Genomic DNA, 135960 nt, shown 5'->3' with positions numbered 1-135960 from the left:
CAAAGTACATATCATGATATCATTTATTTATGTACTTAGTTGTGTATCAAATGTATTATATATCACTATCGCTTTTATTTATAAATAAATTAATTTTCGATAAATAATAGCGAAAGCACTTTCACGTTAATAATGTTGGAGATACATACTTGTTCAATTCGACCCCGTAACACAAAACAGAATTGCATTAAAAATAGAGCTTATTTTTAAGTACTCACAAGGTAAAATATTTTACTTTACACCGTCGTCAATTATATCTGTTCTTATTTTAAATAATTATTTACGTGATTAATATAAAAAATAGTTATATTTATTGATGTAATATTATATAATTGAATGCATATGTATAACTATTTTATATTGTTATTAAATTAAAATTAAATTTTTAAAAATAAATATATTTTATGAATAATGATTTCTTAGACACGCACTAGTGATGAATTATGATTCAAAGGAACTATAGAGTGGTGGCTGGAACTCTTTGACCTGAAAGACAGGGAAGAAGAAATGTTCACGGACTGCTTCTCTTATTTGGTAAATTTGCAAGGCAAGAAACTTATTAATATAAATAAAGACGTTTGTAGATCGAGACTTCACCACAAGTCCACAACAAATTGTTTCTGTTGAAATAACTTCAGTAGAAGAGTTCTCAAATAGGAGTTCTCTTTAATTTATTTATATTTCTTCTCTTTTGGTTGTTTTCCTACTTTTCAGAACCACATTGTATCCAATTATTCATTGAATCAAGTATACATTTAAAATAAATAAAATATTTTAATTTTATTTGTCATGCATGAAGCATACAAAAAAAAAATTTAGAGATAAATATAAATTATGTGTTCTCTCTTCTTTTTTTTTTTTTGTTGATGATAGTGCTCTCTCGTTCGAGTATTGCCATCTGAACTATCGTTGATTGGCGGGTTTTTTTTTTTAGTTAAGTAAATTGGAACTCCCAATTTTAGGAGATAGGTATTACAACACACTTACACTAAACACTCACTTACACAACATTTAAGGATTAATATTTAATATTTGATGCACTCACTAAAGTTTGAACTTTAGTGCAGCATATTAAGAGACATATAGTTTAACCAATTGAGCTACGTCTCAGCTGCGTAGTTGGCCGGTTGTTCCTCCAACAACTCTTCATGATTTTTTTTTTTTTTAAGGAACAACTCTTCTTGATTGGATTTTTTATTTTATCAATCGGGCTAGACTTGGTTATACTGTGGTAGTTAGGCAAAGCTTATTAAGACGTGACATGATAACCAATAGTCCAATACTACTCTGCAAGGCCCAACTCAAAGTCCAATAAGAAATTACATCTTTTGTGAAGGTCCATACTTCCATTTGATCCACATTCATTTTACCATCTTATTATACGTGCGCGCGTAAAAGAAAAAACATGGTCTGACCACAGTACAAAAGGTTTTTATTAATAATCAGCAAATATTCACTGAAAACAAGGTTTTTTTTTAAGTTAGGAATGAACTATAGCAAGTGAGTATAAAAAGGTTATGTTATTTAAACTATAGTTCTTTGGCACTGAAAACAAGGTTATTGTTCATAAAAAACTTTTTTAAACTGAAAAATTTAATAAAATTACACTTATATGTTGATTTAAAAGTAATTTAATTTTTTTATTTTATCAAATTTTTCACTTTAAATATTTCTAATCTCCTTTGAAAAAAGGGACAGTGTTATTCGGTTGTTAGTAATATAAATTGTCCCGTATGTTGCATTTCTTTTTATGCTACGGGCTTATTCAATAGGATTTTAACTGATTCTTTTTAGTAAGGCAAACTTGTCTAAATAAAAAAAAAAACATATTTGAAGAATTAAAGTCCAAAAAAATTGTATTTGAGAAAATAATAAAATTTTTTATTTTATTTAAAAAAAAAAACTTTCTTTTTCTACTTTCCAAATACTTTTAAAATTGATCAAACATTTGAAACTAAAATTATAAACTACTTGCATTAATTACCAATAAGTTTGAATAGGAAACAGAGTATTTTACAGAAAAAAAATATATTCAAGGATGCAAAAACTAAGTTATTAAAGAAGAATATGAGCTAGGTGATAATTGTGAATTGAAGTGAGAAGCATGAGAAGGAACACATGCATTAGTGGTATCTTAGGAAAGTTCACTTTAGAACCTTTACTTATTACCAAAATACTTGGTCGATCACCAATCCATCATTATCAATCATGTATTGCAAAAGTTGTTCATTCAATAACACTATAGATCGAAAATATGTCTTTACCTTTAAGCATGGCATATCACTAACTGATGATTTTGTTTTTTCTGGTTTATGTTACAAGAATCCAGCAATTGGTCCAATAAAGATTAAAGAAAAGGAAGTAGACATGACAAGACAAAACAAGGAAGGAATCTCCAAAATCTCTGGTTAGTACATACGCGTTGTTTGTTTTTTGTTTTCTCTTTTGGGAAATTGCATTGTGTAGTGTTTACTACTTATTATTATTATCTTTACTTTGTTTACATGAGAGGATACATCAAAGTTGCATAACATGTGCCTTCAATATTTAGAGGCTATGCAAGAAAGAGCTTAAACATACACCATACACCCAAAGGTGAGGTTGATGGCATAAAGGTAAAGGGGATTCTAAACCTACCAATATCAAGGGACAACTCGTTAATCAAATTCAATTAGTGTTGCTGTGTATTTTCCTTTCCCTTTTTTCTGAATCTCCTTTAACGATAAAATTAGTATTTTTTCTGAGGTATTTACTGGTCTAACAACTTGAAAGATTAATTTGTTGCGAATCTAAATTTTATTTAAGAATTTATTATTGATCGATACATGTACAAAGTTATATTTAACCCGCCAAATATTTATTTAAACAGACGAATAAGTTAATAATTCGACCAATTTAAATTAGTTCTGTAAAATTAGTGTTTAATCTTGTGACTATGGATAGCAAATGAACCTTAGTCCATTGGATTGATTCGTTTAGCCAACCAAAAAAGATAGATTAGATATTAAATTTATGTTGTTTAGAATAGTTTTTAATTACGAGTTATTGAATTTTGTAAAAAAATCACTCTATTTTTTTTGCAATTCATCTCACTTTTTTAGTTTCGATTTAGGTTAAACTAAAAAAAATTAATTTAAATTCTAAAAAAAAGCTCAAATTTCATTTTATAAATTTTATTTCAAGTTTTTGTTTCTTTGCAAAACGAGAGTGTACTTTTGGAACTACATATTTAAATAGGATGGACTAGTCTATTTAGGCTGCTTTTCGTTACACTACAAGAATTTGACAGATTAGCGACGAATTTTTGCGAGAAATATTTTTTATCACTAATCCATCACTAACTTGCGAGGAAATAGTGACGCACTAACGACAAAATTAATGAGCGGTCACAAAATATCTGAACTTGAGAAAAGTGACTAATTAGCGAGAGATTTACGAGTAAGTTTGTTTCTCGCAAATTCAGTTTCATAGCTAAAAAAAGAGTGAGAAAAATTTCTTCGCTAATTTGTCACAAAATAATTAGCGAGTGACAATGTTCTAGCAAATCAGTCACTTAGAAGTTCAATCGAATAAAAGAAAAATAGCGAGGGATACTATTGTCACTATTCCGTCGCTAAATAAACTTTGTGCGAAAAGGCTAATTAGTGAGGAACAATGTTACTAGCTAATCCGTCACAAAGAGTTGTAATGCATTTTGCGATGGACAAATTCCTAGCTAATTTGTCACCAAAGTTTTTATTTTTAGCGAGCAACAAGTTTCTCGCTAATTTGTCGCATAATATTGAAAAAATTCAAAATTAGGGTAGCGACAGAAAACAGTCGTCGCTAATCATCGCAACGGAAAATCATTCAGCTAGGAAAGTGTTCCTTGCTAATTAGTCGCTAAAGAGAAATATAGATATTGAATGCCTAGGACGTAAGTAGTGAGAAATTTGCGACGTTTAACAACTGACACACTTCGTTCGCTGATTTCAAGTCGCTGATTAGTGAGCGAAATACATTTGTCGCTAAGTTGTCGCAAGTTTAATTTAGTGAGCGACTTGTCAACGGCAATATTGCTGCAAAGCAAAAGCTATATCCTACCTATTTTGTAGCAAATTACCGCTAATCTCGTTGGAAATCCGTCGCAGAGTTATAACAAATCCAAAGTTAACCGAGAGAATGTTAGAAGTAACTGGTCGCAATTGAGTCACTAATCAAAAGCTTATTTAGTGAGGAATTAGCGACTGCTTAACAACTGATAGACTTTCCTCACTGATTTCAAGTTGCTACTAATTGTGAGAAAATACGTTAGTCCTTATTCCGTCACTACTTTAACTAGTGGTTCACGTGCCTGTTCAACCACGTTTCTATTGAGTTTAAAAATTAATTATATTTTTATTTTTAAAATTATAAATTTAATATTAATAATTAAAAATAAATTATAAAAAAGATTAAATACCTTAAATTATTTAACATGTAAAATATATAAAATAAATAAAATTAAATTAAAAAACAAGATTTAAAAAATATTTTGTTGTTATCGTGTGTAACAAAATCAATATAAACACTTACTAATATTAAAGATTAGTTTTTTATAAATATTATTAAATTTATTTATTTTCTCAATTCTGTTTAATTAGAAACAAATTTAAAAATTTATATCCAAATTATCCTTTATATCCATCCATAATTCTAATAGCTAAAAAAATATATTTTTTCAATCTTATCTTGAACATATTTAATTTTTTTAATTTTATTATTTTTTAAAATTATTAATTTTTATTTTTATTTTATCATCTCATCATATTATACACTATCATTTTCTCTTATTTTTCTTTAACATGTATAATTATTATTGTCTCTGATTAATATAACTGTGATCTTAAAAATTGGTCAAAAATATAATTATCAGTTAATTTTCTTTCCTTTGTCTTATAATTACCTTTTTTTTATTTTACACATAACTTCTATTCTTGTTGTCTTTTTTCTTATTTTGTTGAGTACATGTAGTACTCTTTTCTATCTTTCTTATATTTAGTGAAAAAAATAATGATAGATATGTGTACAGAGGATGATAAAAAAATATAATGAAAATAAAAATTAAAAAATTTGAACGAATAATGAAACTAAAGATGTAAGATATTAAATCTAAAATTAAAAAAAAAATTTAACAATTAAAATTATACAAAAAAAGAATTCTTTAAATTTAAATTTTTATATCTGTTTCAAATTAAATAAAATTGAAAAAATAACAAATAAACAAACATTTATAAATTTTTTATCTTGATTATTACCTATAATAATAACGAATGTTTTTAATATTATACTTAAATTAATTCAAATTTCATTATTCTATACATTAAAAAAAATTAAATAACTCATAAATTTTTTATTTTTATTTTTATTTATTAATAATTTGTTATTTACAATTTTTTTTATCTCAAATGTATGATTTAAAAAACATAAAAATTAATTTTTATGATATACAATGTTCTGAAGACTGAATCAAATTAACCAGTTTGATGAGGTTAATTGGTAACATGGTATTTATACAATATAAAATTAATCTAATAATATCACACAATAACACTTATGAGACAATAATTTTATTAAATATAGTACTCTTTAAAATAATCATAAATAATATTTATAATAATTCATTATTTATTTCTGTATATGAGAATGTTTTAAATTAATATGGGAAAGTTTCAGTTAACATGAGAGATATGCGATTTTAATGGACTGTTTTAATTCAAGACACGTAATTTAAAACTGTCCATTTAAACGGTAATTTAAAACTATCTATTTAAACTGTAGTGATCGATTACGTAATTTAAAACTGCCTTCACATTATTTTCTAGAAACCATCTATTAGTACTCAAAAAAAAATTATAAAAATTTAAAAATTTTAATATAAATTAAACGATATAATTTGAACCTTTCAAATAATAGAATACAAATAACCTTACAAAATTTTTAATATTAAATTGATAGTTTCAAATATATGTTAAATGGACAGTTCAAATTACGTGACTTAAATAAAATCGCCCAATAAAATCATCTAGCTTCCATATTAATTAAAACGTTCCGATTAAAATGATCATATATCGTAAAAAAAATTTCTATTCTACCTCTAATTTTATAAAAAATTTTACATTAAACTTCTTCTTTTAGCTAATTCTAATCCTAATTTTACTAACCCCACTCATCCCTCGTTATCTTTCACTCAGCTACACACACTCTCACTCAACCCTTTAACTTTCACTCGCGAAGAAAAAAGTAAACCGAGAAAAAAACTAACCCTAATAATAATAATAATAATAATAATAATAATAATAATAATAATAATAATAATAATTTATTATCTAGATTTATATAAAGTCTTCCCTCCTATATAAATCGAATTAGACTGGTTAAATTTACTTGAAAACATATGAATGTGTGAATCGATATTATCTGTTTCGATTTATGTGTAGTTAAAGTTCACCTAGTAAATCTATTTAGTCTAATTTGATTTACTACTAAAATTTGTAAATCTAATTACCCTAATTCGATTTATATACAAAATACCTTTGGGAGATTCACATATAGAGGTGGCAAGCAGGGAAGCCCGCCCTGCCCCGCCTAGTGAGGCGGTCCTATATTTTTTTTTTACTATTAACTACTAAATAATATATACAATTTCACAACCATATTAATAAATTTATAATTTCTAATGGCATAAAAAAATATATTTTTTATATTCACAAACATTAAAGTCTTTGTAATTATAAATATCTAATAAATATAATTATAAACCAAGTTTTCATCCAAAACATAAGTATAAATATTCTCTCCAAAGCAAAATAAACATAATCCAAAATATAATTATAAATATTGTCTCCAAAGTGACATAAACATAATCCAAAACACTTCATTTTTATCTTCATACTCATGTAAGTTAGGTTCGGAAAAGTTAGGTTTTGGCAAAAAAATTATAAAAATACTCCCTTGTTAAAAATTACTTTAGCCCGGCGGGGAAGCCCGCCCCGCCAAAGCCTACGGTTTAAGCAGTGCGGGTTAGGCGAATTTTTTCTATTTGGCGGTTTCGATTTTCCAGCAACTGGCCTGCCTTTTTTGGCGGGTTACGCGGGACGGCCCCGCGGATTTAGACTCGTTTGCCACCCCTATTCACATACCATTTCTTGGTTTGGATGATTTTGGTAATATTTGCATGCATTTGGTTTATTTAAGTATTTTACCCAAAATATACTAGAAAAATATATAATAGATAAGATAACTAAATTATTATAAATGAGAATTTATTTTTATATGATCGTACAAGTTTTATTATTAATTAGAATCATTTTAAAATTCATTCAATAAAGATTAATTTGAGCTAGCTCTTGAATTAATTAGGATTGTCAAAATGAGCAAAATCTGTTGGATTAGCTTGTTTACTTGGCTGAAATAGATGGATATTTAACTCTAAAATCAAACTCGTAAAAATGCAAGTCTAAACAACTTAGTCATAGTTATCAGAACCAGACCGGCCGGCGAGTTCGACCAGAAAATCAATAAACCGATATCCTATCCGATTTGTTTCATTATTAAAACCAGACCTACAATTGACTCGGTCAATAGCGGTCAAATAGTTAAAAATCAGATGATTTTGTCACGAACCGGACTCAGTTTAGGCAGTTGATGACTCGCACTTCCTCTTTGACCCGCGTGCTTTGCACGTAGACCGGTGGGAGTGTGGATCGTTGTAGGAGCATCTATTTGAATCCCCTTCAAAAGTGGCATTTCTAAGGTTCGATCCTTGAACCTAAGAATGAGTAAAAGATGGATATTTGACTCTAAAATCAAACTCGTAAAAAATGCAAGTCTAAACGACTTTGCCATAGTTATCATAACCGAATCGAATCGCATTGGACCAATTGGTTCGACTGAAAAAATAGTGAATTGATGTCCTATCCAGTTCGGTTCATTATTATGATCGGACTTGCAATTAACTCAATCAATAGCTGTCAAAAGTTGAAATCGGACAGTTTTATTGTGAATCAGACTCGGTTTAGGTAGTTGACCCACACTTCCTCCTTGATCCACACACTCCACACATAGGGCAGCGAGGTGTGGATCACTGTAAAAGCATCTATTTGAATCCCCTTCAAAAAGTGACTTTTTAAGGTTCAATCCTTGAACCTGAGAGTGAGTAAAAGTTCCCATCTCATTGTGACAAGTGAATCTTCAATAGATGTAATGCTTATAATTATATATACCATATTATTTTATATGTGTCACTAGTAAATTTTTTATTATATTTGCTCATTATTTTATATTTTATATATTATATAAAAGTATGGATAATATCATAATTTACATATAATTTAATTAAATCAAATTTAAATAATATAAAATGTTATTATTGTAAGATCCAAAATTTAGAAAAACTTATTAAGAACTAATTTTGACTTAATTATTCATTAAGTACTTTAATTTCAAAAATTATTTTATTAAAGATAATTAAAACAAATTTTGATTAATTGAGTTTAAACTAATTTAAAGTTTTATTTAATTTTATAATTATCGAATTATTTTCTATATTTAAATTATAAAATTTAGCAAATATAAAATAATAAGAATTTTATATAATTTAATTTAAATAAATGAGATTTTGGAATTTAAAACTAATATTTTTATAAATAAAAAAATTAATTATATTATTTATTAGAGTATTTAATTTCAAATCAATTAATATTTTGACATAATAAATAATATTTTAAAATAATTTTAGAAATTTAATTAGATTTCGGATTAACCCAAAATTCCAAATTTCATAGATAAAACTCTAATTTCCAAATCAAAACCTTAAATCCCCCCAAAACAACCCTAACCCTGATATTCACTAGCCACCGCCACACCCGCTCCCCAGATACACACCACAACACTCACTCACCTCTCACTATCAGCGCACACACCCTCATCTCCCTTACCCTCTCCAACGGCACCCACACACCATCGCTCACACACAGATTTGAAGAAAGGAAGAAAAGGGAAATGGAGATCGGGGAGTGAGAGAAACAGGGAGAAGAAAGAGGAGAGAAAGGAGAGGGGGAAGAGCACGCCGGCAGAGCCACTATCGTTCACCGCCGTGTCGCCGCCGCAGAGCCCATCGTGGTCGTCGTTTCCCACGCCATCGTTGCACACCAGAAGAGGAGAGAGAGATCGGGTAGATGAGAGGGAAGGTCGCGTCGAGCTGGAGGAGCTGCACCCAGTTTTCGTCGTCGCAATCAATGGAGGTTCGCTGGGAAGAGGAGCTTGACGTGAGGGAGGAAAGACACGACTATGCCGCCGCTGTTCCGTCAAGACTCGAGAGAAGGACGCGTGCGAGAGGGAGGTCGAAGTTGTCGCATGCGGAGGATAGGAACGGCATCGCGATTGGAGTTAGAACCTTCTGCCGCCGTCGGGTCACCCACTGCCATCGCTGTTCTGAAGCCATCAAGCCACCACCAGGATCCGACGCGAGGAGAGGGAAACAGAAACACAGACGGAAGAGAGGAAAGGGAGTCACTGCTGCTGCTACAGAGCCACTCCGGAGCTGCCGCTGCCGCTGTCGGAGTTCCTAGTTGCCGCCACTGCCGTTGGTAAAGAGTATTCTTGCTTTCGGTTTCCGTTCTTTCAATTTCTAGGTGTTGTTATCACTGTGATGTTATTGCAGCTGCAGCTGAAGTTTTCGGCCATCACTGGAGCTGTTGCCGGGACAGTTCGGAGTTGTTGCTGCTTCGTTCTGCTATTACAGTAAGTATCTCAGTTTTGGAACTCTCGCCGTTAGTATTCTGTTATGTGTTATTTAGGATTTTCGCGACATTTATGATTTAGGATTGAATTATGGAGGTTGTATGTTGCGATTAGAGTTGCTGTGGTTGCTGCAAAAGTGGTTTGGAGCTAAGGTTGCGGTTGCGGTTGCCGCCGTTGCGGGCCGAAAGAAAAAAGAGTTTTGTCGTGTAGTTGATTCACGATCGAGGTAGGGGCTTTTTATACAAACTAATTTATTTTGAATTGGAAATGTTATAAATAGATATGACTTGCTAAATGTATTTCTGGTGATTATGTAAGTCTTATGCATTATCTGATTTGTCTTGGATGAATTTGGTTGTCTGTTGAATTGGAATAATGTCTGATTTTGTTAAATGGAGGTTTCTAATTGTTTTGATTTGAAATGATCTTTAATATTTGAAAGTTTGAATTTGGTCTTATTGGAAACTGATTTGGTCTTGAACACATTAGAAAGGGGTTGCGGAAAGGTTTGGTTGGAACCCGAAAAGGGTGGCAAAGTCCAAGTTTTAGAGGAAATGCTGCTAAATTTTTATGAAAATTAAGATCTTGTTTTAAAATATGATTTAGAAAAAGAATGAGTTTGAGAGGTTCCATTGCTTAGTTCTTGATTTATTAAGAAATAGATATTTCGAATTTCATCTATAGTCTTAGCTCGATCAACAAAAAAAATAACGAATTAAGATTTTTCATGTTTATTAAAAATTTTTTATCTATCTAAAATGTTGAACTTATGTAATTTGAGGGTTGATATGCCTTAGTTTTTGTTGAAAATAGTGAGTATTTAAATCGGTCTAGATTTTTTTGGAGATTTATTAGTTTTAGAATCAAAAGTTTTGTTTATTGTGTTTTTGAGTTAAGGGTTTGCTAGTGGTAGAAGACTTGATATGAGGATTTGGACACCGTAATGAATATTCGTTCTTTGTTCTGATCAGAACATTGATTTTTTTTAGGGATTCTGCTAGTGCTACTAATTGAAATTTGAATCATTGAATGATTAGCTATTTTTTGGATTGAATGATTACTAATTAGTTGATTCATTTTAGTCCTGTTTTTGTTCTTTTTATTGTTCCGTGTTCTTGCTTTGAATGATTAGCTCTGCTCACTGCTGTTGTACTGTGCTGTGCTAAAAAAAATTGAGACCGAAATTGTCCGCAAAGCCTGAAAATTTTGATAATCCTTGTTAATCTTTGGAAAAGTTTGTTATTGTTGTTGCGTAATTTTTTATTGTGTTTTAATTGTTCGTGTTGTGGATCTGCTCTGTTTTATTGTGTTATCCTAGTAAATGTTTGCACGAAAGGTGCAACAAAGAACAGAAAGCTTCACATATTTTGCATTTGTTTGCAGTATAATTTCAAGGATAGCTCTGTGAAATTGGTTTATGTAGCCCAGCCACATCCTCGGGCAATTGCTTCTCTGTCTTGGAAAACAATTGTCAAAGTGGCATGTGGGACAAATCACACAGGTCCTTCTTTTTTCCATTCTTGATCTCAATTATTTAATCTTTTCGTTCATCTACTCATTATTTCTTTTTGAATGTTTAGTGGCGGTGGATAAGAATGGCTTTGTCTACTTGTGAGTAATTCTTTACTTTCTTAGTTCAGTATCTTAGCTCTGTAAAATAAGTTATAACTTCAGATTATCCATTTGTGCAGCTGGGGATATTGTGGTTATGGAAGGTTTGTGCATAATTTTCAGATTGGTTATGAATGTTCTGTAAAATACAAAGAAATCACAACAATCAGATGATTCAATTCAAATTGGTTTTATTTATTTATTTGGCTGGTTCTGTGAATTCTGCGTGTACTGTAGGTATGTTTGACACAAATTCAATTCCGTTCCTTGTCTTATATATATATATATATATATATATATATATATATACACTGAAAGATATGTCTAAAGTCTAAACAAATTTATTGCATAAAGAACTTGATCTTTGCATAAAAATACTTGAGATTTCTGTATTTTAGAGTCTGAGTAGTGAGAGCGTGTAAGGTAAAAAGGGGATCTTGACCAGTATGAACACTTGGATGGGGATAGAAATATAACCAGCAGACTTCTTGCAGTTAAGGTTATTGTCATATTACTAATAGTAAACTATACTTTTTTTTTCATAAATACTATTATCACTTCTCATTAGTAATACTTATCATGTTTCATGGCAATATACTAGGACAGCAGAGAGGGAAGCAAGCTTGATTCTACCAATGCCCGTAATGCAGAAGATAATTGATTATCTACTTTTTCTGCTAGATTAGCCCTATGTTGAGAGGTTTCTTAGTGCATATAAATTCTTTGTTGTGCTCTTATCTTTAATGTTTCATTGGCAATAGAAAAACCTAAGAAAATAAGTAAGTTATCCTTGGTTGAACTTGTAGAGCTATTCCTTAATCTCGCTAATATGACTCTAGAGACAAGGCAGACTCCAGAAGTTCTACTTGCCTGCGATGTTGCAAGGTTTGTAATTTTAAATGGAAATTAAATTATTTACTTTTTTTTACCTTACTTAGCTTGATTATTATTAGGGGTATAGTGATTTCATTTGATTTTGACTTTAGCTTGATTATTGGGTCTTTATTGATTAATCAATCAATTAATTAATTAATTCAAGACAATTGATTTTGTTCTACTATTGGTTTTCTCTGTTCTTGCTATAGTTTGTTGTTCTTTACTGATATTTATTTGTTGTTCTTGGCTTCTTGCTATTGTTTATTTGTTCTTGATTTTCTGTTCTTAATTTGTTGTTCTTTGTTGTTGCTAACTTTTCATTTGTTAATTTTTAATTTGTTATTCTTCACTGTTGGTTGCTTTTACTGTTATTTTTTTTGAATTTGTTAGGCTTTTATTTTAATTTATTGGTTCTATTATTTTTTGTTCTTGCTTTTAATTTTTTTTAATCTTCATTGCTGTTCTGATAGCTACTATTTTTTGCGTTTAATTTATTATTATTATTCTATTTTTATTTTGATTAACTGATGTGCTATTATTTACCGATATTTTTCTGTGATATTTTGCAGTTTGATCCCAGTATAAATGACAATATTGGTGAAACTGAAGGTGAAATTGATGGACATATTCTTTGTGTAATTGATATGCCAAGTTTTAGGTGTTTGTATTTTTATTTTTTTTTTTTAATTTTCAATGTGCAATGAGGAATTGAGATATGTAACGTATAATGAATTTTATAGAAGCAGGAACTCATTTGTTTAGCCAGATTGAAACATCTCAAAAAATGTGAGTGAATACTTACTTTTACATTATATTATAAGTGAGCTTTTTTCTTTGTTAGTTTACTAATTAAGTCATGTTATTGAGAGTTATTGAAAAGATAGAGTCAGCATTTATCAAGCCCAAAAGCTTGGTTATTATCAGGTTAAGTTTCAATACATAATTTCTTGAAACATGGTTTGAACTTTTTTAAACATGTATAATTTTGATAAACTCATTTATTCTGTATGTGCTATAATTTTTTTAGTTCAATGACTAAAATAAAAAAATATGAGGTTTATTTTAGTATAGCGACACTACTCGCTATTGATGATGGTGGCAAATTAAAGACTCTATTACGATTGAAATATTTGTGAGATATCTATTGATTTGTTATTATTTTAAAAGAAATTTGCGATGACATTTTGCGATTGTATTGCAACTAATTGACTATATATTATTTCCTAGCAAATTAGCGACTATTTCGTAACTCTACTTTATCATTTCGAATAGCTTTGATTTAGCGACAAAATTCCTACAAATTTGATTAAAGATATTCAAAGATTAGCTATAGAGTTGCTATAAAATGTGACAGATTTGCGACTATATTAGCGGACAACTTGCGACGAGTTAGGTTCAGAAAAATTCCTCACTAATTAGCGTCAACTAATCTTTCTATTTTGTCTACGAAGTTAGCTTGTATTTAGCGATGAGTCTTCTATAGTAGAGTTTGTCGCTAATTAGCGACTATCGTTTAGTCAATTTCTTCTATGGAATTAGCTTTTACTTTAGTGATTGATTTGCGACTATCTAATCGGTAGCTAAAAAACTTTTCGATGAATTAGCGACTGTTGTGTTTGCCTCACTGATCTGCGACTTGTAATTAGCGAGGAAAGCATTAGTTGCTAGGCGGTAGCTAATCCGTCATAAATTATATTTTGCGTCAAATTAGCGATGATTTTACGACTCTTTTTGTGGTAGCTAATCGGCCATTTTCTTGTAGTGTTAGTATATATCAAAGGATATAGACACTAAAACATAAATAAAAAAGACATAAACACAAAATATACGTATACATATTTTATATTTGGAACATAAACACACAAGACACATAAATTATTAAAAAATTTATAATATTCTTATCATCTACCTTAACTACCACTATTACTAGATTCTTCATCAACTCCTAAAAATAAATAATAAAAAATTTCAATAATTTCAACAATAAATTCAACCATCAATAACAGCAAGAGCTCTATTTAATAATCAATTCAACAATTTTTTTAAGAAGAAAAATTAAAACAAATCTAAAAAAAATGGGCAAAGAGAACTAGTAGGAGAGATGCGGCAGGAGAGAAGCGGAAGTGGCAGACGCGAAGAGGGAGAAGAAGAATAACTAATCTGGAGATAACGTGAAAAACAGATCTGGAGGCAACCATGACAAAAGATGACGGTGGCGGTGATGAAATAGAAGCAAAGAATAAAGAAAAAAGAGAAAGAGAAAGGAGAAAAGGAAGAGAGGCAACAGAAGGAGAAAGAAGATCTGTAAAGGGCATAATTGAAAAAAAAATGAAAAAAAATTGTGTCTATGTCCAAACATTTGAGTTCCACCCCTGGCTTCAGTACACAAACTTTGTGTATTTGTGTACTTGCGTGTCTATCCGTGTCTGCTAAAAATTTGTGTTTCAGCAAACAAACAATGAACGTGTACAACTGTGTCTATGTCTCTCAATTGCAACTTCTATTTGTGTCATGTATGATATATAATAGAAAATGTTTGATTATTCTGTTGGTCCTATAATTTTATTAAATTTGTAATTAATTTTTTATATATATTTTTTTAATTGAGTTCTTATACTATTTTTAATTTTATAATTAGGTAATTCCTACTAGTATAAAAAATGTTAGAGTTAACTAATATGTTTTCACAAATTGAAGATATTCATAATTCAAAACTTAATTAGATTTTTGACCGCATATATTTTAAGAGAAATATTCTGTTAATTTTAATATTTTTAACATGAAAATGACTTCATTATAAAGTTAAAAATAGTATATGAACTCAATTGAAAAGATAAAAATATAGGAATTTGATTAAAAATTTAGTAAAACTATAAGACCAACATAATAACTAAACCAAAGAGTACTTTGAACATAGAATAGTGGGTGAAGCGTTCTCTCTCTCTCTCTCGTACAAAAAAAATTCTAGAAGACTTTTACTTTGAGGGTTATCGCTGCCGCTCCAGCCTTAGTAATGACGGCCCTCCATCGTTTTTTCTTCTCAACTACCTCCAAACTTCTCCTCTCTTTCCTTTGTTCTTTCTCACCCCACATACTTTCTTTATTCTTTTTCTCCTTTCCCAATTTTTTCTTTGGTTTTCCGTGTTTTCTTTTTGGCTTCTGATTTGGTTAGATCCGAAAAAAAAAAAAAAAACTCCTTTTTTTCTTACTCTTTCCTTTCCTTTTCTTTCACTTTCTCTTCCTCTCCTTTTCCTTTTTTGATTTTAGTCTCTTCCTCTGAATGCTGTTTTTGTTTTTTTTTTAATTATTATTTCTTGTTTATTTTAGGTTATTATCAGACCTAAGTAAATTAGCTTTGTGTTTATGGTTTTAATAATCATTTCGTGATTATTTTTCTCTTTTATAAAGGTGGTCTTGATTCTCTTTATAGTTGCTAGATAGTGGTGATTTGATGCTACAGATCTTTTTAAATTTAGGAAAAAAATTCTACGAAAAAAAATGTTTGTTCATCGAAAAACTTTTAAATTTAGAAAATATTCAAATCTATATAGAAAAGAAGATGTATTTTACTGTCTTGTAGCACGTGTGTATAGATGTAAAAACAAAAGTGATTCAAATTTCTCTTTATTTTTACTTTTTAAGATTTTTAGTAATCAAATATTATGTTTTTTATTAAATTATTATTTGAATATATATATATATCTTCTTATTATCGGTACAAAATTAATATGTTTATGATATTTGTAAGTGTTATTTGGCTTCTCTATGAATGAAAAATGTTTTTTTTTTCCTTAAAAAAAATAGTAATTAAACCAATAGAAAAAATAATTTGATTAGAGTGTAGATGAAAGTTCTGATATAAACCTAAGTAAGCAATTATATTATATAACGACAATTTAGGAAAGACTGCATCTATCAATTCTAAATTTCTAATAATAAATATGTATTCTTTATTATTTAATCGAAATTTAATTGATGTAAAAGTTGACGACTCGTACTTCAAAATATTTTAACATTTTCATAATAATAGTGTGTTTGATTAATGAATGTGGAACATTATTATTTTATATGATTAGCATTTTAGCGGTTTAGGTACATCTCACTTCATTATTCATCTGCAAGCACATGAAAGCAACAAAAGTTCAGAATAAGATGGAAGTTGAAAGGAATAAAGGTGGCTTGGAAATGAAAGAAAGTGGGTTTTAAAGAACACAACATAAGATAGAAACAGGTAAAACGTGCATCCATGACCGATATGATTATGCACTTGAACCTAAAAATAAAAACATTACAACCCCTCCTCGTGGAAGCAAGAAGGATTATTCCTTGAGCTGGAATCACCTAATTCAGATTTTCTGGAATCACTTCAATATAAAAACAACATTCTATTGTGCGCTTTCACTGTTCAGGTGTGTCCTTTTGGTGTCTTCTCATTGTAACTAAGCTCCTAATAGATCAGCTTTAACTACCTCCATAACCATACTTATATTTTAATTAATTTTAAAAGGATAAATTACTACTGTTTTAGTTCTTCCGTTTGGGTTAAGTTATAATATTATTTTTGATGTTTATCTTATTTTTATCTTAAATATTTTATTTTGTCTTATTTTAATTTTTTGGTCAAAATTAAATTATTTTTTGTCAAAAAATTCTTTCTTTTATTATAACTTTCTTTTAGATAATAATAAAAATCATAATTGCAAGGAGTAGTTATAGTGATTTGAGAAAAAAATATATATTTTTTTAAAATAAATAGTTCAAACACACAAGATGGAGCATACAGAATCCAAAAGCCATAAGTACAACTGAACATAAAATTTCACTAACAGCTGAAATAGGTAAAATAACTCCTAGTCATCTTTGACATTGTCATCAACAACCAAATGATGCACCACCAATCTACTCGTCGGAAAGCACAAAGAACCTGTTAGTGATTTCCTCTACTCCTGATCCTTTATTCTGGAACACGCAACTATTTCTTTCCAGCCAAATTGTCCAGATTACAGCAAAAAATCCAATCAACCACTTCTTCCTCTCATCCTTTCTTTGTGCAGCAGTCGTCTAACTCTCAAAATGTTACTTTAGTGTACATGGTACGGACCATTCTCTTCCAAGAGCGTATAGTCAAGCACCCTACACCTGTCAAATGATCTCACACCCAAGAAACAGATGAAAAGCAGACTCAACAGACTTACAAGATAAAGCACACAAATTATCAAGCGGGTTAATGACCCCTTAATCTGCAAAGTCTTTCTTTAGTATTCACCCTCTCAATCAGAACAAACCAAGAAAATAATTCGACCCTCGGTGGGACGAAACCCCTCCAAATAGCACTAGTGAAGCTATAGATTGTTACGTCCTTCGAAAGGACTGCCTCCTGCATCACCTGCACAAAGGAGTTAGTAGAGAAAATACCAGTTCTATCAAATTTCCAGACCACCCTATCATCTCTTTCTGTTATTAGCTTAACTGAACGTAGGATCTCATGGAGTTGGTTCAAAAGTTCCAGCTCCCATTGAAATAACTCTCTCCTCCACTGGAAACTCCATATCCACTCTAACCCATCCTAAAATCCGCAGTCACCTATAACAGATCCTTTAAGGTTTGAAAGAGAAGAGTCTAGGGAACAAATCTTTCAAGACACCACCAGTTAACCAGTAATCCTCCCAGAATCGGATTGTTCTGCCGTTTCCTACTTCCATTGACAAGCCTTTAATCATCTGCTCTATGATATGTGGCTATCTAATTTGAAGCTGGCAAATGTCCTTCCACTAGGGGTGTGTATGGCCCGGCCTGGCCCGGTCCCGAACACTTTAGGGGCTAATTTGGTGTGATTTCATCGGGTCTTGGGCGGGTAAGGGTCTCAAAAATAGACCCGGTCATTATTTTGGGTCGGGTCCGGGCCATAGCTCGAGTCACCCGAAATCGGCCCGGTGGCTCGGTCACCATACATAATAAATATTTTGTATTATTAGTGATGGATGATGGTTATTATTATGTGAAATTTAAGTATCGTGAACCTTAATATTTTGTGTTATTAGTCATTATATATAAGACCATAAGTTAATGTTTTATATTTAAAATGCATAAGACTTTAGACTAATGCATAAATAATATTGTGTTATTTGTATTGATTTAAATATTTGGTATTATTAGGCAATATTAGTATTGATTATGGTTATACTTTAATTTTAGAGAAGAGTTGGTTCTTGTTATATTTTTCTAAGTGAATTTTACCATGTCAAATAATGGTTGGAGTCTTGAAAATTTGGATTTTTTTACATACTAACTTACAAGAAGATATCAAGGTAATATAATGTTAACGGCCCGGTTTTCACCCGGTATAGTTGTGACCCGAAAGGGTATAGGTTTCATCGGGTTTAGGATTGGGTTCGGGTCTCAAAAATGGGCCCGGTACATATTTCGGGTCGGGTCCGGGTCACATCAAACCCGGTTTTACCCGGCCCATGCACACCCCTACCTTCCACGAACCCCTCTTGAAGGAATAAGTTGATGGCAGCATTTCAGAAGGATTCATGTTATTACAAGAGCAAACTACTTTCTTCCATGAGGGGCAGTCCTCTCTCGAGAACTGTCACCACCATTTGAATAGAAGAGCTGTATTTCAAATCACAGCATCTGCCACTTCTAAACCATCCGCCTTTTTAGGGCCATCACTACCACCCATCTCACTAATGGTATCCCGATCTTCCCATCCTCTTATTTTCTTTTTTTGAAACAAAAGTTTATTTTATATTTGGACAGACTTTTAAAAGAATATATTAAAAATATTTTTTACTTCTAATATTTTAAAAAATAAAGTATTATTGACTTTTAAAAAAGATAAATAATATATTTTTTAAAAGATGTATTTAAATATGTTTAAAATTTAATAAAAATATTTTATTAAACAAAACTTTTTTTCAATTAAACAAACGTGAGTTTGGATTGATTTTTTTTTAAATATTATTTTTTAATAGACAAAAACTATTTTATATTTGGATAGATCTTTTTTAAAAAAAATTAAATATTAAAAACGTTTTTTGTTTTTTCTTTTTTTTAAAGTAAAATATTGTTGACTTTTAGAAAAATAATACGGTCTAGAGCATTTATAAGTACAGACAGTATAATTTTTAGGAATACATTGAATCCCTCAATTTTAATAGCGTGAGCATGAACTAACCATGCAGCAATGAAGAGTAAAGTGTAGCAATAATCTCTAGACATTTACCACAAATTTCTGATTTTTTTGGAATATCTTTTTAATGCTTTGTTAATTATACAGGCATATAGTAATGCAATTGGAATTACATATAATTATCGAATTGAAGGACTAGCTAATAATTCCACTTCAAAGTTAAAGCGAACATTACTAAACAATAACCAATATCTACATGAAAAAAAGAAAATGAAATATATACTTACTTACTAGTTGCTACTGTGCTATACTGTTATTAATATGAAATCTATAGAACTTAAACATATATAGCGTGAAAATTGTACCCTTAAGTGTTCTAATTCATTATTATTCTTAAATGCAAATATAGGTTCAGTCTTAGTCATATATGAATCTGGCTAAAGGATAAAAATTAAGCATGAGAGGAGAATTGCTGGGATCGTAATCAATAGAACGAACTCATTGTTCTTAATTGTTCTAATACAATTAATATGCAAGTTACAACTAGAAGAAGCATTTTCTTATGTATAACAAATCTAGGTAATATATATTGATATGATATTGATGATGATCACACCAACTTCACATCAATAAATAAATAAACAAGATGTAATAAATTGATAGAATAATATATAGTTGCATGTAGGGTAGGGTTAGTAGAAGATGAGAGTTGCAAATCAAGTTGAAGAAGGTTCACAGAAAGTACGGCTCCTACGGTGAGCAATGAAAGCATCAGCTTTCTTGTCAATGCCGGGTTCTGCAACACCCCAACGACCTTTGTCTTCGTCACTTGGCCACACTTTTCCCCATGAATCACACATTTCACACTGCCCTACTCCTCTGCTCTTCTTCCATTTGAAGACCCTCAAAACAAAACCAGACAAACTCATCAAAGAAGACTTCCCTTGCCTCTTGTTACCTCCCATCTCAACTTCTCAATAAGGATGATCATAAATTCATAGTGCTGTTCAATTTATACTGCTAATTGGTGGATGTATTGGGGAATAAATACTACATGCCAATTGTTAGAATATAATTAGAATAAATTAGTATTAGTTAGTATATCTGAATATTTATTATATGAGATTACGTTTTTATTATTACGATTCTCTCTTAGTATCTATAAATATCCTTTTATATTGTATCATTTCACAAAATTCTAATAGACAACTTGAATAAACAACTTGAACACATTCAATAATACAAAACTCATTTCTCCAGTTTAATATCTTATTTCTAACACCAATAATATGTACTTTTGGGTTAATTAACAAAACTACACTGATTAAAAACATTAAAAAAAGAGACAAATTTTAAAATGGTGATATTTTTCAAAATAGTCTAATTATAAAGAAATTATTTTTGAACAACTACTTGAAAATTATTTTTATATATTTTGATTATTGTTTTTTGTACAACAACAAAAGAAAGAAAAATAAAAAGAACGAACACTAACTCTTCTTAAGGCTGCGTTAATTTTTTCAATTTTATAATATATTGATAGAGTAAAATAGTAAATAGTGAATTGTATCTAGCTAGGGAAGAATCTAACACAATGAGCTCGATGGGGTTCAATGGTTGGTACCACATTTTGGTAAAAGCTAAGGCACATTTTGTGTGGTCCGCTAGTTTTAGTTTTGTACTTGACACACACACACTTTTGGTGAAGACTACTGTCAATAATGCACGATTGTTGGTTATGCTTTGAATTTTGTACTTGCTTCTACTCCTATCAAGATTCACGTTATTACTTAAATTATTGCTTCTTTCTCATTCATGCACTTTATGCAATTCACTTTTCTACACTTTGTGCTGATTACCTCATCTGTGTATTAATTATGGAATCAATTCTTTATTTTCATGGCTTCACGCCATTTATGTATAACATAATTCACACAACTTTCAATCTAACCTAACACTCGGCTGCATATGTTTGAATTTCTCCATTTAATCAGGTTCGATCGTTACTCCTCCCAACCTAGTAAAAGCTTACCCTAATTTTGTGCTCACTGAAGTTTTTTACCTAACACCCTACTCTTATTCTATGTTACTGATTAATTAGCTTCATATTATTCATGAGCGAGTATATATATAAAGTCTCCTATTGTCTAAAAAAATTACGATTATTTCAAATAACATTGGTTAATTTTGTCATTTTTATTTTTATCTTTTGTTGATTAAAAAATTGTATTTTATTTTTTTTTACAGTTGTGTTATATATACAAAAAAAAAACATTCATATAAAATACATATTAAAATACAAAATAAACACTAAAAATAAATTCAATATCATACATTTATACACAAACATATATTGACTGATTTGACCATTTTTTTAACTAACAGATTATCGGTTTATTCCATGAAATTTATTAATTATGTCACGTTATTATTGTACCACTCAATTTATGATAAATAGAGCTATGCGTTCATTTGAATGAACTTCTTCAGAAAAGATGAATTAAAATAATGGTTAGATTTATCTGAATAATCAAAATTAAACATAAATTATGATTTCTTCCTTGATGGAAAGTCCCTGCAGGCTTGATTTGCATGTAATTTGGCAAAAAGGAATAAAGGAAACTCGACTACAACAGTGGCTGACATGAATCCAAATGTTAGAGTACGGTTCTCTCTTCTCCTTAAACACTTCTTTGACCAACAATTCCAACACCTATCATTCACATTCACTTCATTTTTCATTCATATCACATTTATAAGTTTTCACCAAACTTCGGATAAGTGTAAATATCATTTGTTACTATTCTGGATATTGGCAGAGTAATAATTATTAGTTTATTACAAATTTTGTATCAATCGAGACCCTTTTTTATATTAAATTAAGCATGTTCAATTGTAAAATCAGTCATCATGATCACTTGTTATGCGCCACCTAGGTGTAAGATACCAATTTTTTCCGCAATGAGTTTAAGCCAATTTTTTCTTTGCTAATAATATCGCATCAACAATTCTAATGACTTGTAAAACATAAAAACTAACCAATTACTATTTAGTAAAATTAGTAAAATGTTTTAAGAAAATTAAAACAAAAAAACTCTTATCTATTATTATTCAATTAAAACATCAAGTACTAATTAAATGCAATAAACATACATTAAAAATGTCATAATAATAATAATAATTATAAAAAATTTCAGTTACAAATATTTAAATTCTACAACTTATACATATTAAGATTCTTATTACTCTTCATTTCTTAATCTCTCATACTAATTGTCAAAATTTTCTTGAATTTAATATAACATTTTTATATATTTTTCATTCTTATTCATTTATTTTTTTAATTATTTACAAACAAATAAATCGCAAAAAAAGACAAAGTGTAGCCATTAATACGAATCGAAAAATGAAAAAAAAAAGAAAAATGCAGTTTTGTATAACTCTAATAAATAACCTATGTCTTTTTTAAAAATAAATAAATAAATTCAAAATTTATTTATAATATATTTTCTAAAATATTTTTAATATAACATTTATTAAAATATACTATATAGTATAAATAATCTACTTCTCCGTGCATTGCGTGAATCTCACTCTAATATTATAAATAACAAGTTAATTAAGAATATAATTTCAGTAATTATTAAAGATGCTAGATAACTTACCTTTTAAATTAATTTTGAGTGATGAATTAAGCTATAATTGATAATTATCAGTCTTACAAACTTCTTTGGTATGCCTCAACTTTAACTAAGGTATAGATATAACTTGTTAGTTAATTAGCTTTAGTAACTCTTTGGAGTTTTCTTTAATACAATACTGTAAATATCAAAACACTCGATAATTAAGTAAGTATTTATTCGAACAGTGAAAAGTTTTGTAAAATGATTCAAATGAAGTTATTTTTCTCATGTGATTTTACAACAATTGGGACAATGTGTCCGTTTTTACATGGAAAAGTATATGGAACCAACTAATAATTAGCCAAGAATGGAACAATATAATTAATTATAATTAGTTTTATTAATTTATAATTTAATTTATTTTTCAAATTATTGTTGACCACGTTCAAAATATGAGGAAAAATACGCTAGTGATAGGAGAGAATCACGGAACAGATGTTTTGATCATTCATTAGTTGGTTCCATATAATTAAGTATGTTTTATTAATGCGTAACACATAAAACATAGAAATCATATCGAAAACCATCTAATTTACAAGAAAAAGAAACATCCGTGTGCCTACAGTAGCAACACCGGTGCCTCTGGTTTACTAGTTGGCTGATTCTTGGCTTATATAGAGTTGGTTCCTAGCATTGTTGTACATGACATTTATAGATCAATTACAAGAGAAGCTTTGAAATGACAAAGTTATTCTTGTTTATTGATGTTAACATTTATTTATTTATTTTTTTTTTGTAGTCGAGAGAAGAGTACATGATGTAAACTGTAATGAATAATATATAGTACCTAAGTACAAGAGATGGATGAGAGTTACAATGAAATAAAAAAATAATTACAAAATAAAAGAAACAAAATTGTTACTTCTGGACATGATGAGCTGCATGGCAGTGAACTTCAGAGTCAGAAATGCGTTTCTTGTATTTGGCAATGAAAGCAGAGGCCTTCATGTCAATGACAGGATCAGCCACACCCCACCTTCCTCTGTCTTCATCACTAGGCCACACTTTTGTAACTGCCTTTGCCCCTTCTTCATAATAATAATTACCTCTCTGCCTGTTGTTTGATTTGAAAATGCTGAATACAGACATGAATGATGAAGATTTCCTTTGCCTGTTGTTGCCCCCCATGGTTAGATATGAATGAAAAACACACACACTAAGACTAGTGTGTTGTAGTGTGTTGAGTTAAGTAGAAGTTGGAGGCTAGGTGTGTCTCAATTTATAGGACTAGGCTAGCTTTGTGAAGCTGAGAAAAGGGTAGGGTGTGGAGAATCTGATTCAATTGTGAAACCATGCAATGACCAACATTCATGGTTCAAATGAAAACTGACAGTGGAACAGTGAACAATGTTCCAACTTTAATAAAAAGGCACATTTTCTGTGGTCCAGTGGTTTCTATTTGCCCTTCAATTTTCACTTCACCCTTTTCTTTATTTGTAAGACAGATACATTTTATTATTGGATCTTCATGCATGACTTTTGTGTACATTTGTACGTACGTACTAGAGTAGAGTAGAGTAGAGTAGAGTATAGTAGACTTATACCTACCTACCAAATTTCCTTTTTATGCACTCACTCTTATTATTGCTGGTGCAATAGGATTTATCCTTTCTCTCTTGGCTATACTAACATGCATTATTCACTCTATTGCAACTTTACAGCTGCAAATTTCTTCACTGGGCAACAATTTTTATTCTAATCTTAGAAGCATAATAACTAAACTTTTAGCATTCATTTCACAAAACTTGGAATATAATGGCCTTTTCTAATAACGGAGAAAATATTGTATAGAAAGTAGAACTAATAAACTCAAGTTCTTTCAGATATACTAATTTCTTAATCTAAAGTTAATTAACTCAAAATTCCAACAAATTTTCCATCAGCTTGTATAAAAAATAATTTGTGATCAGGTTAAGCAAAATTGTATATGGATGAGATATTTTTGTGTGTTTACAATGACAGTGCCTAAACATAAAATGAAGACAAGAAATGCATAACTTTAGCATAAAGAATAAGAGGAATTGGGTATTGAGTGAGTGAAGTGGTCAAAAAATGCTTTCATGTTTTTGTATTTTGGGGCATATAGTGATGAGTGTAAGGTTTAGGTGTTTCTCAAATATTTTAAGACAAAAAGAGAGTTCTGTTTAGGTGCTTTTTGAAACAAAGTTCATTATTCTTCTAAGCTATTCTCTACCAACCGTAGAAAAGTACTTAGTGCCTTTGAGATGGTGACCAGCTAAGAGATCAGAAGAAAAAGGTTCACAAAAAACAGTATTACATTACAAGTTTAATTTCAAAATTGCTGTTCTTGGAAGGAAAATGAACTTTGCTTCTTTAATTTCCATCATTATCTTATTGCCTTCAAGCTGTCATGAGGAATCTGCAAAAAATCTTAAATTATATTAAATTAAAATACCTTTTAAGGGCCAAGGTTTGGCATACCAACATGTACTTTTAGGCACACGGAACTCTATATATTATATGTGTATTCCCTTTTCTATATTTATATATAAAATATAATTAGCCCCTACAATAATATATTCCTTCTTGCTATTTTAAGCCATTGTGATGTGATGGTGCTTCTCTTTGCTGTAATCACATTTAAGAATAATGAGGACAATCTTATTAAACGAGTTTAGCTTCCTTCCATTCATATACTTTAGATAAAGATCATAGCTGTTATAATTAAGAAGAAAATAAGTTCACTGAATTGAGTATGTTATAAAAATTAAAGCAGGATTGTGTGAAAGCGATATCTATCTCATAACATCTTCTGAGAAGGTTAACTTCATTCCTAGGATTTTCAGCATAATGCTATCTATGTATGTATATAGAGCTATGTGAAAAGCAACGTGGAACTAAGCTAAAGGTTCTTTTGATGCAAACGTTTCATCATCACTACTAGCAAAAGCTGCAACATACATATAAATTAAATGATCTTTTGGTTTGGATAGACAAGTTTCTCTGTACAATTTATTCTCTTCCTTTTCGATATTCTAAAACTTTATGTCTTGTACATATATATATCTATCTAGTCTAGTACAAATTTGTAGCTATTGTGGGATTTATCTTAGAGATATTCGCATCTACTGCGAATAAAATAAAATGGTAATTAATTATGTTAAAGGGTCTTTTATTAGATATATAATTAGCATGCTTTAACTGTTTTTGCGCTTTAATTTTGGTGATATGGTCTCCATAGCAGATACAAGAAGTTGATATAAACTAAATAAACTGGTGCTTGTTACTAGTAGTAATCAATTATTTGGATTTTCTAACTTTTGAATTTTTATTTTAGATGGTAAAGTGTGATCTCTCGTTCTTAAATAATTTTTTTCTTATATTTTCTCTTAATCCTACTTATGAAATAAATAGTGAGATATCACATTTTTCTCTTTAAAGTAAAATTCAAAATTAAGAGAATTCAAATCCGGATAATAATATTCATCATTTTCTTTTCTTATATTTTCTAATTAATAAAATTAATAAATTTCTCTTCTTTAGTCACTAAACATAAATTTTTGGATATTCATTGGCCAATAATCAATAAGTAATTTCTAATTTCGTTGAACTACATTTGTTGATAAATAAAAATTATTTATAAAATATATCGTTTAAATAATTATTAACTAATTTATTATGATCTGAGTTCTATTTAAAAGTTTGTTATTGACCAATAAATTGTACAAGGTGGAATTCAAATTCAATAAACAACTATCATTTATACTTGGAGTTTATTCTTAAAAAAAATTCTCACTCTTTAAGGGTGAATCATTCCTTAGTGTTAAAAATTAATTTATCATCATAATTAGAGTCAATATGTTAAAAATAAATAAATAATATAAAATTATTGGGTTCAAATTATAAAAAATAAATTCTACTAATTAAAAACCGTTGAATTATGTTGTCTTCATCTAACCATTAATCTATTTATGCACTAATATTAGTGCAAAACGATGTAGCATCAAGAAATCATTCACCCTCTAGGCCTCTTTTATAGTTTGGGTTTAGAATTTTTTGTTTTGTAGCAACAGAAACGGCCCAAACCCATATTTTCAAAAGTCAATAGTCAACACGGTCCATTCTTAATTAGTTAATTAATTCTCTTTTTCTTTTTCTTTTTTTTTATTACAAAAATAATTTGGTGTGATCCGTTTATTTTCGTGATCAAATCTGAAATATCAATAAATCTGAATGCTGAAGACTATGCATTGAAATCCCAAAACTTCATCCAACGCCAGCACCGTATCTTTGCCATAACAACTTTGAATTAAGGTATCCTCTTTTCGATACCATACACTCTTCTGAGCTAGGGTTTTCTCAATCCATACTCTCTATTTATTTATTTATTTATTTCACAGCTGGGTTTTGGTTGAATTTCAAAAGGGTTGTGCAAAATCCTAGCTTTTCAACCTGGGTTGGGTACTTTGAATTTTATGTAACTTGAACTACATGGATATATGTACTATATAGGCCTGCTTTTCAATTACCCGGAGCTTGTAATTTCATATGTATGTTCAAAAGCTTGTGTTTTGAGTAAGGGTTTTTGATGTGCTTGTTGATCCTATGTCAATAAATATCTTTGCATTTTATTGTTATGTTTGTTTCTTGTGACTTTGCAGCTACATGCATAATGGACTATCGTTGGACCAATGGGAGACAGGACACTGGCAGTGGCCGAGACAGGAGACAACATAAAAGAGACCAGGTACTAGATTTGATTTCTTTGTTTTGTTTGTTGAAGAAGCTGTTTGAGTTTTATATATGTATTTTTATCAGCTACAAGTTGCTGATTTAAGAAAATTAACATTTGATACTGGTAAGTGGTAAAACAATTATGTCAGCTTGCACAACTATTGCTGTTATTCCATTTCTATATGTGTTGAGATGAAGTGCTTGTTACAGGCATATCAGGACTCCTTTGTTGAGAATTCGTTGGAGGATTTTCGTTTGCCGATCAACCACAGGCCAACAGAGAATGTTGACCTGGAAAATGTAGAACAAGCATCCCTTGATACGCAGTTAACGTCATCTAATATTGGCTTCAAGCTTCTCCAAAAGATGGGTTGGAAAGGGAAAGGTCTTGGGAAGGACGAGCAAGGTCTGTTATTGTATTATTTTCATCAATAGTTATCAATCTCTTCCTCTCTGTAATGTACTTAATAGGGATGCATTTAGCCATTGTCTATCCTTGTATGCTGTGTGACTTTCATTAAGTCCTTTATCATCAATTCTTAGTGGTGTTGATGAGCTCACAAGTTTTTCTTCCCGCTAAATCACTTATTGCAGTGGTATATAATACCCTATGAACATTCAAAACTTAAGAATGTACATCTCACTGTTTCTTCTTTCTTGTCCATACATCTGCATGTAGTTGTTTTCATAGACTATTGCAGCAATTATTGTAATTTTATCTGTTATATTTTTTCATTTCGTAAATTTTGTATCCATTAAGAATAAGAATAGTTCCCTATGTGGCATTTAGAAACTCCATTTAGTGTTCTGCAAAGTAAAAACACTTTTGGAGAAGAGTTGCGATACTTCTCTTGTGCTGCTTCATTATTTAATTTGTTAATGGTGGGCTTGCACTTTACTCTCCTGGTAGATAGTCATTTTGGTAACAAAGATAATTTTATTTTCTTCCTTTTAAATATTAATTGTGTATGTTCCTAACTATGGGATGCTTTGGCAAAATACAATTTGGTTTTGCCATACACTTGGATCAAATGATTTCTTTGTTAAATTGTCCATCTAATTCGTGTAGGAATCATTGAGCCAATAAAGTCGGGGATGAGAGATCCAAGACTTGGGGTTGGTAAACAAGAGGAGGATGATTTTTTCACCGCAGAGGAAAATATCCAGCGAAGAAAACTAGATATTGAGTTGGAGGAGACAGAGGAAAATGTGAGAAAGCGGGAGGTATGCCTCATAATTTCCTTTGTAGTTGTTCTTAGTGCATGAACCATGTAGTAGTATTGAGGTTGATGTATCCATTTTCTTAAACCTGAACCTAGTAGCAGAAGGCAGCATATACCATATATGCATGTCTTTTGACCGGATTGGTATGTCATAAGGAACCATCAACTTTGGAAGATCTTGAGAATTTCCTGCAGTTTTTATTACCTGGTGGCTTCTTCTGCCCTGCTTCGTGCACATTATGAAAATTCAGGTGTTAGCAGAACGCGAACAAAAAATTCAAACCGAAGTGAAAGAAATTCGAAAGGTGTTCTATTGTGAACTCTGCAACAAGCAATACAAATTGGCAATGGAATTTGAAGCACACTTGAGCTCTTATGATCACAATCACAGAAAGGTAGTCAATTCACTTAAATACTAAACTTGGTTCCCAAATTGGCACAATTTTATTTTTCTTCTAATACAAATTCCTTGTGTGATTACAGCGTTTCAAACAAATGAAGGAAATGCATGGTAGTAGTAGCCGAGATGATAGGCAAAAACGAGAACAACAGCGTCAAGAGAAAGAGATGGCGAAGTTTGCTCAAATGTATCGCTCTTATACCTGTTCTACCTTTTGTGTGTTGATCTTTCTGTAGAGTTTTTTTAGTCCCTCTTGCCCCCTTATGTTTCTTCCATGGGTGGTTTTTAACTTCCTTCTTCCCATGTCATCTTTTACTCTGAATCCCTACTAATCAGGGCTGATGCACAAAAGCAACAACGACTTCAACTGCAGCAAGAGTCTGGATCAGCATCAGCTTCGTCTGAATCAAAAACTGCTACTGCACTAACAGATCAAGAGCAGCGGAACACATTGAAATTTGGGTTTTCTTCTAAAGGCACTGCTTCCAAGGTATATATAGATCAAAGTTTTGTAAAGAAATCAGGATTTGGTCTCATGATGGTTGGGTATATGCTTAACATCTTTCATGGAATTGCATCATTGACTACTTGATGTTCTGTTCAAAACTCAAGGTTTTCTGTCTAAAATATTAGTATGTTAGCACTGATTCTTCCCCCAAATTCATGCAGGTCTCGGTTGGTATCAAGAAGCCAAATATTGCAAAGAAAAAAAATGTTCCCATTTCATCGATTTTTGGCAATGATTCTGATGAAGAATAGTGGAACCTTACTCTTGCTGCTCTGACTCAGCATGATACTACCTGATATATCCTCCAAGTGGATTGGTTTATGTGAAATGTTGTATTTGATATTTGTCATAATTGCCAGATCAAGAACATAATATTTGGGATCTATTGATTCGGAGAGTTGGAAGTTGGGAGTTGGGTGAAAACAATATACCTGAAAGAAATATTATTCATGGGGCTGAATTCTGTGTCAAAGGATTATATATGTGCGTGAAAGAAATATTATTGATGTGACGCTATTCTGTCTTTGAAGGGATTACTATCCCTGACACTTGACTTACGATATTGCATATGTTGTTTCAAATATGCATGTCTTATAAGCCATTTGATTTTAAAAATGAATATCAAACCATAATACTCAATACCAATTTTATTCATAAATTAACAGTTTCTCTTTGGTAAAAAAAAAAAATTGAAGAGATACATATATATACACTGGAAATCCTGAACAGTGTTAAACATGGAATGAAATGAAACTCTTTTAATGTAAAAAGCACAGTATTTTACTATTTTATCCTACATTCATAAATACATTTGTGGAATCACAAAGTGAACCTGAAATATAGTAGTAACAAGTTTTAAGAGCTGCTTTACAAATTACAACACGAGCAATATTATTACAACATCATGGAAGATAATCCTCCATAAATCTGGTTAAGCAGATTTAGCAAAACCAACTTGGAGATTCCCGTAGTCAAAGACAGTGTGATAGACCCTCATGAAAACATCCCCAAGAATCCTGCACACAAAGAAAGTAGTATCACAGAAAAAGGATAAAGCTCAGTATCATGTGTGGTTAATCCCATACCAAAGCAAGTTTAAGCATAAATTCCTTTAAATTGATTGATAAATTAATATAAACAAGGTAATATACCAGAGAGGTCCCCTTGGAGCAGGAACATCAAGAGCAATAAACCCACTAAGGCAGACCTCTGTAATGCCTTCTCCAGTTCTCAAGATATACTGAAAATACCAAAAGCAGTTTTGGAATTAACACAGCAAACTCAAGTGTTAGTGTTAGCTGCAATCCATAGAAATTAGAAAATAACAGCATAATTAGTAGTGAAGGTAATTTTCCAGTTCACTGAAATCCCAGGGCCTAACCTGGTCTGGTGTAAGAACGAAAGGTTTATCGCCAATAGTAAAGGTAATGTTTGGCATCCGAGAAAGACTATCGCAGCTTATCACTGACTCTCCAGATGGGCTTGGCAGGCTCTCACAAAGCTGCCAATTATCAAAACAAACACTCAATATATGCTTATAACATACAAGTACGAACTACGGCTCAAGCTTGTTAGCAGGATGATTCAGAAGGCTTACTTGATTTACATAGTTGAATACTCTATCCTTCGTATTCTTTTGACTTAGTTGATTTTGGATCCAAATCACAAGCATCTGACAAGAAGAACACAAAGGTGTATCTTTGGCAGACACCTCACTCTGAACCTTTTCGGTCACCATCTCAATCCCAACACTGCAAAGTAAAGGGAATGCAAGTAAATCTAGAAGCCTTAAGTAGGCCGGAGTATTGCAGAACAAGCAAGGTAGGTTAAAACCTCAAAAACAATGGAAGCAGAAAAGAATACATCAACAGGTAAAAAGGCTTATCAAATAAAGGATTTCCAGACCTCTTTTTGCTAGAGCATAACCCAACTTGCGAGCATATTTCTCCTGGTTGTACCTGCAGACCCAGATAAAATTTATGTTCAATGAGTGGAGATGCATCTGGACAAATGTCGGCCACAAATCATGTTCAAATGTTCACAGGGAAGGCAGGAAAACATACCCCTGACACTAAAAGATCCCAGATCAACTCTCCATATTGAGACACAACTTCCTTACACTCTACACTCAGAACTCCTTCAGCACCAATAGCATGGTTGATTTCAGCCACAACAGGCTAAAATCGATCACGAGTCAGTGTATATCATAGAACAGAACTCCGTGTGAGAGGGAAAAAGGAAAGAAAAAGAAAACCAAAAAAGAAGAGAAAAGATGCAAGCATGCAAGCACATACAGTTGGACCAGCAAGCAAGGATGTTCCAGAGTCCACAATTGCAGCGCAGCCACCCTCACAAACACCTAAAAATAACAATGATATTTGATATACATAAATATTACAGAATTTGGCGCACTTCGAAACAAAGAGCGAAGTTGCAAATTGTTAGAGAACAATAAATTCACCTGTTGAAACACCTCCAATATAAAAATCTCCCATCTCAATCTGAGAGAGAAAATTTTCACGTTAAAATTTTTCTGGTGTAAAGGATTATATTATACATATATAAAAGGAATTCCTAGATAAACTAAATCTTAAATTTTGCTAACCTGCCAGTAACCTTTTGTAGTAACTGGAACATAAATGTGTTCTCCTTTGAAGTGCTTAGGGTCAACCCCACCAAAAACTAGTTCACCACCCTTTTTCGCATTTGGATCCCCACTGAGCCAGAAAGAGAATACCTTCTCGTTGACAAGATTTTGATCCATCATCTTGTACCTATGGTTGTAAAAGAATGAACCATAAATTAAAAGGCACAGTAAATATTCATCATACTTAATCTAGCATGTAAACCAGACACATACAAAAACAAGAAAAGGGTCAAAATATATACCATACTGGCACTGATTTCTCGACTGAGATCTCTTGAAATCCAAGCCCAAGTATGCCATCAAACTTCGCTGCCAGAAAGGTAAGACTTCCTTCACGAGTAGCTTCAATGAAATCCTGCAGATTATAATAGTGACACGTGTAAATTTGCTACAAAACCAAGCAATTTATGTTGGGAAGGAAGCTCATGAATAGAGTCAGTCTCTCACCTGATTCTTGACAACAGCATCACCGACTTTAACACTATCTTGACTGAAGAAACCAGATATTGATCCAGTACCATAGGCTATTTTACATGATGTTCCTGATTAAGAAGTTAGCAGTAATACTATAATTCAGTGTTTTCATCAATCAAAGTTCAACATAGTGAACATGAATACTTCAAAGATAACATTACCATTTTTTATGTATGTTTTAGATTTCTTTGGCTTGTACCAATTGTGTGTATAGCAAGCAAGCTGGAAAAGAACATTAGTCAATAGGATAAACTTGTATTTACAGGGTTGCAAAAGCACAAAAGTTAAGCAGTGAACTCACAGAAAAATAGCACTTGGAGGATGGAACCCAAAGGTTGGAACTGCCAGTATCAAATATGACAGTAAAGGGCTGTGGAGGTGTGCCTATTCCGATCTCACCAAAATACTGAGCATCCATGTAATTCTTCAAAGGTACTATATCTTCACCATTTGACCCAACAAAATACTTCTCATATGCACCCATGATTGGCCTTCCAGACATTAAGACTTCTCTCGCCTTTTTAGCAGCATTAATACTTTGAAGATCAAGAGGCCTTTTGCTCAGACCAACTCTCAGAAGTCCAAATGAGAAAGAAGGAAGAAGTGAACAACATGTTACAGCCCATAAACAGAAAACCAGTGCCAAATGCTTGGCCCCCATATTCAGGGAAAATCTGTCACCAAAATGAGAAAAGAAACTTCAAGTGAATACAGTCCTAACTTTACACAGTATAACAATAAGGACACTATGAAAATTGAGTCTAATTTCTACACTACCAGAGCATCAGCTTCGTATACAAATAATAAGACATAAAATCAGATAAACTGATAAACAGAAAGTTAGATATTATTAGGCAACTGCTGACTTCATTTTCTTACTAAGCACTCAATGCAAAACGTGAAAATAGTTGACTTTGTAATATCTAAGCTACCACAGTGAGTTTTGAATTTGATCAAAAACGATTTTTTGTTTTTCCAGGTATGGTCAATAAGGCAGTAAAGTTTAAAACGGGACCAAATCCTTTAACTAATGCTACAATTTCATACAGATCCCGAAAATACGAATAAGAATAGAAACATCAAATTGAAAAGAAAAAAGAAAAAAACAAGAGAGAAAAAGGGAGAGCAAAACAAGATCGTGTTCAGATAAAACACCGGGGAGAAGTAAAGGAGAAGTCAAAGACGGAATGAAAAGAAAAATGAAACCTTTGTTGGTGGATTGAAGCTTGAAGCGCAGAGCTGAAATGGAAATTGAAAAAGGAGTGAGTGAGGTGCACATAAAAGTTGGAAGGTCGCTACCCAATATTAATAATCAATGTATCCTCCACGTTGGCCAAACCAGTTAGACGATAATTGCAGGGATAATATTCAAATTTGGTCCATCAAATTATAGGCGAATTTTAATTTAGCTTTTGAAATTTTAATTATTTTTATTTAATTTTTAAATTTTATAAATATAATTCATATTAATTTGTATGTTGTTTTTGTTTTAACATTTAAATAGTCTAAAAAAAATATAATAAATAATATTTATTAAAAAAATTTCACTTAAAACAAGTAATCCAATATTATTTTTAAAATATTTAAGTGTCAAAATTAAAATAATATAATTTTATAAATTTTAGCATGATATTTAATTATTTATGTCAATATTTCATTAAATTTTTTATGCCGAAAATTGTTTTAAAGATTAATATAAATAATGTTTGTAAATTTTGAAGACATTAAAAAGATAATTAAAATTTTAAGGACTAAATGGGAGTTCGAGTAGGGATGGCAACAGAACGGGTAGGGACGGGTTTTTACTCTATCCGACCCTGTTTTGCCGTTAATAACCTGCATAGAATCCGTTTTTATCTGCAGGTAGTAAAACGTTGAACCCTAACATATTTATGTGGGTATTCGTTTCGCCCTTACCTGATCCTATAATTATTAAAATCTAATAAATAAAATTAAATTTCAAAATTTATATAATTATCATCACGTACATAATATAAATTAAAATAAAAATTTAAATATGATACAATATTATTAATTATTTACTATTTATTTTACATATATTATACATATTATATATTAAAATTATATATTATATATATAGCGGAGCGGGTATTACCTAAATTCAACCTCATCCCGCCCCTCCAAAAAACCTGCCTCACTAAAAACCCAACCCAAACGAGTAGGGGCGGGATGAGTACCCGTAGATTCGTGTGGAATTGCTATTCCTAGACTCAAGTATAAGTCCATGAACTAAATTGAATATTAACTTGTAATTACATTTTTAAAAAACTGATGTTTTTTTAAAGAATAAAGTATGATTTTTGTTTTAATTTTTTTATATTTATAAGGTTTAATTTTATTTAGTTTTATTTTTAATATTTTTATTCATTTAATTTTATCTTTTAATATTTTTTATTTGTATCAAAATTATTTATGAAAATTTTTAATTTTGTTTATAAAATTTTATATTAAATTAAAGTCTAAAAATAATTTTGATACAAATAAAAAATAATAAAAATAAAATTAAACATAAATATTTAAAAGAAAAATTATAAATATTAAAAAAATATATAATTTATGCTTTTTAAAAAAAAGTGAAATTGTATTTAAAAAAAATACAATTCGCTTTTTATGAAATTGATTTTATAAAATTAAAAAAAAATTACAACTCATGTTGTTGATTTTAAAACCGTAGCGATTCATTTTTTCCAAGTAAATTTCCCATAATTTTTACTTTTGACAATTATTTATCATCAACCAATGATATTAAAATCTTTTATCCCATCATAGTTACCTTGTAATTATTTCTGAAAATTTGTATTTTTCATCAACTAAATTGATTCAATTTATTCGTATTTAATTTGATCAAATTTAATAACAATAATAATATACAAGTATAGATATATATAAAAAAATAATAAATAATTCAAAATATAAAAAGAACTAATTATTTTTAAATTCATATTAAATAATTTCTTAAAATTATTTTTGAATTTTAATTATAATTCTTAAATTTTAAATCGTAAATTTTAAAGTTTAAATCCTCATTTTAAATCATAACACTTAAAAAATAAATTTATAATAAAAAAACTAATATCAATTAATTAAAAATTAATTTCTTATACTTATATATATTCTATCCATTTGATGACATTTTCAATTATTTTGTATACATATTCTGTTTCATTTTGCGTGTCCATATTATAATCAGTAATTATCATCTCTTCAGGTTCAGCTCTAGCTTCTTCTTCATTTATTTATTCATTTATTTTTGGATGACGGTATTACCTTTGAATTATTTCATTTATTTACAGTACTTATTTCTTACGTGGAACTTATTGTGTCGTAAAATGCCAAGTAGATTCGTTGGTTACTATCGGATTCATCGTCAGTATAAAGAGAAATTAAGTATTAAAATTTCTGGGATAACAACGAAGCAACGATGAGTACATTACGTTTACAAATTTCCACATGACGTTAACTATTTTGAATAGGCTAATAATAGAGTATTTTTATTTATTTTTTGATAAATATATAAGCAGAAAGCTTGAACTGGAAAAAAAAAGTAAGCAAATACATAGAACAATGTTAACTAAGCATTAAATATTATCATTTTTAACTAATATTTGATCAACAATAATTTATATCTATATTTATAGATATTTTATACATAAAAATATATAATTTTTATTTTTATTTATTAAAATTTTATACACATAAATTAATACAATTTATATTTATATTTTTTAAAATTTGTACACATAATTAATAAAATTTATTTATTAAAGATAATTTAATATTTATGTAAATTAAATAATAATAAAAAATACTAAAATTTAGTGACCTCCAAAAATTTCTTAAATACATAACATCAACGTATCTCTGGTACTAATACTGATTAAGAATTAGATTCTTCGTTTTAGCAAGTTGTAGTGTCTCATTCCAAAAATATGCAGATAATATCTTCTTAAATGTTCCGTAAGGTTGAGAAATGGCATTTCAATAATTCATATACGCAACCAACGTCTACTATATTTTTTCTTTTTATAAAACTTAGTTGTGGTTGCTTGTCATGTATGCCAGCCCTAATATAATACTCCATTATGACAACGATATATACCATATGCTTCTTTTTTTTCTTCTTTTAATTTTACTCATTGCTATTAATTATGGAAACCACTCAGATAAATACACTTAAAATATTTTTTTAAAATATATTTTAGTAATTAAAATTCAATACATGTAATTGATTAAATTGTATTATTTTTGTCAAAATTATATAAGATAAATTGATTTGGCTAAAAAATCAGTAAACTACATTTTGAATCGATATAAATTAATATTTTTTTATAAAAATAACTACAATATCTCTATTATAAAAAATAACTAAAACACTCTTATTCTTCTTATTTTATATATATTCAGAATTCTAAATTCTAATTCTTCTCTTCACTTTTCTCTATGCTGTTATAGAATTAAGATTTAAGGTCCTCAAAATTTTATATATATATATATATATAAAATAGAAGTATTTCAGTTACTTTTTATAATAGGATTATTGTAGTTATTTTTTATAAAAAATATTAATTTGCGTAAGATTTAATTTATCAATTTTTCGGCTAAATTAATTTATCTGATCTAATTTTGATAAAAATAATATAATTTAATTAATATATGTATTGAATTTTAATTATTAAAAAATATCTTTAAAAAAATATGTTTTAAGCGTTTTTATCCGAATTACTCCGTTTAAAACTTTTTTAACAAGTGTACACACAATGGTCTTATTTTATTGTGTTACATTAAATGTTTTCATTGTAATATATGCGGAGTTTAAAAAGGATACTGAGATGAATTGTTATATTAAAGGTTGTTTTTTGCACCTCCGGGTGGGAGTAGCAACACTAAAGTTGAATCTTTGCACTATCGTGTGTAAGGAAGGTACCTCGAACTTTCGTAGGATAGTTCAATGGTACGATTTGTTTTGTTTTAATTGTTTTTTGGCCTTTTTTGTTTATGAAAAGCCGATAAGAATAATGACTTAAATAATGTCTTATTTTGTATTTAACAATTTCTATATACATGCATTCTATTTTCTTTATTTCTCCGCCAAACACACTACATAAATAACATTATTTTGATAGCGAACGGGACCAAACACTGACGTACAGTCGCAAATTCTGCTTAACTTGAATTTGTTCTTAACATCCCACTTTGCATTAACCACTTTATGGATTACGTCCTTTTCTGAATGCTCCATTTGTTTCTTCTTTTTTTTTTTATACTTTTATAGGATTAATATATCCTATTGTTATTGGCCTTTGCCCTACCCTATTTTTTTTTTCTTTTTTTCAACATGCATGTCACGACTCACGTGCAACTATTGAAAGCTAAGGTCACGAATGCTCTAATGTTCGTTTTTTAATCTCTCATAGCTCTATGATTTGGAATATCTTCACCTTATGTATTGTTTATTATTTGCAGGTGTACATGTTAGAAGAACGAAGAGCATGCAATTCAACAAATTACAATTTCACGGATCGTTACTTTTCTGGTGTTTTAGTTGTCAACTGTCAAGTGTATGGAATAGGCAATCATCTTGGATGTGCATCCCATGATAGGGATTTTTCACTTTAGTCCATTACAATCTAGTATGGCGAAAATTCAGATACAATCGACTTTACGTGAAGTTTATAGTTGAGAATTGTTAGATAAAAATTTAATCAAATCAGTCAAATCATCTAATGGCTCTCAATTATCAACTTCACATAAAGTCGACTGCACCTAAATTTTCATCATTAAGTATAGACTAATTCTTACGAAAATAAACTTTTTCCTAATACAAGCCCAGCCCAATTATAATAATTATACATGAGGCCTAAGCCTAAAAAGCTCTTGACCAAAAAAAGAAAAGGATGTATTACATTTAGCAGATAACTCGGTGTTGGTAAACCTATCGAGTAACTAGAATGGTGTTTGCTTGTTAGGAATGATAAATTTATACGTATTAATATGGATAAATGATAATAAATGATGTAAAATTTATTTTTTATATCAGCATCAGATTTTTTTAAAAAAAGTATATATCATATTATTAATTTTATAAAAATAATTTTATAATTTAATGAAAATATACGTACTAATATATTTAAAATATAGACAAATAATAATAAGTCATGTAAAATTTATTTTCTAGCATTAAATTTTTTAAAAAAATTATATATCATATCACTAATTTTACTAAAATATTTTTATAATTTAATAAAAATAAAAAATATTTTTTTATTTAATTTTATAAAAAAATTTAAATATTTCTTTTTATATATTAGACAAAAATTATTCTTTTTAGATTAATAATTTAATTTTACTGTTTTAAATTTTAAATAATTTGAAAAATAAAAACAAAAACACATTTAATAAAATTATTTGTCTTTCTATAAATCCTAATAATCATTCATATGAACAAAATTAAACAAATCTAATTCTCACATATCCCTTCATATTATTTTGTATCTCCTTCTCTCCTCTTCAATCTCGCTTCTCCTCCCCGGTAAAGAAGACAAAGAAGCTCCCTCCACGGCGCCCTGCCAAGGTCACTGCAGCTTGTGCGTTCTATAGAGCATCGCCGTCTTGTGCGTTCTTCATCACTGTCGTCAGCCTCTCCCTTCTAGTAATTCCCTCCCTGTGATTTTTATGATTTTAATTATTATAGCATTGTTGTGATTTTCGTAATTAATGTAATTTGGATTGATTTCTGTGATTTTATATTCGTTGTTGTTAATTTTGACAAAATGAAAAACTTAAGCATCAATGTGAGAGATTGTTGCTGGAGCTTCTGGGATTGCTATTTTGCCTGGAATTGGGGTCTCATTAAGGGAAGTATTAATTGATTGTGTATTGGCTCCTATTCTAGCGATTTCAATGATAACTGAACATTTGGATGAGCTTATTTTGCTTTCTTGAAAAGAAAAAGGAAAAAGGAAAAAGAAAAAAAGGGAAAGAAAAAAGAGTCATGTTTTTTAATTAACAGATATAATGAAAAGAAACTTTGATTAAAAAAAGAAAAAAGGAACTGATTGTAGGAGTTCTTTAAGCTATCTAAAGTCTATAACTTACTTTAGCATATTAGAAGAATCCTGTTAGTTTATTCATTTATTTTTTTAATTAACTCTATTCGGCATCTTTGATCCGAGAAGAGCAAGCAAATACAGCAAAATTTACATTATATGAACAAGCTTTCATCAAATCAACCATTTATATATTGAAACAGTGTATGGTTTTGATTAGAATTGAGTCTTACTGATGTGATAGTAGAAACTACGTCTTATATGAACAATAAAAGGTAGAAAATAAATTAAATGATATATTGATCTGCATAAAGCCATAAACTCAAGAGTCTCTAGTTCAAATACAAATTCATTCCCAATTTCTCTGAATTCTTGCAAAACAATGAACTGACTGTGTATTATTCTCATTTTCTCATCTATGTTCATCACTTCACCCCAGTTCTCATTTGGCTATGCTCTGAACTTAACAGAATGAACATTCATTTTATTTCAGATTTTGGCTTACAAATTCATTTTATGTTTTGATGTTTCTTCATGTGTCGTTTAGAAAAAGAAAATTTAAAAGCTGACTAATTTTATGGTTCTCCAGGTCTTTTGCTGATGGATTTCCAAATTTTTTTATAGAAAATGCAGAAGAGCTCCGAGGTCAACACTTTTCTGTGAGAAAGACTTTGAATTCAGAACTGTGGCATGCTTGTGCTGGCCCTCGTCTCTTTGCCTCAAGTGGGAAGTCTCGTTCATTACTTTCCCCAGGAACATAGTGAGCAGGTACATCTCTTCTTGTGATAAAATTTTTAGATAACTCTTTTTAAGATTTACTTCGTTAATACAGAATTACATATAGCTTTCCTTATGAATGTCTCTGTATGGCCTCTTATATGCATTCAGGATTTGTGTTAGGCTCTTCTTTGGCAAGTTAGTAATAACATAACACATAGCTAGGACCTATATTTTTTAGTGATGCAGAATTATACAGTTCCCTGGTTTCTTTCTTTATTTCTTTTTGGTCTAATTAATCAATAAATCTGAAGTCATTCAATTTTTTTGGTGTTTTACTAATTCAGATTGCAGCATGGAATTGGTTTAGGTCCTACGTACTGGTACTTCCTAATATAAGACACACTGTCAATAATTTATTTTAGTATCTTTCTCATCCTAGTGCTCCTATATTGCTATTGTCATTCTTTGGGTATCTGCTTGTCAGGAAATGTTCAAGCTTAGTATCTCTTTATGATGCTATTTCATTTACTTTTCTCTAATTTTATGCACTATTAATAATCGTGAATTTAGTTTATGGTGAATCAAGTCTTTTAAAGTTTTTGCTAGTTGATTATTGTTCTTTTATTCTAGTTAAGGCTTTACAAACATTGAAGAAGGCTTTGGGGCTTCCTCCCAGGTTTGGGTGGAATGGTGATCCTTGTGTTCCTCAACAACATCCATGGATTGAAGCAGACTGCCAGCTAAACAAGAGTAGCAGCAAATGGCTCATTGATGGACTGTAATTTCTTATTATCTTTATTAGGTTTTTATTATACATTTTGTTGTGCAGACCATTTAGTGGCATCTTAGCTTAATGATTACCTTCTTATTCCATGCAGTCTTTTCTTTCTTGTTACAAAACCAAATACCATTTCTTTTTTTCCCCTTTACCACATAGCTCCTTAAGTAACAAATTAGAAGCCAATGGTTATAGGTGTCTCTGCCCACAGAAAACTTACAATCAGATCCTGTTAATTTATTTTGGTTTACAGACAATGTTTTCCTAAATCATTTGGGAAGTTTAAGTTTTGGTTTGCTTTGCTTTGCTTTGCTTTGCTTTGGTTTATGAAAACATCCCTTTCTATGTTCCCTTTTTGAATGTCCATATCAACTCCACTCTGCACTTGACAAAGAAGTTTGTACCACTAGGGCATGAAGCCATTATGTTCATGTTGAAAACTCAAAATGAATATTTAATCTCAATATTATTTGTTATTTCATGCTGTTTCTGTTGATGACCAGTGGTCTAAAGGGCTTCTTGCCAGATGACATATCCAAACTACACAATCTATAAACCCTGTGAATTATAAGTAGATTTTTTTGCGTTTAAGGCAAAGTTATTGTGTACCCTAATATTTATGTCAATACAATTCTTTTTTTAAAAAAGCAATGTGTGTAAATATCGGATGTATAAACTATGTAAATTGTACTGGTGACAATTAAATAACAAGTACTGATTGATCTTTGAATAATTTGTCGGACCTTTATATTTTTCCTTATTTTAACTTATGACTTAATAAGAAATAGAAAGAAGTAACAGCATCTCCTCTATTCCTCATGCTTATTTTATATGTGCACCGAAGAAACTGGAGTGGAAATAGCATTCATGGAGCTATTCCATCTGCACTTCGAAAAGTAACTAGCTTGCAAGTGCTGTAAGAAGTTTATTTGTCCTCCTTCTATTTAACCCGTAGTTTAGATTTGTTGAGTTGATCCTATTTTCATAGTTCAGAAAACACATGGTACAATTCCAATGTGTGATTCTCATGTTCAACACTGTTGAGTTGGAAATCAGTAACAGCTCTAATCCTTGTGAATTGAACAGCAGTTGTTGAGCAACAAAAATGTATAAAATCCATGGGGAAAGATATTCTTTATATGATATATTCATGATGCTGTTTTTTTTTTCCAATGGCAGTGGATAATCTGTCAAGAAATTACTCCCAATTGTAAAAGCTAACTAAGGTTGAAACTAGCCTAAGAGGGTATTAGGAAAGTTGATGCCATCACTTGAGTAAATTGAAACTTTGGAATTAGGAAGATCCAGGGGATCTTTGAAACATCCCATGAACATTCTATTCTGGGTTAAGTATGATTTTGGTCCCTAATGTAGGGGCTGAAAATTTCTTTCGTCCCTCGGCTTTTTTTCGCTTTAAAATGGTCCCCAAAGTTTCAGTTTGTTTTAAAATCGTCCTTTTTATCAATTATATTTTTTTTATTACCAAATTACCCTTTATTAAAAAATTATAAAATAAAATAAATATAAAATAAATAAATAAAAAAAGAAAAAAAGAAAGAAAAGAGAAGGGGGGGATACAGAAGCGGGGTGGGTGGGAGAAAAGGGGGGGGGAGAGAAAAGGGAGGGGAGGGGGAGGGTGGAGGGGGGAGAGAAAGGGGATCCATGCCGCCGCATCGCCGCCGCACCGCCGCGCCCGCCCGCCGCTTCTTCTTCTTCCTGTCGCCGCACCGCCGTCCGACACTTCTTCTTCTTCTTCTCCTCCCGCACCGCACCGCGCCGCCACCACCACCACCACCTTCTTCTTCTTCTTCTTCTTCTTCTTCTTCTTCTTCTTCTTCTTCCACCGCACCATCGCCCCTGCCGCACCACCACCATCCGCCTCACCACCGCACCACCAATTCTTCTTCTTCTTCTTTCTTCTTCTTCTGTGAACTTGATTTGTTTGTGAAATTTTTGGATTTTTTTTAAAATTTGTTGTGGAATATTGTTGTTGTTGAAATTTGTTGTGGAATATTGTTGTGGATTTCTGATGATGATGATGATGATGATAATGTGGTGGTTGTGGGTTCTGGTGTTAGTGGTGGTTTTATTCTGGTGGTTTAGGTGCTGTTCTTCTTCTTCTTCTTCTTCTGATGATGATGATGATGATGATGATGTGGTGGTGGTGGTGGGTTCTGATGGTGGTGGTGGGAGAAAACACAGCGCTGCCGAGACGGGGGGAGGGGGTGTTGTTTCGGGAAGAGGGGAAAGGGGGAAGAGGGAAGGTCGCCGTCGCAACAGCTCCACGCCGCCGCCGCTCCACGCCGCTGCTCCTCCTCTGCCTGCATTTGGGATTCTGCTTCTGTTTCTGGTTGAGGAAAAAGAGGGGAGAGAGAGAGAGGGGTATTTTTGTCCGAAGGACCATTTTACAATAAACTGAAACTTTGGGGACCATTTTCGAGCGAAAAAAAGCCGAGGGACGAAATAAATTTTCAGCCCCTACGTTAGGGACCAAAATCATACTTAACCCTTCTATTCTCGTTGGCAGTAATACATGCATTGTTTTAATTCTTGTTAGAATTCTGGTCTAGTTAAATCATGTTGTTTAAAGGTGGAATGGTTGCTTCCGATATCATATAGACCTATGAATATATATATATATATATATCATAATTTACACATGTGTTGCATCTTGCTATTCAAGCTGGCAGAAAAGTCAACCAACCTAAAAAAAATTGATGCAAAATCCAAATAAGGTTCCCCATATAGTATTGTAGAAAGTTCATGATAGACTCTCTCAACATTCAAGAGAACACAAAGTCGGCGAATTATCAAAGCACCTCCTCTAGAGCATTAAAAAAAATAGAATTTAATAACTAAAGGTAAAAATATAAGCAAATACAATATTTTAGTGAAACTGCATAAATAAAGATAAAATTTTGGAACAAGGAAAAAGCATAGTTCTCCAAAAGAGAATTGTCTATCCGAAATTTGTCAACCAGGAAAACAACAATTTGCCGGAAGTGCTGAGGATCTTTTGCAATAGCTGCATGAACATCGAGAACTAGTATTACAACCTGTTTGTTTTTTTAATTAAAGAAAAGGAAGATGAATCACTGATAATTCCAGTAAATTGCCTATTTCAGAAAGCAAAATTTTGGTGTATTAAAATGAATTTACCTTCAATGCAATCTATATCCTGCACTATGAACATAGTAGTGTCACCATGCGCTATCTGGTGACTAGAAGATCGTGCGATCCTAAAGTCTACAACGCTGTTAAAAAACAGAAACCAAACAAATTTTTCAGTACACCTTTTAAAGAACAAACACAGACTAACCTTAAGGGAATGATGAATATCAACACCATCTCTTGACAAGAATCTAAAGCAGCAACATTCATCCTGCAATCTTATTTCCATCATGTCAAATAATAATTTCTGTATCAGTTTTATAACAGTTAAGTTTCCTAACTAAGAAATATGAAAAGAAAACAAATTTCTGTATCAGTTTTCTACTCAATAATTTGAACACATCCATGAACGACCATAATAAATAGCCTATTATGTCAATGTCACAAAAGTCTATGATTCAAGATCCTATACCATAAAAAAATGAAGAAAATTTAAAATATAATATGTAGATTATTACTCTGGCTTTTTGTTGTTGATGACATCATTCAAAAGTCCAACCCATGTATAACTATCACTGGGTCCACTAGAATACGGCGAGACATGGGATAACTGAGGATATGATTTACTTCCAGCAATAGAAGGATAATGGTTGAAGTACGCCATGCCATTTTGAACAAGATGAAAAGGAATTGGGAGGACTCCACCATAAGGTTGATAAGGATGGACCACTGGATAATGATGCATAGGATGTTGTGGCAATCCTGGTTTCTTGGTCGTGGCTACACCTGCAACTTCCGACACTTCTATTCCTGGTGTGTTGGTCGTATCTTTTAATGTCTCGAGTTATAGTGATCTCTTCAGTCTAAACATAAATCAGAATTTTCAAACAATTACGGTACAAAATTTAATAACAAAAACTAGTAAGACAAGCTAAAGTCAAGTAAGACTTTTCTCAAAGTCTTGACCTCACTCTCCTTTAATTTCTCAGTTGCACTTAGGACAATGTTATGTCAATGCTGAGTGAAAGATTAGAAGCTCTGACTTCATTAGAAGCCCATAATTTTCTTTGAAGTTTTCTCATTTTAACAATCTTTGTATATACCATTTGAGGTCCACCAAATCCAATAATCCTAATCATATGTGTAATCTTCTTCCGTAGAAGTGTCATCTTCCTCATTCCGTCTAGCCTTGTAATGGGGATCCTCAGTACCGCCAGCACCTCCATCCATCATATCTGTTGTGCCAGCACCATTAATATCATAACCAAAGCCACCTCTTACATCATGGTCATGATCTGCACTGGTGAACTCGTGTATTTTGGCATTCTTGACTTCTCACCTCACAGTCATGCTTCTCAGTGACACTAGGTTCATTGCTTGAGGTTTCTACTTGATCTCTGTTGCGCTTCAGCATAGATGCAGTTGATCCTGCAACTATAGTATCCTGCAACTTCTCTCTCTTCCAGGGGTTCCACCGATCACTCCATCCATATCTACAGAAGTATTCTCGTAATTCTCTTCGTTTTCAAGAGTTCTCTGCATAGCATTTAATTGCTCCTGTTGCTTAGCAAAGAGTACTTGCATCTCCTCAGTAATGGAATAAAATGCCCGTAGTTGTGTTTCCCTGCATGACATCAATGAGCTTCAGTGGCAAAATCAAAGCATAATGCAGGTGTAGATGTTGCCTCATAAAGTTAAAGTGCCGATCAGCATTTAATACAAACAGTGCAAAGCTGCAGCATGTTAACCAATAGGGACTACTAAACAAAGCTGATTAACTTAGCATAAATGACATATCCAACAGATGAATACTAGGATCTGCAATTTTCACTGCAATGACATTGTTGAGTAGTCCATTCTAATAAATACAATAAAAACTATTCAGCCGTGGTCCTACTTTTATTTAGGCTCAATTGCTCTGCTAATTGCTTTCATATTCTTGTAGATGTTTATACTTCATACATCCTTTATTCTTCATATTTTCAGGATACCTGAATTCCATTCAGAATCTATGATAGTAATGTTCACATAACCATAATATACACACTAGTGATAATTCTAATTAAGAAGTCATAGAATTCCTGCTCTTGTCTATTTTAATCACCAATTTTAGAAAAAAATGTTATATGTAAACTGTAAAGCAAGCCAAAGAATTACAGTATTCAAGTAAAGTAGCCCATGCTGCGATGTCCTCTAATATTCTTTTCTACATACAGATTCATTCTTACATAATTTTCAAACTACAGTTGTCCGGTGATCATGTTAAACAGAAACAACTTGTTCCTTACCAAAGCATAAGTCTTTCCTTGGCACCTCTTAATCTCCTCTCAAAATCTAGATCCCGCATTGCAGCATCTATCTCAAGCTCAAGAATAGAAACTTTATCCCATGCTTCTTCTCGAGCTTCCTGCTAACAACAGCAACAAATATTTTCAGTTTCGCATAAAGAAACTTCACCACCAAAAGAAAAATAAGAGCTAAAAAAAATAAAAAAAAATATAGAAGAGAATAAGAGAGAGAGAGAGAAGGGGGGGGGGGGGTATTGAATTAGAAAGCTGAAGCAACTTATTAATTAGAATTTCTCAGTCTAGCAACATATAAATAAGATACTGTCATACTCTGAAGTCTCACGGAAATAAGTCATTAACAGTAACAGCAATCGGTGGAAAGCAGACATCATTTAAACAAACACCTATATACAAAAATAGATTTATCACCTAGGCAGAGCAATGATAATGGAATATTTAATCACCTAAGCAGAGCAATGATAATGGAATATTTAACAGCACAATAGATTTATCAGAAGCAACAGCAACATTTTTCCAAGGAAGTACAATGTGGACGTGATTAGATACAATAACAGATTCAGAAAAGAAGGTGAAAAAAGCAACAAGCATTCTCTGAATACAAACAAAAGAAAGTCAAATTACTACAGAAAAATTACATGAAAATCCAGCACACAATTACTAAACCAGCACACAATAACCTCAGAAAATCCAGCTAATCAGCAAATCAATTTGAAACAAATAACAAGTATTATCAAAAATCAATTGCTAAACCCTAAACCAGCAAGCAGACGCCAAGGAGATGGCTGTAAAGTGCGAAACTGTGAACAGAGTATTACTTACCGGCGAACAGAGAGAAGGCGAGCTTGGCGATGACAACGACGCCGTGGGGGCTGCAGTGGTCAAACCCGTGGCTGCGGTGGCTGCGGGGGCTGCGCGAACCCCTGCAAGAGAGAGAAGTTGCAGGATACCATATAAAAAATGCTACAAAGGCAGGATCAACTGCATCTGCACGAAAGTGCAACAGAGATCAAGTAGAAAAAGCAATGAAGCTGGTGAGGTGAGAAGTCAAGAATACCAAAATACACAAAAGTTCACCAAATCATGTAAGATGTGGCTTTGATTCTGATATTGATGGTGCTATCACAACAGCTATGATGGATGGAGGCAGTGGCTGTACACTGTACTGAGGATCACCATTACAAAGCTAGACAGAATGAGGTTCTCAGAGAAGAGAGGAGAGGAGATGAGTTTGTGCCTTTGTGAAGAACAGATGGGTTACGTTTGATTTAGGGTTCACTATTAGGGGTGTGCATGCGCCGGGTGAAACCGGGTTTGATGTGATCCAGATTCGATCCGAAATATATACCGGGCTTATTTATTAGACCTGAATTTGGCCCTAGATCCGATGAAATCTATACATTTTCGGGCTACGATTATACCGGATAAAAACCGGGTGAAAATCGGGCCATTAACATTACATTACATTGATACCTTCTTATAAGTTAGCATGTGAAAATATCCAAATTTTCAAGGTTCCAACTATTATTTGACATGGTAAAATTCACTTAGAAAAATAAGAACAGACTCTTCTCTAAAATTAAAGCATAATCATAACCAATACTAATATTTTATAATAACACCAAATATTTAAATCAATACAAATAACACAACATTATGCATTAGTCTAAAATCTTATGCATTTTAAACATAAAACATTAACTTATAGTCTTATAATAACTAATAAGACAAAATATTAAGGTTTATAATACTTAAATTCCAGATAAGAATAGCCATCATCCATCGCTAATAACACAAAATATTAATTGTGTATGATGACCGGGCCACCGGGCCGACTTCGGGTGACCCGAGCCATAGCCCGGACCCGACCCGAAATAATGACCGGGTCTATTTTTGAGACCCTTACCCGGCCCTAGACCCGATGAAATCACACCAAATTAGGCCCTAAAGTGCACGGGGCCGGGCCGGGCCATACACACTCCTATTCACTACTTGAGTTCTGCGTTTTGCTGTTTTTCCCTTTTGTTTTTTTTCTACACGACGAAACAGCGTGTGTTTGGAGTGTTTGTTTTCGAATCGGAAACCTCCAAAAAAATCGGACAGTTCTGTCGGTTCATTGGTTAATTAACGGTTTGATCGGTTTTGTAACCAGTTTTTAGCCAGACGATTTCTAAATCTACTTGAACTTGCTTGGTGATCGATTTTTGGTTAATCCAATTGAACCGGTTGATTCGGTTCAGTTTTTAGAATTATGGTTTAAACATTTTGAGAACGGTTTTTTTCACCTTAAATTTTAAGGGGGAAACCATTTTCAAGAGCTATGTCTTAAACTTTTGTATTATAGGTTATTATTTCAAACTAGGGGTGGCAAGCAAGAAAGCCCGCCCCTAGAGCCGTCAAAATGAGTCAAACCCATCAGATCAACCCGTTTACCCATTTAAATGGGCGGGTTTTGCCTCTAAAATTAAACCCGTTTAAATTTTGGGCTGAGTCCGATTAATCTGGAAAAAATGACGAGTTAAACGGGCTAGCCCGCGGGCTAGACGGGTGGCCCGTTTACTTTTTTACATTTTTTCAAAAAAAAAAGTATTTTTAGTCAATATTTCTCTCAATTCGACTTGAAAATCCGAACCATGAACTAAAAAAATATTATTTTTTACCTAAAAAGTAATTTTTTTGTCAAAATATTTTTCAAAAAATAAAATAAAAAAATAAACGGGCTGGCCCGTTTAACCCATCAGGATGACCATAAACGGTCCAACTGAAAAATTATAGCCCGCGAATAAAGCAGGCTTAAACAGTCCAACCCATTTAACCCACGGGCTTAACAGGCCGGGCTATTCCATTTGACAACCCAACCCGCCCCGTCCCGCCTCGCCTAGTGAGACGGTCGTAAAATCTTACACAGCCCTGCCTAACTGCACGCTGGCGGCCCCGCCAAATGTCCTATTTTTTTTTTTTACTTTTGACTATTAAATAATATATATAAAGACATAAAATTTTTTTTTCTATTTTTTACTTTTTTATTTTTACTTTTAACTATTATAATTTCTAAAGGTATAAAAAAAATTATAATTTTTATATTCACAAACATTAAAATCTTTGTTTTAATCCAAAACATAATTATAAATATTGTCTCAAAAGCAAAATAAACATAATTCAAAAATAATTATAAATATTATCTTCAAAACATAATTCAAAACAATCAATTTTCATCTTCATTTTCCTTGTAAGTTGGGTTGAGAAAAGTTAGGTTTTGGCAAAAAAATTACAAAAATACCCCGTTACCAAAAAAACACTAAGTCCGGCGAGAAAACCTACTCCGCCCCGCCAAAGTCCACCAAAGCCAGCGGTTTAGGCGATGTGGGTTGGCGGGATTTTGCTATTTGGCGGTACCAATTTTCCAGCCCAACCCATTTTTTTAAATTAAAGAAGCACAAAACGTAAAAGCTCTAGAATAGTCTCGGGCTCCATCTCTTCACGTCTCTACAGTTAGTCCATTATTCTTCTTCGTTTCTGCAGAGCCATAGCGTCGCCACCGCTGCAAGAGCTCTCACCTCTTTTGTTCTTGCTGTGAAAGGTGCACAACGTGTCCCTATCTATTATGTTCAATGTTCTGAAAACCGGTCGAAACGGAAATCATTGGCAAACACGGTTTGGACAGAAGATAAAACCGTCAGATTTAAAAACCGAAGTTGGACTGCCAAACCGGCCAAGAACCGGGTTGTTGAACCAAACCGTGACCCGGCCGGTTTTTGAAATTTGGCAAAAAAAAAAAAAAAAAAACGCTGCGTTTTCCTTTCACCCACAGTCCACTCACCCCTCTGGCCCTCCACTCTCACCCCTCGCTCTCTGTAGTCCGTTCTCACGTCTCCAGTCTCCACCTCGAGCTTCCGGCAGAGAAGAGAACTCGAACGCAGCTTGGAGGAAGCACCGAAGCAGCCCTCCATCTCGTCGCCGTTCTTCAACGTCCAGCTACTGCCGCCGTCCGCATTGCTACAGCTTCGGCGCAACGTCGCCCTTGTTCGCCGCGCGGCCGCCTCCTTTTTGTTCAAGCTTCTGCCTCTGTTTTTTGGCCAACCCTTGTTCTTCCCTTTTTGGCCAACCCTTGCTCTTCCCTTGTTCGAGTTGCTAAGCCCTCTGTTCAGCCCTCTACGCCGCGTGTTCGAGCCTCTGTTCCGCCGCCTTTCAGCCACCGTTCCGCCGTTGTTCAGTTTCCGTTCAGCCATTTCCGTCGCGTTTTAAAGCTCCTCCCTCTCCCTGTACTGTTTGAATTTCAGAACGGTTCCATCCTAGGGTGATTTTTTTTCCTTCTTGTTCTTTCTTGTATTAATTATTCAGTTATTGTTTTATTTTATTGTTGTTTTCATGATTAGTATGTTTTTCTAGTTCTTATTTTGTTGTTGGTTTGCTGTAGTTTAAAATTTTAATTGTTCTTGTTATTTTGATTTTCAGTTTTAATTGATCTTTTTTCTTAATTTGTTAATTTGATAAATTATTATTTTGGTGTTGTTCTTGACCTTTTGATTGTTATGTTGTGTTTTGCTGTTGTTGATTTAATAAATTGTTCATTGAGTGGAAGATGAAAACCTGCCATGTTAAAACTGCTCCTGCCATGTTAAACCTACCATGTTAAAACTGCTCCTATTGGTTTAGTATGGCTCAATCCTTGCTTCCAAAGAGATTCTACCACCATGCTTGGACCTTCTCTCTGAGGTTGGCCCTGTGATGATTAAGGATGTAAATCTTGTGACCCACTTTAGAAATTAACTTTTTAGTTTCTTTTTTAAATTGAATGTCGAAATTTTGTTTGTTGATGTGTGAATATATTCTTTCATATTCCTCACTAAGTCGTAGTGATCTGTATGCCTTTGATCCCATAGCCTTTGTTAGTTATTGTTGCATATTGGTAGATAGAAGGCATCAAATTTTGTGACATATGGTAGTAAGTAGTAAGTAGAGTAGTTTATTCTTTTCTTTTCTTTTAGAGATATGTCAGATAGAACAATGTATATACTTTTGAAAACCAAATTGTTTCTTTTGAACCAAAATTTGGGTGATTACTCTTTTCTAAATATGCAAGCAATTCTGTCTAGTTGGCTATGAAAGCTTTCATTTTCTTTCTAGTATTAGTTCATGTTGTAAATGACCTTGTTTTGCAAATAAAACAGTTGTGAAGTTACCGTGAAACAGTGGCGTGGAATAGTCTCTCACTCTTTCTCTAATTTATTTTCTATTTTTTTCTTTGGAAAAAAAACATATTAGGTATTTCCTTTGATTGGAATGTAGAAGATAATACATCTTTCTATGGTTTTATTCTTTATTGTAACAAATTTTGAATAATTGTTGTTAGTTAATATGGGAACCTTGCTGTTAGTTATTTTATTTATTATTTTATTATAAAACGGTTATTTCGGTTGAATTACGGTTGAACCGGTTGGACCAATAAACCACTAAACCAGTAACTAGAATGGTTCAATGACCGGTTCGGTTTTCAGAACCTTGGTTATGTTGTTCTTTTCATCCTGTCCTATTTAATCTCTCATTGTTAATGGGCAGCGAGTGTGTTTGGTGCAATAATTTTATTAGGGCGTCTAAACTAGTCTGGTGTTTCTGTCTTTAGATAAAGCTTGATTTTGTTCTACCACTTATATTCATCAAGCTTAATCTTGGAACTGCACGATGTTGTTGGATGAGAGTGAGTTTGATGTCCACTTGAAGCTTTGGGTGCTTCGAATTCCTTGCCAACATTGCAAACTCGCCACTCGAATACTCAATGGGTATTCCCCCAATTCTCTCTGTCTCTTCATTTTTGTGTGTGTGTGTGTGTGTGTTTCTTTTTTTTATTTTTTGTGTTTGTGTATTTGTGCGTTTTGCAGATTTTATATTCCAAATTAGAATTTGAGTTTGGTTCGTTGTGATTGTGCAGTTACATGCTTGATAAGCCCCGGGTTAAACCCGTCACTGAGGACCCGACATCTCGTAAAAACCGTTACGTTATTCTCTCCGAGAAAGTTCAGAACCAAGGTATGAATCTATGTTTTAGGCAATGAATGAATTGAAATTCTGCACTGATGTTCAGGTATGAGCTTGTGAATATTTATAATTTGTGTTCATGAAAAATGATTATGAATTGTATTTGTTTTGCACTATCTAATAAAGAATTTTGGTGAACTTCTTATTGCTGACTTGATTTGGATGTGGAGCAGATTTATCTGATATTCCGAAGGAAAAGCTCGATGAGCTTAAGGGCTTGTGTGAGATTGAAGTTGTGCCTTACTCATTAACATTAGGGTATTCATATTGGAGTGCTGGTGAGTGCCACTGTTCTCTTGAAGCATGCTGCATAGGCTATAGCAATTATTACATGGGCCATGGTTCAAAAAACTCTTTGTTAGGACTACATTAATCAGATATTAAACAATTAAATTTTTTTGTACTTCAAATTCGCTATCAAATATCATCTCTTAAGTGTTGGCATACCAAGTTTGCATGGACCAATTCTTTCCTTTCCGATCTGATTTCTGGAAAACATGCATCTCTTTTACATTTATGCTAGGTAATGTTTTCACAGGATCAGCATTCATACGATGCTCTCTTTGTAATGATTAAATTGTTTTATATGTTGCCCCTTTCTTTCTTCCTGCTCATGTTTATGACCACCTGACAAATATCTTTGTTGATAGATCACGTGCTTAAGCAGATACTGCCTGCTGGATTTGAGGTTCCCTCATCCTTTGAAACAATAGTTAAGTATTTATTTCATTTTTTTCCCTGGTATCTTCTTGTATGGCTATATTACTATAATGATTCTGATTCTACTGTTCTTTGATGTGTGTATATCCATCCAATTTTGCATGTTCTTTGAAATGAGCTAAAAGCATATTCTTTTTAGTTGTTAAACATTTATTCTTTCAGGGTGGGGTTGTAACTTCTTAAATTTGATTAGTTGGTCAGTCACTAATGCTAAGCTAACATTTGTCCTACTAATGCAGGTCAAATTGCCCATTTAAACTTACACGAGGAATTACTTCCCTACAAAGATGTTATTGCGAAGGTTATTTTTGATGTATGTTTTCTTACTTCCGGCTTTAGTTTTAGCTTTTACTTTTCAGTTGCTTTTTCTATTTACATCCACTAGATGAAATAGTTACACTTAAACTGTTAATTGTTAGATACTTCTGTCCTTTTCATCTTCTTTGGGAATAGCACTTTCGTTAGATACTTTTGTTTAGGTATATGAACATAATGCTTGCTGCAGTATCAAAGTTATGAAATTTATGATGCGTCCTTTCTATGTAACATTTTTCTATTTTGAAAAGTAGGCTTTGAATCCTCTGTTCTATTGGATGTGATGGCCTTATTTTATTGCTGCTGTCTTCATATCTCTGTGTTGCTTCATGCTTATATGAAGCAAACTGAATTTTTATTTTCACCAACAATGGATAATACAATAATGTCTGTTTGTATGTTTGAATGGCATGGCCTTTGTGACATAGACGTCCATTCAGTTATTCATCCACAAACTCAGTCTTTATAGTGTCAAGCATATTGTTTTATTTATACATATTTCTCCTATTATTGTTCATGTTTTAGCTATTTATGCAGAAAAACTATCCAAGAATCAAAACCGTTGTTAATAAAGTGGGAACTATTACAAATGAATTTCGTGTTCCAGAATTTGAAGTTTTAGCAGGAGAACATGATATGGTTACAGAAGTGAAGCAATATGGTGCCAGTTTTAAGCTTGATTACAGTTTGGTTTATTGGAATTCTAGATTGGAACATGAACATAAAAGATTGGTTTCTCTGTTCCAACCTGGAGAGATCATTTGCGATATGTTTGCGGGTATAGGTCCTTTTGCAATTCCTGCAGCCCAAAAAGGATGCCTAGTCTATGCAAATGATTTGAATCCAGATAGCATTCACTATCTGAGGATCAATGCTAAAGTCAACAAGGTCGAAGATTGCATATATGCATACAACACGGATGCTAGAAGATTCATCTCCCAGCTGATGGAGGTGCCAACTACTGAGGTTAAATTAGAATGTAATGTTCCAAGTCTGAATACATGTGAGTCATGCAACACAAAAGATGATGTTGAAACATGTGCAGAAACTGCCTTGCTAATTGGTAATATCTTTACAGGATATAACTGCAAATACTGGTTTGATATCTTAACATGTTACCTAACACTGATATTTTTCTTGCAGTTGATAGAAAGGGCATAGGAGATCGCAATAACAATAGTTTAGAGGATGTAGAATGTCCATCAAAGCACGATGATACATCTGTAACTTCTGCTAAGAGATCTTCTAGTAGTTCCCATGAAGGTATTCTTGATACCACTGTGACACCCCAGGATATCACTAGTACAGTGGCTACCTGATCTTATAGTCTCAAAATAATTCTGCAATTTCTGTTCTGGAAATAAAGAAATTTAACCTTGTTGAACAGTGCCCTTTCTTAGTGAGAAACAAAGTATTCAAAATACTCTGTAAGATTGAAATTAAAGCCTGATAAAGTTGTTTTTGTTTACAGAGAATGGAAAGACTCGTGGAACTGATAGCTTTAAAGGTAGTGGGAAAAGAGGAAGCCAAAACAAGAGAATGAGAGGTTCCGAGTTCACTGACACAAAAACTTGGGAGCATATTGACCACGTAATAATGAACCTACCAGCATCAGCTGTTCAGTTTCTAGGTACAGATGGAGTGATGTCGTTGGACGTAATGTAACTTATATTTTTAAAGGAACTTTCGTGCAAGACTCTTCTTGTCTTCCTATGCTAGGAGTTTCATAACTCATTCTTTGCTTTGCAAAAAACTCTCATTATCATTGAGATTTATTGGCAGATATCTGACTTTAAAAAAATGTTCTGCCAGATGTATTTAGGGGATTAATCCAGAGGAAATATTGGAAAGGAAATCTACCATGGGTCCACTGCTATTGCTTCATTAGAGCAACTGAAACTCCAGAGACGATAATAGCTGTGAGTTCCTTCTACTAATGGTATTTCCCATTTTCTTTTTCCTATGTTTGGTAAGAATATCAATGATTTCACTGACTTGTGATATTTACAATGTTTTGCCTTTTCGGGTGGCTTAGGAGCCTGGATTTTGTAAGACAGTTCACAATGGACACTGATCAAACTCTTACTTCACTTACTTAGACAGTTGATTTTGAACTTAATTTCACAGGTGGTAGAGTCTGCTTTGAGTGCCTGTATACAAAACCCAATATTTCATCGGGTTAGGGATGTAGCTCCAAACAAGGTATCAGTATTCAGTACTATAGATCACTGCTATTATTCTATTTGATTTGTGTTTGTAGAAACTATAAAATATCTGTATTCATGGTCTTTTTCTATTTACTTTGCAGGCAATGTTTTGTTTAAGCTTCAGGTTGCCAGAAGCATGCTGTAGGGAAGATGATCAATAACAAGAGCATGCTTTCTTGATGCTGCTGAAGAGATATTAGCTTTGAATGATTTATTACTCTAGTTTTCCGGGTATAACAGGGCCATGCCATGCTATCTGACTCAGAAAAGCACAGTTAAAAGTGAAAATCAGCAAAAAGAATAGGTCATTCTTCAAATTGTTTCCTTTTCCTCTTTTCCCTCTTCACACACACACACACACACACACACACTATAGGGGCTTGTTGATTCTTCTAGAAAGAAGTTCTTAGCTTGCCTAATCATATGTTGTGATGAATTGGTGACTGTTTTTGAGCAATGATTAAATCTGTAGATATTTCCCCAGTTATATGAGAGTTAGTATTTTACAGCATCCTACTTTAAGTTCTCAAGCTTTTCTTTGTGATTGATAAACAATGTTGGGATTTAAGTTTGGGCAGTGTTTTACTTAATTATTATGCTCTGTTGTGTTTCCAACGCTATTGTCCTTTCTTATTATTAGGAAAGTTGGAGTTTTTGTTCTTGGAAGTTATATGAGAACACTTATCTCCATACTATGCAACTTTGTCTTTGCTAGTTATTGCTCTCAATTTGGAATTATGTGCTGTCAAGGACCAAAAAAGAAAAGAAATTACGAGTAATTATCAAGTTTAAGCAAATAAAACTTTCACAACTTATCTTAGCCACTATCTCTGATGAAAAGAAGCCTAGCAAAGAGGAGTAATATCTTATTATCTCATATTGCTTTATTTCTTTCGGCTGAAAAAATATATGACTAAATCTTACTTGGTATGCATACTCTGCTAATGGAGGATTAGATTTTGAAGCAGCTTAAATATTTAAGTGGTCTCAATTGGTTCAGATGAAAATGCAAAATAATAAGAAAGGAGAAATCAAAGATGTGAGAACGTAGTGGATTATACAATTGGACTAGTTTATACTTGGTTTATCTTAGTCTATTAATCAGAAGCTCCAATTCAAAAGTTCATGCATGCTTTTAACGATTAGTTGTTGATTCGTTAATTGTTGCAATTGGCAGGGTGCCGTGGAGGAAGTTTCTTTGTCTTCTTTACCGGGGAGAAGAGGCGAGATTGAAGAGAAGAGAGGGAGATACAAAGTGATATGAAGGGATATGCGAGAAACCCAACAAATCAAAGAACAAATGAATTTTTTTAGTATTTTTTAGATTTGTTTAATATTTTTGATATGAATGATTATTAAGGTTTATGGAGGAGTTAATACTCAAAATAGTCCCTGAAAGATACCTCGATCAGCGTTTTAGTCCTCGAAAGATAAAATTAATCAAATTCGTCTCCGAAAGTTACTCACGCTGATCGAATTGGTCCTTTCGTCATTTCAGTTGGTGATGTGGCTAACGTTTGCTGAGCTGGAACGTTAAGTGCCTGCATGGTAGACTCCAAAACGACGTAGTTTCGTTCCTCCACCCCCCAAATTAATGGAACGACGTCGTTTATGGTCCAGAGTGGGATATTCAAACGTTCTTCCCATCTCTTCTCTCATAACAATCCTCTTCAACTTTCGCTCCAAAACCCCTCCTCTTCTCTCTACTCTGGTACTCTGCCCAAGGATCCTTTGATCAGAACCTCGTAGCGTTATTGACGATTCTTGTGCGTGTCGAGTAGTTGGCTCTACTACATCGGATAGTTGGAGGAGCTTGCAGAGGAGTTTCGCTGTTGGAGAAAGGAACAGTAATTGTCATAAGGTAAGATTTAATTTTTTTGACAGTTTCTGTTGATTTTGCAATGTTGGTGTGCGTTGGTTTAGGTTGATTTAGTTATAAGAAGCATCTAGTAAGACTAGGGTTCGGATTAGGAAGAACATGTTTTGTATGGTTTTGCCGTTAGGGGTTTCGTGGTCGTAATGCGGTGGGTTTTTCTGGGGAATGGAGGGTTTGCGATGGGTATGGTTATGTTGTTTGCTGTGTGTTTACATGCAGTTGTAAGGCTGTAGTTGTTTCAGATTTTGTTATTGACTACATTTATTTATTTATGCACTTGTAGATGGAGGGTCCTCCTATGACATTTATATTTCACCATGGTGGGAAGTTTAAAAAGGATGAAGGTGAAAATCTGTACTATGAGTCGGATCACACAGAGGTGTTAATGGGAGTTGAAGGTGACACACTGGACGTGTTCTTTGTGAAGAGATACTATGTGGAACTGGGATATGCTGAGGCTAGGGAGTGTTGGTGGAAATCTCCAGGGGTTCCCCTTGAATATGGGCTGAGGAGGCTGGCCATAGATCATGATTTGATTGCAATGGTGAAGGATTGCAGGAGGAACTTCAACTTGATCAACTTGTATTTCGAGCATGGTGTTTCAGAGCCATGTGTGGTTGATGAGCAGAAAGAAGATGTGCCAAAAAAATAAGCAAACCCAAACCAAGAGACATCACTCTCAACCCACCAAGTTACCATCCCACCAAAAACCATGATCTGAATCCACAAAGGCATCAGCTGAAGGTAGCAGATTATCCTCTCAGCCTTCAAAATTGCCTTCTCAGTCCACCAAATTTTCTACCCAACCCACAAAGGAATCAAGTCAGCCCACTAAATTGCATACCCAGCCCACTAAGCAACCAATTCAGCCCACTAAGCCCAGTGGACCATCATCTAAGCCCACTAGACCCTCATCTAATCCTACCAGACCATCATCTCAGCCCACCAAAACATCACATCACCATGTGCAAACTCCAATCACAATCCAAAAAATCCTATAGTCAGCCTACCAAACCTACCCCTGCTCCATCTCAGAACAAAGGAAAAACCAAGGTCACTACCACCATAAGAGCTGGAAGGCATGTGAAGACTTTGGAGGTTGAAGAAGACAGTGACTCTCATGACACCTATGAAAGTGTTGAGGACAGCCTTTACAAACCTCCAAAGGTACTAGGGGATGATGAATCTAGCAGTGAGAGTGATGATGGTGTGAACTCTACTGGTCAGAACAAAAAAAAGTGAGGTCAAAGAGAAGCACAAGCCTGCTAAGACCAAATTAGCAGAGAAAGAAATAGAGACTGACGATTCAAGCTATGAAGCTTCTGAGGATGAGGATGACAGTGACTCAGGTATTTGGCTAACTCAATTAGTTTTGTAGTTGTTGATTTAATTTTGGTAACATGACTAATTACATTGTGGTTTCAATTTGGCAGACCTAGAAGATAATCCCCTTGATGATGGTGATTCGGATCTCAACTCATGGCACTCGGAGGACTCAGGCCAGGAATTGGAGTCTGATGAGGAATCACCAACTGTATATCCTCAGTATAATGACAAGGAAAAGTTCGCGGACCTCAAATTTGAGGTTAGTATGATATTCAAATCAAAAGAACATTTTATGCATGCAATTAGGGACTACACAATCCAGTTAGGTAGAAACATATTGTTTACAAAGAATGAGAATGTTCGGGTTAAGGCTGTGTGTAAGGCTGAGGGTTGTCCTTGGCGCACGTAGTAAGCAAGATGGGTTATGGCAGATTAAAACCTTAGTTGACAACCATATCTGTCCTAGAAGGCGAAAAAACAGGACAGCTACCCAACAATGGACACTAAGCAAACTTGTACCAAAACTTAGGAAGCACCCTACAATGAGACATCGAGAAGTGTATGAGTGGTTTGTGAAGAAGTGTAATGTAAACCTCAACAGCACCTGCATCACTAGAGCATTGAAAGCTGCTAGGAAAGTGGTAGAGGGGGATGAAGTTGCCCAGTATGAGTTAATCTGGGACGATGCTAATGAATTGCTTACAAGTAATTCCGGGTCTACAGTTCAAGTAAGTGTAATCCCAATGCCAGAGGGTCCTCCTCAATTTGAGAGGTTTTATGTGTGTCTTGATGCCTGTAAAAAAGGTTTTAAGGCTGGGTGTAGACCGATGATTGGTTTGGATGGGACTTTTCTTAAGACCCTGCACGGTGGACAAATATTGACTGTGTGTGCTCAGGATGCCAATAATCACATCTTTGTCGTTTGTCTATGCAATTGTGGATGTGAAAAATAAAGACAACTGGAAATGGTTTCTGGACCTGTTGCAGTCAGACCTTGGCAACTACAATGATAACAAGTTGTGCATCATTTCAAACATGCAGAAGGTGAGGACACTTTTCATTCTCGTATTCATAGTATTGGAATTTATTTGATTTCATGAGATATACTGGTAGGACTAAATTGATTTAATGATGAACTTTGAGAGATTAATTTGATTAACAATTTTTTCGGGTTTCTCTGTATTTGTCAGGGACTAATCCCAGCAGTGAAGGAAGTCATGTCCATGGCCCAGCACAGATTTTGTGTGTGGCATCTGTGGTGGAATTTTTCAAAACAATGGGGTAGCACAGAGTTGAAAGACCTAGTCTGGGAATGTGCTAGGTCAAGAACACGTAATGAGTTCGAGAGGAACATGAAGAGAGTAAAGGTCATCAACGAGCAGGCTTGGCAGTATCTTGAAAAGTGGCCGAAGGAAGCTTGGAGTAAGGCGTACTTCAGTGAGGATCCCAAGAATGACAACATTTGCAACAATGCTTGCGAATCATTCAATGCTAAAATAAAGCATGAAAGGACCAAGCCGATTTTGACTTTGGCTGAAGAGGTTAAAAGAATAATCATGAAGAGCATGGTCGATAACAAACTGAAGTTGAGCACTTATCAAGGAATTCTACCCCTGGTTCAGCAATGCAGACTAGAAGCCATGACAAAGTTATCTAGTCACTGGGCTCCCCAATGGTGCGGGGATGATAAAGAGGAGTTGTTTGAAGTACATGGCTGGCCCACAAACATGGTGGTCGACTTGGGAAAGCACACTTGCACCTGTCGGTTCTGGCAACTCACAGGTAAATCATTCAGACCCTATCACTCCTTCCCTTAGCATGAAGTATTCAGAGTTATTTTTTATTTTTCATTATATTTGTCTGTATGTACTGGGCACAGGGATGACATGTATGCATGCAATTTCAGCCATTCAAGACAAAAATGGTAAGAGGACTGAGGAGTATTGCCATGAGTTGTTGACAATGGAGGCGTATAAAAGGACATACTGTTTCAATGTTAACCCGGTGAAAGGACAAGATTTGTGGGAGAAAACATCCTCACCTGCCCCTGTTCTACTCCCAATTAAGCCAAAACCTGGCAGGCCTACCAAGAAGAGGAGAAAGAACAAGGGAGAGCAGCCGGTTGGGTCAAGCACCAAGATGAAGAGGAAGTACAACCCAATTAGGTGCATGTATTATGGTGAAGTTGGACACAACAAGCGAAGCTGTGCAAAGAAGAAAAAGGAGGATGCTGAGAAACAAGCTAGGCAAATGCAACTTCAGCTTGCCCTTGCTAAAGGGCCTACTCCCCCTACAGATGAGCCAAACACCAACAATGAAGTTCAATCACAGTCTCCCCCTCCTCCCCTAGTCCAGCCACAACCGGTTGTGGAAGTCAACCAACCAGGAGGAACCCCACCAATGCAAAATACCCAACTGCCTGTTCAAGACCTTTAGGTTATTTAATTGTTGCTTTTTCTACTGCACAATTGCATTTATTTACTTGAAATTAAATGGTTCTGCAACTGGCCTATGCAGGGTGCAAAGAGAGGCAGGCCACCCAAATTGCATGTCATCAAAAGCAAGGCCAGATCGAATGCCTCCACACAGTCACCTGTGGCCATATCTGCTGAGACATTGAAAGGAACAACTTTCGCAACTGCAAAGAAGATGCAACCTTCATGACATTCGTCCCTACTCCAGGCTTCAAGCGTCCAAGAAAGAAAGATTAATGTGTTTAACTAGGAAATATATTTTGTATGTAGTTGCAACTTTGTTTTTTGGGAACATGCCTCTGTAAACTGCTTCTGTGTTCAGGATCACTTAAGTTAGGCCTAGTATGTTTTTTTTGTTTAAGTGAACAATGCTGTTTGAACTTATGCTTTGGATTGTTCTTTTAATTTCTGGATCCTTGATCACCCATATGGTGTGTCTACTAAGACAATATGATATCATTATGATGCTTGTTATGGCTTACAATGATTTTGACTATTCTGATGTATACAACTTTTTGGTGAACATATATTTAGGGTTCAAACATCACCATCATGTATTCTCAGTGTAACCCATCATGCTTAAACAACAACTTTATGTTAAATTAAACACAATTAAACACAGTTAAATCATACTTTCATTCATAAGTAACATCATCATTACATATCAACTAATTCAATTTTAAAGATCTAACAACACCTCTAAAACACAAGAACATAACACTCCATCTGTGGCTTTACTTGGAGATTAACGTGAAAAACAATGATACATACAATACAGTAGCCACGACCACTGCAACTGACAGGAACATTATCAGCATCTTCATTGCTCTAACATCACCCTCCAAGCTACCCAATCTCCATGACACATTCAGTCTCCATTCATCATAGTCCCCACCAACCTCTGCATCAGTTTCCGCCCTTGCTACATACTCATCTTCCTCAACCCACCTGAAGAAGTTGCAGTAGCTTCCCTTTTGAATATTTTCAAAAAAAAAAAAGAAAATCAATTTCAACTACCCAGTAGAATAGACATAGGAATATGGAAAACAAATTTAATATATCGTAAGCTAACTCACCGGGTATCTCGCACAAGTGTGGAACAACCTGTCCGGATTCTCTCTTGTGCCGAATTTCTTAATTGTCGTCTTTAACCAACAAAAGCAAGTCTGTTCCTTCATCTTCCTCTTCCGTCGCATGGAAGACTTCGACTCATGGCTACCGATAGACTGCGACGGCAGGTCACCACTGCGGCTTCCACTCATCATAGCAGCGACTCCACAAACATACATCGTCATCTACTACGAGCATCACGCACATTTATGCTTCAGATTGGGGGGTTAGAATTGTAACATTAGGACTAATTTGACCTAAATAAGCAAACATATCTTATCAGCATTAACGGTTGCTATGCTGGAGTCTACCAGGCTGGCACTTAACATTCCAGCTCAACAAACGTTAGCTACATCACCAACTGAGATGACGGAAGGACCAACTCGATCAACGTGAGTAACTTTCGGGAATGAATTTGATTAATTTTATTTTTCGGGAACTACAATGGAGATCGAGGTATCTTTCAAGGACGATTTTGAGTATTAACTCGTTTATGGAGAGACAAATAATTTTATTAAATGTGTTTTTGTTTTTATTTTTTAGATTATTTAAATTTTAAAATGATAAAATTAAATAATTAATCTAAAAGAGTAATTTTTGTTTAATATATAAAAAGGGTATTTAAGTCTTTTTATAAAACTAAATAAAAAATAATTTTCATTTTTATTAAATTATAAAAATATTTTAATAAAATTAGTGATATGATATATATATTTTTTTAAAAAAATTGATGTTGACATGAAAATAAATTTTACATAATTTATTATTATTTGTCCATATTTTAAACGTATTGGTACGTATAAATTTATTATGGTACCAAAACAAAAATCACTATAATTATATGGTATGGTAAGTCTACGTTCATTTGAGTATCTAATCTAATAATGATAAAACAAATGAATGCATAGTTAGCATGTAACCAAAGTGTTGTGTTGATGCATGCATTTAGGTTAGGCGTAGTAAGTGTTCGAGATGAACTCAACATAGCTGCCGTGTTGATGTTGAAGTAATTTTGCGAGTTCAGTTCCACACTTGCACGTAGATGATCACATTTCCTACGGCATAACGCATGGCATAGCTTGAGCTTGCAATTGGAATGATGAGAAACAAGAAGAAGCAACAGTCGACACACGCGCGATGTCACGTGAGTCAGGACCCGCCAAAATTATTAATGGAGAAACAATAATAAAAGAAGAATAATAACTGGGTACTCTCTGACTCATCACGTTCTTCTCTAATATCTTTCTTCACGCATATGGTGGTGTTCCTATTCTACTGTCACTTCTCATCTCCAAAACCCTACCCTCTCTCCACCAATGGATTCTCCCACCACCAACAATCACAACCACATCCACACTCACCACCTCAACGGCGCCTCCACCATTTCCCAACCATCCAAGAAGCCTAAGCTCTTATCATCATCCTTCATCACTCCCGCCGAGATTCACGAGGAATTCTCCCACCACGACCCCTCCGTCGCCCGCATCAACAACGGCAGCTTTGGCTGCTGTCCCGCCTCCGTCATCGCCGCCCAGCACCGCTCCCAGCTCCACTACCTCCGCCAGCCCGACAACTTCTACTTCAACGAACTCAAGAAAGGGATCCTCCAATCCCGCACCATTATCAAGGACCTCGTCAACGCCAAACACGTCGATGAGATCTCCATCGTCGACAACGCCACCACCGCCGCCGCCATCGTCCTCCAGCACACCGCTTGGTCCTTCCACGAAGGAACCTTCCAGAAGGGCGACGTTGTCCTCATGCTCCATTACGCTTACGGCGCCGTCAAAAAGTCCATGGAGGCCTACGTCACCCGCGCCGGAGGCCACGTCATCGAGGTACCCCTCCCTTTCCCCGTCGCTTCCAACGAAGAAATCGTTAGAGAGTTTAGAAAAGCATTGGAGAGAGGAAAGAGTGAGGGAAAGAGGATCAGGTTAGCCGTTATAGATCACGTTACTTCGATGCCGTGTGTGGTGATTCCGGTGAAGGAATTGGTTCAGATTTGTAGGGAGGAAGGGGTTGAAAAGGTTTTTATTGATGCTGCACATTCAATTGGGTGTGTTGATGTTGATATGGAAGAGATTGGTGCTGATTTTTATACCAGCAATTTGCATAAGTGGTTCTTTTGCCCTCCTTCCATTGCGTTTTTGTATACAAGGAAAACCCCTAAGGGGGGTTCTGAATTGCACCACCCTGTGGTGTCTCATGAATACGGCAATGGCTTGGCTGTGGAGAGTGCTTGGATTGGGACCAGGGACTATAGTGCCCAATTGGTGGTTCCTGCGGCTTTGGAATTTGTGAATCGGTTCCAAGGGGGAATCGAAGGGATCAAGAAGAGGAACCATGATGCTGTTGTGGAGATGGGGGAAATGCTTGCCCAATCATGGGGGACGCACCTTGGGAGTCCTCCGGATATGTGCGGTAGCATGATCATGGTGGGTTTGCCTACTTCTTTGGGGATTGCTTGTGATGATGATGCTCTTGGGTTAAGGGTGCATTTGAGGGAACAGTTTGGGGTTGAAGTCCCTATATACTATCGGCCGCCGAGAGATGGCGAAGTCAGGTGTGTAACTGGATATGCCCGGATTTCTCATCAAGTCTACAACAAAGTTGATGACTATCACAAGTTCAGGGATGCAGTTAACCAACTTGTCAATAATGGTTTTACCTGTGCTCTCCTTTCAGGCTAAAGAGGTGTGCTCCTCTGCTTTGCTTTAAACAATAGATTCATTTTTTGTTAATAAATGGTTGCAAATTTTGAAGTTGCATTGGATGTATAATTCTGATGCTGCTGGCTCATTTAGCAGATGATGAAATCCGCTGAGTCTAACGGTTTTTTAATCACTAATGTTTAATTTTGACAGCATTGCAGCATCAAAGCTGAGCTCATGCTTCCTTATAGTTTATATGTTTGAACGCTGCCTGTTAAGCATTAGAGACATCATAGATTTACATTATTTTCTAGAGAAATGTTAGGGGACCATCAAAATTTATTGTTTTTGGCTATCATTTAGCTATCAACTCAATTCCTTTAGTCTGGTTCTTTTAGTCTGGTAATCAAACAACATCTTTTATCCCATACTTTTAAACATTGATAGCTAACTGATAACCCTCTAGCATTCCTCTATTTTTTATCCAGTAATAGGAAATTAACGGCAGTTACTAATTTCTCTCATTAGCCATTGTGTAGGTAGATTATTAAATTTGAATACCTTATGAATCTAATCGTGTTACCGAATTTCACTGATGTTTTTCTATGTCAGTCTTCAAACAATGCCATAGATTAACCCTATGTCCTCCCTCTCAAAGTAAAGGAGACAAATTTTGTGTATATATTTAATTTGTGGGGCAACAATCAAACGATTGATCTTTCATTTTCATAATTTTTCATTATATATATGGTTGTTCGGATTGAATATTGAGAATTTACTCTGCAGAATGATTAAATTTACCATAGATAATTTCTACCAGTTCTTAAACAGGAATGCTTGTCTTGGGGAAGCATTACTGAAAAGAGCTACTATTCTATGTTTTTAACTTTTCTTGTGTATAATTAAAGAAAATACCAAGAAGTTCAATTATGACACTGCTGACACACTATATAGAGGAGATTTTAATAAACAGAGCAGATTCATTTATAACTGTCTGGAAAAGTTCATGCAATTTATTATGTTTATCTGCATACAACAACATTTGTCATTCAGATGGGGTTTGCTTGCAAGTTTTTATTTTCAAGGAAAAGGAATGGAAGGTAATGGTTTAGGGTCTAAATCTTATAGATCATTTGATTCTTCAAACCCTTCACTTCCTTCCTTTTCTCCCGAAAATAATAATACATAACTACTTACATACATACCATTAGGGTTTAGGGGATTTGTTATGATTCTACTTGTTTCTTATTTAGAGCAATATGCTGCTTATTTGCAGTTAGTAAAAGCTTCAAAGTAGTTTTATGACGAATAAAACCGGATGGTTCTGCGGCTGCTCACGAGCTGGATTTGTTGTAATGGTTTCGGTACCATGAACTCCAGGTTGTGTAGAGAAACTGCAGAAAATGTTCATCTTTGCTTTGCTTTGCTGCATTGTTCCCTGGGGATTAACTTCAATGTTGAGGTCATGTATTGATCATTGTAAATATAATCCTGATTCTCAGATGGTTTGATGCTTTTGACCTTCACTATGCCAATTGAAGTTTTAAGTTTAGCTCAATGCCAATTTTTCCACTGTATATCTACCATGCCATGTTCATTTCTCCACCATTGATGAAGCTGTGGGGATTTGATCGTAGGTCATGTTGATCCTAATTTCCTAATCCTTTCACTACAATTGCACAACCATAAGCAAATAACAGCAAAGCTAAATTTGACGTAAGTTGCCTGGCCTGATTTATGCTTTACTTATTTTAAATATATACATTAATTATAAAACTAATAATATTCAATTTAGTCATTTCGGTACACATTGATTTCTTTTAAAATTTTATTTTATTGATAAAATTACTCTCTCTGTTTATTATTTCTCGAGATTGTCTCTCCTCCTCAATGATAAGGTTATGGTTAAGAAAATAAATTGATTAATGTTAGTATTATTCGAGTAATTATTTATGGACAAAATTCTCTATACAAGTTACATTTTTTATGGAGTACTCGTTAATAAAACTTTAATTTTTAAAAATTATTCTTTTTCACAACAATATAATATACTAAAATTGAAAGTTTTTGCTGGGTTTCCTGACACGGTTATTTCAATCGAAAAATTTTCTATTTTTGAATAAATGTACTATACATGAATAGAAAACTAGAAAATTTCAAATTTCTTTTAACTTTCCAATAAATACTTTTTATTAATAAATTCTAGCAAAAATGTCGTTCTAAAAAGTATTCTTGAAATTAATTTTTGAAATTTTCCTTGATTGATGATTCCAAATATGCTGAAGAGATTTGACCCATGGCCCAATGGCGTAACAACCGGATCAAACAAAACAGACCAAGTGGTGAGGAGTGGAGAATGAGAGGGAGAGAGAGAATGACTAGTGACTAGTGACTAGTGAGCGAGCGAGGGAGAGAGAGATCCTTTGGTAACCGCCAGAGTCCCAGACACCACACCACAGTCCACACTCACTTCAAGCACCTCCTTCTTCCCCCCTTTTCTCTCTGAATTAGTTAATTCCTTTCTGTAAAACCCTAACCCTAAAATCACAATTCACTTACTCTCTCTGGACATGTACCTCCACGCGCCGGCCACGCCCTCCACCTGCACCAACTGCGGCCTCACCAGCCGTTGGTTCTTCCACTACGTCCACCTCCGCAACACCGAGCGCCACCTCTGCACCTCCTGCGTCCTCCGCCTCCACCCCTCTTCCTTCTGCCCTTCCTGCTTCGAGTTCTTCGACCCCCCACTCTCCACCTCCTCTGCTGCCCCTAACCGCTTCCTCTCCTGCGTCAAGTGCTCCTCCTTCACCCACGTCCGCTGCCTCCCCTCCCCTCCCCCTTCCGCCTCCACCTTCCTCTGCCCTCCATGCTCCACTCCCTCCCCTTCTTCCTACTCTTTCTTCGAAGTTGACCATTCTGCCCCTCCTCACAATCTTGATACCAAACTTGCTTCCGCCCTCCTCTGCGCCTCCAAGATCGCCAGCTCCTCCCTCAACCGTTACCACTCTTTCGCCCGCGTCAAGGCCGATCGCTCCGTCCGTGAGTCCGCCGCCGCCAGGAAGAAGGCCAAGGACGCCCTCGATCACCTCTCCGCCGTCGAAAACGCCAAGCGGGCCGCCACCGCCGGGGTTTCTGGGTCGAGGAATCTCGGGATTCACAAGGTTACGAACCCTGTGAGTGTGAATGCGAATGGTAATGGGTTATCTGATAACAAGAATGGTTTCGGAGGTAACAATGGGATCGCAACCGCAACTGGAACGAGTGAAGATGTGAAATTGGAGCGTGTACAGAGCAATAACGGTGGTAGATAATTGATTCATGGTGTTGGCTTTGGCTAAACCTAATTGGGTTGAGTTCCATTTGTTAATTAATGAATCAATTCAATATTGAGATGAATTCTGCTAGTTTTTTAACCCAAAATTGGTTATTTTTAGCTGACTATTTTGTAGTTAGAATCTGGATTTTGATCATGTGACAAGTGGGAACATAATTGACTTCGTGTAAAGTTTTCATTCCATGCTTTTGTGATTATGTAATTCTATTGATTTGGAAATTGCCCTTCTGTAATTATTCTATGCTCATTTTCTGATATTTAACATTCTACTCTATTCTTTCGTTCTTCAGAATATATAGTTTTTCTAATTTGTTCTGTTTGATTTTACTAAAAGGAAGCTGGTGAGTTTGTATGATCCTATGTTGCAGCAAATGACAACAAATGAGTAATAAAAAAGAATGCATATTAGTGGATATACCTTTTCATAAATAAAGAAAATAACTTAGTAGACTTTATGCACATTACAGGCACAAGGCTACAAACTTTTCTTTTGCCCTCTTAAAAATTGAATCAAAAGAATGTCGAGCGATTACAATGGTTTTTCAACTGAACCACAGAATCAGAGTCTCTCCCTTGTAGCACTTCTCACTTTTAAGCGTGCTAGGAGTATAGTCTTGTATTTCTGGTCACAAACAAAGAATGTTGTTGAAGGTATCATTAACGCTGGTAGCAAACATCGTTCCTCTCCGTGCATATAGTTTTCATCCCACACTTAATTTTATCACACAGTCAACGGGATCATGTCCCTGCATGCTTTGGATTACTATGAACTGTCCGAAGCATCTAAGCCGCTGGTCTTTTTGGCTTCTCTGTTTATTTCCTTCTCCGAAAATGAGAAATATAGACTGGAGCAAAAGTTGCAGCAGTATGCCAAAATACAGTGTCAGAAACCATGACAAGTCATCCTCCATTATAGCAGCAGTTAATAGTTTTGTCAACCAAGATCAGTGGGATTTGTAGGCTTCTGCAAATCAACAAAATAAGAAAACCTCAATTCATTAAAACCTGTGTGTATCTACATTAACAAAAAACAAAGAATCTGAAGTCTTATCCCTCTTTGCAGCAAATACATAATATAGAATAACGACGTTTAAAGTTGTCTTTAAGATCCGTTTTATTCCACCCCATTATAAGAAACATAGATGCTTGCACCCAAAACATGGTGTCTATAATGTAAAAAATGGTAAAATGTCCTGTAATTTTAGTTTTATCCAGGTAACATGAGTCATTTGATAATGTAAGTCTTACCAAGCATGGCAAATAGATTTGAATGAAGCTGACATCTGAACAGCAGCATCTCTGATTTTAAAATTGTCTTGGCGCTGCAGCTCTAGGTGCAGAATACCGAATAGACGACAATGCATAGCAGCACCAATTATGGAACTAGCATGAAAACTCTCGGTACATGGAATGCTGGTGTTTCATGTCTCTCCAAGCCCTTCTGCAAGTATATTGCTAACAGTATCTTGAGCGGCAGAATTATCAATCGATAATATATCCTGACTCCTCGTTTCTCTAGCATCAGATCCGACCAACAATTTATGAGTGGTAGCATCAGGAAGCCAACCCTTTTCTAACATTAGGTCCAGTAACCTCCGTGCCTCATGTTTCTTACCCTCTTTCCACAGGCCAGTTATCAATAAGCCAAACATTGCCGAATTCAAAATGTCAGATTCGGAAAGAAGCTTATCAATAGCACTGGATATCATACATAACTGGGAATGATTGGCTATGAATGACAGCTGATCAAATAGTTTACCTGGATCAGGTACTATGCCTTCATTTATCATCATATTGAAAAACAACACGCATTCCTTCACTTGATTCTGTTTACTCATGGTATGAATGAGGATGCAATATGTTTCTGCATCAAGATTGCAGCCCTCTACTAACATTTGTGAAAGGACCACCAACAGGTCTTTTGCCTTCCCGGATTTAGACAACTCACGCATGATTGTAGTGTGCGCGTCAATACAGCAAGATGTACCACAGCAAGAAGCCAACTGCCACATATTTATAGCTTTATTGACCTGACATTCATCACATAAACATTTTATCAACTTACAGTAGGACGAAGGATGAAGAGAGCATCTGTTCAAGGCCATGTGGTAGAAAACTTCAACAGCCGCATCAGAATTTTTTATGTCACAGAGGCCTGCAAGTAGTTCAGAATAAGATGTACTATCCAAAAGCCAGCATTTGGCACGAGTTCGACGAAAAAGTCCAAATGCATCTTCATACTTGCCCACTCTGCAGTAGCCAAGTATAAGAGCAGAATATGTTTCGACATCAAGATGAACTCGTAACTTCAACATTTTTCCAAGAAGTTCAAATGCCTTCCCGATGTTTTCCTTTTCACAAAGGCATCTAACGAGGATGCTCCAAGAATGACAATCAGCTATATTCCTCTCAAACATTGAATCAAGCAGGAAATATGCATCCAGAATATTACCGGCATTGCAGCAACCTTCAAGCAATGCATTGTAAGGGGCAGTTTCGAGGACTTGTTTATCATCTAAAAACATTATAGCCTCACTTACTTTCCCCAATTCACAAAAGCAATTAACCAGATCAACAAAATCATCATCACTGGGTGAGATATCACTTTCTATCATACCATTTATAAGGCCTATAGCAGAATCTAAATGGAGATTTCTGCACAAACACCTCACCAGATCCCCATAAATTAATGAATCTGGCTTAACATCAGAAGCTTTCATCATTTCAAATAACCTTACTCCCATCTCTACTTTATTTTCATTGCACAAAAGAGGTATGGAAAAGGAATAGAAACTCATATCAAGCTGATATTTTTGTTCAAAGATTTCCCCCATAACAGAAATAGCCTCATCCACTCGATTTTTCGCAACTAGGCCCTTCACAAGAATTTCAAACGTCTTACTATTTGGACAACATCCTTTATTCCCCATCCTCCTAAATTGATTCAAGGCCAATTCAACCTGATTATTCATGAACAGTGCCTCCAACAAATAATTCAAAGTATGTACCGTTGGTAGGATTCCTGTCTTCACCAACTCCTTATAAACAAACAAGGCATTTTGAAAATCTCCACTTTCTTCCACTAGGGCTCCCAGCAAAACATTGAAAACTTCTACTGGGGGCTTATATACACCCGAATTCTTCAAGTTCCTAAACACTTCCATAGCTTCATTAATCCTATGATGTTTCACAAAGGTATGAATCAATGCAAGAAGAGCTTCTTCAGCATCAGGGCACCTATCCTTTAGCATGCTTTGACATAAAGCCCCCATCTTTTGAACATTCCCAGCCATACCCAATTTCCAAATGATCCCAAAATATGTATGGGAACTGTGGCGGAAACTCTTCTGCGAAGCCCATTTGAATGTCTTCACCGCAGAATCCAAATCACTAGTACGGTCCAAAACCCGGATCAAGTTATCGGGCCTAAGTTTATTCCTCAAAAAGTTAATATTTTGATGAAACTCAGATGAATCATTGGAGGTTGCAATGCATTCGGTAAGATCTTCAACATGACGGGGGCATGAGGTTGAAGAAATCGAAGCACTTCGAGAAACCCATCTGAGGATTCGAGTTGAATATGCTAAAGATTGGAGCTTTAGTGCCATAGAGCAAATAATGAATTCCCCAATTTATGTACAGAAAGAAGAACAGAGAAAGATTAAAACATCGGCCTGAAATCTGACCTGAGACTGAGAAGCACCTACCAGTTTTGAACAAACGCCATGGATTCCGAGTTTCGACCGTCTCATTCAAGTTTTGCTTCTTTTTTTTTTTTTTAAAGAGATGTAATTAAGGGGCTGTTTGGGCATTTAAGTTTAAAGTTTGTATATATTCTTTGGAGTTTTTTTCATAGAGAATTAAGTTTAAATGGCTGGGCTCCTTACTTTGATTTATAACTTCAGTTTACTTGAATAATTATTGGAGATCAGATTTATAGGTATGCAGACTCCCAAAAAAATTGTGAGTTTTATTTATCAATTCTTATAAAAAATATCAAAATTTTCTAAATATTTTTATAAAAACAAATAGACAAGAATCATAAACATTTAAAAATAGGTGAATGTTATGGTGTCTATTTACTAAAAAAAATTAAAAAATAATATTTAATTTAAAATATATAACAATAAATAATTTTTATAAAATCAAAATTTATTATAAAAAGTAAGTTAGGCAAAATTTAAACACCAACTCATAAACACCATAAAATTGACTTTAAAAATATCCACATATTAGCCACCAAAAAAATCCACAAATTATAATGTTGGTCTAAAAAATTAGTTTTTAATTTTTATCATAATATTTTTTATATAATTATATGTATTTATCACTCTCATCCAAATAGAATCAAAAATAAATTTTTTATTTTTTAATTATTTACTAAAATATAATCTCTCATCTTATATTTTTTAAGTAACAAAAAAATATTAAATAATAAAACAACATATTTTACCAAATATTTAAAAAAAATTAAGAAAATCAACTCCATATCAATACAAATTCATTTATATTTTTTATTATTATTTTGTAATTATATTTTATTTATATATTTTTATTCATATTAAATTTTCACCAAGTATTCTTTTTTTTTTTTTTTGCTGACCAAGGTCAAAGAAGCGGGACTAATTCCGGAAAATAAAAAATAAAAAGACTTCCGGCAGTTCCCTAAGCCGTACGCTTAAAATAATTCGAGAATGTCATGAAAATTTTCTTTACAAACAAAATGAAGGTTTTTAGTCATTCAAACAAGTGTAATTATCCGTGCGGGACACGTGATAAAATAAAAATTATAATTTTAAATTATTTTATAAAAATTAATTTAAATTATAATAATTTAATTAATAAAAAAATAATAAATTATTTATTTAATTTAGTTGTATTAATTTTAAAATAATTATTAATTAATTTTAATAATTTATTTTTTTTAATAAATCAGATATATATATCAAATATAACTATAAATGAAGGTAAGATATAAAGTAATATGTCGATAATATCAATATTTTAATTAAAAAGTCTCTAACTTTTACTCGGTGTATAATTAATTTGTAACTAAACAAGATGAAAATACTTAGACTAAACTTATTGCGTGGATAAGATGGTTGGATACACAATAAATCTCCAAAAAATACTTGCATTATCGTTCTATTATGATTATAAAAACTGCTTAATAAACTATTTTTTGACAACTTTTCTTATCTTTGTTGTTAAAAAATTGTAATCTTCTCCAACAACATGAATTAGTTGTGAAACCCATCTTTCACTTTTAGTAGCTTCAGAAGCATTCTCAGAAGTACTTGTAGGTTCATCAGCAAAAAAAAAATAAGCTGGGTTTATAACTAAATTTTGTTTGTCCCATATAATCGTAGCACTTCTACACCAACTTCATTAACTGTATGATTTTTACCAGCAGAATTTGTTTTCTCTCCAAACTTGATTGATGTAATAGACTTAGAAGACACAATGTCAAGTTGTTTGTCACCTATATGTGAATCAACTTTCTATAAAAATATAAAAGTTATGTAAAAAGATAAGGATCTAATTAACAATCCCACCATTGAAAGTTTATATATTCTAAAAATTGTAATTTGAAAAATTCATAGCTCAACCGTAAAATTTACAAAACTTTGAGCAACAATAGAACTTCGAAATTGTCCTAAAACCATACATAAAACAATAACTGTTCCGTGGTTACTACTACATACTCTTAAATAAAACACCACCACTTAAACTCGCAATCTATTAACTATTTTAGAATACTACATATCAACAATTATGATAGTGCACCAAGAAGAATTTTTTATAGACAGAAAGTCCACTAAATTTGTTATAAGGAGAGTGCATTTGAAGTTGGAGAATTTTTATATCATTTAAATATAAAAGATAAATATATCAATATTAAAAAGAGATATACATTATATTCCGTCAATTTTTGTCAATATCGGAATGGTTTAATAATGCTAATTTTGTCCCATATCCTTTTTCACAGATATGAATTAAATAAATAATTTTTTTAAAATTAAATTGACAAATTTTTTTTGTAAAGATATTTACCTTATTCATGGCTAAATAATCAATTAGAAGTGTTATTATATCAGAATTTACAGGGAAAAAGATATCCTAATGAAAATTTAAACACACCGAGTATATGAAAAAATTACATATATACCATGATTACTCCAAAGTTAAAATACTTGCTCAATATTATACTTCTATTTGAAGGAATTGATTATGATCTCATCGTGACACAACTTCACAATTGTGATAAAAACCGATTGAAAAAATTGATATTCTCCAACTTCACACAAACTTTGAAAAGAAACATTTTATTCTTGAATTTATTTAACTCTTCAGAAAATTCCATCCTGTTCCCACCCTATGTTAAATCTATGTTAAATTGAATTGAAGAATACTAACAATAAAATATTAATATGTTAATAAAATAAGTATACATTTTATTTTTAACTTTTATATATAATGTTTAAAATGTATGTAAACGAAAAATAAAAGTTGGATTACATGATGGTAACTGAAGTCATCCACGAAAACTAAGCTAGTTCTGATTGAGATCAAACATGTAAATCAAAGATGAAAATTTCAAAATTCATTTTGTTGAAAAAGTTGGATGAAACTTATAAACTAAGCGAATAATTTGAACATCTCCAAGCAGCAGCACTAATTTACACCTGCAGTGATCGGAGAAGGCAAAAATTGGCACTACTAAAGCAGTACCAACAGTCCACAGAAAGAAAATTTAACTAAGAACATGTACCACAATCATATTCCAACCAAAAACAATGCAGAGAATATTGTCATTAAACAATTCTTATAATACACTGCAAATATGTAAATACTCCACAACTTAATTACTAACATTTATACATGCAGATGCTACATTAACAAGGGCAATAGAAATCAGCTAGACCAGAGACGAACTTCCGATTGAATTACCGAATTCCGTTGTTTGAGCCAGATAGCCACCCAAAAGCTAATTCAAGATAAATAGGTAAAATATAACAGCTCCATTGGAACCATCAGCAGCAAGAGAAGCAATCGAATGCATTAACATTGTGTTTCACCATCTTGTCTAAACTCCATAACGTGATTTGTTCATAGTCAAAACTCCATAACATACCTTGTAATTTTGTTGAGAATAGTTTAATATGAGCTTCATTGCAGGGGGAATGCAGTCTCCATCAGTTTTGTACAATTTCAATGTTCTCGGTCCAGTAGTTAACCTTCCTGTAACATTTTGGAAGATATAGCCATCAATATACAAAAGGCAATGAAACATTTCCTGGATTCACATTCCAAAGTTGGCCAGATAAAGATAATTTGGTAGACAACTTCTCAGGTCATATTCCAAAAGCATAGAGGATGGTTCCATAACTAGTCTGAAGGTCCATGTACTTCCAAAAAGACACATCGGATAAATATCCTGAAGATTATGTAGAATATTCAATCAGATGATCAAAGGAGTTCAGTCTAATAAACCGTCCTCCAAGCAAAAAATCAATTTGTAGGAAGATAAAGAGATGACCATAAACTCAAGAACCAGGGAAGGCATACTAATTCCAGGATTAACTAACTGGTTAACAGGCCTTAGTAAAAACCTCAGCATCCGCAACAAACTCCTGTGTTCTGTATGTTTCAACTATTTTCCAAATGCATCTTTCATCTCTTTCTCAAGCTTATCGGTATCACCATAACCACTCAAAATATCTATAATACTACAGTCACCGTTACCTAGGAAAAGAGGTTTATTTGGATAATTCCTAGTCCAACTGGCTCTTAATACATTCAGTAACTCTTTACTTTTCTCTGGATGCCTTTCCATTACCAAGACCAGGTGAAATTTATATGCTTGCTACAGCCCCTGAATTGGGGCTAGTCTCAGGAAGAGTAATATTAAGTGGTTGCCAGCCAGACTGAGGATGCACAATCCATTTTTTATGAGTAATCAACATGTTTAATATTTGAAGCACATCACCCAAAGAAAGTTCCTTAAAGCACAAATTCTTTATGACTATACCTGCTTCATACCTAGAGAAAGACAGTAGCAACATGTAAGAAGAAAGAGACAATTGTAACAAGTGAAAACAAATTAGTATGGAACATTCTTACTTGCACTGAGTACCCATCAATGCTGATCTTCCTGAAGAAGTTGTCAGAAACTTTTGAACTTCATCCCAGGTTTCTTTTGAGTGCTGCTTAGGATTACCAGCTATAGGATTTATGCACTTCCAAAGTTTATCATTCTTACCAACATACAGCTGCAAAGCACCTAAATTCTGTTTCACCACCATCTGCTGCTCAATAGCACTCTCCAAAGCTTTCTTAACATCAGTGTTGCGGTGCCTGGGATCTCCATATCGAATGCAATCAGTTATATTTGCCTCTGTTGGCATAATCTTCTCATTTTTTAGTGAATTCAAGGCTAGTAAAACAACCCCTATAAGGCCTTGGACATATTCAGACGGTTTAGGGCAACCTGGAGATCCCCACATGCCATTACCAGAATGGTTATTATTACCCGTCGATGATGCAAGTTGATGGTCTGGACCATTTCCATTTGAATAGCCTTGTAAATGTTGCGTGCTATTGCTAAGTACCATATGTCCATTTTGTTCAACAGTTGATGTTACAGGAAGTGGAGCATTATTGTTAGGATTCTGCTTCAATTCCCCACTGCGTTGCTTAACAGGACGTGGATTATGAACACCATTGGGATATCCAGAAATGTTCAGATTGCCAATTTCAGGCACATTTGGTGGTGGAACTGCAGTGAAGCTGGGGACACCAGTCCTCGGTGGCACTGGTGAATTTGCAAAAGTATGGGTACTTGGAGGATAAGAATTATTCGATGCAAAAGGAGGTTGCAGTGGGAAACTGTTTGGTCTTAAAGGAGGCTGTGAATAAGGATTTTGATGATTTCCCTGTATATTATTGCTATTGTTCCATAACTGTTCAGTATTGCCACGAATAAAATTTGGAGCAGGTCCACTTGAAGAAACATTTGGATTGAAGTTGCCAGGTCGATAAGAGTTTATATTATTACGACTATCTTGATGCCCAACTGGCGGTGGATTCATGGCCTTGGGTCCATTTGTCTGACCCGAGTTTCTCCAATTTGTTTTCCCCTGATACCTAGGATCGTATCCCCTTCCTCCTCCATTTGGAAACTTCTGATTTCCTACATGCACTTCGGTGTAGGAATCAGCCTGTGGCTGTGTCTGAGCGACACTAGTGACCGGAATTGTTAAGGTGTCGGAACTTGTTACAAGGCTATTATTACCAAGTTGTTGTGATTCGCCATTAGTTAGAGGAGGCCCTCCAGCTAAAAGACTAGTCCAGAGCCATACACTCTTAGCAGCTGCTACTAGTGGTGCAGATGCTTTCTGAGGTTGCGCAAGAAGAATATTATATCTTCTCATCCGCAGTTGATGGAGAGCATTAGAGAAGTCTCTGTCGCCAGAAATTAATAAATAATTAGCAGGTGCGGGATTGTCCACTGCCCAAAACAGCATGTCAACAAGAATCTTCTTGTCGCTAGCATCTTTAACGCCTGTCGATAAAAACTAAACATTAGTTAAAACAAGATCAGATGTTTCCCTCAAGTTCCACATAATCCACAATACAATTAATCAAAGGTATGTGGTAAGGCCCAGGAGGTTAGTGACACCAAAACATTGCAAGGTTTATGAAAGGAAACCAGGAATTCATCAAACTTTTAGCCAATTCCTCCAGAGGATCAGATCGTCCATCATGACCTTCCGTTAAATCACTTCAAATCCCCATACAAAATCCATGTTAATACAAGTGTGATGATTCCAACGGGTAAGAATTTAATTTTATCAACGATAAATTAGACAGCTTTCAGATTTAATCTGAAGGCCGCACAATCATGCAATTGAAGGTCAAAATAGCTTAAAGAACTCATCCACGGTGGGATTAAGGAATCCTTTAAACCGTTATTAAAGAGGAAATCAGTCAAACAAACAACTGAGCGTATAACAGAAACGAACCAGACCTAAAACACGGAAAATTCAACTTCAATCAGACGCTACCGAGACAATTAAATTTCAATTTCATCATGCAAGACTCCAATCAAAGCCAGAGATCAGAAAACAATCTAAAAAAACAGATAGAGCAAGTTGAAGTAATAATCGAGTGGATACAAACCAGCGGGGACATGGTTGAGGGAGATGCCGGTGCTGGAGAGAGCGTGCTGTACAGAGGCGGGGATACGAGTGGTGTCGCCGTAGGCGGAGACGGAGACGGGACCACAGTAATTCATGCGGACCAGTGCAGAGCTGATGTTCTGAGCGATGGCGTGGGGATCGCAGCCTTTGGGAACGTGGCAGTTCTCTATGTCCCACCACACGGAGGTCTTGGCCGTCGAATACTGTGCCTCCGCGTTCGGTCCACCTCCGCCCATTTGATCACGGATCTGAACTGATCTCAGCCGTCCGATCTAAAAATCGAATCGATCACCGTGATAATTACAACCGAACCTAACTATGGACTAGAAATGACTTTCTATTGTGTGAATAGAAGGGGATAAGACTTCGTTGCTATGGCGGAGAGAACGAGTTAGGAGACAAGACGCAAAAAACAAAAGGGGTTAGCGTTAACTAAGCCATAGACTCTCGGGAGACTCATTTATGTATGGCGTCTGGAGTGTGAGATGGGTTAGCGTGGTTTGACTCATTTACCCCTTTGAGGATTGAGGAAAATGGAAAATGGAAAATGGAAGGTGAATGAGTGGGTGACATCACATTGCTATTGTGCGCCGAGGGGGCATAACTGCCTTCGTGGACTGCTGACTGCAGTGTCACGGGAGACTTTTGTCCAGTCATTGCACAAGTCTTCGGGGTAGGGTCGGTCGGAGTGTCCGACCATCTTCCTCCTCATTTAATAAGTTTTCCTTTCATCAATCATTAAACATTAATCAAGTTTTTTTTCTTTACTATTATTTTTCTCCTTTTTTAAGGACTACTATGTGTTTATTTGAATTTTTTTTAGTAAAAAAATTAATGTTTTTAAATAAATTATGTTTATTATATTTTCAATATATTTAATACATCTTTTTAAAATAATTTTTTATTTTTTAAAAAACAACAATACTTTATTTCTACAAAAATAAATAAATTTTAATCTTCAATTATCATCCTTTAATCTTAATTTTTCATATATATATATATATATATATATATATATATATATATATATATGAGTTTAGTTAATATTTGTCTTCACATGATAAGATTATTATTAGTAAAATTTTTATATTTAATAAAAAAAAATTTTAAAAATGAGTAATTTTTAGCATTTTTGTTATTATTTGATTAGCATAAATATTAAATTATTATTTTATTAATTTATGTATACAAATTTTAAAAAATATAAATACAAATTATATTAATTTATGGATATAAATTGTATTAATTTATACATACAAAAATTTAGTAAGTATAAATATAAATTATATACTTTTTATATGTAAAATATCTATAAATATAAAAGTAAATAATTGCTAATTAAGTACTGATAAAAAATAATAATATTTATTCGTCATGTAATATTATTTTTTAATAAATATAAAATAAATATCTTAAAAACTTAAACTTTTTATATTTTTAATAAAAGAATTTAATTTATAATCTTAATATTTTAGAAAATAAGATAGATAAATTGTGTATATTTTTTGCATTCAACACAAGCAGGCTAGCGCGTACTTCCAAATCTGGAATAACAACACCCCTCCAGGTCCGCTCATCCATGTGCAATTGTTTTTTGTTATTTTAATATTTGATTGTCATATTTTACATTAAAATTGGTTGTAATAAATTTTGATTTAAAAATTTGATTGTTTATATTTTGTCAATGTAATTTGTTCACCCATCATAACCTACAAGTTTTTATTTAAATAAATATATTAATTATTGAAATAAATAATTTTAAAAATTATTATTAAAATTCGTCTACAAAACTTATTTCGTTTACAAAGGCTGATGGACAACTATAAATATATGTCGTTGACCGCAAGGTTTTGGACCTCAATTTGAACCTTTCAATCACTTTTCTCTCTTTTACCTTTTTCGATCTATATTATCGAGTAATACGACGATGGTGCGTACAGAAGGTAGCGATCGAGACATCAACTGACTGAATGAGATTTAGCATTACGCCAGAGTAGAGGACTTTGAGGTTAGTTTTGTTATCTTAACTTTTATGTAATCCTGTATAAATATATATGTATATATGTAGTCATGTTTAGGGTACTTGCCAAGAACTAGAATACAGTTTGTATCATTAGGAATAAGTCACTAATTAAAATTTAGAACTCCAGTTTATTTTTCCTGTATTAGGTTGTTACTACATAATTATTAATTTAGTTAGTAACTTGCAACCAACCCTCGAACGACTCTAACTCCTCCACGACAAACATGGAAGCTCGCCGATCACAATGAGTAACACACATCTTCGGGATGCCTTCTCTATCCTTCTCCATGGCTGCCATCAGCCTCTGGGAGAAGCGGTTTCCAGCAGCCAGTTGTGACTGTGCCTCCCTGTCCTTTGTGACGAACAACTTCAGCAACCGTTTGTACGTTATGCGCACGATGGCAAAAATCGGCAAATATCGTGTACCCATAAGAACTGCATTGATGCAATTCAACAGATTTGTTGTCATATGACCAAACCACCGACCACTGTCGCAGTGTTGCAGCCATATCTCTGGGTTGAAACGGGCAGCCCAGACCGTCATCCCAGCCGACAATCCTCTCAAGGCATCCATGTACCACTCGTACTCAACCTTGCTTGAACTATAAGCGGCGTTTATAAGGTATCACTGGCCCTCGACTGACTTAAAACAAATCATGAAGTTCGCGTACATGTGTCTAATACAGTAAGCGTGGAATGTCCTAAGCGGATGCCAACCACTATCATCGGCATTGAGTGCAGCCTTGATGGCCTGCTATCTATCGGAGATAACCAACAGGCTTTCTTATTGGGTAACATGGCGTCTCAGATTAGTAAGGAATAATGACCATGACTCCATACTCTCGGACTCCACAATGGCAAAAGCAATAGGCAGGATATTGCTGTTGTCGTCTTGTGCCACTGCAATAAGCAACACCCCACCGTATCTGCCATACAGATGCGTGCTATCGACGGAAACAAATGGTTTACAATGCTTGAAACTTGAAAGCCTTAACATAGGATGGAAAAGCTCAAAATACTTTGTCAAACAACCTACAGTTGCGGACCAGAAGGTGTCCATCGTAGTACGGTATGGTCTGTAGCTCACAAATAGTTCTGGAGAAACAATTCTACAGCGCCTGAAGTAGTTTCGACATCTTGTTGTATGACTCCTCCCAATTTTCGTAGATCTAAGCAATTGCCTTTTGCTTCGTCATCCATACCTTTCTGTAGGAGGGTTTGAAGTGATAGCTCTGTCGTATCGTACCTTGCAGGACAGGGATGCTGACGGATGGGTTGGACTGTATCCGCGGCAGGATGACCTTGCAGATGAGACTACTATCCAACTGTCGATGGTCTTGGAAAATGGTAGGTGCTAAACAAGTGTGCGCTCTACCAACCCTACGGACCTCCCTAACGAAATAAAATATTCATGGTTGGAAACTACTTAATATATAGCAACCATAAATAAGTACGCCTCAATTAAACTTGAACTCACCAATATCTGAGGTTCTGTCGAAGGGCAACCTGGAGACTCCATGGACACCCATCTGCAGCTTGACGGCAATGCACATGGTACTTTAATCGGTCCGAGATCACCCGGTACTTAGCACTCCTGCGAATATTGTAGTTCTTCACACCCTACATCTCACTGCATCTCGGTATTTGAATTTGTGACCGGCCCGAAACTCTATCACACCGTCTAGATTGTAATCCTCTTCTCCCGTGTTGGAAAACAAAATTCTCTTATGCATGGCGTCCAGATATAATGTATGATAGTGACTTGGTAGATCTGATAGCGCGAAATTGGGTGGGGGGGGGGGGGGAAGCAAAACATAGCGCACCACTGTCTTGGCGGGCGTCTCCAGTACAAACTCCTCCTCATCACCCCCTTCAGAGGAATCACTATCGGCACTATCGGCAACGTACTCTTTGTCGGAGTCTTCCTCGCCCACCTCCTGTCTTCCACTGGAATGGCAACATGAATGGGTGGTGGTGCGAGAGGTCGGTCGTCCTGCACATAGGTCGAGTGTACATAACCACCACCACCAACATCTCCAATCTCGACGGAAAACTCCATCACTTGTTCCGCCATGATTCTCCAATGGAAGTCAAACATGAGACACACATGCTCGTCCCCCGAAAGGTGAAATAGTTGAAACCGAAAAACTCCATTACTCAACGGTGCTAGCAACCTATACCCCACCATTCCGACCTCTCTCGTTCCTGTGCCACCAAAGTTGCTCAATATCAAACTCTTCAACTCGGACAACGAACTTATACGCCGAGTGCGCAAGAATATCAGATTCTCACACTCAAATATCACCTCATTATCGACATTTCTCATGCGACAATTGAGGTAAAAACACACAACTATATATAAGCTATTATTGGCCATTTTTGCCTTCTTTTTATGAGAAAAACGGGAGAAAAAAAAGAATATATGAAATATATGTGGAAAATGCCAAAAGTTGCACATTCTTTTATAGCTGCTGAAAATTTGTCTTACTGCATCTCGTTTATACTGTAAACGCATTGATTTAACATGTATATCGTTTACAATATAAACGAGATAACTTTGCACGTATCTCGTTTACACTGTAAACGAGATATACACGTATCATGCATATGTGCCTTATCTCGTTTACAGTGTAAATGAGATATGTACAAAATTATTTTGTTTACACTATAAACGAAATAAAGTTTTGAAATACATTTTAATAATAATTTTTAAAATTATTTATTCCGTAATTAATACATTTACTTAATTTATTTAAATAAAAAATCCTCACAACCTATATGTATATGATCATCTACAGATAATGTTACTTTTTAATATATCATAGATACTATGTCATTATTTTTGTCTTATTTGTTTTAAATTGTGTTGTATTGTTTGTCATATATACCCATCTATTTACTTTTAATTATATTATCGTTTGAACAGTTTTTTTTTTTCTTTTTACATTTTTTCGATCACTTTCTCTTGTTCAAGATAAAGAATATTGTGCATTATTTTTCGTGACATATTCGCTATATCTTTTATCACAAAAAATTAAACAATATTTACGAACTTATAAAAATAAGCAATAAAAATAGAAAATAGAATGGAAACAAAATACTCTTGCCCAATATTTTTTCAGCATGCCTTTAATAATATAATTTAATTTAAAAAAATATTTTTTACTAAAAATATCCTTTTAAAAAATAAAAAGATAAATATTCTTTTTAAAAACCAATCCAAATTAATGGTTTTTCTTTAAAAAGGCTTGTTGAATGGGTCAGTCGTCACACACTGACACTACACACTTGTGGCCAGTGGGGCTACAGAGGATGAGTGAGTTAGTGGGTGGAATTGACCTTTCTCTCCTGGCACGTAGATGGACTTTAATTTTTCAATATTCAAATATATATATATATATATATATATATATATATATATATATATATATGGAAGAGAAAGTAAAGGAAACAATGCTAATTGCGAATAATGTAAACAACGAATTAAAAAAAAAGATAAAATTAAAATTAAAAATAAGATTATTAATTAATTATTTAATTTTAAATTTTAAAAATTAAAATTAATATTTAAATTTATTCGCAATATATATAATTATTTATATTCTCACCATAACTTTCAGTATACATTTAAAATTTGCGGTCATCTTTTTTAATTTTCACATCGCGTTGCTGTATTTTTCGTCGGTCATATTGACATTGCCGTAACCTCCCACTAATATCGTCTCTATCTTTGCTGGTCACTCCGATGCGCCACGTCTTCTGACGCACATCCAATGTTGCTGTCGTTATTTTCGCACCACTCTCCCAGTAACCATCATTGCGGACGACTAGTCTTTTCTATAGCGCGTCAATTGTGTCAGGTTCATCTCTCTCTCTCGCGTCGGAAGTCAATCTCGGAGTCATTTTCAACCACCGATGTCTCTTTCTTTCCATAAAATCGTACTCCTCGTCGCTGAACTCGTCGGCCCCGGCGCTGCTCGCCATACACCCCATCCGTCATCGTTGACAAGGGCGTGAAAAATTTTCTGAGAAATATAGGACCTTCACCTACACTCTTTGTGTATATTTACGGAAGAGATTGAATTTGCATGTTTCCTTCATTATCATTGCATGGAGGATTCTTGGACTTTAGGATACTTAAATGGCCACAGTGATGATCATTTTGGTAGGTATGTGGATGATTATTTTGATTGTTATGTGGATGATTATTTTTATTGAATTGGGTTTAGTTATATATAATTAAAATATGTTAAATGTTCAATTTATTAGGTATGCGGATGATTATTTTTATCCTTAAGTGGATGATTATTTTCACTATGGGTGAGCGACGCCGATAGCGACGTGTAAAGTGGGATGATTATTAATGAAGGCGGGGATGACAGCCGATTGAAAAAGAAGACGGTATTGAAGTGAAATGCTTTGATAAATTAGGGTTTAAGATGATTATTTTTTTCAAATAATTAAGTAAGTTTTTTTATTTTGATAATTTGTAGAATATTTTTTATTTTTTTATTTTTATATGTATTTGGGTTAAATTTACTGTCCATTATTCACATAGTTTAAATTTCTCATTGTCTCTAGCGAAGTTCAATATGAAAATAAACCCTTTTTTCCTTTTATTAAAGGGCATGGCTCTTTAACTACTCCCAAAAGAAAAAAAAACTAACAAATGTGGCAATTTATGATTTAATATTTTTATAAAAAGTTGAGTAAAATATTATTTTTTTAATATTTGGGATAAGTATTAAAATTGTCTCTAATATTTAAATTATTCTATGTAAATCCTTAACGTTTCAAAATCATCTCAATATTATCCTATCGTTAGTGATCTGTTGACAAAATTGACGGTGAGACAAAATTGAAATATTTTAAAATATTAGAAACTTAAATAGGATAAAAACGTTGGGGACAAAAATGATACATTATTCTTAAAAAAAAATTACTAAATCAAGTAAAATAATAGTAAATTTTTATGGAATAAATTGCATTACAAGATCAAGATTTTTATTTATATTTGTAGAATGACTGATATATAAACTTTTAAAAAAGAAAAAAAAGAGTATAGTACATATACAATAAAATATAAATTATACTTTTTACTCTATAATATACCGAACTTATTTAATGTTTAATTTAATTAAACTTTATTTTTTACTTTTAAATAAGTTTTACCTTTTTCCTTCAACAATTTTAATTTTTTATGGCAGATAATTATTTATTTTTTTATTTTGTTGTTAATAAAAAATAAATTTACTTAGAATGAAAGTAACGGATTAAAAGTAAAATTAAAAAAATAAATTGATTCAAAATAAAAATAATGCGATTAAGAGTAATTTAGTTAGATATAATTAAAAAATAATTGAGTAATCATCCACCGTAAAAAATTGATATTACTGAAGGATAAAATTAAAATTTATTTTTAAAATTAAAAATAAAATTTAATTAAATTAAACATTAAAAAATTTTGGTATATTAAAGACAAAAATGTATAATATATATTTTATTATATATATACCATGCTATATTTTTTTTTTTTTTTTTGCAAATTTATGTAATAGCTAGTCATTTTACAAATATTTCATGACGAGTACAAATTTTTAAAGTAAAATAAAAAAATTTACTTAAAATGAAAGTGATTTAATTAAGAATAATTTACTTAGATATGATTAAAAAAATAAATAACTATGCACTTTAAAAAAATTGATATTATTGAAGGATAAATTAATATTTATTTTATAGTGTAAAATAAAGTTTATTTAAATTAAAAATTAAAGAAGTTAATAATCAATACATCAGACACAAAAGGTATAATTTATACTTTATTGTATATGTATCATACTCATTTTTTTCTTTTTTTAGAAGTTTATTTACTAATTATTCTACAAGTATTTTATTATGAGTAAAAAATTTGAATTCGTAATACAATTCATTTTGTTGAAATTTATTTTTATTTTACTTGTTTTAATAATTTTTTTAAGAGTAATGTATTATTTTTGTCTTTAATTTTTTTGGTTCTATTTGAGTCCTTAACGTTGTAAAATTGTTTCAATTTTGTCTCATCGTCAATTCCGTTAAAAGATCACTAACGACAAAATAATATTGAGTCGATTTTAAAATAATAGTGAATCAAATAGGACGATTTAAATATTAAAAATAATTTTAAGATTTATTCAATCGTTGAATAAAAAATTATACTTTACTAAAGAAATGGTAGAAAACGAAAATATTTTTAAATTAAAAATTAAGAGCTATGCTTATGTTTGAAATTGAGTTTTATGACGTGAAATGATTATCGGCTATGAGATTCCTTTATTGGTGTTTTGGTTAGGGTTAAGAATAATTATATTTAATCCAAAAAGGTTAATGAATATAAACTTTTCGTATGAATTAGGCTAAAGACATAATTGGTCTTGGTCTACGGACTTAGAGAGGTCAGGTCAGATTCCTTTCGTATACTTTGCTACCTCACAAGCATTTGCATTGCGCAATATTGCAATTCCTTTTTGTAAATTTTATTTTATTTTTCAGTTATATTGCAGCTCCTTCCACAAGTAATTGTAATATTGTATTATGCAAAAGTTTCGGTCAATGATTCACAACTCTACCTAACTTATACGTCGGATCACTACTCATTCAACTTTCAATTTTCGAACACTCCAACGTCCATTTATTATTGAGTTGTGACCAAGGTAGAGAAAATCGAGATTTTACGTGAAATCGGAAAAGTAAATAAAAAACATAAAACGTAAAATCTTAACAAGATTTAAATCGTAAAATCGTCAGACTTAGTACAAATTTTGTAAACTCGATAAACTCATTTAAAATCGTAATATCGAAAGATTTTAAGAGTTAAATCGAAATTCTAGCTACTGTGGTTGTGACAACCTAGATTTTATCTTAAATTAGAATGATTTTTATGAAAAGCAATGTTACTTAAACATTTTTCCTTATCAATAATCCCGACTCCCGTGACCACACTACTCGGGCCCCTTAGGTGAAATTTTCATTTTTAAAAAATAATTTTGTTTTAAGAGAACACTTGAAATTAATATGGTATGAATTTAAACGCAAAGTCTAGACTCTTTTGAAGAAAGGTTTTGACTTGTTTATCAGAAGAGTGAAACTGACTTCAAGTAAATAATGGTGGAAATATATGTAAAAAAATTCTGATGTTTTAGTTACCAATAATTTTAGGCAATTTAAATAAATCGGAGTTAAAAAACATCTGAATTAAGTGTGATATTTATAGAAATAGGTAGTAATATAGAACTAACAATATATATCCTATTCGCATATATTCAATCTGACCAAATTTATTCGGATAAAATGCAGATTTACTTGCAGATAAGGTTGGGTGTAAATTTAGGATATACCCTATCTTTTCTATCCACACTTTTAATAAATAAAATTAAAAATTAAAATAAATAAAAATTATATATTTTCTAAAAAGTTATATTACTTATATTTAATAAATAAAATTAAAAATAATTTTTAATAAACATAAATAATAAAAATTATGTTTAATAAAATAACTTTTAAAATTTTAAAATCACAATACATAAATATAAATATAAAATTTTGAATATTTATTAATATATCAAATTATATTAAATTTTTTAATTCTAATAAATATAAATTAACTTAAAAAATTATAAATACAATCACATAATACTTTTAATTCACCAACACACAAAAATGTTCGTGTTTTTCTAACAATTTTAATATATATAATTTCATATATATATATATATATATATTTATTTATTAAAAAACTTAATTTTTAATATATTATTAATATAAAATATTTTAAAATGATTAAAGTACATAAAATTTTTATAAATGATCATTCACGTATTAGATGTAAAAAAATATTTTTTTATGTGATATACGTAATGGAATATTAAAATTTCTTTATATCAATTGTATACTAAAATTAAATAGTTTAAATAGGACTCAAATATCTAATGTATTAATTTTTATAGTTCTACTGTACATTTAAATTTTTTTAGTAATTAAATTAATCCAAATTCAATAATTTTAAAGTATTATGTGTTTTTTATTTAATTTTTTTATTTTTGTTAAAAGCGTATCATAAGAAAAATTATGAAAAGATAAAATAAAAACAAAAAAATGAACAAGATAATGATGATAATAAAAAGGAGGAGTTATACAAAATTTATCAACAAATAGTATAGTAACTTTTTAATTGTGATACAGAAATTTTTTAAATTTGACATCAAAATTTCTTAACAGTGATATAAGTTATTGTTAAGACGGTGAAAGAAGAAGATAGAAAATTTGTTTATTTTAACACTGAAATTTTGTTAAAAAATATAGAAATATCTTTTTTAATGTTGTATTTTTTTGTTATTATTATTTTTTTGTTATTTTTACTTTTTTTTAAGTATTGCTTCTCATATTAGACTTGAATGAATATATTTATATTGTATTACCATTTTATTTAGTTGAATGAATGTAAGTTCACACTTATTAGATTAAATTTTTGCCAAACATAAAAATAGCATCGAAATTTATTTAAAGTGAAATCAAAATTTAAATACAATAATACAAAATGTAAAAAATAAATTATATACTAAACGATCATTTTAACTCTAAAATAAAATAAGATAGCACCGAATTAACACTAAATATTCAGTAACAGGATACAAAAATATTGAATCTTTCTAAAAAATATTACACATTCAATGAATTGAATGCTTATCTTATATATAAAACAACACATAAAATTCTAAAAAATAATACTAAAATATTTTTACTCTAACATCGAAATTTCTAACTAAATGATATGATAAAACTAAGAACTTATTTCATAAAAATTTGAGTTGCAGATTTACAAATTTTAAATGGAGAATAAGTAAAAAAAAATCCGTAGATAACGTAGCAAAATTAAGTAGAACAAGTACAAGAATTTGAAAAAAATGAACGTGACATATACGTATAAAAAGTATAAAATAACATAAATTTTTAAGAAATAATATCGAAATGTATTCACTTTAACACCAAAATTTCTAACTATAATATCGACAATAACGATGACGATGATAACGATAACAATAACGATGATAATAATAATAATAATAATAATAATGACAATAAAAGAGTAAGAGGGAAAAAAAGAATAGAATAGATCAAATAAAAAAAGGAGAAAGAGGTGGTAGAAGTGTTGGTAATAACGATCATGACGATATAACCAAAAAGAAAAACGAAGAAAAAGAAAGAAATAGCAGCTACATTATAGAAATGGATCCTCTCCATTTTTTTAACACTTGAAAGAATAAAGTGTGATCTTTTATCTTTAACTAGTGTATGTTTTCGTACCTTGTACGGGATAATAGATAAAATTATATTAAAAATTTTATTAAAAAATTAAATAATATATATAATAATTATTATTATAAATATTTTATAAAGTTATAATTAAAATTAAACTTTTAAAATTTTTAATATTAAAATATTAAAAATAATTAGTATTTATTTTAATCAATTTAAGTTTGTTAAGTGATCATCTTACTCGTCCGCTTAAACAACTATTAGGAGTTAGAATCTCGCCTTGTGTATATAGCAATCCATTGGCTAGCGATATACCCTTAATAAAAGGAGTATCAATACGTGGTCAGACTTGGCAGGAGTTTTTGAATACGCAGGTACCCGATCCGTCTATACCCGAATGAAAAGGGTAATAACTTGACTCGAGTCGGGACAGATTTTGCTTAAGACAGGTATCGTCGGGTTTAGGGTGTACCCGCCCCGAATATATACATATAAACACTTTTTAGTAATTAGGATTTGCCTCACATCACACATGATTCATAGCTTCAGTCTATATTCTATAGCTATGCAAGATAAACTCAATCATCCTCACCTAAAATCTTCTTCTTCTCGACTTCTTCACAAAAAAATCTTATAGCTCATGTCATGTTGTTCCTGAGTCAATCGCCGCTTATCTATTCACAACTCTCATCTTCCTTCACAACCAGAGACGAACCCACGTTTAATATAGAGGGGACATTTGCTCTCACAAATTTTTTTGAAAAAATTAATACTTATATACATATATACCACTTATTATATTATATTTGTCTCAAAATAAAATATAAATAATTCTTTTATATTTTATGTTAAAAAATATTTTGTTAAACTTAACACATAATAATAATTATATTGTTAAATTTGATTTAGTAAGAAAAATAAATAAATACACTAAAAAATGATAATTAATTATATTATATTAGTTAATCAATTAATAATTAAATTAAAACTTAGTTTTCTAATTAAATACAACTTAAATTATTAGTGATTTTTTAAAAATTGTTTAAGATAAAAAAATATATTATCTATGTATTAATATACTGTAATTATTTTGGTTAAAAAATTTATTTACACTATAAAAATTATAATAAGTAGATTTGACAATTAAGTAAAATAATTGTTTAAAAATATATATAAAAAATAATATTTAATCATGTTAAAAATAAAAAAAAAATTTATAAATATTTTTTGTTATTTTAAATATTATACTATGTGTATGAAATTATATTTTTATTATTTTAAATATTATAATAATGATTGTGTGTATATTTCTAGTTCTTATTGAATATATCTAAACCAATTTAGATTGATCAAGTGATTAACTTAGTCGTCCGCTTAAATAAGTATTGAGGGTTCAAATTCTGTCTCGTATGTATAGTAACTTGTTGCCGGCCAATTGTAGATTCTTAAATGGAATTCAAATTCATGATAGATTAGTCATTAACTTGTTGAATATGGTGGGAAGAAAAAAAATATATCTATACCTAAATTTTATTATATTTTTGTCCCCATTACTAAATATTTCTGGGTCCGTCACTGTTCACAGCTTATGTCATCATGACTGCTTATTCCGTTACCGTCGTTGTTGAGCCCGTCGCCACCATTTTCATGCCGAGTTTCTTTTCTCTAGGTAAATTTTCCTTTCTCTCTCTCTCATTGTGAGTCTGTTAAGTTCTTCTATTCAAACATTGATATTTAAATTATAAAAAAATTGATTTTCATATTTTATAAAATATCATACTGGCGGTAATTGTAAATATGACGCTACTTAAAATTAAATAAAGTAACATAGATAAAACAAATAAAAAAATAAAAAATTACTTAATCTTATATAAAATTTACCTATAAAATTTTGAACCAAAAAATGAATTTAATTTTAGTATATTAATAGTATAAAATATTTTATATAATCATTCAATTCAATTGAATTTATCTATTTAGGTCATTATTAAAAATAAATTTAAGATACTAACATACAATTACTTTAAATTAAGCAACAATTATCAATACTATATAAAGGACACACTATTCTACTAAGAATGATTGCCATAAGGAATAATTTTCTAATTTTCTATACTAATATTAGAAAGTTTATATAATACTATATAATAATATTATCATTATTAATACTATATGATATCAAAACAAAAAAATCACCGTGCTAATATAATATTATTAATATTATATAAATCATCTTTGTATTTATTTTTCTGTGCGTATATAATACTTAATTAACACATTAAGACATATATAATATTTTGTTAATACATATATAATATAAAGTGATTTACAAATTATTATTAATTCGTATATAATGTGTAATTAAATTTAATGAATTCAATTAGAATAAACAATAAATTATTTATTTTATTTCAGACTTTATAAATGAATAAATTAATTAACTAATATAACAAATTATAATTAATGTTGTAAAATTAATTAAGTAATATATATTATAATAAATTATATTAATATTTAAATATCTAATCAAATCAATTAGCTGATATAATTAAGTCATGGTAATAAATTGTATTGAATGAGTTAAAATAATTAAATCGAAAAACATTCTCTAGAGCATGCTACATCAACTCTATCATTAAGTGCAGACATCCGATTTTTATATAATAGAATAGATAGATAGATTGATTTTATAAGTGAGACCAAAATTAAATAGGAGAGAGAACAATAAAGAGTAAAATCAAACACGGCATACTATTCAGTTTTTTTTTTTTTTTATTGGAGAAAATCTACTCCCACTATACTATGATAAAAAAAATAGTAATAATAAGCAAATTGAAAGATGTGGAGAAAAAAAGATATGGTAGAAAAAAAACACCCCTCCCGGTCACATATCATAGCACAAGCACATAATCAATTATACAAGGGAAACAATTTTTGTTTACATTAACGGCTAAATATATAGGCGGTAATTAATTTTAGTTTGAATAAATATAAATTTTAGTTATACAATAACAACTTTATTTGGTTGTTGAGAGTGAATATTTCAATTTAATAATTGCATAAAATTGTAACGGTAGATGGTGAAGCGAGGGGCGTCAGTGGTGATTCATTGCCGGAATAAGAGTGAAGAGTGAAGACGCGCTTGTTTTCCGTTGCTCTTCATCCTGAGAGAGAGAGCGAGAGAGAGAGAGAGAGAGAGAGAGAGAGAGGATAAAAGCTTCATCAGTGTTCTGATCCGAACACACGGAAGCACAAATGAGTTATGGTTATTGCTTTCAACGCCCGAAATCGTATGCTATCTCCCTCAATTATTCCAATTATCCACTTATTCTTCTTTCTTACTTACCTCAGATGCTTATAGTATGAAATTGAGAATTGATAGTTTGATACCATTTACGTTTTTATTAATCCGTGTTGACAGATCCTACACCCATTCTCATCTATCATTATCATCAATTATGGTAGAAATTGATACTCTGTTCCCTTCATGCCTTAGAATAGACATAATCAAATTCCACGAAATTAATTCCATTCCGCTCACTTTCTTTGACTCATCCACCTTTTATAATCTCTGAGAGAAAGAGAACTTTTCTTTTCTTTTCATTTTTTTTTGGAATTTGTCTTCGCTAATAACCTTTTTTCTATGAGTTACCTTTATTTATCTGTTATCTGTTGGTTCATCATTGTTTTTACTTGTTACAATTCATATAAAATGTTCAAATGCTGCAAAAAATTATAATGTTAGGTATACGTGTACGTGTGAAGTATAATAGCCTTTTTTGGGTTTAATTTAGGGACCAAAAGCTGCTGCGTTGTTGGTAGGTAGGATTTTGGAGTAAATGTAGTTGAGGATTTGGAATTTGCCATGTCAATTTTGGAAAAACCATCATCATCATCATCATCATCATCATCATCAGATCGAGATGTTGATCCATTGTTAAAGGATTTAAATGAAAAGAAGCAGAATTTTAAGCGTAACGTGGTGTCACTGGCGGCTGAGTTGAAGGAGCTTCGTGGCCGCCTTGCATCACAGGAGCAATCATACAATAAAGAAACCCTAATAAGACAGGTCCACTATTTCCTTTGCTTTTTCGGGATTACTGATTTACTTCTTTGTCATTTGACTATTTGAGCATTTCATTCTTCTTTTATTATTTTAGGAAAAAATAGAAATTAATACAGCTCTTTCTTTTTTCTATACCTTTTGGCCGCACTGTCATTACAGCCTTGCTATCAATCATTTCTACTTTTTTGAGTCTTTGTAGATGTGGGGTCAGGGAAACGAAAATTCTCAATTGAGCAATGTATTTTATGGATTTCGATCTTGGTTGTTTTTTCACAGGAAGTGGAGTTAAAAGCCAATTTCATGGAAATGGAAATTGTCACGTTGCAGAAGAAACTAGAAAAAAGAAATCAGCAGATTCAAGCTTCAGTCTCTTCTGCTGCCGAGGTTCTAATTATGCTTCCTACTACTAGTACTATCTATATATGACACCTGCCTTGATTTTATGCGTCACTCGTGTTGGAACTGCTGTTAGTTATAATTTATTATTCACAACTTTTTTGTGGTACAAGGAGCACATTTTTTCTTCTCTTGCGTGTATTTTGCTTTTCTCTTTTTTACTCATTTTCTCATTGAAAACAAGTACTATACTACACAATACACGATGCTCATATTTTAATTTTTATACTCTCCTTTTTCTCTCTTTTTTATCTGGACACCTTTTCTGTTTATAGGAACCTTACCGAACAGTAATTATTAACTTATAAACAAAGTTCTTAAAATTGTTACTTTAAGTGTGGAGTATGGAATAATTTATTATTTTTTTTCCAAGTTGGAAAATGAATGATATAAATAGTAGTCACATAATGTCTATCAAAGGCTGGAAATAATTTTTGACTTCCATTGTGAACCAGTTGATTTCAACTATAAGAAATTAATCCATATGCTCAAGTGACTTCTACAGTGCTAGAGACATATAATAGTAATTACATCTTCTACAGTTGACTTCTACTTCTACTAATAATTAAAGACAAGCTCAATAAGTTGTGGTTCTACAGAACAAAAACTTGTAAATATCTGCAGAACCCTTCACATAGGTGGTAAAAAATACCAACTTTCAAAATTCTTTCACTAGAGTAACTATTTTACTCTGTTGGTTAACCAAAATGCAGTTGAAGGTGTACAAGTGGTGCCTATTTAATGGATTGTGTATGCATGTAAAAATACATAGAGGATCTACACCTATCCTGCAAAGATGAACTCTTATTTTATATGAACCAAGCAGTGATTATCTCATACTTGTGAGTATATTTTTGAAATCTTGAATTCTTGATGCAGCATATTAAGGATATGAATGATATAAGATCACAGCTTTCAGCAGCTAGAGCAAGTGCTGATGCAAATGCTGCATCAACTCAATCAGCGGAGCTCCTATGTTGTGAACTTATAAAAGAATTAAATGAAAAAAACAGTAATCTAAAGGAGCAAGAGGATTGTGTCATTAGGTTGGTAGAGCAACTGCAGCATCTGCAGAAAGATCTTCTGGAAAGGGAATCTTCACAAAAGCAATTGAAAGATACTGTTCTGAGAATCGAGAATGATATAATGGAGACATTTAAAAGAACTGGGGAGAACAAGGAGTCTACTCTCAGGAAAATTTTAGATGAGTTTTCTCCTAAGAATCTTGAGAAAATGAATAAGCTACTGGATGTTGAAGATGAAGAGATAGCAAAACTGAAGGATGAAATTAAGATTATGTCCACCCATTGGAAGCTAAAGACAATGGACTTAGAGTCACAGGTAAAGCCATCATTGTTTGCCTGTGTAATTGTTCATCCATATATTTGATGGTCAATAGTTTATGTTTTTAAATGGCATTTTTATTTGATTTGCATTTACAAATCCAGTTGGAGAAACAGCGACATACTGATCAAGAGCTGAAGAAGAGGATCTTGAAGTTGGAATTCTGTCTGCAGGATGCTCGTTCTCAGACACGGAAGCTCCTGCGGGTAAATCTATACACCCCTTTTCTGTTGTTTTCCATTTGAAAATAATTTTACTTTTCTTGATGTTTACGATGAATTGAATTCTACAGGCTATGAAATTATTATATGGACACAATTTAGATACACTAAATCAACTAAAAATTGACAAATTCTCGTTGATCTTGTTCATTAAGGGCATCATACGTATTCAATTCATGTGAACTGTTTTCATCCATGTACTTGATCAACAATAGCGATATGTATGTCTATTCTTTTATTGACTTGATTTTTTCTACTTAATGCATAGTAGTGTACACAAGAATTTCTCTTTATTGTTATTGGATGCAGCATTAGCTTTATTTTATTAATTTAAAAAAACCTTGACTGCTTTTGGGTCAGAAAGTGCATTGATTTGTGAAAGATGATTAGGAAGGGCGTTCAGTATTCATTTACTATTGGACCCTTCTTTATGAGCTTTCATGGGTACCCTTGATTGGTTAACTGTCATATTGCCATACATTCAATCAACTTGCTTTATGAATTATGCATAATAGCATGCATAAAACGACTTAATTTCCTTCTAATCAACTTGCATAATTCATTTAATGCGTTTGTGGAAAAAACAGATGGGAGAGCGACGGGACATGGATATTAAAGACCTGAAAGACCAATTAGCTGCAAAACAACAGAGTGGTTATGTGGCTGCAGAAAAGCAAAGTAGTTTCTGGGAAACTTCTGGATTTAAAATCATGGTTTCCATGTCCATGCTGATCTTGATTGTATTTTCCAAGCGATGATACCATTCTGATATCCGGTAATTCTTTTGTGGGAGACAACCTAGAATCTTCAAGTTTATCCAAGGAGCATGGACAAAGACAAGTGAAATAAATCAATTTTTGCTTTGTAGAAATGCCCTGTTGGAGATAATCTAGCTTTAGCTTTATCTATGGTAACATCAAAATCAAGAAGCATTTTTTATGTGAAGCTCATTACTCTTGTTACGAGCTATAGGACCGGTATATTAGATTATTATTAATTTAGGTTCCAATTTTTTCCATTTCCAATTCATGATACATTATTCTTTAGCCCATTGCGAAATTTTGAGCCATAGAATGAAGCTCTCCAGATAAATTCTCCATTTTCAACCATTTAATTTATATAATCTTTCATTGTCCACATATGTAAGTTTCTTTTGTCAATAAAATCCTGGGTTAAAATCATAGGTGGACCCATTTCACCCACATTCCATAATGCACAATCATGAAATGTCTGTCATCCACTTGAAATTGGCCCGTTACGCATGCAACGGTTAAAAAGTCAAGGGGTTTGATAAAGTTTGCTATGCATAAAAGGTTCTCAATTGAAAGAAAAGCGTGCTTTCTAAAATAGAAAAACGATAAAACGTCTTTTGCAAAATCACAGTATGACGGTGCAAAACATTTATACTTAATAGCAGCGTAATGGACTCTCTGCTGGAAATAAAACATTAGTGATTGGCATCTCAAAAGTTCACAGTACATTCAATCATTCAGGCTCTATGAGATAATTATCCAAAGAACGTGGTTTCTCAATTCTTTCATGGTTTATCAAGATAATGAAATTGTTCCCTTGATCACCTAACATATCAAAGTGAATAACTCTGTTGGAAAATAACAATCTCATTTATATGCAAATGAATTTCCAAATGAAATCTAACCAGTGCGTACAAATTACATAAAGCCATGAACTAATAATATAGTATCTTCAACATGAAGCTATCCTATGATTTCCCCTAAGCTAAGGCTTAACATACAGGTGAGCATATCCAGCATTCACTATCACAGATTCCCTCTGATTCATAATACTTAGTTATCAATCGATGCGGAGGGAGTACTATATATCGTTCGCTGGCTCCTTGTCTTTCTGCATTGCACCTATAGATCTGTACATACCTTCTAATGTCATACTTCTAAAGTGATCTATGGTTCCTGTTGAAAACTAGGGTCTCTCTATTGGTTTAAAATGAGTGTTCTGGTGACCAAGGTTATAGCCAGAACCATGCAGCCGAGAAAAGGTCTTACACCAGCTGAATGTGAAGAATCTCCATCAGGAGGGCTTAGCAATCCCAAACCTGATGGTGAGCTAGCAGATCTGCAAAACACAGCATTGTATATTAGATTTAGAATCATTTTATGTGTCTCTCTACCCAATAGTTTAAGCTTTTGGGAGCAATGGTTTCACGACATTATGCACAACAAGGTGTAATGGTATTGCCAAAGAATTCAAAAAGCAATGACAACCATGTCATATTTCACTTACCCTGATGTACCCGCTCCGGTTAAAGATGATGACGACGACGATGATGATGGGTAAATGCAAGAACCTGTGCCTAATCACAATTGAAAGTAGAGTATTAAGTATGATATTTCAACTTTGTGAAGCATAATATATAAAATAAACTTAGATAATAAGGTATTAAGGTCTTACTTGGGTTGGTGTTGACTAAGGTAGCAGTCCCTCCAAAGTCGCAACTTGTTGGTGCTGGATTCTTCTGGTAATAGCTGTTGAATGCAAAAGAAGCATGATTTTGAACAGAATTTGGATTGTAACAACTCCCACCTTGCTGTAACTGTGAGCAATCTACACCAGGCATTCCACAAGCATAGTCAAGTGCTGATTGAAGAGCAGTTGCTGAGACTCCACTCTTTGCCACACACCAGCTCTGACCCTGACCCTGACCCTGACCCTGAGTTGCTGGTGGAGCATTTGTGCTTGTTGCAGGAGGAGGCTGGTTGTTTGTGACAGGAACAATCCCCGATGGTGGCGGATAAGAAGCCGCAGGGTTCATGACAGGTACAGGTGAATTCGCCGGATTTGTGGGGGTTGAGGGAGGAGGTATGGAAGAGGGAACTGTTATAGGCACTGAAGTGGTTGGATTGGTGGGTGAAACTGTAACTGGTGTGGATGAAGGAACTGTGATTATGGCTGGTGTATCTGAAGTTGGATTTGTAGGATTAACTGGTGAAGGTGTGTTATTTGTCTCATCTAAAATTCTTCTTGTATAAACTTTGCTTAGTTCTTTTTCTCTTTGAGACAAAGGAAATAAGATCTCTTCCTTTTGAACAAAACCATCAACAGTTATCTGCAATTTTTCTGCATATAATGCTACTATTCTTCTAGCTATCTGGGTTCCTGATTCAAGATATTTTGATATCCCTTCACTAAATTGAACAAACCCCCCCAAACTCACATGGTAGATCTTGTTTCTCTGGATGAATGTGGGTGATTCAGTGTCTTCACTCTCAGCAAAAGAAAACCCCACCAATGTACCTGCAAATGAGTTAGAACAAATAGCATCAGATTCTGCAAATAATTCCAACTTGATTTTCAAATGATCTACCTCCAGAACAAACTGGGTTTATTCTAAAGAAAATACAGATAAGAAATTGAACATCATTTCAAAGATGTAAATAACAAAAAGGATAGATGGCATAGATTCTAGGAGATTCAGATGCAAAAGGAAACAAAGATTTTTTTTTTAAATAAGGTTTATATGGGACATGTATTTAAGAATATTCACAAGAAGGAATAATTTACCTGAACAGAAGACAAGGAGAAAAGAGAGGAACAAGAGGATGATAGAAGCTTCCTTGGCCATTGTTTTTTCAAAAGAGTACAGATTGAAAAATGTAGAAGTTTGGTTGGTATTGTTGTTCTAGTGTGGGTTCACAGAGAGGGCACTGCTTTTAAAACCATGGCAAAGAAAGTGGAGTGAAGATAGGAAGGTGAAAAGGAGGGGAAAAAGGTTTCTACAAAAGAAAGCGACCAACTTGTTGTAAAGAAAAATTATAAAGAAAAGAAAAAAATATGTTTCTTTGTCATTAAGGATGGGGGTTATTATATTACTCATTACACATTTTTTTTTTCATATGTTCTTACTCTAACACTAAGGTTATTTTTTATTCAATGACATAAGTTGTTTTTTTGTTTTTGGGGGTGACTTATGACATAAGTTGTTTAATTATGTACCAAACATTTATTCATTTTTCAAATAGATTATAAAGATTTTAAATACTTTAAAACTAAAGATTTTTTAAATCTTTCTATTTTTGTATGACTTATATTTATAGATTTTTTTTTACGGTATCTCTCGACCTGATAAGTCAAGGACTAATCCATTGCGAATCGAAATATATTTTTAAGAGTTTATGTTGACCAATGAGTTACTATATGCACATAAAATTCAAATTTTTAATACTTATTTAAGTAGACTAATAAATTAATTATTAGATCAATCTAACTTGACTATATTTATAGATGAATAAAGTGTAAGTGTAGTCCTAAGAAGAAAAAACTCCTAATGCTTTAATTTGTTATTTATCATCTTTTTGCAAGCCCGATTGACAAAAAATGACCATGTGCATGACACACATTTGGAGTGTTGCACTGTTGCTATGCTAAGGCCAGACAAGGCTCGTGCCCTCTGAGTAATCTTAAGAAACTTTATTTATAAATTTTGACTATGCTCATCAGCACATATATAAATTTATGTTGTGGCTTGTATCCTCAGAAATAAAAGGAAATGATGGCAAATACAAATCGGCTAATGTTGTTGGATTCCTGAGTCACTCTTGAATTGGTCGAGGTCGATGTACCCACCGCAACTTCATTGTTGTGGTTGTTAATAAAAATATTATTAATTCGAAAGACATGACTTTTGCAATTAAAAAAATGCTGTGGAATTTAATTCTCCACCGGCATGTTAAAAATAATTAACCGAAATTTTGCTCTTGATTGTGACATGTGTGAAAGGAAAACAACTTGCCAGGAGAAAAAATGGCTTTATTTAGAGGGCCAATAATTTGATAACCCTATCTCAATAATCCTTTTAAAAGTATGTACAAAATTTATTTTTATATCTATATTTAATAAATTAGCATTTTCCCTGTAATAACTCTTTTGAGTTTAAGATACTTTTTATATGAAAATAAATATTATTACTTTCATTTTGATAATGTTATTTGTTTTTTTTTTCAAACTTATGTAAATATATAATATAAAAAAACATATATGAAAAAGCATTATAAAAAATGAAAGTGATATTATATAATATTTTTTAATCTTAGATAGTTTTATTATAGCGTTTGGACGAAAGGAAAAGAGATCAGGAGATAATGGACATGGACGCAAATGGTTAACTTATGTTATTGGCGATTAAACTCTATAATCATGCTAGGTATCTTAACACTCGCATATTAGAACCAACCAATAATGAACCCACATCTACCTTCAACTTCAAGCTCCTTGCATATAACCATTTTGTTTAACTAACTTGGTTGAAATCAAATGGTTAATTTATTGGTCTGTTTAAATAAATAGAAGTTTAGATTCTATTAATATATACAACAATCATCAAAAAGTGAACATCAGTAGTTTTGTATAATGGGTTTGGAGGTAGAAACTAGAAACGAGTTCTACTATTTGAAAATTTTGAAAACTGAATATGGAAAATAGAGGTTGAAAGAAGAATTTAAAATCGAAAAACAAAAATAACAGAAGAATTATAATTGTAAAAATTGGACATGAAATAAATTTTATAAATAATTTTAAAATAGTTATTGATACCCTCTCTCTTACTAAGGATATCTAGAAAAAGATTTAAAATTGGATGGATGGGGTTGAAGATTCATATAAAAAAAGGGGTCAATCTCGTTCAGCAAGAACCATTGTTAATACTTAATAGTAACAAATTGACACGTGTGTATCTAAAGCCAAAAGGAAGAAAAATCATGGAGACTAAAAAGTCATTTGAGGGGTATGGAGAAATCTTTATTTAGGATTTAGCCGAAGAAAGTTAAAAGTAAAAAGTATTTTTTTTTTAAAAAAAAAAATAGAAGACTTGAACCCGCAATCTCTTAATTGAGTATAAAAAGACTATGCCATTTGAGCTATTACTCATTGGCATAAAAAGTATTATCCTTAATTGTATTTAATATACTAAACACATTAAATATTTAATTCTTTTCATATCTATTTTTTTTAATTTATAACATTGTTAATAAATATTACTGAACAATTTTTTTTGAATGAAAGAGCTCAACACAACAAGTGGAGCATATAAAACAACAAAAATAAAACAGAAGAAAAACCACGTAGAAGCCATACAACACCACTATATGATACCCACTGCCATCTTCGGCATTGTCATCAACAGCAGAAGGGATCCATATGTAACCACTCCTTAAAATTCTTGAAGACCAGGAGAATTATTTCATCAACCCCTTTCCCATCATTCTGAAAGATCCTCCTATTTCTTTCAAGCCAGATATTCCAGATAATAGCACAGAAGGATACCATCCACCTTTTGTGCTCCTGCTTTCTAGTTGGTAGCTCAGTCCAACTCTGATAGTGTTCCTTCATTGACCCTGGGCATGACCATTGCCTTCCAACAAAGGATAGCCATGCACACCAAAGCTGCCAAGAAAATTCACAAACAAGAAACAAGTGGTGGCTAAACTCAACACCTTTATTACACAACACACAGGTCACATCCTCTTGGTTGACTACTCCCAATCGACTCAGCCTTTCCTTTGTATTCACCCTTCCAGTCAAGACAAACCAGATAAACAGTTCAACTCTTGGTGGCACAAGACCTTTCCAAATTGTGCTAGTAAAGTTGAAACTCGCCATATCCTCCGGTAGCAATTCCACCTGCAATTCCTGCACAAAAGAGTTAGTAGAAAATACACCATATTTATCAAACTTCCATACCACTCTATCCTCTCTATCACACACAAGGTTAACCAGCCTTAGTTTTTCATGTAGTTGCTGTACTAGGTCCAACTCCCATTGGAATAGCTCTCGCCTCCATTGAAAGTTCCACCTCCACTCTAACCCATCCCAGAACCCACAATCCCCTATGACGGATCCTGTTTGGTTTGAAACTGAGAAGAGTCTCGGGAAAGTATCTTTCAAGGGCCCACCATTCAGCCAGACATCCTCCCAGAACCGAGTACCTCTCCCATCACCAATCTCCATGGATAGGCCATTAATCATCTTCTGCCTTACTCGTTGATCCTTGAACTGTATTTGGCAAATGTCCTTCCATGGTCCCCCCCGAGTGGGTAATACTTGGGCAGACAGCATCACATTGGGATTCAGATTGTTGCATGAGCACACCACCTTCTTCCATAAGGGACAGTCCTCCTTCGAGAAACGCCACCACCACTTGAATAGGAGGGCTGCGTTACGCACCATGGCATCCCCAACACCTAGTCCGCCTAGCTTCTTGGGCGCCTGTACCACCTCCCACCTGATCATGGCCATACCAGGCCTACCATCCTCTTTACTCCATAGGAACCTTCTTTGTAGGGAAATTAGTTTCTCAGCAACACCCTTTGGCATTTTATACAAACTCAAATAGTAGACAGGCAGGCTATTCAAAACAGATTTGATAAGCACCAGTTTACCAGCCTTATTGAGTACCTTAGCTTTCCAGAGGCTCAGCTTCTCCTCCACTTTTTCTATGATGGGCTTCCAAGTCTTTACCAATCTCGGATTTGCTCCTAGTTGGATCTCCAAATATTTCACTGGGAGAGATGCTTCCTTACAGCCCAGTACACTGCACATACGGTGCACCCACTGAACATCACAGTTAATAGGAATCAAGCTAGACTTATCATAGTTGATTCTCAACCCCGACATAAGTTCAAAACAGCGAAGGATCCTCTTGTAATTCTTTATAGTCTCCTCCTCTGGAGGGCAGAAAAGAACCATGTCATCCGCAAACTGTAGGTGTGACAACTCGACATGCTCTCTACCCACCAGTAACGGCAATAATCTCCCATTTCTTACTGCCTCTCCAAACATCCTATGTAGAACGTCAACCACAAGTACAAATAGGAATGGAGATAGCGGATCCCCCTGTCGCAATCCTCTTTCCATCTTAAAAGGCTTAGATGGCGATCCATTTATCAGCACTGACATGGAGCTCGTACATACACACTCCATCACCCAACTTCTCCATCTACTGCCAAACCCCATCTTCTGCAGCACAAGGTCTACAAAGCTCCACCTGACTCTATCATAAGCTTTCTGGAAATCTAACTTTATTATTACCGCCTCCTTCTTTCTCTCCTTTATCCATTGAACAGTCTCACAAGCGATAAGGGCCCCATCATGAATCTTTCGTCCCTTAACAAAGGCGCTCTGTGTCTCACCTACCAGTCGTGGCATGATTGATCGCATCCTCCTAACCAGTATTTTTGAAATGACTTTATACACACAACCTACCATGCTGATCGGTCTCAGGTCTTTGATTTTCTTGGCACCAGTGAACTTAGGGGCCAATGCAACCCAAGTGAGATTCGCATCCGCTGGCAACTTTGACGTGCGGAAGAATTCCATCACCGCAGCCGTAAACTCAGATCCAATCTCAGCCCAACACCTCTTTATAAAGTTCATGTTGTACCCGTCACTTCCTGGCGCTTTGCAAGATTCACAATCCCAGACTGCTTCTTTAATCTCTTGAGGACTCGGCTGTACTTCCAGAGCCACAGCATCAACTTCATCAATCATTTCTACCAATCCGTCCCTAAAACCCACCAACGGAGACACTTCCTGATGATACAAGTTCTTGTAGAAGTCCCTAATCACAATCTTAATCCGAGCTTGATTCCTTATCAATCTTTCATTAATGACCAACTCATCAATCCTGTTATTTCTCCTTCTTGCAGAAGCTAGATTGTGGAAGTACCTCGTATTCTTGTCAATGTCCTTCGCATGTCTAGATCGCGACATCTGCTTCCAATGAAGCTCCTTTCTGACATACCATTTCTCACAGCAAGTTACCAACGCCTTTCTTCTTGCCTCCATTGTTCCATCATAGATGCCATCACCCACCATGTCATCAATCTTCTTGATCTCCTCCTCAAACTTCAAGAGTTTCTTGTCTATATCCCCAAAGTTACTTTTATGCCATCTTCCCAGGGGAACTGTCAATGCCTTCAATTTATCTGTGAATGATGCTTCTCCTAAGCCTCTCCATTCCTCCTTGACCATCTGCAGGAATCCTTCATGGGTAAACCACGAATCAAGACTTCTAAATGGCCTCAGCCCGTCTCTACGTCTCGTTTCTTCCACTATGACAGGACAATGGTCAGACAAACCCCTAGGGCCACCTCGCATCCGAGTATCTGGGAATTTTTCTAGCCATTCCAAGCTAACCAGCACCCTATCAATACGGCTACATGATTGTCCTCTGAACCATGTAAACTTGCGGTCAGTAATCGGCAGGTCTACCACACCCATGTCATGTATCCAACTCTTAAAGTCTTCAGCTGTCAAAGGTAATGTATCCGCGCCCCGTCTTTCTTCAATCCGTACGATCTCATTAAAGTCACCCATGAAGCAACAGGGAACCTGACATAACCCAGCTATGTAGCTCAACTCCTCCCAAACAACAAGCTTGTCATCCCTCGCATGTGCACCATATTTTGAGTGAAAAACATTTTCTACTTAATTATTTGCTCTTTCGGTGTGTTCTGTAGATAAGATGGAATTGAGTGAAAATTTGTTTAGAAATGACGAAACTTTTTGGAGTTACCAAGTCTGGTATAGTTTTTTGAGCCAAAGTCTGGATCAAAAATTCTAACCAAAACAAAAATGTTTCAAACTAAAATACATAAATTTTATATAAATAACAAAATATAAAAAGAAAAAAACAATCTTGTTGAAAATGAAAATAAAAGAAAAAAAAGAAAAAAAAAAACAAACAGCACGAACAATAAAAAAGAAGCAGCTATCAAGAGGGAGGAAGAAAGAAGAGATACAAAAGATCGTAAAACTAAATTTTTGAATTCTTCTATTCAAGGTTAAGGCTTTTATCCATATATAAATTTAAAAAAATTCAAATTTTTAGAATCACCTAAAATAAAATTAATTATACAAAAATTCTCTTTCTAATATTATATAAATTATTTTAGAATGTTATTATTTAAATTTGCAAATAATTAGTCTCAAAAAGAGACGATTTATATATTAAAATTTCAACTTGTCATAAATAATCTTAGAGGATTATAATTTTTGTGCTAAATTATCAACTCATTTTACACAAAAATCGTTTTAGAGTGTAGTTATTTAGTTATTTCTTAAAATTTTTAAATTTATTAATTTTGTTATATAACAAAAAGTAAATAAAAATAAAATGATTGTGTTTATATTTTTTACATATCTCATTAATTTAGCTATTTTTATATCTTTTATTTTCTCCAATTTTATTTTTAATTTAGTAGTTGAAAATAATATAAATTTATCTGTTTATAAATGTTGGTACTAAAAAAGAATTTTCTTGACTAGAAGGCATTTCAATTACATAAGCAGAGACGGGCAAGACAAAGTCGAGGAAAGAAGGTGCGAAGGGCGTCGAAATCAAAAGATAGTTATTGCCTTCCTTTGAACATCAAGGCTTGTTACTCGACTTTCAAGTTGAGGGGAGAACATGGGTGCAAAATTTGAGAAGTAAGCTGAAGAAAATATGAAACTTGAAGACCAAGAAAGATGTGGATATCAAAATTTGGGAGTTAAGATTTTTCATGATCAAAACAAGGTCATAGCATGAGAAAAAGGAGAAAGTAAGATCATGCTCAAGATGCTCCATGCCAAGATTCTCATAGTCTATAAATAGAAGAAATTCAAAAGAGTTCTGAGACTTCCATAATAAAATACTAGATCATCACATAAAATTTTGCAAAAATTTCAGTCCTAGCGACGCAACGAAAAATCATGGAATGCAAGTGTATGTGAGTATTAAGAGTCTATTTTATGTTATTTTCCTTTATTTTCTTTTCGTTTTAATTCATTTCTTTTCATTTATGTGTTTTTAATATTTTATTGTTATTTTATTTTTTTCCATTTCAAGTTTACTCTTTCTTTTATTTAAAGCTTTCATATATTTTATTTTTTTATTGTAATTCTTTATTATTTGTCACAATTCAAGCATTTTATATATCTCTTGCATTTTTGACACAAACACTAAGCAATATCCAAGTCGAGCCAACTCTTTTTTAGAAGAGTTATTTACTTACCAAACAGAGATATTGATACAAACTTTGATTCGACACTGTGTCGAAGTTTGCCAAAACTAAAGTGAAATAAATTGGCACGTGTTGAAGGTGATGGATAACTCACAATACTTTGTGTTCAATAGATCCTCAAGCTCAGCAATTCAAAATAGATCACCTTTATAAGATGGATGTTCGAGATTCTTCCACAATTCGTATGAATTATCACACCATAGTCCCCTCTATGAAATTTATGGATTCAATGATCCACGTAGTCATGAAGTATCTGTTAAAACTGATTTGAGTAAGGTGCCATCAATGAATCAAATTTTATTCTTCGATTTTAGACACATCCACACATATCTGAACCAGGTGTTATAGTTAAATGTGGTCAGTAGAATGGTTGTGAAAGCAATTTCAGGTGTCTCACTTAGGTGAAGATAGTAACAACTTGAAAGATCTTATAAAAATTTGCTGCAGTGAAACTTTGTATACTTAAAAGATCTATCTTTCACGAGGTACTCTCACTATAAGTTTTCATATGTGATGAAAGATTCACATCTTGTTGTAGGCTCCACGATCATCAGCATAACAAAACTCTGTTCAAATTTGTAGAGTTGTGGTGAAACGGTGGAGTAAGCATCATATAAAAGGAAAACTCTGAAAAAAGAAAAAAAAAGAGATAGTTGAAAAATAAAAAAAGTTATTTATCTTTATTATTACTATCATCCACATACACACACATATATATGTATATATATATATAAAAGAGCATTGGACACTTTTATTTACTAAATATATTCTAACAATCTATATAAATTAGTGTATTTCAGTAGTATCCAAAAAATACCTAATTAATAAAGTAAAATACATATTAAATTTAAATAATTATATATTTTAACTCTTGTAATATAATTCAATATAAAATTTTAATTACACACCTTTTAGCTTACTATTACAAGACAATCATCAATTCATCAGGTGATTGGAAGGATATAGCTTAAATGGAGCTAACCCAGATGAAAACCCAAGGTATATATTAGAGGATATAAAAACAAAATTCATCTTAGTCAATCATTATATCTCATCAAGCAAAAGTGATCCTAAAAGAGATAAAGGCTAGTTAGAGTTTTTAAAATTTGCATAAAGTACCCTTTATTTAGGATTTAGCCGAAGAAAGTTAAAAGTAAAAAGTATTATCCTTCAAATGTATTTAATGTACTAAACACATTAAATATTTAATTCTTTTCATATTTTTTTTTTAATTTAAACATTGTTAATAAGTATCACTGAACAATTTTCACTTAATTATTTGCTCCTTCGATGTGTTCTGTTCTGCAGATGAGATGGAATTGAGTGCAAAATTATTTAGAAATGACAAAATTTTTTGGAGTTAACAAGTCTGATTAGTTTTTTGAGGCAAAGTCTGGACCAAAAATTCTAACCAAATACGTATTCCAATTTTTGTTTATTTATTTATTTTTAAATGATAGATGAATAAGTATTTTGTAATTAAATTTTAATTAAGTTTCTAAAAAAATTAGTTTTTTTAAATAACAGAAACAAAAAATTATAAAATTATAAATATTTTTTATAATAGATGCAAAAGTTTTTTATATACATTTTTAAGAAAAATACAATTTTTTTAAAATGAAACAAAAAAATATTTGAAACTAAAAAAGATTAGATTAAATTTTTAATATTATTATTTTAACAATTTTGTTATTACAGAATTTTAAATTATAATATGTTATTATATAAAATATTATCTTAAATATTATATACATATTATAATAATTTACGCATAATATTATTAAATATATACACATAATTGACCATGTCTAATAATTATAAACTATAATAATAAAAGACAAACAATTTATAAAATAAAAAATAATAATAAGGTGCATAACATACAAAAGGGCATTACAACATATAAATATAACACTAATTTAATTAAAAAAGTATTAATATTTGATCTACTATTAATAAAATATAATCAGTGTACTAAAATGAAGATGATAGAAGAAGAAGAAGAAGATGAAGAAAGATAGTTGAGAGAGTAAATTTTATAATGAATTTTTAACAGTAAAAATTAAAAAACAAAAGTTACAAATATTGCTTCAACTAAATGTACATCTAAGATTAAAAATCTTGTTAAAAAAAATCATTTAAACAATTTTGGTCGAACGTTCAATACTTTTAAATGTACGTTTATGCTTTTAAACGCTAAATCAAATATACACTAAAAGTCTAAAACCTCAAGAATTTTAGTTTATTAATAAAGAAATTTTTAATAACTAAAACTTTTAGTTGTTACTCTACAAAAACCGCATGAATATTTATTTTCTTAAAACCTAAAACTCTTGATTTTTCAAAAAAGAACTTTTCATATTTATATATCTTTAATGAGTAGACTAAGACACTTTAACATAACTCTAAAAGAAATTAATTGTTTCAAAATGGATTGGTACGGTCAAATGGTCAATACTACGTTACGGCTTAGGCTTAGTTTGGTAAAGTTTTTGCTTTTTAAAAGTAGCTTATGAAAACTGTTTAAAAGACAGCTTTTTAAAAGCTGCAGCACTTACATTTGGTAAAATTAAATTAAAAATGGCTTTTAATAAGTACAAGCACCATAATTGTGTTTGGTAAAACAGCTTTTAAAAGTTGAAAAAATTATAATAAACATGTTTATAACAAAAAAATAATTTTTTTTTTCAAATTCTTTAAAATTTTATATAATATTTTAAAATAAAATAATGTTAAAATAAAAAATTCATAATAAACATAAATATAATAAATAAATTCTTCTATTTTTTAACTTTAAAATTTTATATAAGTATCATAAAATTTGTATGTAATCCAATGTTAGTACTGGGTACGTCCATTACCCACCTATGTATATTGGCTCACCTTTACAGATCATAAAAAATGGGACACATATCTCAAATAAACTACTCTTATGATTATATATCTATATTTACATATGTATATACATGTTGTTATTATAATTTGGACTAATGCTCATGCAAAAAAAAATTTATGATTGATTTTCATCAACCTCTTCCCGTTTCAAAGAACAGAAAAAAACAAACAAAGATAATAGATCTACTGAAAAAATACAAAATTAACGCAAAAAAATAATATAAATAGATAGAAGTTCATACCTAATATGTGATAGAGATGTATTTGTGTTGAAATTTGTGAAGATTAGGTTGAAAAATAAAAAATATATGAAGATTGTGTTAGATTTTATGAAGGTTAGGAAGAGAAGTTAGAAATATATGAAGATTTTAATGGCAATATAATAGCGGAAAATATGTGCGTGAAAAAAATTTGGTAAGCATAAGCCAGCTTTGAAAAGCTCCCTCCTAGGTGCTTTCAAAAGCACCCCTAACTTTTAAAAGCCGCAAGCACAAGCACTTGAGCTTTATAATTTACCAAACGCAAAATGACGTGCTTGTGCTTTTTAAAAGCACAAACACCTTCTGAAAAAGCTTTACCAAACCCAACCTACATATATAGACAAGACCACAAACCAAGTCCTGTGCTTGAATAGAGAAAAGAAAAAATTAAAAATAAATTGGAAGACATCTCAACACTTAGCAGTATATTAGTACATTAGAATAATTATATTTTTTATTACTATATTACCAGTATTACAGCAATATATAAGCTTAGCAATTTTTTTTTATCAAAATCATTAAATCATCAAATACATACTATATAATATACTCAATAATAATAAAATTTCAAATTATTTTTAATTGCAAACTACTACATGTTTTTATGTTTATTTTATATTTACTTTATTTTTTTATATATAATGTACAAATCTCTTAGCAATTATATATCCATAGTTTCACCAATCTTTTTCTTTTTAACATTAATTCAATGGTTATTCATTCTTTTTTACAATTTCAATTAAGTGATCCATTACCACAACTTTTGTCAGATTAAAGATAAAAAAGTAGTAAAATATTTTTATTATCCGATTAATTCGATTAGTGGTGTGTAATTTCCACGGGTTCATTCAGCAGTTTGTTATAACATGGTGGCATCATGATAAGGAAGAACTACCGGATTATTATAAATTATAGTTCGAACTGATAATTAATTAGATTATTAATTTAACCGATGAATTATTGATTTATTCGATTGATTCAGTCATAATTAAATAAAAATATAAAAATAAAATTAAAATAAAAATTAAATACATGTTTTTTAAAATATATTAATAATAATAAAATATCAAATTTTAGATATAATTTATGGTATAAAAAGAGATAATATTATATATTTTTATTTGTTTAGTATCCAAGTCAATCTATGTTTAAATGGATAAACTAATAAAAATTCATTCATTATTTATTATATATTTATTTTTTGTAACATATATTATTAACAAACAAGATGGCATAGTGAAAATAGGAGGTGTTGTATACTTGTTGTACCATGTTCCAACCAACCTGCCAACAGTTTTGGAGTTGTAGTGGACGGGAGCTCCTATGATGATTCGACGGCACACAGGTGCTTCATGGACCCGATTAGGTCTAGCGCGGCCTGAAGCGCAAACCGTCCGAACCACCGATTTTTTAGTTGAACTGGTTGGTCCAGTTATATTTTGTTATTGTAGTAGTTTTTCTTTCTCTTGTTAACTCCGATTATATTTTACCATTCCAGAGTCTTCCTAACATTCACTATGAGACACAAACTTTCTTCTAACGCCAGGAGCACCAAAGCTCATGTTATCTATTTGAAGGACTATCATTGTAGTTCATTCTAGCAATTTTGCCAACTCTAACTCTTTATATCATATCTCACAATACTTGTCATAGGATAAACTAACCCCAAAATGTAAGTCATTTTCTCTAGCCATCACCTCAAATCTAGAACCTAGCACTTATAAGAAAGTAGCTGCACATGAATGTTGGTGAAAGGCAATACAAGATGAATTGACAGCTCTAGATCAGAATAGAACTTGGTGTCTCAATGAACTCCCAATAGGCAAGAAGGCTGTGGGTTGCAAATGAGTTTTTCGGATAAAATTTAATCCCGATGACATCATAGAGAGGCACAAAACGAGGCTAGTTGCAAAAGGATTCACTCAAGTGCAAGGAGTAGATTATGTGATACTTTTAGTCCAGTTGTGAAAATGACTACCATACGAGTAATGGTAGTATTAGCAGCGGCAAAGAAATGACATTTGAAACAGCTGGACGTCAATACTGCCTTCCTTTACGGAGATTTAGACAAGAAAGTTTATATGGAGATACCACCTGGTCTATATCACAACCAGGTTTGGTTTGTAAATTGCAAAAGTCAAGCAGGCAATGAAACATTAAGCTCACTCAGACTCTTTTGGATGCTGGTTATAAGCATTTTTTTATGATCATTCACTCTTCATCAAGAAACAATCTGAAAGCTTCACTGTCATTCAAATATATGTTGAGACTTGGTTTTAACCGGGAATGACATTCGCGAAATCAATACCATCAACCAAATTTTGGATGACAAATTCAAAATAAAGGATCTTGATGATCTCAAATACTTCTTGGAATGGAAGTATCATGCTCTAACTCTGGAATTCACATTTATCAGCGGAATTCACATTTATCATACGCGTACTCATGTATTTAAAGAGCAGACTTACAACTGGTCTATTCTTTTTCTCTACTTCTAATTTATATCTTACCGGTAGTTATTATTTCATGCTTGGGAACTCTCTTCTTAGTTGGAAGAGTAAGAAGCAAACTACAGTTGTCAAGTTCTCTACAGAAGCTGAATATAGGTTTCTTGCTGTTGTCACTTGTGAAGCTAGTTAGTTATCTTTCTTAATGGATTTCATTGGTTTGTCGCTTCAAAAGTCTATCACTCTATTTCGTGACAACCAATCAACCATTAACATTGCCAATAATCTCATCTTTCATGAAAGAACTAAACATATTGAAGTGGACTGCCACATTGTTTATGAAAAAGTATTTGTCTGGTCTCATTCATCTGATGCCAGTTCGTTCCAAAAACCAACTTGCTGATTTTCTTACCAAAGTTCTATCCAGCGGGTCCTTTTCTTACTAATATTTCCAAACTAATATTATTAGATTTATACAATTCTAACTTGCGGAAGGTGTTACCTAGATTATTTTTTTATAAATAGTAGATGTAGGGCGGTTATTTATTATAATTTTTTTAGCGAGAAAACATAAGGAGGACATAGTATACAAAGTGTAATAACCGATATTTTGAAGGAGATTTTTCATTCTCTTCAACAATGAGAATAACTTATTTTTATTCTCCTCTTAATTTTTTCTGGTTCATCAAACTATTAACATCACCTCAAGAGTACAAATCCCATGACGAGTCAAAATTTTCATAGAGTAAACCAAGTGGGATATATTCACTGTTTCAAAAGGCTGGCAAAAATTTGCAGGTAACTGTGATATTAAATTTTATGACCTCCTGGCCAAATGTACATACTTTCTCCTTTTTAATCGAAGTAATGTTTGTTTACTGCAAAAGTTAGTGAAAAAAAATATGCTGAGATTGTGAGTCGTTTTGTTCAACTTCGAAGGCTACATTACATAGAACTCTGTATGAAAAGGATTCTAGAAAAAGGAAAATTAGTATACCAAGTGTTTCTAAAACAATGCCTGCACAAAAATAATTTAAACAAAGTTGAGAAAACATTTGAGAAGATGATGGATTTAAACTGAACCTCCTTACACTCTTATACAAAAGACATGAAAAAGATTTATCTGAATTGCCGATGAAAATAGAGAAAGACAAGGTGACACCTTCATCTTACCATTACAAGACGATGATCGATTTCATCAGATGGGTCAAAGAATATAGCTCAAATGGAGCTAACCGATCACACGATGTGTTGTCTAGATTATTTTTTCTATCAATAGTAGATGTAAATTTATTTGTTATAATTTTTTTAGTGGGAGTACATAAAAAGTACATAGTATGGAAAGTGTAATATTTCAAGATATTTTGAAGGAAATTTTTTCATTCTCTTCAACAATGAGAATAACTTATTTTTCTTATTCTCTTAGTCCTTTCTGGTTCATTAAACTATCAACATCCCAGCTTGAATAGCTTAGGACATGAGATTTTTTTCATGGTGCGGTGAGCATGAAAACAAAGCTGTGAATCAAATTGAAAATATTTATTGAGTTATTACACTTTATAAACTATGTATCCTTATGTACTCCCACTAAAAAAAATTATAACAAATAAATTTACATCTACTATTGATAAAAAAATCTAGACAATAAGATGAGAACCCAAGGCATATTCTTAGATATAAAAACAAAATCCATCCCGCCAATCATTAGATCTCATCTAGCCAAATAGACAAAGTCAAAGTGATCCTGAAAGAGATAGAGACCGGTGACTTAAGAGGGAAATGTTGGCTGGGAAGATATCTATTATTACGCTAAGCTTGGTGAAGAAAAAGAGGCAGCTAGAATTTTAAGATTTGCACAAATTATCCAAGATTGAAGGAATACATCGCGCAGCAGCCATCGTCCCTTCGAAGGTGTTCCACCACTGCTTGGTTCACTCAGCGTCGTTGTCTCCCACTCTCCCTATTGCATGTTTTGTTGAAGCCTTGAAGGTGCCTTCGAGCTTCCAGAGTTCCAGGTATTTTTTTAGTTATAAACTTATGATTTTTTGATTGAATCATTGAATAACTGTTGCATGTCTCTGTCTCCTGAGTTTGATTGAGTGGCTCTTTGATTTTGTGACATGATGAACTCTAAAATTGTGAACTCTGAACTGATTCTGCTAAACTGAACTGGATTCAGAACTGTGAACTTGGATTGTTATTGCCTGTTTCAATTGAATAATTGGATTGGATTGTATTGTTATTGGATTGCTGGTAATGTTTAGGTATGTATTGTTATTGTATTGTTATTGGATTGTTGGTAATGTTTAGGTATGGATGAATAATTATTGTTAGTTAAGATGTGAACTTTGTTGTTGTTACTTCACTTGTTACCATTGCCGGCGTCAGCTCTGTTTCACCGGTGAGCGCTGTTCCCCTCTTCCTCAAGATCTGCTTTGCTTTGTTCTAGGCTTCTAGATTTCTTTGTGATTATAATTTGATTTTATTTATGGTTAGGATTGGTGATCTGAATCTTTTATTTGAAAATTATTTTTTGGTTCTTTGATTTTCAAGTTGCTTGCTGCTTCAATTTGAGGGGATTCTGAATTTTGGTTTAAACTGTGATTGAAGGTTCTTTGGTTTGGGTATTCTTCACTTTCCTGGAAGCTTAGCTTTTAATTCGTTGAGATCAAATTATTGTTTTCAACCTTGGTTGCTTTCTTTTTAAATGTTTCAATTGGTGTTGTTGTGTTGTTGCTGTGATTTAAATATTCTTTTTTATTCTTTCTTTTTTTCGAATGTCTAGTCAATGCTTGATTGATTGGCTTTGCTCACTGATTATATTTGATGATAAATTTTAGATTTATAACTCTATTACTGCTTTGTTGTCTGTTTGTATAGTTAAATTTTATTAAAGTTTCTTGAATTTGCACTATGTTATAAATGCTTGTCACGCGTACGCGTTGCCTGACAGACTTCCCTGTCACGCGTATGCATTACCATGAATTCAGTAAATCCTCATTTTTTCATGAATTCTCCACTTTGCATGTTTTTTTTTCCATTTCTTTCAAGTCATTTTTGCCTTCAAAACTTTAAATCACTCAAACAAACATATCAAGGCATCGAATGAGAGAAAAGTAAATTAAATTATACTTCATTGAGGGTTTGATGCTTTCTTGCTTTCACGAACTTTCTTCTTGCAAATATATTTATACCTCATTTTGAGATTTGAATTAGTGGAATTTATAAATCATCATACTATTTTAGCCCTACTTGTTCATATATGTTCTTGAAGATTGATTCATTTTTAACCAAATAGGTAGACACATTTTTTATATTAGTTGATGAACCACAAGAGTTTAGCATTAGGACATGCTAATGTTAGTGTGGAAAAGTTGATGAACCACAATTTTATGATTTATATTGTATTGAGTTTGGTAGATTTTATCAACTTTTTCTACATTTATTTACTAAAATAATATGATTTTGTAAATTTCTCCTAAGTGTGCTTAATGATTGAAAACATACTTTCTAGACTATTAAATTGCTAAATTTAATTTACTTTTTTCTCATTCGATACCTTTATATGTTTGTTTAAGTAATTTAAAGTTTTGAAGGTAAGAATGGCCGGAAAGAAATGGAAAAAAAGCATGCAAAGTGGAGAATTCATGAAGAAATGAGAATTTGCTGAATTTATGGTGACGCGTACGCGTGACAAGCATTACGGGAGCCATGCAGAAGAATTAAGAAGTTAGGATCGTATAATTTTTGCACAAAAGATGATGAAAAGAAGAAACAAAATTCTATTATTTTTCAAGGTCATTCAATCCGATATCTCCAGTGCTGCAATTACAGGAATGGAACTCAGTTAATCTGCATCTTATTTGATATCGAGGCCAACATGATTGACACCAATCTATTGATGTCAACAAATTAAAGAGGATTAAGAAGTCAATAATCAAGAAAGAAATAGAGTCTAATGAAGAATGGACTTGAATGGTATTCAGGTACGCATAACTAATTTTGTTACATAAGCTTTTTTAAATAACCAAGGGTATTGCAGCTTTTTTGTCTCTGTTTTCCATTTTTCATAATATTACAACTCAAATGTCTTAGTATCTATCTGTAAAAACTACAGCATAAAGTTAAAAATATCATTGATGATCTCCATTTAACTATCTCTGTCCATATCCAAATATGCTTATACATGTTGTCAAGATACCACTATTAATTAATGAAACTACGATAATGTCTTACAGAGAGACAAACACAGATTTTACAAAAAAAAAAACACAAATCAGCGCCATCACGGCTCGCAATCTTGTTTCATTTGGTGCACAATCTTCTCTGAATTGTAGTAGTCCCCCTTCTTATCATACTCCTCTATAATAGCAACATTAGGTAGACTTAAATGGCTTTGTAGGGTAATTCCTTTTGCAGCATAGTCTTTGCTTCTTCCACTTCCCTTACTTGAACTAATAAATTGACGGGGTCATCTGCCACCCACTTAATCTCATTAGTTCAATAAAATTTTTGTCCTATCTCACAATATTGTTTGTGTTGTAAATGCTTAGTAAATTCCAGCAATCTTTGGAAGTAATATTTGGCCAAAGGGCAAATCAAATGGGATATATTTACTATTTGGCAAGGCTGGCAAAATTTTTTATGCTAATTGTGATAGTAAATTTTGTGACCTAAATGTACACACTTTTTTTTATCGAAGGAATGTGTTTGTTTACAGAGTGCAAAACTCAGTGAAGAGAAATATGTTAAGATTGTGAATCGCTTTGCTCAACTTTGGCCGCTAGCAGAGCTCTATATTGGAAAGGATTTCAGAAAAAGGAAAATTAATATACCAAGCCTTTTTAAAACAATGTCTTCACAAAAATAATTTAAACAAAGCTGAGGAAACGTTTGAGAAGATGAGGAATTTAAAGTTTCTTTCATCCTTCAGATTGGAACCTCTTTACACTCATGTATAAAAGACATGGAAAAGATATATCTGAATTGCCGATGAAAATGGAGGAAGACAAGGTGACACATTGAGTCGAAGAATATAGCTCAAATCGAGCTAACCGTTCACAAGATGAGAACCCAAGGCATATTCTTAGATATAAAACAAAATCCATCGCGGCCAATCATTACATCTCATCTGGCCAACTAGAGAAAGCCAAAGTGATCCTGAAAGATTTTGGTTTTATATCTAAGAATATGCCTTGGGTTCCATCTTGTGAACGGTTAGCTCCATTTGAGCTATATTCTTGGACTCACCCGATGAATCGATCGTCGTCTTGTAATGGTAAGGTGAAGGTGTCATCTCTTCTTCCATTTTCATCCGCAATTCAGATATATCTTTTCCATGTCTTTTGTATGTGAGTGTAAGGAGGTTCTAATTTGAGGGATGAAAGAAACTTTAAATCTCTCATCTTCTCAAACATTTCCTCAACTTTGTTTAAATTATTTTTGTGCAGACATTATTTTAAAAAGAATTGGTATACTAGTTTTCCTTTTTCTAGAATCCTTTCCAGTGTAACGGAGCCCCGAAGTTGAGCAAAGTGGCTCACAATCTCAGCATATTTTTCTTTACTGAGTTTTGCACCTGTAAGCAAACACATTACTTTGATAAAAAAAGAAAGTATATATATTTGCGTCACAGAATTTACTATCACAGCAAACTTTTGCCAGCCTTGTCAAATAGTGAATATATACCACTTGGTTTGTCCTCTGGTCAAATATTACTTCCAAAGACTGCTGGAGTTTACTAAGTATTTACATCATAAACAATATGGTGGGGGAGGGCAAAAATTTCATTGAACTAATGAGAGTAAGTGGATGGCAGATGACCCGTCAATTTTAGATAATACTATTAAATTATTAGTTCAAGTAGGGGAAGTGGAAGAAGGAAAGACTCTGCTGCAAATGGAATTAACCTACAAAAACTTCAAGCCATTTAAGTTTACCTATATTGCTACTATAGAGGAGTATAATAAGAGGGGAGACTACTACAATTCAGAGAAGATTGTGCACCAAATCAAACAAGATTGCGAGCTGTGATGGCACTGATTTGTGTTTTTTTTTTTGGTAAAATCTGTGTTTGTCTCCATGTGTAACATAGTTTCATTAACTGTGTCTTGACAACGTGTACAAGCATATTTGGATATGGACAGAGATAGTTGAATGGAGATCATCAATGATATTTTCAACTTTATGTTGTAGTTTTACGGATAGATACTAAGACATTTGAGCTGTAATATTATGAAAAATGGAAAGCAAAGACAGAAAAGCTGCAATACCCTTAGTTATTTAAGAAAGCTTGTGTAACACAATTAGTTTGAGATTAAATGATGTTTGTATTTTGTTGGACTATTATGCGCACCTAAATACCATTCAAGTTTATTCTTCGTTAGACTCTATTTCTTCCGTTTCTTCCGTTATTATTGACTTCTTAATCCTCTTTAATTTGTCGACATCAATAGACTGGTGTCAATCATGTTGGGCTTGATATCAGATAAGATTTAGATTAACTGAGTTCCATTACTGAGTTCCATTCCAGTAATTGCAGCACTGAAGGTATCGGATTGAATGACCTTGAAAAATAATAGAATTTTGTTTCTTCTTTTCATCATCTTTTGTGCAAAAATTATATGATCTTAACTTCTTAATTCTTCTGCATGGCAGGAAAAAAGGAAGGCTGCTTAAAATCTTCGAAGGCTGGTGTGATAATGTAACAGATCTGCTACTTGCCACATAAGAAGAGGCTATTCAGCGGTGAGATATTTACGACAGGACACCAACAATGACCTGGGGAAAGGGCCGTGTGACTTTGCTTGGTGACTCTCCATGCTCATGCTATGCAACCATAATATGAGCCAAGGACGATGCATGGCTATTGAGGTTTATTTTTCTATCTCTCTCAATGAAATCTGAATTTATCTTCATTTCCCAATTAACTTGAGCAATTTTGCATATTTGCAGATCTTGTAGTTAATGAACTTTTAAAACTTCAAGGTGAAAACTTCTCTGTCTGGCTTATCATATTGTTACAGGATGGCTATCAACTTGCTTGGGAGTTGGACAATGCTTGGGAACAAAGTATAAAATCAGGATCTAAGATTGACATTAACCTTGAGGTATCGGACACACTCATATCTAATAAGATGGAAACACATCATTTTGTTGATTTGAATATAAGGCTTTTGAAAATAATGGTTAATCATAAAAACTTTACAGGGATACAAACTACTCCTTTGTGTGAGTTAACTTTACAGAGATACAAACTACTCCTATTTATACATAAAGCTAACACTCTTATCTTAACTAACTAACCCTTATTATTGGTAATTACATTCATAAAGAACTCTTATAACAGGTACAGCTGTGTGGCCAAGTCTTCTATGCCATAGTTCTATTGGGTTATAATTTTGTTTATTAGTTAATAAAGCATATTTAGATGAATTATTGATATTAGGTAAACCGGAATCAGACTTGCAAAGAGTAAGAATAGGAGTAACACATTTAGACACAGGACAGAATGAGTTATTATTATTATGATTATTGAAATTCACATGCTGATCACACTTGTATATAGCTTTGGAATTACAAGAATTAGATTTAGATCTGGAATGATTTAAAGAATTAGTACTAGAGCCAACATCTAACCATGATGGAGTAATATGATTGTGTTTAGAAATAATAGAATCAGAATCAAGACATAATGGGTGCTTATCAGTTAAATTAAGGGAATTTAATTTAGATTTGCAAGAAATTAAAGAAGTGTTCTTTTCAGAATTGCTATTATTGCATTTCACAATTTGGTCTAAATTACAAGAGGCTGCTAAAACAGCTTTATCGTCATTTTGTTGTGCACAAGCATTATCATTCACAAAAGAAAATGAAGAATTACAATGATTAGAATTCACAGAAAACAACAAACACTTGTCAGCATTTTTAGTAGGAACAGATTTTGGTATAACAAGTTAATCAATGACATAAATTCCATTGTTAGTTTTGCCTTGTAGGAGTATGTCCCTGGAATCCTGATCATGAACAATACAATGTTTAGGCCAAAACTCAAAAAAGACATAGTTATCTTCAGCAAATCTTGAAACACTTGGAAGATTGAGTTATTTCAGGCACATGTAAAAGATTCAACAATTTAAAAGAAACAAGATTATTTTTATCAGCTAAAATAGAGGAGCCTTGATTTTGAATAGAGATACCTTTGAAATTACCTACAAATAGTTGATCTGAATCTGAGTTGCTGTGTGAGGAGGATAGCAAATTTGAGGCATTATTAGTAACATGGTGACTAGCACCTTAATCTGGCAGCCACAATGAATCAGAAAGGGATGATGGTGGTGCCGTGAGGAGAGCTCTAGGTTGATGGAATGAGGAAGATGGAGGTGGAGGGATGCTGCTTGAATAAGGTATCTGTCGAGAATAGCCTGAAGAGGTTGAACCCGGTTGGAATTGTTGATCAAAACGGTAAAAACAGTTCCAAGCTACATGGCCTGGTATACCACAAATCTGACATTGTGGTCTTGGTGCATTCCAAAATGATGATCTTCCACCTCCCTGAAATCGACCTCCTCTTGGTCTTCTAGCTCCACCACCTCTACCATTTCCAGTCAAGAAGGATTGAGAGAGATTCGCAATGGCAATACCATTAGAGGGACTTTTGAATATCTCAAGCATATCTTTATATGCAAAAAGGAAGGATTCGGTCATTCGGCTTCACTAACCGAAAAAGTATCCATTCGAGACATAACAGATGTGATATAACCACTGTAATCTTCAGGCAATCCATCCATGATTGCTTGAATATGATCATCTTCTTGTAACTCATAACCAATTGCAAACAGTGAATCAACCAGATTTCTAATTTTTGCCAAATAATCAGTAATGGTACCTGTCTTCTTTATTGATTTTAGCTGTGATTTGAGGCTTTGAACCTTTGTTTTTTATGTTGTATTGAAATGATTGATGATTATATTCCAGGCTTCATAAAATCTTTGACAATTAAGAATCTTATTCTTGAATGTAGTTCCAATGGAGGCAAGGAGCCAAGTGGTTAAAGCCAAATCATTTTGGCGCCATTCCTTGTATTTGGTAGTTTCTTGAGGTTGATCTTGCAAAGAGGATGAATCTGTAGGTGCCTCAGTTGATTTTGCAGCAGCATCGGGCTTTGATTTGGGAGATTCATACCGCGTAGGGATTTTTGAAGGGTCAAGGTGATGCTCCATTCCCAGAGTCTGGATTGTTAGCCACACCATGTGACCCGATGTGCTGAAGTTGTTAGGTTCAAGTTTCTCAGAAATAGGAACAAGAGCTGGTTTGGTAGATTGATTCCCAGCAACAATCAGTGCCATGATTGAGAGAAAGGAAGAACGAAGAAGACCGAACAAAAGAAGCAAGAATGGATAAATGGGAGGGGGGGTGGGGATATCAAGAGGATTCAAGATCTGGCTCTTGATACCATGTGATGAGCAAAGCAAGAGAGGAAGAAGACTAAACTGAAGTTTATTCCTTTGTGTGAGTTAACTTTACAGAGATACAAACTACTACTATTTATACATAAAGCTAACACTCTTATCTTAACTAATTAACCCTTATCATTGGTTCATACCCTTAATACCCACACTGCAGTTTTTGAGCAAATATCGGATACCACACCCAGGAAGAGTTGGAGGAAGGTTTTTCATTCAGAAGATGATGCCTATGATGTTGAGTTGGGTCTTAGGTGGCAATAGGTAATAAGGAAAGCATACATTCTTTGCGTAATTTGTCATTAGTTTCTTTTCCATCGTTGTTATACCTGGAGTTGTTCTTTCTCCAATCCAGTCCACTCATTCAAGATAAAATATGAGACAAAGGATTACTTTGAAAAGGGTGCAAGTTGAAGAAATTGATAATACTGAAAAGTAATTTTCAGGTTTTGTTTGGAGACAATAAGAATTGAAACATGTCTTGCAATTTTTCTTTTATCATTTATTTGCAACATGAAGATGATGCTACTTTTGCAGCTCCAAGCTTGAAGGTAGACCAGTATGTTGCAGGCTCTCAGACAAAGTATGCCACTCAAATACAGTTTCCTTTATACTTTGTTACTAAGAAGAAATTAATGACACACCTGGACTATTCTATATTTCTATTGATTATGTCTATCAGATTGTGGTATGGATTCTAATAGGCATTTGATTTGGTTATGTATGAAGGCAAATGACCAGTTACACACATGGTTCGTAGAGGATGATGCTCTTGAGCGTACTATTAATGGAGAGTAAGTCTATGACCCCATATGAATTTATTTACTAATATCATGCTTAGCACATTGGTCTCATAACTAAGAACCTGATTCCAGTTATGGTAAATAGATAAAGTAGAAGTCTGTGAAGAATGGAGGATAGGAACAGAGGAAGTTAGCTCCCTTTTCATCATTTAGGCAGTTAACAACAACTGTTACTGATTTATAGGTGGTTTTTATTACCATGCGGAGATGAAGGAGGTTATTTGAATCCCATAAGTTTAATTCAAGATGAGATGAAACCCAGCATTATCGGGTATGCTTTCAATTCCATCTGCTCTATAATTTAGAGGCTAATAATTATGAAATGTACTTACTATGCATTGGATTCTGGACAAAAGAGGAAACAATTAATTAGGATGTGACTGTGTATGTACCTAACACATTTTAGGAACACGCAGAAAGAAGGTTACCTGCGCATTTCAATTACAATACCGTTACCTGAGGTAACAGAATTTTTCATGAACTGAATTAATACAATAATCTTGAAAATGACCAACCAAGCTTCTGTCTATAAGGTCTCTGAGATGCATGCTCAATTTCACTATAAGGACGGTGAATTTTTCTTGACCAATCTGCATAGTGTTCATGGCACCTGGATCACTAAGTAAAACAAACTTGAGGTTATTAAGTTTCAAGTTCTTGAAAATCTAAATCCAATTCAATTTGTATAAATGCCATAATAATTTCAGCAATGAAGGAAGGCGATACCGGATACCTCCAAATGATCAAGCTCGTGTGCGCCCATTGGATGTGATTGATTTTGGTTCACAAAAGGTGATCAATAATGATACCTACGTTCTGTTGTAGATTATACTATAGACTATAGTACACTACACACTATAAATAAATGCCTTAAGTAGTTGCATTATTTACACTGAACTATAGAGCTAATAATACTCATACACACTTGATTTTGGTTACATTGTTCATGCTTCAAATTTTGCAGGCTTCATTTCGGGCTAAGGTGATAAGATCTACTCCAAATACATATCTATGTTTATAACATGTTCATGTTAATTAATTAGGATATGAACATGAAAATGCTACAAACAACTCTTTTGATTGTCATTTACAGAAATAAATTATTCAAAATTACCTGATGCGAGGAAAGAAAAATTAAATTGTGATAGATATCTTTTTACTCTTGTGGATTGATTTCTTCTTGTGTTTCAAGTATGCATGGTTCCTCAACTTACTTTTGTCGGCAATATAGTTGTTTCTTATATCATGAGCAAATCTTGCAAGTAAGTTTCACATACCATAATTGAATAGAGACACATGTAGTACCATGCATGAGATGAGATGTCGTTGTTTATTATTATTTTTTTTTATCGTACTTATTGTATAAAATTAAAGTAGGATTATATTTCACTTGAATAAACGGGTTGGGTACTAATAATTACCATGCTTAAATTTATGTTTGAAAATACAGAATCATGATTGTATACATATTACTTATTACTAATAAACGAATAAATATAACATTATTGTATACTTATTACTTAAATTTATGTTTGAAAATACTTAAATACAGAATCATAAGGTTTTTTAAGTTTTCTAACGACGATCATTCTCTGATGCTCACAGTCAGAGTGTGGGTGTATGTCAGGTTTCCGGTGAATGTTGAGCCTCACAAACTCTTCTCCTTTCGGTAAATTTAAAGATCTGCAAACCAATTGTGACATGTCCATACCACTTATAATTTCTACTTAGACCAGTCCCAACATATTAAGTAAATGTAAACAAAAATAAATAAACAAATTAAGAACAATGTTAACTTAACATATAGTAGTGTTGGTGTTTATTTAATGGAATCTCAAATTATTGGGGGTGCCTATGTGGCTATGAAGTGATACCTTGTGTTGCTATAGGAATGGAAGAAACCGAATGTTTTGGGAAAGCTATCTAGCGTAGACGCTGTTAATTAATTAATCAATGGCAATGGAATTGGCCCCTCGATGGTTACACATCAAAAGTACTTAAAATTCAATAATGTTGCTCTTAAATTGATCTATTATGCGTTGACATTGACCAGCATATACCCAAGGCTGCTCCTTCAAATTAAAATTAACAAAGAAACAAAACTATAGTATGAAAAATGTAATTAGTAACTACAATTACATGCTATTACACTAATTAAAATAGTCTAAGTAGGTGACAAATTAAACAAAATAACAGCATTGATATATCATAAGAAAAGAAGAATGGTGGAAGATTTCACAGAATTTATGGTCAATGTAAAGAAAATGTATAGTCACAATCCAATGTGCACACACACTTGACATTCTTGGCGTTTATAAAGAGTTTGCCGCCCTTAGCTTTCTCAAACACCATGTACAACATAATAATTTGAGATTTTGGTTAACATAAATTTAGAATTTACGCATAAAAATTAGGTGAATTCTCCAGCACCCATAGTTATTTTAAGGGTAAGGTATCCAATCTTAAGTGGCATTAATTTATTGGTACAAATATTAAAAATGGGCCCATTTATATTAACATGTCTGCTACACATACAAGTCTTTTTGGCATATAAATTCATACAAATTAACCCAAATCTAATAAAAACAACCCTCGGTTTAGATTGCATGTAAACACGCACTTTTCCAACTCTTAAGTAGCGCAAAAACTTTTATGACAAACGATTTTTTTTCCTCAATCAAAATCACAACGCTCAAAATCGTCGCAAAAAGTAAAAAAAGTTTCAAAGTTGAATTCGAAAAAAAATTGTGAGCAAATGAAATAAGAAGATGAAGAAAAAGAAGCAGCAAAAGATGATGAGGAAGAATTTTAAATTATGCAAAACTTTTCAATATAAATACACCAAAAATTCTTAACGATATATATAAATGTGTTAGTTTTACACTGAAATTTGATACAAATACACAAATATTTTTTTCAATACTACAATTTTTTTATTTCTTTCTTTTAGTTAAATGAATATAAGTTCGTCTTCTTTCAAATAAATTTGTAACATTATATGTTTCTTTTTTTATTTGGTTTTTTGTTTTTATTATTGTTAAGATAGTAAAACAAAAAAGACTTGAGAAAGTAAAACAAAAAAAAGATAAATAAAAAAAAGATGGTAATGATGATGATAAAAAAAGAAACAACAGACAATAAAAAGGAGAAAGAGAAAAAATTTTAAATTATGCAAAACTTTATCAGTATAAATACACTAAAAATTCTTAACAATACATGTAAATGTCTTCGGTTTACACTAAAATTAATTGCAAATACACAAATATTTTCTTTATGCAAAATTTACATTACATTCAATTCAATTAAAATATTACTAGTATAAAATAATTTAACACGTATATTTAAATACATAACATCACATTAATAAAAATAACTATTTTTTACAATAATTACATAAATAATCATCAAAAAAAACAAAATGTAATAATGCATCAGAATTAAACCGTTATTTTACTCAAACAATCTGTATCAATGGACAAATATGGGTGAGTGGACGCAACCCATGTGGAATAATCTCATTTGTCTGTCTGACTAGATCTCATGCCGAAAGCAAAGCACCATGGTCTAAGGGCCCCATACTAAACCAAATAACAGGAACTTGAGAGAAAAAGACAATTCGGCAGAACGGGAACGGATTAATAGTTTAATGCATCGGATAAATAAACAAAAATAAATGTCCACGAAAAAAGAAAATGATTATTTCTAACGTCTTTTAAAAATAGGTATCAACAAAACACTAAGTTCTCTGTTGAGAAAATTACAATATAATAAAATAGTCCGTAAATATATTTTAAATTAAATATTAACTTTAATTAATATCCGAAGCTAATTCGTAAGACAATGACGTAAGCTTTTCTGGATATTGAAAACGTTGCGTATGTTATCAGGTAATGATTACAGTTTTCCAATGACGTGGCTTAATTATATAAAAAACATGAACTAAGAAATCTATTTATTTCCAAAAACGTGGCTTAAGTATAGCAGATGTGACGCATACTTGATCATACAATTCCCAGGGCACATCTATGATTGCCGAGGAAATCTATTTATTTATTTATTATATGAATCATATTATATTATAGTCTTATTAAGTTCATTTTATTTATTTATTTAGTATATGAATCATATTATAGTATGCGTTTCTTTCAACGCGATCTATGTATGGAGTAGCTAGTTTTGTTTCTCGTTATACATGTTTAAATAATCAGTCTATAAACTCTATAGAGATATGCAGTGAAAGGAATATCACTTAAAGGTGGGTGGTCTTCAACGTTCAAGATTAGTGATTTTCCATATGCAATACTAGTTCGTTATATCAGATACCAATCTACATAATTAATTATAGTTTCACTTCGCAAAAGCAAAATTCTCAATGCGAGCGAGCATTACCTCTTTTTCCATCTGCTATATATATATATACTTCACTTGTTGCATTGTTCAACGAACAAGTCATTGAAAAAGGGATCAAGAATAGCTTCCTTGGCTGAGTTATACCTTTCTAGACGTTTCTTCAAGGAGCGTAGCTCTCTTTCATCCCTTGGAGTACGTTCCTACAATAAACATAACGCATTATACCGCTTTTCCAAACGTTTAGTCTTTCTCATTTGACAATTTTTAACAAATTTAGGACCAAAATGTTTGTGAATTGTGACCACCTAAAAGAGCCAAATTAGTATGTGAAAAACAGTGAATCGTGCGTTTATAAAAAAGAGGACTTTCTCATTATTAGATGGAGCTATTGAACTACACTCTGAACGAATAGAACACAATGGAAGAACAACAAGTAGAGTAAGAATTAAAATGTTTGATATAAAACTGAAAAAGACAATTCCACGAGAATCATAATCACAGAAAATATTCAAAGGAGGCACTATCTTAAAAAAGCAGAGAGAAGGCTTACAAATGATTTCTTCAGGAGGAGTATGTCCACTAAGTAGAGCACCCACAACACATTTGTTCTAGGGAAACTGCAAAATTGCAAAAACAGAGATTTAAGGGTATGCAAAATAAAAAGCAATGCAAATCATTGGAACTTCCATGTCAATATTAACGCCAAATTAACATCAGATCCGATAATTAAAACAGAAAAGCAGACTTAAATGGATTGAATTGCACGTAATAATTTTTACATGCATATTACACAGTCAAATCTCCTCACTGGTGGAGTGCCAAAGAAGGGTTAATAATAAACTTTTGGTTTAAAAGGAATGATCGTAGAACTAAAAATGCTTCACATCTGTACAATGATCACTTTTGGCCAAAGTTCTACAAACATGTATTTTACACACAAGCACCTTTTTAAAACCTACTTTTGCATGAAGCATCATAACAAGCTTTAACTCTCGTCCATCAGTGATTATTTACATCACACATGTAATGTAACCAAACTAAACACTCCTCCTTTCGTCTCGGTCTCTTTTGGTACTACTGGAACAGTTCACATGCTTCATTGTTCACTCATTCTACAATCACATGGACACCATAAACCATACCTACCCCCCCCCCCCCCCACCAACAAAAAAAAAAAAAAGCAAGTTCAAATAGAGTTGAAAATCTTTTAGCTAAATATAAAGAAAAAATAAGTTTGTGAATATTACCTTCCTTCCCAACAATCTTCTGTTACCTCCCTCATCCTCCGATACGTTTCTGACTGCATATGATACTTAGCATCATTGTGCAATTACATGGGACTAATGGAAACATGACTTCAATAAAAAAATTACTTCTTACCTGCTTGTCTCCTTTTGGACCTTTAAACAGGTCAGGATCTGAGGAAAGGTCTAAATACAGTATTCGATCACCTGTGTGTAAAGGATATAGTAAATAAAAGTGAGCAACGAATTTAAGGTCCACAGAACATGTTAAAGACAAGATTTCCGATATTCACCTGTGTTTATTCTTGACAGAGTAAAGTCAATAATTGATATCAACAACCCAAAAGTTTTAACAAACATATCCTTGCCATCAAGAGTGAACTGCAACGTTACAGAATCACTTCGGCTAACAAGTATATTTCCCCTGAGCAGAAATGATATTCATAAATTAGTACATAATACTACATATACTAACGAGATTATTGCAGAAACAATGTCAGTATATGAAGATCCCACCAGTGAAGATCTCGATGTTCAAACTCGTATGCAGACTCGGCCACAGCAAGCCCAGCTATAGCCTATATTTGATTATGAGAATAGCAATTTAAGAATTAATAATCCTTCCACAAGCTGGAAGCACTGAATATATATTACCAGCCACAATTGAAGTGTACCTGAACCAGTAAAGTCCTTGCCTCATCATAATTAAGAAGTACAAAACTTTCAAGATCCTTGCCACCATGTTCTTGAACAAAGACCACGTAACACTATATGAAAGAATATGTTAGTGTATTGACTATCGAGCATATACATAGTCATTCAATAAAATGTAACTACTCTTGTTTGTGACATAATACTGATAGACGCACTTGATCTGTCAATTGAATGCATGGAGAAAAACTAGTTAATTATCAATCAAAGATCATGGTATCTCCTATTAGCTGCTCTTTGGTTCGCCGAAGAGACTGATAGCTTCTAAAACTCGTCATTCTACGTATGCAGAATTATATCAATATAAATAAATTAGAAATTAACATAAGTCCATCATCAACAAAGTCAAAACATGTACCTGTTTCTCTGGGAAATCTTTTGGATGATCATTCTCTGAACCACGTTTATCATCCCAAGCTTCCCATGCTTGAATTAGTGTCGCGTCATAAGGACCTTGGCATACTTTAAATCTACACAGAAGAGAGAGCATAGATTGCTGAGATACAAGTACTTATCGCATGAGTAGAAATTTTGTCTGATGTGGATGTCGGACATTATTTAAGCTAGGCCTAACAGCCTGATCCCACCAACCATTGGTGATTCTACTTTTTAAGATGACAAGATGACCAAAAAAGTTCTAATCCAAAATTAGAAAACTCAAAACAATAGGGTTCAGTGGGTAAGATTGATAGATAAGAAGACAAATAAAACTATGTTATTAATCATAACTAAGTTTTCCTATGTTTTTAAGCAGTACGTAAAAGTTATTAAAGTCAGACACTCACTCTAGCGATTGAATGAATGTCCTGCATAAATTATCAGAGTCACCGTCATTTCCTCTCAATTGATTGAGAGTTTTGCAGAGAAGCACCTCCTCAAGCAGTTCTTCGGATCTCTGTAGCACGAAAAAGCCAGTACATTATCATATTATTATTAATCTATCTATGAACAAAGTATCCACATCAGTTCAATTTAAATAAGGTAACACGCAAACATGATCACATAAGACAAATAGCACCGGGAAAGGGAAAAGAGAAGAAAAATGCTTTGGTTACCTTTTGGATTTCCCCATTTACCCTGAAGTCCCCATCAAAAGGAACTATTTTGCAGACATAACCGCCAACCTTAAAAGCCTCTCCATATGTTCCTTCGCCAATTTTTATGATAGTTTCTGAGTAACTGGGGAAAAAGAGAAAAAAAAAGCTATGGCCTTATTAATGTGAGGACATAGAAGCATAAAATCATATTAAACAACTCCAATGGAATTGAAATCACGGACTTATGATCATGAAAATGTAAAACAAGCTCAGATTCGTTCCATGTGACCATGAAACAAAAAATAAACCAGTTTAACAGGCAATGTGCAACTAAAAACTCTAGTCTAATGCTACAAAGTAACAGAAATAGTTCAAACCAATCACATACACTTCACAGTATAAGTAAAGAAGAAACAAAATTATTACCAAGATAACACATCGCCCAACAAGGAAGGTGCAGACTGTCCGCAAATCGACAATAAAGCAGAAAATGGACTGATATGGCCATCATCTAATGAAGATGAAGTTGAAGTCAGAGAGAGTTTCTTAACAGCAAGATCAATATCTTCGCATCCTCCATCACTCTGATCTATCATCATCTTATGATCAATTTGCAAATCGCGGGTTCCCTCAAGAGGAATCCCATCAAGCAAACCTCTTTTGCCACCAGCTTGAATGGTATCCAGATGTGAATTCTTCGCCACCGTTCTTTCCAATGTTTCCAAGATCGCAGAATTGATGCCGACATCATGGGTGATTTGAGAACCAGTGGCCGGAGTATCCATTATCTTAGAGAGTGTGCTGGAGGGGCCGCAGCTTGGCTTTAACCTTCTGGAGTGCAACCATCTCTCTAACCTGGCGCACACAGCAGGTAATGGAGCCTCTTCAGGTATGGTCCATGTGCCAACCTTCTTTGGAGAGGGACTCTCTTCTAATAACTCAAAAGCATCAACCTCTTGAAAGTACTGTTTCTCCTTTTCAAAATTCAGAGGTTTCACATGTTTTCCCTATCCACACATCACTTTGCATGTCATCATCTAATTCTACTAACTTATTGTTCCAAATTACAGGAAATTTATAAAGTAATTGGGGAACAAAGTTTAAGAGTGAGATACTTTTGGAAGAGCGGGTCTGCCTTTGTTTTTGTCTTGCTTCAACTGAGGCTGATAAACCATGCAAGCACCAACTGCAATACTCGTCCTTCCCCTGTTAACGAACGAATTAGATAATGAAACCGAAACAGAAAAAGAAATCTGAAAGAAATGAAGGTGAAATTTGAGAATGAACCTGGTGGAGAGGGAACGGTTCCAACTAACTCGTTTGTTGGGATCAGCCAGACTCACCCGGCTTGGCGGCGGCCATGCGGGATCGGAATGCTTTCTGTGGAAATGGAAAGTCATAACAGTTTCCCGCAAAAAAAAAAAGAAGTAAAAAAAAAAGAGAGAGAGAAATGGTAGATAGAGAGAGAGGGGAGAGTCGCATACGAGTTGTTGCGGGGAGGGTTTCTTTTGCGATAAACGACATTGATTTGTTGGTGTTGGTGAGGGCTTAGGGTTTCAGTGGCAAGGATTTCAGACCATAAATCAATGGAAGCTGAAGAGCAGTGAGAGTGAGAACCTGCTGCTTTGGAATTGGAACCCATCATGCTCATGCTTAGCGTTCCACAAACACTTCAATTTTGCAGACAACATACCCAGTTTAAAATCTCTACCCTGGCGGGAATCTCTTTTTTTTTTGGTCTCTCACGGGATCCCCCAACCCAACAGGTCAAGGACTAATCCGTCGCGGTACTGAGCTCCATTTAAGAGTTTGCCGTTGGCCAATGGGTTGCTGCATGCACAAGGTGGGATTTGAACCTCCAACACTTGCTTAAGCGGACTAGTGAGCTAACCACCAGACCAACCCAACTTGGTTGGCGGGAATCTCTTTTTTGTTTTTATTCACCTGTTATTGGGCCTGTGATAATTTAGATTGGGCTACTGGATACTGGGAATGCGTGCCACTAAGGCCCAATTAAAGAGCCAATAAAATTCTTATAATATAAAATAGAGTTGTCAAAATAGGTTAGTGCCTTATTCCATGGATTTGTCTGTTTTAACCACCTTAAATAGAAATATTTTAGCTTAAAAGATAAGTTAGTAAAAAATGAGACGTTTAACAGTTTGACCAAATTAATATGTGGTTTAAACGGATTGGTTTTTTTTAGTTTCTTTAATTTTTTTATCATTCTTTTTAGCTTCAATAACTTTTTTAATAATTCAACTCAAAAATTTCAAGCTTTAATTAAAATATCTCAAATTCTAACTTAATAATTTATTAAAAAAGCAGAAAAATAGTCCAAAATTAATATTTTAGTCCAAAAATCAACTGTTATTTTTAATTAAAAATCTACTTAGACCAAAAATAATAAATTAAAATAAATAAACGTGCTTCCCTAAAACATTTGGCCAGAAGAACTTCCCTATAACAGGTTTGACTTCCATTTTTGATATTTCTATATACTTGATATATAATTGAAACACTCCTAATCTAGAACAACTTCCTCAGGGAGGGTAAACAAAAAGAAAAAAATTTTATTATAACAATGATGATTGTATTGAAAACATCAAAACAAACATTAAAATTATATATTCCCAAATCATTTTATACATATAAATAAGCATAAGATATTGTAAAACAATTTTATATTATAAAATGATAAATCAGGTAGTTACACTTACGTATTATGATTTCAACGCTTTCTTGGACTTACATTGACTAAAATATAAAAGTTAAATTATTTTATTGGTCCATATAATTTCATCAAATTTTTAATTAGGTCTCTATATTTTTTTTAATTAAATTCCTATATCATATCAAATATTATAATTAAGACCTTATTAATAGTAAATGTTAAAGAAACGTTTATAACTCTCTTCCACTCTCACCGCCCTCACCATATCCTCACCCTCTTCCTCTGTCGCTACCCTCCCTCTACCAACAAGCTCTCTTTCTTCCAAAAAAGTATTTTTGCCATAATAAACTTTTAGCATAATCAGAAGCAATTGTTGTCATAACATAATCAGTTAATTACAAACAAAACACATCATCAGAATTTTTTACCACAATCAATGTTTTTAAGATAATCAGTGAGCAAAAGTAAAACCAATTTAGAAGCAGAATAAACAAAAGCAGAATGAAGCAAAAGTAGAATAAAGTAGAAGAAAAGGCAAAAGCAAAACAAAACAGAACGAAGATCGAATCTGCCCACAAGCCCACACTTCACATACACATTCATCAAAAAGCATTGCAGACTCTTAACACACCTAGAAACCCCAAACCTCACCACAAGTGCATGAAACTACGAGCTATAAACTCGTCATTCTACGTATGCAGAAATATATCACTATAAATAAATTAAAAATTAACATAAGTCCATCACCAACAAAGTCAAAACATGTACCTGTTTCTCTGCGAAATCTTTTGGATGATCATTCTCTGAACCATGTTTATCATCCCAAGCTTCCCATGCTTGAATTAGTGTCGCGTCATGAGGACCTTGGCATACTTTAAATCTACACAGAAGAGAGAGGATAGATATTAGATAACTGAGATGCAAGTACTTATCGCATGAGTAGAAATTTGTCTGATGTGGATGTCGGACATTATTTAAGCTAGGCCTAACAGCCTGATCCCACCAACCATTGGTGATTCTACTTTTTAAGATGACCTAAAAAGTTCTAATCCAAAATTAGCAAACTCAAAACAATAGGCTTCAGTGGGTAAGATTGGTAGATAAGAAGACAAATAAAACTATGTTATTAATTATAACCAAGTTTTCCTATGTTTTTAAGCAGTACGTAAAAGTTATTAAAGTCAGACACTCACTCTAGTGATTGAATGAATGTCCTGCATAAATTATCAGAGTCACCTTCATTTCCTCTCAATTGATTGAGAGTTTTTCAGAGAAACACCTCCTCAAGCAATTCTTCGGATTTCTGTAGCACGAAAAAGCCAGTACATTATCATATTACTATTAATCAATCCATGAAGAAAGTATCCACATCACACATCAGTTCAATTTAAATAAGGCAACACCAAATATCCTAATCGCAGCAGCGCAAACATGATTACATAAGAAAAATGAGAAAGTCTAGGGGCCGACACTTTTATTAAAATCTGACAAGTACTTAACTAGCAAAAGAAAAGTGGCTAATCCTACACCATTAGATGTAATCTCACACTATTAAAAACACTAATGATAGCTAATTGATGGCTACAAATCACAAAAATGACATTGAGAAAGGAAAAAGAGAAGAAAAATGTTTTGGTTATCTTTTGGATTTCCCCATTTACCCTGAAGTCCCCATTAAAAGGAACTATTTTGCAGACATAACCGCCAACCTTAAAAGCCTCTCCATATGTTCCTTCGCCAATTTTTACGATAGTCTCTGAGTAACTGAGACAAAAAGAGAAAAAAAAAAAGCTATGGCCTTATTAATGTGAGGACATAGAAACATAAAATCATACTAAACAATTCCAATGGGATTGAAGTCACGGACTTATGATCATGAAAATGTAAAACAAACTCAGATTCATACCACAGGTTCCATGTGACCATGAAACAAATAATAAACCAGTTTTAACAGGCAATGTGCAACTAAAAACTCTAGTCTAATGCATACAAAGTAACAGAAATAGTTCAAACCAATGACATACACTTCAGTGGCAAGGATTTCAGACCAGATATCAACGGAAGCTGAAGAGCAGTGAGAGTGAGAACCTGCAGCTTTGGAATTGGAACCCATCATGCTCATGCTTAGCTTCCACACACTTCAATTTTGCAGACAACATACCCATTTTTTTGTCATGGGCTAAGCCCATCAACCCTACCCCTGTTTATCGTTTTTCTTCACTTGTTATTGAGCCTGTAATAATTTAGATTGGGCTACTGGCCACTGGGAATAGATGCCAATAAGGCCCAATTAAAGGATCTTTTTTATTTTTAACTTCTTTTTTTAATAATTCAACTCAAATATCTCAAGTTCTAATTTAAATATCTCAAATTCTAACTTAATAATTTATTAAAAAAATTGGTTCAAAATTAATATTTTAGTCCAAAAATCAGTTTTATTTTTAATTAAAA

At 32.8% G+C, this 135960-nt stretch overlaps 12 protein-coding genes and 2 long non-coding RNA genes across 29 annotated transcripts; 8 read left to right on the top strand and 6 right to left on the bottom strand.

Moving 5' to 3' along the window:
• Positions 1-27215: 27215 nt before the first annotated feature.
• LOC130933299 (uncharacterized) lies at positions 27216-30412 on the top strand. Its single transcript, XM_057862878.1, has 8 exons — positions 27216-27345; positions 27693-27778; positions 27976-28171; positions 28835-28989; positions 29240-29383; positions 29472-29575; positions 29725-29878; positions 30058-30412. The coding sequence occupies exons 2-8, from the start codon at positions 27704-27706 to the stop codon at positions 30145-30147; spliced, it is 918 nt and encodes a 305-aa protein (XP_057718861.1). The 5' UTR covers positions 27216-27345; positions 27693-27703; the 3' UTR covers positions 30148-30412.
• Positions 30413-30618: 206 nt separating this feature from the next.
• Positions 30619-34369, bottom strand: LOC130933298 (aspartic proteinase-like). The gene is made up of 14 exons (XM_057862877.1): positions 34224-34369; positions 33319-33691; positions 33179-33239; positions 32991-33085; positions 32786-32898; positions 32502-32670; positions 32358-32397; positions 32191-32255; positions 31960-32073; positions 31802-31854; positions 31494-31647; positions 31278-31397; positions 31048-31136; positions 30619-30912 (listed from the first exon to the last, which is right to left on the bottom strand). The coding sequence occupies exons 2-14, from the start codon at positions 33676-33678 to the stop codon at positions 30828-30830; spliced, it is 1518 nt and encodes a 505-aa protein (XP_057718860.1). The 5' UTR covers positions 33679-33691; positions 34224-34369; the 3' UTR covers positions 30619-30827.
• A 5124-nt stretch (positions 34370-39493) lies between these two features.
• LOC130932987 (receptor-like protein 4) lies at positions 39494-42798 on the top strand. 9 transcript variants are annotated; one of them, XR_009067575.1, is made up of 4 exons: positions 39502-39687; positions 40709-40852; positions 41149-41184; positions 41435-42736. XR_009067575.1 is itself a non-coding variant. In XM_057862465.1 (4 exons), the coding sequence occupies exons 2-4, from the start codon at positions 40775-40777 to the stop codon at positions 41584-41586; spliced, it is 261 nt and encodes an 86-aa protein (XP_057718448.1). In that variant the 5' UTR covers positions 39502-39687; positions 40709-40774; the 3' UTR covers positions 41587-42739. The 9 variants fall into 9 exon arrangements, 1 of the variants encoding a protein (XP_057718448.1); XM_057862465.1 differs by having other exon boundaries at positions 41440-42739; XR_009067572.1 differs by lacking the exon at positions 41149-41184 and having other exon boundaries at positions 39494-39687; positions 39823-40852; positions 41435-42737.
• Positions 42799-44146: 1348 nt separating this feature from the next.
• Positions 44147-48251, bottom strand: LOC130936043 (uncharacterized). Its single transcript, XR_009068036.1, has 5 exons — positions 48057-48251; positions 47822-47922; positions 46982-47100; positions 44742-46317; positions 44147-44607 (listed from the first exon to the last, which is right to left on the bottom strand). It is a non-coding gene; the product is annotated as an uncharacterized LOC130936043 (long non-coding RNA).
• A 2589-nt stretch (positions 48252-50840) lies between these two features.
• LOC130932511 (tRNA (guanine(37)-N1)-methyltransferase 2-like) lies at positions 50841-56838 on the top strand. 2 transcript variants are annotated; one of them, XM_057861843.1, is made up of 12 exons: positions 50841-51296; positions 52623-52779; positions 52929-53026; positions 53209-53313; positions 53686-53748; positions 53995-54068; positions 54608-55133; positions 55214-55333; positions 55542-55700; positions 55883-55989; positions 56198-56272; positions 56379-56838. In XM_057861843.1, the coding sequence occupies exons 2-12, from the start codon at positions 52682-52684 to the stop codon at positions 56436-56438; spliced, it is 1485 nt and encodes a 494-aa protein (XP_057717826.1). In that variant the 5' UTR covers positions 50841-51296; positions 52623-52681; the 3' UTR covers positions 56439-56838. The 2 variants fall into 2 exon arrangements, with proteins under 2 accessions (XP_057717826.1, XP_057717825.1); XM_057861842.1 differs by lacking the exon at positions 50841-51296 and having other exon boundaries at positions 51379-52779.
• Positions 56839-57458: 620 nt separating this feature from the next.
• On the top strand, positions 57459-62358 carry LOC130932513 (uncharacterized). Its single transcript, XM_057861844.1, has 6 exons — positions 57459-58138; positions 58437-59502; positions 59587-60523; positions 60670-61261; positions 61359-61915; positions 61997-62358. Exons 3-5 carry the CDS (start codon positions 60377-60379, stop codon positions 61913-61915), a joined length of 1296 nt encoding a protein of 431 aa, XP_057717827.1. The 5' UTR covers positions 57459-58138; positions 58437-59502; positions 59587-60376; the 3' UTR covers positions 61997-62358.
• A 1915-nt stretch (positions 62359-64273) lies between these two features.
• On the top strand, positions 64274-68228 carry LOC130933474 (probable L-cysteine desulfhydrase, chloroplastic). Of its 2 annotated transcripts, XR_009067738.1 has the most exons (3): positions 64274-65757; positions 66991-67430; positions 68000-68228. XR_009067738.1 is itself a non-coding variant. In XM_057863107.1 (2 exons), exon 1 carries the CDS (start codon positions 64380-64382, stop codon positions 65751-65753), a length of 1374 nt encoding a protein of 457 aa, XP_057719090.1. In that variant the 5' UTR covers positions 64274-64379; the 3' UTR covers positions 65754-65757; positions 66991-67512. The 2 variants fall into 2 exon arrangements, 1 of the variants encoding a protein (XP_057719090.1); XM_057863107.1 differs by lacking the exon at positions 68000-68228 and having other exon boundaries at positions 66991-67512.
• A 1224-nt stretch (positions 68229-69452) lies between these two features.
• On the bottom strand, positions 69453-72936 carry LOC130933473 (pentatricopeptide repeat-containing protein At1g12620-like). 2 transcript variants are annotated; one of them, XM_057863106.1, is made up of 3 exons: positions 70808-72936; positions 70297-70666; positions 69453-70012 (listed from the first exon to the last, which is right to left on the bottom strand). In XM_057863106.1, exons 1-2 carry the CDS (start codon positions 72654-72656, stop codon positions 70470-70472), a joined length of 2046 nt encoding a protein of 681 aa, XP_057719089.1. In that variant the 5' UTR covers positions 72657-72936; the 3' UTR covers positions 69453-70012; positions 70297-70469. The 2 variants fall into 2 exon arrangements, with proteins under 2 accessions (XP_057719089.1, XP_057719088.1); XM_057863105.1 differs by having other exon boundaries at positions 70297-72936.
• A 2860-nt stretch (positions 72937-75796) lies between these two features.
• LOC130932966 (uncharacterized) lies at positions 75797-79732 on the bottom strand. The gene is made up of 3 exons (XM_057862440.1): positions 79231-79732; positions 77173-78613; positions 75797-77091 (listed from the first exon to the last, which is right to left on the bottom strand). Exons 1-3 carry the CDS (start codon positions 79484-79486, stop codon positions 76905-76907), a joined length of 1884 nt encoding a protein of 627 aa, XP_057718423.1. The 5' UTR covers positions 79487-79732; the 3' UTR covers positions 75797-76904.
• Positions 79733-93601: 13869 nt separating this feature from the next.
• LOC130935024 (nuclear envelope-associated protein 2-like) lies at positions 93602-97697 on the top strand. The gene is made up of 6 exons (XM_057864563.1): positions 93602-93854; positions 94359-94633; positions 94907-95014; positions 95906-96367; positions 96475-96576; positions 97179-97697. Exons 2-6 carry the CDS (start codon positions 94430-94432, stop codon positions 97347-97349), a joined length of 1047 nt encoding a protein of 348 aa, XP_057720546.1. The 5' UTR covers positions 93602-93854; positions 94359-94429; the 3' UTR covers positions 97350-97697.
• Positions 97698-98192: 495 nt separating this feature from the next.
• LOC130935022 (uncharacterized) lies at positions 98193-100331 on the bottom strand. The gene is made up of 4 exons (XM_057864562.1): positions 100129-100331; positions 99019-99861; positions 98851-98920; positions 98193-98682 (listed from the first exon to the last, which is right to left on the bottom strand). Exons 1-4 carry the CDS (start codon positions 100187-100189, stop codon positions 98541-98543), a joined length of 1116 nt encoding a protein of 371 aa, XP_057720545.1. The 5' UTR covers positions 100190-100331; the 3' UTR covers positions 98193-98540.
• A 14629-nt stretch (positions 100332-114960) lies between these two features.
• Positions 114961-122620, top strand: LOC130936339 (uncharacterized). 2 transcript variants are annotated; one of them, XR_009068095.1, is made up of 5 exons: positions 114961-115241; positions 116823-119775; positions 119884-120099; positions 120252-120335; positions 122249-122620. It is a non-coding gene; the product is annotated as an uncharacterized LOC130936339 (long non-coding RNA). The 2 variants fall into 2 exon arrangements; XR_009068094.1 differs by having other exon boundaries at positions 120181-120335.
• Positions 122621-122628: 8 nt separating this feature from the next.
• On the top strand, positions 122629-124636 carry LOC130933582 (zeaxanthin epoxidase, chloroplastic-like). Its single transcript, XM_057863211.1, has 9 exons — positions 122629-122640; positions 122851-122954; positions 123228-123273; positions 123420-123484; positions 123678-123764; positions 123900-123954; positions 124027-124115; positions 124201-124285; positions 124458-124636. Exons 1-9 carry the CDS (start codon positions 122629-122631, stop codon positions 124512-124514), a joined length of 600 nt encoding a protein of 199 aa, XP_057719194.1. The 3' UTR covers positions 124515-124636.
• A 3120-nt stretch (positions 124637-127756) lies between these two features.
• Positions 127757-135612, bottom strand: LOC130936180 (serine/threonine-protein kinase haspin homolog). 4 transcript variants are annotated; one of them, XM_057866210.1, is made up of 17 exons: positions 135534-135592; positions 134746-134812; positions 134278-134389; positions 132320-132455; positions 132123-132215; positions 131951-132041; positions 131262-131842; positions 130854-130977; positions 130584-130693; positions 130157-130268; positions 129762-129854; positions 129604-129665; positions 129381-129511; positions 129224-129294; positions 129091-129143; positions 128394-128460; positions 127757-128043 (listed from the first exon to the last, which is right to left on the bottom strand). In XM_057866210.1, exons 6-17 carry the CDS (start codon positions 132008-132010, stop codon positions 127915-127917), a joined length of 1593 nt encoding a protein of 530 aa, XP_057722193.1. In that variant the 5' UTR covers positions 132011-132041; positions 132123-132215; positions 132320-132455; positions 134278-134389; positions 134746-134812; positions 135534-135592; the 3' UTR covers positions 127757-127914. The 4 variants fall into 4 exon arrangements, with proteins under 4 accessions (XP_057722193.1, XP_057722191.1, XP_057722192.1 ...); XM_057866208.1 differs by lacking the exon at positions 132320-132455 and having other exon boundaries at positions 134703-134812; positions 135534-135612; XM_057866209.1 differs by lacking the exons at positions 132320-132455; positions 135534-135592 and adding an exon at positions 135171-135241 and having other exon boundaries at positions 134703-134812.
• Positions 135613-135960: the final 348 nt, after the last annotated feature.

Source organism: Arachis stenosperma, chromosome 6, assembly GCF_014773155.1.
Source record: "Arachis stenosperma cultivar V10309 chromosome 6, arast.V10309.gnm1.PFL2, whole genome shotgun sequence".
Classification (NCBI taxonomy): Eukaryota; Viridiplantae; Streptophyta; class Magnoliopsida; order Fabales; family Fabaceae; genus Arachis; species Arachis stenosperma.
The sequence above is the reverse complement of the archived record's forward strand: the minus strand, read 5'-3'. Positions and strand labels throughout refer to the sequence as shown.

Bases quoted from the DNA above. Each gene is read 5' to 3' on its own strand.
- LOC130933473 (XM_057863105.1), bottom strand. From the start codon at position 72,656: ATGGCACTAAAGCTCCAATCTTTAGCATATTCAACTCGAATCCTCAGA.
- LOC130935022 (XM_057864562.1), bottom strand. From the start codon at position 100,189: ATGGCCAAGGAAGCTTCTATCATCCTCTTGTTCCTCTCTTTTCTCCTT. The intron at 98,921-99,018 runs GTAAGACCTTAA...AATTGTGATTAG, and splicing joins CTTAGTCAACACCAACCCAA to GCACAGGTTCTTGCATTTAC. The intron at 98,683-98,850 runs GTAAGTGAAATA...TGTGTTTTGCAG, and splicing joins ACCGGAGCGGGTACATCAGG to ATCTGCTAGCTCACCATCAG.
- LOC130932513 (XM_057861844.1), top strand. From the start codon at position 60,377: ATGCCAATAATCACATCTTTGTCGTTTGTCTATGCAATTGTGGATGTG. The intron at 60,524-60,669 runs GTGAGGACACTT...TGTATTTGTCAG, and splicing joins TCATTTCAAACATGCAGAAG to GGACTAATCCCAGCAGTGAA. The intron at 61,262-61,358 runs GTAAATCATTCA...TACTGGGCACAG, and splicing joins TCGGTTCTGGCAACTCACAG to GGATGACATGTATGCATGCA.
- LOC130933582 (XM_057863211.1), top strand. The intron at 123,955-124,026 runs GTAACAGAATTT...TCTGTCTATAAG, and splicing joins TTACAATACCGTTACCTGAG to GTCTCTGAGATGCATGCTCA. The intron at 124,286-124,457 runs GTGATCAATAAT...CAAATTTTGCAG, and splicing joins TTGATTTTGGTTCACAAAAG to GCTTCATTTCGGGCTAAGGT.
- LOC130936180 (XM_057866207.1), bottom strand. From the start codon at position 132,486: ATGAGCATGATGGGTTCCAATTCCAAAGCAGCAGGTTCTCACTCTCAC. The intron at 132,042-132,122 runs GTTCATTCTCAA...GTTCGTTAACAG, and splicing joins AACCGTTCCCTCTCCACCAG to GGGAAGGACGAGTATTGCAG. The intron at 128,461-129,090 runs GTAATATTCACA...GCAATTTTGCAG, and splicing joins GAAGATTGTTGGGAAGGAAG to TTTCCCTAGAACAAATGTGT.
- LOC130932966 (XM_057862440.1), bottom strand. From the start codon at position 79,486: ATGGGCGGAGGTGGACCGAACGCGGAGGCACAGTATTCGACGGCCAAG. The intron at 78,614-79,230 runs GTTTGTATCCAC...TTTTATCGACAG, and splicing joins CCTCAACCATGTCCCCGCTG to GCGTTAAAGATGCTAGCGAC. The intron at 77,092-77,172 runs GTAAGAATGTTC...GTCTTTCTCTAG, and splicing joins TTGATGGGTACTCAGTGCAA to GTATGAAGCAGGTATAGTCA.
- LOC130932511 (XM_057861843.1), top strand. From the start codon at position 52,682: ATGTTGTTGGATGAGAGTGAGTTTGATGTCCACTTGAAGCTTTGGGTG. The intron at 54,069-54,607 runs GTATGTTTTCTT...CTATTTATGCAG, and splicing joins TTGCGAAGGTTATTTTTGAT to AAAAACTATCCAAGAATCAA. The intron at 55,990-56,197 runs GTGAGTTCCTTC...TTAATTTCACAG, and splicing joins CTCCAGAGACGATAATAGCT to GTGGTAGAGTCTGCTTTGAG.
- LOC130935024 (XM_057864563.1), top strand. From the start codon at position 94,430: ATGTCAATTTTGGAAAAACCATCATCATCATCATCATCATCATCATCA. The intron at 95,015-95,905 runs GTTCTAATTATG...TTCTTGATGCAG, and splicing joins CAGTCTCTTCTGCTGCCGAG to CATATTAAGGATATGAATGA. The intron at 96,368-96,474 runs GTAAAGCCATCA...TTACAAATCCAG, and splicing joins CAATGGACTTAGAGTCACAG to TTGGAGAAACAGCGACATAC.
- LOC130933474 (XM_057863107.1), top strand. From the start codon at position 64,380: ATGGATTCTCCCACCACCAACAATCACAACCACATCCACACTCACCAC.
- LOC130932987 (XM_057862465.1), top strand. From the start codon at position 40,775: ATGCTTGTGCTGGCCCTCGTCTCTTTGCCTCAAGTGGGAAGTCTCGTT. The intron at 40,853-41,148 runs GTACATCTCTTC...TTACTAATTCAG, and splicing joins CCCAGGAACATAGTGAGCAG to ATTGCAGCATGGAATTGGTT. The intron at 41,185-41,439 runs GTACTTCCTAAT...ATTCTAGTTAAG, and splicing joins GGTTTAGGTCCTACGTACTG to GCTTTACAAACATTGAAGAA.
- LOC130933299 (XM_057862878.1), top strand. From the start codon at position 27,704: ATGGACTATCGTTGGACCAATGGGAGACAGGACACTGGCAGTGGCCGA. The intron at 28,990-29,239 runs GTATGCCTCATA...ATGAAAATTCAG, and splicing joins AAAATGTGAGAAAGCGGGAG to GTGTTAGCAGAACGCGAACA. The intron at 29,879-30,057 runs GTATATATAGAT...AAATTCATGCAG, and splicing joins CTAAAGGCACTGCTTCCAAG to GTCTCGGTTGGTATCAAGAA.
- LOC130933298 (XM_057862877.1), bottom strand. From the start codon at position 33,678: ATGGGGGCCAAGCATTTGGCACTGGTTTTCTGTTTATGGGCTGTAACA. The intron at 32,256-32,357 runs GTGAATTTATTG...TGTTATTTTTAG, and splicing joins TATTGGAGGTGTTTCAACAG to GTGTTTGTGAGGGTGGCTGC. The intron at 31,137-31,277 runs GTTAGGCCCTGG...TGGTATTTTCAG, and splicing joins TCGTTCTTACACCAGACCAG to TATATCTTGAGAACTGGAGA.